Genomic DNA, 144,179 nt, shown 5'->3' on the forward strand with positions numbered 1-144,179 from the left:
GGCAGCAGTACAGGAGACTTGTCCACTCAGGAAGCTTAGGCAAGCCCTTGACTCCACTCCGGAGCTTGTCCCGATCCCTTCCAACAATCTCTCGGCAGTGACTGTCCGTACTGCTCACCATCCTCTGCTTAATCACCTTGATCACCTTGTGCACCCATAACCCAAGTCCCCACATGCAGCCAGCCCTGCCCTCCTCCCTGCTGTGGCAGGGCGGCACCGCGGAGTCAGTCGTTTCTGGCTCTCTGGTCACCTTCATGTCCTCAGTAGAGCATCCTCTGTACATTAATCCTCTAGTTAAATACTGATAACAGTCTTCTCCCTCCGTGTTTGCTTTGTTGTTTCACTGCTGGAACATATGTGGTGATTATTTGCTTTTGCTTTTCCAGCCTCTTTGATGGGATGAGCTGATGGTCCCTGTTTAAGCTTCCGTTCTACCAAGGCAGTACTGGGTGTGCTGATGTGTGTTCTGAAGAACGCTATGGTGCTTACGCAACACTGCCAGTAGGGGTCACAAGGGCATTTCCCCTGGGGTCAGAAGGCTGATGTTGACAGGAGAAAGCCCTGAAGGTGTCTTTAGGCAGGTCTCTTCCTCAACAGGACTTCCTAAATATCGTCTATAAACTATAGACGTGAGAGAAATGCCAGATCCAGAAATTTTTGTGTCTGTCTAGGGAGTTGCCTTAGTGTTCTGACAAGAGTAGCCATCCCCACAGAGAATAAAGTATCCAGAATCAGTAGACAATTTGTTTTTTTCTCTCTGTGAGTAAAATACAGAGTAGCCTATGTCTTCAAGTGAGGGAAGACTAGCATCTGTGTCTGCAGGTGAGGGAGGGCTACCACCTGTGTCTGCAGATGAGGGAGGGCTACCATCTGTGTCTGCAGGTGAGGGAAGGCTACCACCTGTGTCTGCAGGTGAGGGAGGGCTACCACCTGTGTCTGCAGGTGAGGGAGGGCTACCACCTGTGTCTACAGGTGAGGGAGGGCTACCACCTGTGTCTGCAGGTGAGGGAGGGCTACCACCTGTGTCTGCAGGTGAGGGAGGGCTGCCACCTGTGTCTGCAGGTGAGGGAGGGCTACCACCTGTGTCTGCAGGTGAGGGAGGGCTACCACCTGTGTCTGCAGGTGAGGGAGGGCTACCACCTGTGTCTGCAGGTGAGGGAGGGCTACCACCTGTGTCTGCAGGTGAGGGAGGGCTACCACCTGTGTCTGCAGGTGAGGGAGGGCTACCACCTGTGTCTGCAGGTGAGGGAGGGCTACCACCTGTGTCTGCAGATAAGGGAGGGCTACCACCTGTGTCTGCAGGTGAGGGAGGGCTGCCACCTGTGTCTGCAGAAGACTTTGTACAGACCGCTCAGAGAAGCACCATTTAACTTTAGAACTCTCTGTTTTCTAAATTAATCAACCTCTAGCCAACCACAGAAGGCCGTGTCTGGTTGTTGGGAAAGACTTAGTAGCTAGTACTAGCTGTGGTGATAAACACTAGGCACTCTCAAAGGACTGGGGGTTCATGAGTCAAAGAGCAGCAATGAGTTGGTTCAAATTTGAGATACCAGGAAGCTGCTCTAGGCACAAGGCTGGAAGAAACATCAGGCTCAACCTGTTAGAGGAGTCCCAAATGCCACAGCTGGTCCACCGAAACCAGGACCCCCGGGCCACCAACCAAAGGAAGCAGTGAGAGATAGAGAATATTCTGGCCCCTTCCCAATGCCCACACTCTAATCTCCAGCCATATTCTCCATGTGTTTAGCATAGATTGAGGCAAGATGTTTAGGGAACCTAGAAAACACAGCTTAGCATCTCCAATGAACTACATACATTTGTTGAGCAATATACTGGTGGTGTGAGATCCATTTTCTCCATATCATTGGCCAAAAGAGCTTATGCTTTCAAAGAAAAACAAGACCAACCTTCCCCAGCTACGATAAGGCGTTTTCTTTCGTCCTCCATCAATTGAAATCCCTCCCACCTCAACTACATGTTTGTATCTTTGTTTCTTTGGTTTCTGCATTCCCAGAGTTCCTGGGGGATGACAAGAAGCCAATGTAATCTCCTTTGAAATTTGCATTAACTTCGGATGTCTGTCTCCAGCCCTCTCTTCCCCCTCCCTCCGCCCTACTCTGGAGGCTAAGCAGGCTAAGAAAGGGGTTTCTCTGCTATCAAACACATTTCAAGTCTTTCATTATCAATTCGCCAGTCCAGCACATAATGAGGTCTTGTAGTCACAGATAGGGAATTCATTTCTCAGTCAAAAGGCTGAACTTGAAGCTGCCAGACCGTGGACCATTATCTATAATTACTTCATAGGTATTCTACAATGGCAATTTGCTTTAGAAACTAGCAAAGTCAGGTTGCTGAGAGCTTTGTAAGATTAAGTCCAGGCCAAGGCAAGATGAGCTAGGGCTGATATCCAAGAGGAGGCATTTCTCTTCTCTGCTAAAACCAGGCAGCCTATGCCCCAGGCAAAGCCAGGAAGCTGGTGACAGGCACTCTCCTCATTGGTTGGTCTCTGAAGCTCTAAGCTTTTTGCTGTTTTCCAGTTACTGTTTGAAGCCTGAAGGTTTCTGTTGTGGTCGCCACATCCCACACAGTTGGCTTCTACAACAACGAGCCACCCAATTTCTGCACAGATTCAGGGAGGGGAAATTGTACACCATGAGAAAAAGAAAATTCGGGAAAACCCAAGGAGCAAAAAGATGTTTGTCAGGGTGGATGAGTTGGGGAAAGAATGCACTAGGGTCAACTTGTCCTGACTCTGGAAGCTGATGGTGGGTCTCTTCCAAGAGTTTGACTACGTGAAGTCATTCTCAGGACTTGAGCCAACCAAGATGGAGTTTCTACTCCACAGACATTGAGACTCCCAGAAATCAGAGACTTTCACTGTAAATACTTTACAGAGCCGACTTGTAACTGGTAAAACGTGCCAGGGTAACCACCAAATAGGAAGAACTCGTCTTTGCCAAATCTTTAATCCAAAACAGTAGATGTATCGACTTGTTTACATCAACAATTTTGGAAGTCACGGGCACTGCAAGGCATCTCAAGAGTCAGAAGAGTAGTGACCAATTTGGGAGTGAGAAAAGAGCTGTTTAAGAGAAACCAGGGAACTCGGGAGAGCGTTTAGTCTGTAAAGTACTTGCCCTGCAAACAAGAGGGCTTGAGTTAGATCCCTGAACCTGTGTGAAAAACTGAGTGTGGTAACACTTACCTGGAATACTAGAGCTGGGGAGGGAGAGACGGGAGCATCCCTGAGGATCTCCAGCCAGTCAACTTAACCTAATAAATGAATTCCACATTGAGTTTCACACACACACACACACATACACACACACACACTCACACATACACACACTCACACACATACATACACACACTCACATACACACACATACTCACACATACACACACTGTCACACATACACACACATACTCACACATACACACACACTCACACATGCATACACACACTCGCATACACACACATACTCACACATACACACTCACGCATACACACACATACACACACTCACACACATACACTCACTCACACACATACACATACACACAGTCTCACACATACACATGCACACACTCTCACACATACAAACACATACTCACACATATATACACACTCACACACATACCTGCACACACAAACATACTCACACACTCTCTCACACACATACACACACTCACACACACTCACACGTACAAATACACACAGAACCAAAGAAGGAGAACTGTCTATGTTGGTCATTGACACAGAGCAGAAGCGGCTTGGAAACTGGTTCAGGGCAACCAATCCACAAGCGGAAGAAGAGTAAAGCAGACCACAGGAAACCATTGGGAAAGAAGTTGCCATGAGGACAGAAGGCAGTAGCCACTGAAGGACAGAGGTAGCCATCATTTTGGGGTGACACCGGGAGGCAGAATGTTTACAGATTCTGGCCATGTTCCATCAGAAGCTTTTCTCTTTTCCAGGAACGTCACAGCCTGATTGCCAGCAGGTAGGTCTGAGGAGGGACTCGGAGTCCTGTTTCCTTGGAAACCGCAAAGTGAAGTCAGCTGTGAAAAGTCTTGCACAGATCCCTCACGGCCAGTTTTGGAAGCTGAAGCCACTTCCCCATGTCAAAGCGACCAAGGAGGCTTGGGTCCTCAGGCAAGCACGGGACATTCATTCCACCCAAGCAAATCCAACAGTCTCAGCATTTTGTGGTGTTGGGTCTGAGGAAGCATCTTCTCTGAGGGTTTCACTGATGTCAACACACAAAGGCCATTTGTTCTAGAACCACACGTGCCAGTTTTCACGGCTTACCACAACCCTTACTCCATGGAACAGGGCACATGCCTGTTCAGGTGATCCCTACCAGGGGCGGTGTGTGTGTGAGGGGTACATGTGCAGGCCAGAGGTTAACCTCAGGCATCATTCTTCAGGTGTCATTCACCTGTTCTGATATGCAGCTCCTAGACTAGGGTGGCTATCCAGGCATCCCCGGAGATCCATGGATATCCACATGCCTTCTCCTCACTCACTCACTCACTCACACACTGAGAGCATATGTGTGCATTACATGTAACCACCATGTCAGGGTTTTTTAAATGGGGCTTTGCATCGAAGGCAGGTACAATTCATGGTTGTTTAGAAAGCACTTTGCTGAAACCGAGTCCAGAGCCCAGTGAGAGGTCTCTTCCACGTCTCTGAAGCCAGGGGAGAGCCTGGCGTGGCCAAAAAATAGAGCTAGAGGAAGCTAGGCGGAGACTAATACTGCAGGGCTGGAAAGATGGCTCAGCAGGGAAGAGGCTTTGCTGCTCTTCTGGAAAACTCGGGATCAGCACCGGGCACCCAAGTCATGTACTTCATCCCAACGGTAGCTCTGACTCCAGAGGACCTAAGCCCTCTTCTGGCCTCCATGCACTCACTCGCATGTACACACACACACACACACACACACACACACACACATTAAAAATTAAAACTCAAAACAAGATTTCTGTTTTGAGAACAAGGCAGTTTTCAGGGAAAGGATGGAAACCATCCCACCTGGACATAATGTATCAAATGTACAATGTTTGAGAAAAGCCTGTGTTCCGATACAGAAGAGGCAGGTGCTGTATAGTTATCCTACAGAGGTTATAAGCTTCTTAGCCCAGAGCATTGGAGCCCACACCTTTCTCAACTCACTAACCCCCTCACATTGTATTTTTCATAGTAACTTTTTCTTTGAGACAGTCTCCCTATGCACTCCTGGATAACCTCATTACATAGACCAGGCTGGTCTCAAACTCAGAAAGATTTGTGTGCCTCTGCTTCTTGAGTACCGAGATTAAAGGCATGTGTCACCACACCCGGTTTAAGATATATTTATTTTTATTTTATGTGTCTTAGTTAGGGTCTCTATTATGGCACTAAAGCACCATGACCAAAGAGCCAGTTGGGGTGGGGGGAGGGGTTTATTTGGTTTATACTCCACATTGCTATTCAGCACTGAACAAGACAGAAATTCAAATAGGCCAGAATCCTGGAGGCAGGAGCCGATGTAGAGGCCATGCAGGGATGCTGTTTCCTGGCTTGCTCATCGTGGGCTTGCTCAACTTTCTTTCTTACAGGACCACCATCCACAGTGGGCTGGGCCTCTCCCATTGATCACTAATTAAGAAAATGCCTTATAGCTGGATCTCATAGAGCATTTCCTCAACTGAGGCTCCTGATGACTCCAGCTTAGGTCGTTGGCACACAAAACCAGTGCTTTTTCCTGTATGTCTGTCTGTGCACCGTATGCATACAGGGTCCTTGGTGTCCAGAAGAGGGTGCTGTATCCTCTAGTACTGGAGTTGCAAACAGCTGTCAGACACCATGAGTGGTGGGAACTAAACCTGGGTCCTCTTCAAGAGCAGCAAGTGCTCTTAACTCTCGAACTGTCTCTCCAGCCCCCATCTTATTATTTTTTTTTAATAAGCTGTTTCTAATTCTAATTCTAACTATGTGGCCCTAGTGCAGGTTTTTTTGTTTGTTGTTTGTTTGTTTGTTTTTGTCCTGAGATGTAAGGGTCTAGAACTTAGATTAGCCCCCTGAACTTGGATTAGCACCTCTAACACTAGCCTTGGTAAATGCTTGATAAGTGCTTTTAGATTAAATTATTAGAGAATGGGGTTATTTGTTGGTGAGATAGAATTTTGATGATTCTCAGCAGACACTGGGTCATTCACTGTGTGCATTTATAGGGTGTTTGGTGTTCGATGGAGTTTCCTCTCCTCTTCTTCCTCCTCCTCCTCCTCCTCCTCCTCTTCCTCTTCCTCCTCCTCCTCCTCCTCCTGTAGGAAGTTTCACCTCTTGGGGCTAGAGGATGACTCAGGGGTTAAGAAGTTGCACTGCTCTTCCAGAGTACCTGAATTCAGTTCCCAACCCCCATGTAGGGTGGCTCACAACTGCCTGTGACTTCAGTTCGCTCCAGAGAATCTGAAGCTTCTAGCCTCTATGAGCATCAGAAGTCATTTGCACCTCTCTCTCTCTCTCTCTCTCTCTCACACACACACACACACACACACACACACACACTTAAAAATAGCAAAATTAAATCTTTTTATGTTTTTTGTTTTGTTTTGTTTTTCAATACAGGGTTTCTCTGTAGCTTTCGAGCCTGTCTTGGAACTAGCTCTTGTAGACCAGGCTGGCCTTGAACTCACAGAGATTCACCTGCCTCTGCCTCCCAAGTGCTAGAATTAAAGACAGACATGCACCACCACCACCACCCAGCTACAAACTAAATCTTAAAGGAAGATGAAAGGCTCTTTTCTAGCATAGTAGGGCTAGGAAGGAAAAAGAAAGATCTCCACAGTTGCAAGCCCTAGGTGTGACCTTTGCAGCAAGTAAACAGAAAAATGTAGAGCCAGCTCCTAAGGAGGTATAGCTGCTCTACAATCACACGAGATGCTCACTTGAAAAAAATCAAAATTCTGGGACTGAAGGGATGGCTCAACTCTCTAAATCACACGCTGCTCTCACACAGAACTGGAGTTCCTGTTCCCAACATCTACAGGGCATCTTACAATGGAGCCCCTAACTGCAGTTCTGGGGCTCTAGTGCCCTCTTCTGTTCACTGAAGGCACTGCATGCACACAGCACACAGATGTAGACAACACACACACACACACACACACACACACACACACACACACACACGCAATGTGAGACTCCTTGTCCACCCTGACAGGCTTATCTGGAAACTGGTCCCGGAAATGGAACAAACAGTTTCTATAAGTTCCTTGTGAGGTGCTGTGCCTATGCAAAGGTTTGAACACAGTTCCTGCTGCTACTGTTTTCTGCTCCACAAGACTGCATGGATACTCAATCTTCCTTCACTTGCCCATGCCACAAACATTTACTGGGTGCCGGGTCTGAGAAGTAACCCAAGGAAAGGACTCAGGGTGCCACAGCTTCCAGCAACTTGTCTGCTCAGGCTGTTACTCCTGGTCTCCTAACTGGGCTGCTTTGTTTTGTTCCTGAGACTCTGCGGGTAGCCCATGTCACTCAGAGATTAACTGAGTCGAAACCAGTCTCTACCTCACCGCCATCCTTCTGCCTCTCCCTCACACGTGCTAGGATGATGGGTGTGAGCCACCACACCCAGTGGAGAGATTTTAACTATATTTAAACCAGAAAAACAAAAACAAGAGAAAAAACCCGTGGCATCTGCTTCCTGAACAACAGTTGGAATGGCTGATCTTTACACACTGAGTTGTTTACAGAGGTTCGTTCCCTGGGTGCAGTCCTTTGAGAGCAGGGAGAAAACAGACCTAATTGTAGAGCCTGATCTTCTTTGTCCCTTCTCCCAGCCACCCTCCATCACCCAGACCTGCTGACAGAGAGCCGGGTCTGGTGCCAGCCCTCCTACCATTGCTTCATCTCCTTTTCCAATCAGTCAATGAGACTTTTCCCAACCAGGGGAATATATCCACTAGCCTCTGGCCCATCTCACCTAATGCCTTAGGACAATGGTTCTCAATTTTCCTAATGCTGAGACCCTTGAATACAGTTCCTCGTATGGTGGTGAACCTGCCCCCCACCAATCATAAATTATTTTTGTTGCTACTTCATAACTGCATTTCTGCTACTGTTAAGAAACATAATGTATGTATCTGTGTTTTCTGATGGTCTTAGGAACCCTCTGTGAAGGGGTCCCTCAAAGGGGTCTTGACCCACAGGTTGAGAACCTTGTCTCACAGCTTGTAGACTTCCACCACGCTCCCTTACTAAGAGGAAACTCACCTGAACAGGACAATGGGATCAGGCCACAGAAATCCCTCATGGAACAAATAACTGTAGCTGTTGGCCCTGGGCCTCTCTCTGTGTGTGTCTCTCTGTCTCTGTGTCTCTCTGTCTCTGTCTCTCTCTCTCTTTCTCTCCCTCCCTCTCCCTCTCTCTCTCCCTCTCTGAATAGTTACCTCCAAGATTAAGAGCAAAATGAAGCCATTTGCAAACATTCAGATGCTCAAATTTTTCCTCACAGCTCTCGGAGAATATGATCTTGTCAAATGAGACGAAATTAACAAACAGGAAGTAATCCAATCTATAATGTGGGGGGCTCCTGGTAGGGACATAGAAAAAAAAGCTAAGCCCCCCCCCCCAGATTCCATTTGTTCTCTGCCAATAGGAACCTCACCCAGTTCTGCACTATAAGAACAGATGATCAGAATCACTTTTAGAAAGGAGTTTGGTTGCAAAGACTCTTCCTCATTCTGACTGACCTACAGAGCGGGGCCTTAGGGAGCCAGGAAGCCCAAGTGAATTCATCGTTCTTAGTGACTGTCTGGCCAAAGGTAAGAGTTTTCGGTGGGGACACATCTTCCCTTGGCATAGCGAAGGCCCTGCCTTTTGTCTTCTGGCTTATAGCCTCGCAGCTGAGAAATGCTGTGTTATTCTCTCTTCATCCTTTGTGTGACCTGACTTAGGTAACCTGTCAGGGCTGTTTCATATCACAGGGCCCACAATACTATTTTAGTGTTGGCCATTTTTCAGTCTTCAGTGTGTTGTTCTGAGCTATGGGCCCTTTCAATTTAGGACTGCGCCCTGTGGCTCGTAATCTTTTTTTTTTTTTCTTGTATTGATCCTCTGGGAATTCTGAACACTCTGTCTTCTATTTCTTTCGCTTTCTCATTCCGGGCCTCCCACTGAGGTGAAGGATACCCCCACATAACAGTGGGGGCTCCCTTCTAGACCCTGGATCAGGCACAAACAACATCCAAACACCTGTTTTCATAGAGAAAGTTACTTCTTTCTGACTGTTAGGAATATTTCCTAACACGAGCTCCCTGCTGACGCAAAATTCCCAATCAAGCCAAATCAAAACAAGCCAAATTAAAAAATATCCAGGATTATTGGGAGTTCTGCGCTCTAGGGTGGCCCCCGAGGGGTAACTGGGAAGCCTCGCGAACTTGACCTTCAGGAGGAAGAAAAAAGGATCTTGTGTTCCTCTTTTGAGAGCTCATTTAAATACCTGACCCCTCCCTGGGGGTGGGGTCAGGACCTGGCCTGCTGGAATTTGGAGTCCAGACCAGGCCTGGGGGCTGGGATAGATGCCGGGGACTGGGGCCTATGCTTTCAACTTAACACTGACTCAGGATGAAAACAGCAGCAAATGACCCCATAGGTGTAGTTTTTAAAAGGAGGGGGAGGTCTGTGTTAGAATGAGCTATGACGCTAAGGGACAAGGGAAAGGCAGAAGGGGTATCTGTCCAGAAGGATAAAGGACTGCCTCTGCAGAGAAGGGAAACAGACATGGCACAGAGAGAGACAAATGGCCGCTTACAGAGGCAAAGGGAGAAGAAAGCTGTGTTCGCACGAAGTGTTTCATTTTAATTGGGCAATTTGATTAGGTGAACCAAAGGGGACTTCTGCTTGCTGGACTTTGGTAGTCAGCCTTAGGAGGAGAAAGCAGCCAGATATGGGAATAGACCTCAGTGGCTAGCTTTAGGAATGTATCTAAGGGTGCTTGGCAAGGCAGAGGGACTAGGGGAGAAGGGCAAGGCCTGCCACGTAGTGGAGTGGGCTCATGTCCCTTCATTATGGCTCTCTTTCTCATTCTTTATTTCTCATTCCCCGTTTCTCCCTGTACGCCTTGTGCATTACTTTGCTTGCTTGGCTTTCTTGAGATAAAGCCTCACCGTGTAGCCCAGGCTGGCCTTGAACTCATGATTGTTCTGCTTCAGCCTTCAGCCACCCAAGACTCCACCATGCCCAGACTTTTAAATACTTCTAATGACCTATTCTTTCAACTTCTCCCCTGACTTTGCTAATGAAACACGGAAAGAGAGATGGCAAGACAGCCCAATAGGTAAGACAGTGTTTGTCTCAGAAGTCTGATAGAATGAATCCAAGCCCCAGAAACTCCCACGGTGGAAGGAGAGTACCAGCTTTCCTCTGACCTGCACATATGTAGTGCCACAGAACATAGACACCCCACACATACGCCCTACACATACTAATAATAATAAAGATAAGTTAAGTTTAAAAGGTTGTTAGAGAAACATTCTTAGTTTAGCCTGTGTCATTGCTTTCTGGTTTTCTGGTTAGTTGCTTTTCTTTTTTAAGATATCTCTATTTTTCTTTTATGTGCATGGACATTCTGCCTAGGTGTTTGTCTGAGTACCGTGAACACGTATTGATGGCTGTTGGAGGCCAGAAGAGGGTGTTAGATCTTCTAGAACTGGAGTTACAGTTACAACTGCTGTGTGGGAGCTAGGAATTGAGCTCAGGTCTGCTGGAAGAACTCCAGTGCTCTTAACCACCACGCTTTCTCTACAGCCCCCCTTCTTTTTTTTTAAAATTATGGTAAAACACTCTTGGACCATTTGCCTCCTGGGCCACTTTTAAGTGTGCTGTGAAATAGCATCAAATACATTCACCGTGCTGCCCAGCCTCCATTTCCAGCTGTTCCCAACTCCTTTCTTCATTGTGAATAGAATCTGCACCATTGAACACATGCCCGTTTCTCCCTCACCCCTCTAAGCCAGCACTCTGCGATCTCTCCATACACCTCTCTCGTCTGAGGATTTCACGTCAGTTTACCTACGCAGCTCTCCTTTAAATCTGACTTACCTGAAGTTGCTTGTTTGCAAGGTTTATCTAGTTTATAGCATGCATAGTCACCTGCATCATTTCTAAGGGCACACAGGTGTGTCTTCCACACTATATTACCCACCCTGTCCATGGAAATTTGGTTTGTTTCTACCTTGGCTTGTGAAGGTCACTGCTGTGTACATTGATGTGCGTCCATACAATTAATTCGAAGCTATGTCTTGTGCCCAACTTCTGAGGGGCAACCATCCTCTCTACAGAAATTCCTTTTCAAGAATCTTAGTTCAGCTCCCTCCGCTTTCCTAAGTCATTTCCTGGCCCGGGGCTTTCATTTCCCAGGAGCTCCTTGTAATCATTTGCCTGCTGTTGTCCTCTGCGGACACAGAGGGGTTGGTTCCTTTCCACTCCTTTGCTTGCACACTGAGTGGGAAAGAGAGACATGAAGTTAGTGTACTCAACCCTAGCAGAAGTGCTCCCTGTCCTCCCCAGTGCTCCTAGCAGAAATCCTCCCTGTCCTCAGTGCTCCCAGCAGAAGTCCTCTCCGTCCTCCTCAGCGTTTCCAGAAGTCCTCCCTGTCCTCCTCAGCGTTTCCAGAAGTCCTCCCCGTCCTCCTCAGTGTTTCCAGAAGTCCTCCCCATCCTCCTCAGCATTTCCAGAAGTCCTCCCCGTCCTCCTCAGTGTTTCCAGAAGTCCTCCCTGTCCTCCTCAGCGTTTCCAGAAGTCCTCCCTGTCCTCCTCAGCGTTTCCAGAAGTCCTCCCTGTCCTCCTCAGCGTTTCCAGAAGTCCTCCCTGTCCTCCTCAGTGCTCCCAGCAGGAATGCTCCCTGTCTTCCTTGGCATTTCCTATGTTGCTACAGTTTAGCATTTTTCAGAGATCTCATTTTAATGAGTATGATTTACAGTGCCGTTAATAAAGGCCTGCAAGGGAAGAGTCTCATGACCAAATAAGCAAAAGACGCATTAGCTCACAGACATCTTCTTACAGTTTGGTGTTGCTTAAACAAATTGGCAATGCTCTTCAAGAAATTTCTTCAAAGCCAACCTAAAAGTCACGCAAAGACATTCTTCCTATTCACATGCGTGCGTGCACGCACACACACACACACACACACATACACACCTGTGTTAGGTTCTTCTTGCATATTTACTTTATTCTATAGATTGACTATAAGTTAGTTCATAACTAAAGTATACACACACACACACCTACACACAAACCTTCACACCCAGTCACCTACACACACACACACACACACACACACACACACACTACACATACTTCCACACCCACCTACCTAGACTCACACACTACATACATCACACACATACACATACACCCCGCAGTCTATTTAGAGGAACCCTAAGCACTTTCTGAGTAATGATTTGGCAGCTTGTGCCTCAAGCTATCCACAGTGAGGACTCCCAAAGGAAGCACACAGTTTTGTATGAGAACCCTGACTCTTGAACACTTTCCAAGTCTCTTGCGTGCGGGGAGTGGGGATAGGAATTTGTATATGTATACACATGTGTGTATATATATATATGTGTGTATATACATGTGTGTATATATGTGTGTGGAAGCCAGATGTTAAAGTGGACCATATTTCTTTCTTTCTACACCTAGTTTTGAGACAGGATTTGCTCTGAGCCTAGAGCTCACCATAGAGAGGGTCATATTCCCCCGTTTTGGATTACAAGGGAACCCACCAGACCTGGCTTTTCACATGGGTTCTGGGAACCCAAATTCATGTTCTCATGCTTACATACCAAGCATTTCACAAACAACCATCTCCCAAGACGCTGAAGTCTTTTGATTCTGTGGCTGTATCTTGTGTACCACAAATGAGACACACCACATAAAGTGACTTTCAGCTTCTTAAAAACACTAAAACAGCAAAGATTATTCTCCGCAGATGACCAGTGAAGGCCTCTCCCCTGCCAGTCATCCTGCCAGCCGGAGTCCGGACGTCTGTGTTCTTTGTTCTGTCTGTGAAGCACTTCCTATGAAGTTGTCCCGTATTTGATGTGCTCTTTGTTCAAATACCGCTCCCTCCCTGCCAATTTAGAAAAACATGCCTCCGTGCCACCGCCACAGCTGAAAGGAGGATAAAACGTCTAGAATTTTGTTTTTCAAGGGTGGGTGGGGAGAGGCTTTTCCGCAAGCACCCAGTGATTTTCTCCGTTCCTGATCCTGACATCTCTTTCATGGTCTGTCTCTCTTCTGAAGAAAGATGCTTCCTGGATGCCAAAATGCCACTTGTTACAAATGCAGCACGTGTCCCTCTGAAACCCTCCTGGGGTAACTTCAGGAGCTGCTGGAGTGTCTGGCTGACACACACGCGGGGCTCAGCTGCCAGGACCCTAAATGGATGCCGATTACAATTAAATGCAAATTAGCGGACAGAGGACACACACACAATCCTTTCACTGGCCTTCCTACTCCAAGACACACATGCGGCTCCAGGCTGCTAGAACGACATCCATCCACCCCATCTCACCCTTGTGAGCATATTGCAAGAGCATATTGCTAGAGCCCATCACTACACCCTCATCTTTGATTGACACATCGCAGGAAGCATGTGGTTAACCAGTTAGGCGGTTTAGTTAGGTTAATGGACACAGTCACAGAGTACTCTGGGAGTCACTTGTGACAAGGAGTGACTCCCTGTCACCCACCAAACTTGCTCTCTGCTCAGTGGCAGCATGCTCACAGACTGCAGAGCTAGCTGCACAGCTGCCCTCCTCCCCTTGGCTGCCTGCTTCCTGCCTTTGCCAGCCCTCAGTCCAACACCTGTGTATGGGAAATGGTTGCTCAGCTCGGTCAGTAAATGAACCAGGGGTGCTCAGGCGCTTATTTTCATCTCCTCAATGTCTTCCTGCGAAATCAGAAGTCTGTGTCTGAGGGGCCCGAAGGAAGCATGGATGAATTAGGGCGGGGAGCACTCAGGCTGAGCTTGCACTTTACTGCGCTCCTACAGCTGAAGTGAGACAAAGCCGGAGTATGAAGTCGCCATGGCACCTGGTCCCCTCACTTACTGTTAGCATGGTGTTTGCTTCCTCTGCCAATACCTTACCAAATGCCTGTGCAGGTATCTCTGCTTGGCCTGTGAGAGTTACTGTGTGCCCGTTTATTAGATCGAAATGCTCCCTAGCCCATGTGGCAGAGGTCATGGGGTTTCTTACTATCGCTGTCACCGTGTGATGACTGCCTTGCTTGGGCTGTATTTTCTGGGTTATTCTGCATCAAGGTGGCATTCCGGTGACTAATTCTTACCAATGATACAGATTAGGACCACCTAATGGGGCTTGGGTGCTCTTCCTGTGATTCTATGGTCCATGGGTTTACCAAACCACATCATGAAAGATGACATAGCCCCTACTCGGTGTTCTGGGGACACTTCTCTGGGAACACAGGCCCAGGCTGGGATTCGTCGTGTGACACAGTCAATCCAGGGGTGGGTGTTGTTGCTATAGCTACCAGGTATGTACTAGCAGACACTAGTGTCTGATATGTGGAACACATCCTCTGAAACTTAACCCCCAGCCTAAAGACCGACATGAGAGACACCACATTGGAGCAGGAACAGGCTTCACCCTGAGCTTTCCTGGAATAGAAAATTTCTTGATGAAATAATGTTAATATTATTATAAACCCATATTGGAGGCTATGTATTTTTCTTTTTAAGACTAAATCTCATATATCTCATAATGACCTCTAACTCAATATACAGTCCAGGAAAACCTTAATCTTAACTTCTGATTCTCTTGCCTCCGCCTCCTAAGCTATGGGATTGCAGACAAGCACCACTACATTCAACTTTATAAGGTTCTGGGAATGGAGCCCGGGACTTTGTGTATGCTAGACAAGCACCCTACCGACTGGGCTGCATCCCAGCCCATTGGCTTGATTTTCTAATCACCAACACTGACCAGAACATTCATGTGACTGAAAATAACTTGTGTCCACTCCAGCTAAGGTATTCGAAGTCTGGAAATCCCTTCTCCACATACTCTCCTGCCCCAGGCCCCGCAGAGACTACAAAATAGAAGCAGACAAGAATCAAGATGGCTATGCTGTGGCACATCACTCACATACAAGGTACCCACATCAAACAGTTTCAGGGCTGGAGGCACAGTTCTGCCATGTGAAGACCGTGTCCATGACATCTCCATTTTCCATAGCACCTAACACGACCCTGCCTAATAAAGTGATTTTTCTGACTTGACCCAAGTCTTCCCAGTGTTCTGTTCTGTCATTTCCCAGGTGTCCTGCACCAGCTGTAGTTTCCTACTCTACTGCCCCCACCTACAGAGGACAGGCACACTACCTGCTCCAGAAGAGAAACCCTTCACACATTGCTTCTCCTGGAGAAGGGGAAGATCAGAGTTCACCCTCGCTGGCCACTTCTCCCTAGCACCCCAATGACAAGACAGCATTAGCCAAAGACAAAGGGGAAATGAAGGACAATAGTTCAGTGAAGACCCTAGTATCAGCTAGCAGACATGGTGTCCCCGTGTAAAGTCCTGGCAGGAATGAAACTATTCTAGAGACACTGTGCCAGTTCCCCTCAGCTTCCAGACTGTTCAAACAATGGGCTCTCAGAAACTGGAATTTCCTCAGGAACCTCGGGCTGGAGAAAGGATAAAGACTGAAGCCTTGTGCTAAACAGAGAGGAGCTAGTCTTCAGGAAGATATTTCAGGCAATTAGGACAACTTGTTAGGCTACCTTGCAAAAGAGATTGGAGCTAAGACAAGAATGTGTCAGTGATTGACAGGACCACGCTGACCAGGACTGCTTAGCTCTACATACCTCTGACCCTGTGTTTAAACCCAAACCTCACATCAGGACCTGGAAGGTGGGCTCAGGAGACCATTGGATTTCCATTTCTCTTCTTCATGAGGCCATACTTAATGAACCTCCACTTCTTCCTTTTCATAGGCGATTTTGTCCTTAATTGATTTACTGAAGACTAGTGGGTGAACCTGGCTTAAAAGGGCTGCCAGGGCTCTGGCTCTGACCCTACCGATTCCTTTTACACCAGCAGCCTAGAGCAATGAAGCTAGAGCCTGCATATTCCAACCCTTTGTGGCAGACCACACCCAAGATATGACCATTTTAGACACAGTTCGGAGGGACCCAATTAGCTCGCACTTCCGAGACAGGCAGAGTGGAGGAAAGCCGAGTGCTCCTTTCCTGAGGTTGGTACAGACAATGGTGCCCTAATCTTACCAATGCCAAAGAGCGTGTGTCACCCCAAACTGCTGACAAGCACGTATCAGGCTGCAAGGCCTGGTTATTCTTGTTGCTATGGCAAACACGCTTGACAAACAAACTTAGGGAAGAAAGGGTTAATTTTGACCCAAACGTCAAGGTTAGCCTTGGAAGCATGACTTCATGCTTCATGCCCTCAGTCATGAAGGTTAGCTGGTACCCTCATTGCTAACACTCTGGGCTGCCAAGAAACCGCTGCTTAATTGCCCATACAGAACATATAAACTCTATTATATTTTTTTTTAAAACTGAATGGCAGCTTCCCGTAGAACAATTGGAATCCAATCTAAGATGCAAGCTCTTTACCACCAAGAAGAAACCCGCAATGCAATCACCTGCATCGGTGTTTGCTTTGTTTTTGAATTTCATTAAGAACGTGTCTGCCCAGCAGTCTCCTCTTCCAGGGCTCCCACCCCTCACAATTTCCTGCGCTGCAGCCACTAAGGAGGTCTGAAGGATTCTGCAGGCTTTGTTCTGAGTGGCCAGCCCTGGAACTGGATCACAAACAGTTTTCCTCAACTGGCCTTGGGGAATTTTTTTGTTTTCTTGGTTGTTTTTTTTTTTTTTAATGCCTCCTTGGAGACCCTGGTGTAGAGCTCAGATTTCCCCAGCTTGCTCTTAGGAGACTGCACACGGCCCCTTTCCGTGTGGAACTCAGGAATGCTAGAGACTCCCTCTCTTCCCAGGCTTTCCGGCAAGTCTAATCCCTTATCTCTTTAGGAGCCTTTTGGCTAGTGCTGTTTTGATTTCCCCTGCATGGGGCTGAGCCTCTGGCATCCTGGCCCTGGCCTCCTCTCTTCAGTGGGAACCTCTGGGCTTAATGCCTTCTACAGAGATGATGTCAGATAGTGTTTCCCAATTTGTTTTCCAGGAGAAGCCTGGCCTGGATTTGGCCAGAAACTGCCTCCTCTGCTAATCTTCCTCTTCGTCCTCCTCTGCCTCCTCCTTGTCACCGTCCACCACCGCCCTTCCTCCCTTTCCATTGCCCTCTCATTCTCTTCTTCTGCTGCAGCTTCCTCCCTGTTGACTCTGCCTCTCAGGCTGACCTTAGAGACTTAGAGGGTTTTTTTGGTGATGGTGACCGAGTCCTGCTGAGGACACTCAGAGGTGCCAAAAGCCGCTTTCTCCTTTTCACCCTCCTCATCTTTCTCCAGTCGCCAACAGCTTTGGGGTTTCAGATGTAGGAAAGCTCTTTGCACCTGCCTTGTCCTTGAAGCTCCCTGCTAAAAGACTCTGACCATCCTGGCAGGAGCAAGATGTCCTAAAGAGAGATAAATATGCCCCTTCCTTCATTTAACAGTCTATGGAGACCATGGACCCCAGGAAATGAGAGTTTCCCCTGGAGTCTTTATCTATCTATCTATCTATCTATCTATCTATCTATCTATCTATCTATCTATCTATCTATCTCTGTGTCTGTCTGTCTGTCTCTCTCTCTCTCTGTGTATATATATATATGTCAATATCAAAATTTCAGTCTTCATCTGGGAACACTGCCTATTGTCCAACCTCCAGAAACAGATGGGTTTCCTCTTTTGCACCCCCAGAATCCATGTCAGAAGGCCAGATGCAGCAACATGCTCCTGTAACCCCAGCTCCAGGGAGGCAGAGACAGGGAGATCCTGGGGCATGCTGGTGAGGTACCCTCGCCTAATAAGGGGAGGTTCCAGGTTTGGTGAAAGAAACTTTTTCAGCTTCCGTAGAGAGGCTCTCCTGCCTCAAAAAAACAAGTGCAGGTGTTGCGCAATACAGAAAAACCCTGGGCATCAACCTCAGCCTCCACACATATTATACATGCACACCTAACCCCCCCACACACACCACCACCACCACCACCACACACACTAAATGAACACATAGGTGTGTCTCTCGATAGTTGAAAGCTGAGCCAGCATTTCCCTGCCTTCCTTGCAACTCTGCTGAAACCTTGTGTTGTCCAACTAAAAAGATTAAGATCATTCATATTCCTGAATTCTGACTTATGGCTAGTAGAAGGCTGGAGAGGCTGCATCTGTCTGGGTTGGCTCTCTGAGTAAGCTGCACATTGTGTTGTCAGACTGTTGTGTCCTCCAGTCTCCATGGAGACAGCAAGCCCCGCCCACACACCTGTCAGCTGTCATGTTGCATCAGTGCTTTGCTTCATGTTGGTGGGCTTTCTCCAAAACCTCCATCTTGCTACACATGACCCCTCTTGAACAGCGCATCTGAAGCCTCCATCTTGCTATACATGACCCCTTCTTGTATAGTGCGTCTGAAACCTCCATCTTGCTACACATAATCCCTTCTTGTACAGTGCGTCTAAAACCTCCATCTTGCTACACATGACCCCTCTTGTACAGCGTGTCTTCCCAGACCTTCTGCCAACTCCGTCCATGCACACAATGGCACTCTCTCCGCAGCTGGGCACTTCCACTGAAATAGCGTTGGTTCGCTTCAGTCTGTCCTAATGGGAACGGTTGTGTCTGCCAAGGAAGGCTAGACTTGAGTTTAGACTGAATCAATGAGCAGCAAGACCCCTGTGCCCTGCCTTGCTGCCACACCCCAGCAACAGCAACTGAATCTCTAGCATGAGCTTTTCCACAACGGCTGTGCCAAGTTCTGAGCCAGGACTCCCAAAGGCTGCCTGGCTGCCAGAGCCTCCCTGATTCAACTGTTCTAGAGGACTGGCTGATAAATGAACCTCCTCCCTCCCTCCTTCGCCTCCTGCTGTTCCTCCTCCCCTCTCTGAGTATGTATGTGTGCATACATAAACGTTCATACAGGTGAATACATGTGTGTTCATACATACATGTGGGTATGTACCTGTACATACATATGAGCTCATGTGTGTTTCCTTCTTCGGGGGCTATCTTCCTTGACTTTTGAGACAGCATCTCGCATTGCGGGGATTAGTCTCTGCTCGCTGGCCTTCGGGGTCCCCCTGTCTTCAACTCCCCAGCACTGGGATTTAAAGCGAACAATACCACACTGGGCATTTCTACTGGAGATATAAATTCGAGTCTTCACATTTGTGCAGCAAACACATCACAGACTGAGTTGTCTCCCTAGCTCGGGAAACATTCTTATTTCAAAGTTCCAACGATAACGCTTGCATCCCTGTGAACGGGAGGCAGAGGAGGTTGCCTGATTGCCATGAAACAGCTTGCGGGTCTGGGCTGAGCCTAGTCGGCTCTGCTATAAGCTACCTCTAATCTCAAGCACTCCTGAGAGTTCCCTAACTGATAACTCACCTGGTTCCTCTGATTTTAGCCCCACCAAGTAGAGTCAGGTTCTGCAACTCTCAAGCAGGCTGCTTTAGTCTGGTGTCAGTTTGTAAACTCTGAAGTGTTCACTTTAGAAAAGTCCCCACAGGCAGTTCAATGGATAGGGACCATTGAGCCTGGGGTGCTGTGAGCTGGCAGGAGTGTTAGAAGTAGAGGGGACAGGCGTCTCTGGTCTCTCCAAGCAGGGGGCTCCAGGCAGCATCTAGAGATGACTGTCACCTCCTGTTTGTTAGTGCTCAGTGACTGGAAACTCTTACTGGGTGCCGAGCTGGCACCTCGGGGTCTTGAAATGACTAAGTTCTCAAGACTAGGTTTGACTCATAACTCCTGCCAGCCTCCAGGCCCCAGGTTTAGGTTTTTGATATCTTACCCGAGGGTCAAACCTCACTCAAACGGGACTCAAAGCTTCAAAGCCCCTCTGCCTCCCTCAGGAAGAAGCCAACCAAACTGAGCCTAGAGTGCGATGCTCACCCAAAGATGTGAGCCTTTGATTTTGTTCACATCCGGGGTGCAAGTCCACCTCACAGAGTTTATCCCTTGCCTAGCTGGTCCCTGGAGTTCTCCTTTGAGACTTGCCGTGACTGGTCTCCGTCGCCAGCACAGCATCCTCTCTTCTTTGTGTATTTTCGCGGAGGGGAGCAGACAGTGATACCAGAGCGATCAGTGCCTGCCTCTGTCTGTCACCATAAGTCCATGCCCATGGATGGAAATATTCAAAGCACACAACTGGAATGTCAAGAACTTGAACTTGGGGCTGGAGAGATCATCTAGTCTGTCAAGCATTTACCACACAAGCACAAGGCCCTGAGTTGGATTCCTCAAAACACACATGAAAAAGGCACGCGTGATGGCACACAGCTGTCATTCCAGTGTCGTGGGAGCTGAGGCAGGAGGATTCCCTACCTGGCACTGCCCAGCCTGGACTGGTGAACTACAGGACAATAAGAGACCCTGTCTCAAAAACTTAAATGAGGCTTGGGACGATGGCACAGTGGTTAAAGGGCTTGCATGAAGACCAGAGTTCAGGTCCCCAGAACCCATGTAAACGCCAGGTGAGTGTGGTGGCCTACCTGTAAAGCAAGCTACCCCGCGGCCATGCTCTAGGTTTGATTTAAAGGTCCAGTGAATAATGAGTGATTGAAATAATTTCCTGGACATCACATTTGGGCCTCCATATACACACATGTGCATACTCACAACCACAAGATCCGTGCCCTTACATGCATATCAAAATAAACATGCATAGAGCACGTGCACACACACACACAGAAAAAGAAAAAAATTGGGAGGGGGTCCTTTTTATTATTGTTTTTATTGAGCTATGCATTTTTCTCTGTTCCCCTCCCTTCCTCCCCTCTTCCGTGAATTTTTTTGGTTTTTCAAGACAGGGTTTTTCACTGTTTAAATCTGGCTGTCCTGGAACTCGCTTGTAGACCAGGCTGGCTTCAAACCCTCAGACTTAGATATCTGCCTGCCTCTGCCTTCTGAGTGTTGGGATTAAAGGCATGCACCACCACAACCTGATGAGAAAAAATTTAAAAAAAATAAGATAGATATCATCTGAGGAACACCTAAGGTTGACCTGTGACCCCCACATGCACACAAGTGCAAGTTCATACACACACACACAGAGAGAGAGAGAGAGAGAGAGAGAGAGAGAGAGAGAGAACTTGAGCTTAATCTTCATTGATTTCTAGTCCAAAGAAGCCAATGATTGACTAGACACAGACCACCAATCTGCAAATCACATTTAACATCATATAAGCAGGGAAAAGGAGGCTGCTCCGCAAACACACACTTGGTCCCAAACAGAGAAACAACTTCTAGGGAGATATCTCCCTATCCTCTGCTAAACTGTGTGCCGTGAGAACCAGGCAGGGCCGTGCGACCCAACCCAGCTGAGTGAAGAACAAAGCTAATCCATCATTACCACTCGGAAAGAACAAAAGGCCAAACAGAGCAAGAGGAGCCCAAAGGACAGGCTGCAGGGGAGAAGAAACGGTGAGCCAGGGTTCTAAAACGTGAGCATGCCTTATGAGAGGGTTTTCGGCTGGGCAACTATGCAGGGCAACCATGCAATCAGGAGTGCAGTCCCTGCAGCTTTGGTGGAACAAAGAAGACAAGGATGGGAGCTGTTGTCACTCGAGATGCAAGATGGAAGGCTTGAAATCCACATGGAGGTGGAAATGAAACGGGCAATTGAGGGATGGATAGGCTTGGTCTCCACTCAGCTGGAGGAGCCTCAGAGCTGCCAACTGTAGGTAGGCACACAGTAAAGAGAATGGTCAGCCCAAGGCCGAGGACGGTGAGGCTGTGCTCCTCTCACATGTGCACTTGAAGCTTCCTGGTTCCTCCGTTTCCTACCAAGCTCAGCAGGCACTGGTACCGCTGAGCGGCATGTGTTTAGGTCACAGACACTCTCTGGGTCCCATGTGTTGTTCCTCATTGCCACCCTAACCCTGGTCACAGAAGGATAAACTTTAGATAATGTCAGTGCGAGAAGAGGAGAACCAGTCAGCTGCTCTGAAGAACCCTTTGGGGCTGAGAACCTCAGTCAGCGGTACCGTGCTTACCTTGCTGGCAATAACCTAGATTCAATATCCAGGACTCACGTCACAGAGGCCAGGTATGCTGGTACATGCTCGTTGTTCCAGCACTGGGGGACAGAGACAGGCAGATCTCTGGGGGCTTGCTGACCAGCCAGCCTAGCTGGTGAGTCCAGAACAGTCTGAGACCTGCCTGTCTCAAAAGCTAAGGTGGACAGCTAAGAACTGCAATGAATGTTGTCCTTTGACCTCAACACACACACACACACACACACACACACACAAGCATGCACGCACATGAGACATTTGAATTCACACCAACACAAAAAGCAGGTTATCATGTAAATGCTAAGTAGTTCAGAAGATTGGAAAGACGGCAAGTATTTTCCATACTAAATACAAGATCAACTTCAGAGCTATTTTGTAAAGTCTCGTTAAGCAAAAAAATAAAAGTTCCGTCATAAACGGGTGTGGTGGCTGTTGCTATCGCTTCATCGGTAAACACGTCAAGAATAGACAGCCGAACAACAAGCTAGGAGCATCCTAGCCCTGGGAGGGCAGCTGGCAGGTGCACAAGTGGAGGCCGAGGCCATCTCCAAAGAACTCAGCTCTTTCATGCCCTTTGTGAACAGACACAGTAATAATTAAACATCATTAAGAAGCTGTCGTCTAAACTCCAGGAGACAACAGACAGACTCTGACTGGAGACACCACGAGGGCTTAAAACTGGCTGATGATTGAATCAGACACGTCCTCCTGACACGTCCTCCCGACATGTCCTTCCAGGCCTCTCCTCCCGACACGCCCTCCCAGGTTCGCCTTTGGAACACTCACTCTCCACTGTGGGATGCTATTTTGAAAGCTGTAGAGAGAGAATAGGATTATGTCACCAAGGGGTGGCCTTGGAAGGTTTGCCCTGGTCTCTGGTTACAGGCTTCTCTCTCTGCTTCCTGGTTTGTTCTATTGGGGACATCCTTTGCCAAATGCTCCTGCTGTCAGGACAGAGCCAGGCTAACCCACCACGATGGACTGAAATCTCTCTATGACTTCTGCCAGACAAACCCTCCCTCCCTTAAGCTGCTTCTGTCTGAGATGTGGTTGACGGTGACACAAATGAATGTTACTAATCAGTTATACCTGGGATGGTGAGAAGGACTTGATTCTACGCCCCACGTGGGGTCCCCTGTCCCTGTGATCAAGGGCTGGGGCAGGCGTTCCGTTCGGAAAGTGCTTGCCTCACAAGCACAGACCCCCGTCTTTGATTCCCAGCACCACAGAATCCAGGTGTGCTGTGCACGGCTATTCTATCACCCAGGAGGTAGAGGTAGAGGATTAGGAGTTCAAGACTCTCACAAAGAAAGAGATATCTCCATTCTCCAGGGGAATGGAGAGAAAAGAATGAAAAGGCTCATTAGACAAACCACACAGCGCAGACACTTTCGTAAGTGACATAGTCGGCTATTGGCAGGTTCACAGGATCCAGTGCACCTGCTTTATCTGAGGCCCCCTAGTTCTAGGAGCTCTTAGTGTATGCTGTAGACTTCCAGCCTACCGAAGAGGCTTGGGACTGTGAGTCTCCCATTGCTCCCTAGTGGAACAGCATTCTAACCCTTCCAATAGACATACATGCCGTGGTCTGAAGCCCTCTGGATGTTTTGGATGTCGATGTCTGAAATCCGCCTTATTGCCAGGGATTCCAGACTTAAAGACATTAGAAGGAGGCCAATAGGATGAGGTCACACCTCTGAGAGCAAGTGCTCCTGACAGGATTTGCATCTCAGATTCTCTTTAGAACTAAACATCTCTGGCTGCAGCGACTTGTGGAGACTCCGGGTCCGTCACTTGCACCACGTGTGGAGGTTAATCACAAGAGCCATGCCTTCATCCCAGCCCTGCTTTGAAAAACTCACCCAGCCTCAGGATGCTCCTCCTGGAGCCAGGCTGCAGCCTCCAGTTCTGTCCACTGGGGCTGCGATGAGTCAGTCTCTCCGAAGCTCGTGAGCGCTCAGAGCTGATGGATTACTGGTGTCCTCAAGCGATGAGACTGTAATGGTTCCCGGAAGCAGGGGTCATGAACCTAGAAGATATTTTTAAAATGTATTGGAGAAGGACTGGGAGATGGCTCTGTCAGTAAACTGTCTGCTATGTGAGCTCAAAGACCAGCACCCACATAGAAAAACAAGCTCTCCCCCTATAATCCCAGCCCCAAGGAGCTGGAGACAGGCTCACTGACCAATCACTTTAGTCAAATCAGTGATTCCAGGCCAGTGAGAGACCATGTCCTAAAAATAAGGTAGAGAATGACTAAGGCAGGCGTCTGATGTCAACCTCTGGTCTCCATGCATGGATCACACACATACATACACATACATACAACATACACACATACATACACACAGCAGAGATACACACACATACATACAAACACATACATACATACATACATACATACAAACACGCACGCACACACACAGTAAATTAGAGGACCATTTCAAGATCTATGTAGAGACTGAGGAGAGAAATGCTGATAAATAATTAAAACCATTATATTTTATCCCTTCCAAGGATGTCAAACTCCATCCCAATATCCTCAAATAACTTTTACTTAGAAAGGGAAATTCTTGTTCTAGCTTTAGAAAAGAATAAAATGCCCTAGAAATCCAAAGGTCTCTCAAACCTCAGCAGACAGGCCTTTGTGGATCACCACAGCCTCTTCACAGCTTCCATGTGGCTCAGGAGCTGGCAGAGGTCACACCCTGCATTGGCTGAGATGTTCCCTGGGATGGCACGCTATGTGACAGGAGATATGGGCAGGAGAAACAGAAATACGGTGCCATCCTGCATGCACAGCGATCCAATCAAAAGCAGTATAAAAACATCAACAGGAATGTTCTAGACAGTATGTTTGCTTTACATTTATTTATTATGTCAGGGTACAGGGAGCGTGCCATGGCATCTGTGTGGAGCTGGTTCTCTCCTTCTTCCACAAGGCTCCCAGGGATCAAACTCGGGCCATCGGGCTTAGCACCAAGCACCTTTACCCACTGAGCCATTGATGGTTAGCCCACAATCGTGTGTTTTAAGATGCATATCATTCTTGGGGGCATGACGAAAACCTACACGGCCCTATTATTTCCTGCCTGTGATGAGAATCATCTCTCTTCCCAGCTTCTCCATACTGTGTAGCTATTCTTGGTCATGACGTCAATTGTCAGGCGACTGCAATTCTTGTGTCCTGTAACCCTGGTTTTATTTAACAGTGACCCTTAGTGCAAGGGAGAAGATGCTGCTAATTCCACCTGTTAAAAACAAGCCATAGAATGCTTTCTTGGGTGAAAAAGAAAGTTCATGAAAATATAATATGACATAGACTCAAACCTTCACCATAGCGGCATGCCTATCAGTAGAAAATCAGATAACATGGGGTCTGATATGTCTCATATGACCACTGGGGTCTATAACACATCCCTTGATAATAGATGGGGAGTTATCTTATTGTAGATGAATGACTTACATTACCAGAGGTTGATGGTGTGGGTCCCCGGAGTCCCTAGGAGCCACTTTTGTGGACCGACAGAGTCTCTAGAGAGGGGCCCAGGTCCAGGTCATCATTTCAGCTAGATCATCCCTGACTGCCTCTTCTTAAACTGTAGTCCAACTTACTGCTTCAAGTCATTAAGAAATGAGTTCCAAGGCAACAAAGGACCTTCTCAAAGGTCAGAATGAAGAGAGGTAGAAAGTCAGATATTCCACTTACCCGGGAGGGTGGGGGGAGGGAAGACTTGAGGAGCAAGGGGCTGGGGAGTTGGCTCATTTGGTAATGTGCCTGGCCAGTCCCTCTCTCGCCCTGACCATAAATTTTGAGTTGACTCCCTCATAATGCTCAGATCTCAAAGAGAAATACGGCCATAGTCTCACATCCCTGGAATAGGCAGGCAGGAGAGAGAGAGGGACATCATTCTTGGAAGTAGGTCAAGCAAGGGAAATGGCTTGGAAAATCACCTCGTGTTTGCCTTCAGAGGCTGAAAAACATGGAAAGAAATTCCCAAAGCAAGAAGGTGCACATCTGTCTCTGTCAGGCCTTACCAACAGCCTACCTACTCAGTCATGTGGAATGATCCAGAGAGTCATGGTCCCTGATGGAGGAAGAACAAGGCCACCCCACCTGACTCCTCCTCTCTGCAGGTGCTCATAAAGACATGTATGACTGTACATCATTCCTCAAATGATCCTGGAAGTCTCATAGGTGCTACTTCAACTCTTCTGGGGCTTTCAGAATAATGCCTCAGGCTAGTTACCTTCCGGAAAGGCATAAAGGGAGACCACTTGCAGCCTGGCAGGTGCCTTGGCCTGTGGCGTTCGCACTGAGCACCCCCTCCAGCCTGGAAGCTTCCTTTCTGGGCTCCACAGTCTTGGCTGCTCCCTTCCTTTGTCTCCAGGCTCTGATCGCTGGGCAGTGTGCCTATTAATCTCAGATGGGATGAAGTCTCTGCCACTTCCATTTGAAAAAGCAACAGCCTTTGCCTTTTCCATTTGATTCAACTGCATGAAATATTTATGAGTGCCCGGGCACTTCTGTGCCCCTCTCTCCCATCGATTCTCAGTCGCGCTAAGTGTAGACTTGGAGGAAAACACTTCCCGTCCATCAGGGACAGGCCAGAGATGACAACACCAAGGGGCTCAGCTGCTTCCTGTCCTCTGGGTAAGCGGCAATGCTCTGGTGTACAGGTGAAGAAGCTGATGTGGATTTCTGAGCCTCGGCAGTCACTCTACAGAGGGCAAGATCTTGCGGTTGGGGATTCTAGAGCTTTTATTCCCCCTCCCCCATACACACACCTTATTTTCTCCCATTGGGAGGGCTTTGGAATTTTTGCTATTGGTTCTGGTGGTTTGCTTTGTTTGTTTGTTTTGTTTTTGAGACGTAATCTCAACAGGCTGCCTTTAAACTCATTGTGTAGCTGAAGATGTCCTTGAACTCCTAACCTTCCTGCCTTCACCTTCTGAGGGCTTAGATGACAAGTCTGAACCACCATACCAGGTTTATATGGCCGTGGGGACTGAATCCAGAGCTTTGTACTTTTGGGGCAAGCACTCTATCAACTGAACTGTGTATCTTTAGGGTCTCCTTGGGGGCTTCAGGAACCACACTAAGGTGATTGAGAATGAACTGGTCTAAGAAGCCTGACAGAGGTGCCCAGAACCGTGTGGTTTCTACAGGGCTAACTGCCCCACACAGCAGTCTCAGAAGGACTGGGTTTTTCAGGTTATTGTTCCCAGGGCTTACCAAAGGATTTTATTCTGTCTCTCCAAAGGAACTCCTACCATCCCCTGGCCAGTTTCTCTTCAGTGCTTCCAAGCTCAGCATTGCAATCCTTCTAAATTCAGATGTAGGCACAGAAACTAGCAGAAATGATGTAAGGTGTGCGGACAGGAACTGATCATGGGAAAGATTCAGCTCTCACAGGGTTGGACCCTTTTGAGATTGTCAATTGTCAATTGTCACATTGAGATGTGACAATGGCATCTGCAAAGTTCATGCTCAAGAAATGCGCAATTGGATTATTTAAAAAATATATTATGTTTGGAGTAAATTCTCAATTTCATGTCAATCTGCATTCATGCATTCATGGTCACCCTGGGCCACATGTGGACTTTGGACCCTGCCTTGAACACATTTAATGCCTCCCAGGCTGTGCTAGAGGACAAGGCTAATAGTCACCTCCCAGGGTACTAGGAAGGTTGCACACCTAATGTATGTAGAACACATAACCAGGACCCAGAAATTGGTAAGAGTCTTAGAATTATCACTGCCATGATAAAACACCACGACCCAAAGTAACCTGGGGAGGAAAGGGTTTATTAGGCGTACACCCACAGCACTGTTTGTCATTGAAGGAAATTGGGGCAGGAGCTCAGACAGACAGGAGTTGGTGCAGAGTCCATGAAGGAGTGCTGCTTATTGGCTTGCTCATCATGGCTTGCTCAGCCTGCTTTCTTACAGAATCTAGGACCACAGCCCAGGGATGGCACCACCTACAATGGGTTGGGCCCTTCTCCAACAAACACAAAGTAAGAAAACACCTTACAGGCTTGCCTACAGCTGGAGCTTTTGGAGGCATTTTGTTTTTCAGCTGAAACTCCCCACTCCCCACTTCTGATGACTCTAGATTGTGTTAAGTTGACATAAAACTAGCCGGCACATTAAGTGCCTAGTAAATATTAATTATTATTGTTAGTGACATATTGTTGGTAACTAAGTGTTATCAACTTAGTTACCTGAAAGACTCCAGGGTCAGCAGGGAAGTGTCACTTCCAAGGAATTAGAACAATTGTTAACCCACCTAGTAGAAATATTATCAGATATGATATTGTAAGAAGACCTAGGTAGATAGCTCAGTTGATCTAAGTTTGATCCCCAGAACCCAAATTAAAAAAAAAAAGGAAAAAAAGAGAGAGAGAGAGAAATGGTAGTGTTTACTTGTAATCCCAGATCTGGGGAGGAAAATACTGGAGAATCCCCCAAGGTTTGCTTGGCAGTCAGCCTAGTCTAATCAGAAAGTCCCAGGCCAGTGAAAGACCCTGTCTCAGTGGAAGCACCTAAGGAACAACACCCAAGACTGTACACACACACACACACACACACACACACACACACACACACGCACACGCACGCATGCGCACACACACACACATGCATGCACACATGCACACATGCAGATCACGAGATATTACAAGATCAGTGCAGTAGATGACACATAGTACTTACCCATAATACAAAGTCAGAATTATGAGTCAATACCCTAAACCAGAAAGTTTTTGGAATGGACTGAACTTCTAGAAACAGCACCACGAGACTGTCAGGACGCCACCTGATGGTTTTGCTGAGGTTAAAGGAAAAGTGTGTTTGGACAAGTGGCCCCCTGGAAAGACTCCAGGGCCAGCGGTAGAACGTTACCTCCTCTGACCACAACCAAGCAAAGCCAACAAGAGAAAACGCTGCTGCTGGACTGGAAAATGGCTAAGTTCCCACAGCCCCTTGCTGTACCAAGGGAGGCAGGCTGGGGTGCAGCAGAGAACACACAAGACTACCTCTGAGCCAGATGTGGTCAGCTTGGCAAGGGGGCCTGGTTCAGCTCTGAAGTTATTTTAGGTGGCAATAACAGAAGAGGTTGGTTTGAGGTTGTTCGGTTATGTGGCCCTCCCTGCACACGTACCCTCAAAATGCAGAATCTGGATGAGATAAAATAAATGCTCAAGCCCCCACGGCTCACCTGGCATGGTCCCCCAAAAGTGCATAAGCAAGCAGGCCACCCTAGTGTCTTCTGAGCTAACGTGCGGCCCTTCGCACTCCGGGTGTTCTCAGGGAGACCTGAGCTGTACATTTTCTTTGCCCATGTGGAAACGACTGAGCAAGCACTCCTGTTGAATACAGCTATGCTTACCCAGCCAGCACCAGAGCACAGCTACAGTGGAATGCCTTACATGCAGCTGGCACTTTGTCCATCTGTTTACGTTTAAAAAGGCATTCGCTGACTTTAGGAATCCCAGTACCCATGGCCCAGAACGCATAAGCCATTCTATGAGGGTAGAAACGAAAACCAATTGAAAAACCGCTTGTCCTGGGTGGCTCAGTGAACTTAGGAGAGCTAGAAATGTCTTGGTGGAACATCCAGTCCGACAGAGGAGGGTCTTCAGGGACTCTCACCACAGTACCACCCCGGCTATGGGCTACCTTCCCCACTCCACCCTAAGGTCCCTGGAGTGAGAAGAGACAGGCTGGATTCTTTCGACGTTCCCCGCATAGAGTCTGATGTCAGAATCTCAAGTTGTAGGTGAGCTCTACACCGTGGCGTGGTGGATGTATGAGTCTCCACCGTGCTTAGACCAAAGCTTGCTTATATACATTCACCAGAACTTGTCCTGTTTGTTTTTTTATAGAATTCATCCTAATCTCTGTGAGGAGATATCTCATGGCAGGTTTGGGTGTTTGCATGGGTTTTGTGTTTGTTGTTTTGGTATCTATGGGGAGGAGGTGTACACACTTACGGAGGTCAGAGGCCAACCTTGGGTGTCTTTTCTCAGACACTATCCACCGTTTTGTTCTGGGTTTTTTGTTTTGTTTTGTTTTGTTTTTTGTGACAGGATCTCTGACTGGTCTGGACCTCACTGAATAGGTTAAGCTAGCTGGCCAGTGAACAACAGAGATCTGCCTGTCTCTACCATCTTCGTTCTGGGATTATGGGGGTGTATGTGGACCATGTCTAACTTTTTAAGTGAGTTTTGAGGATTGAGTCCATGCTTGCAAGGTAAGTACCAACTGAGCAATTACCCCAATGCTCATAGTGGTCTTGGCTTGCATTTTCTGTACTAATGAACGGTGCCTAGGACATCTTTTCCTTACCTCTTGGCCATTTGTATGTCAGCAGAGAAATGAGAACCTTGTGACCAGATGGAGATGTGAACACTGAATGCTAAAACTCTACTTACAGGGAGAAATGGTGTGCTGCACCTTCAAACTCTGTCGAGAAGGCAGTTCTCAGGATGAGTCATGTCACCACCGAGGCAGGGGGCACAAAGGAACAAAGCGACCTCTGGGAGACGCTGGATGTGTGTCACCTCGATGGTGATGATGGCCTTGCTGATGCTTTCAGCCATTCACTGTCACTGATTTGCCCATATAAGATACATGCAGCTTTGTAAATCCGTGATAGTTCCACAAAGATGTTGGAAATAAGACAAGCCAAAAGTAATCTTGTGCTGTTTTAAAAAATGTAAAAGCAAGGAGAGGGCTGGGAGGACACTGAAGTTGATCATTTTTTTTCTTTCCAACCAAAAGGATCCAGCCTCAATACTCAGCAGCCATGTGAAAGCCAGGGCTGAAGCGGCATGCTTATAAGACCAATGTTGGAGGCTTAGACACAAGGATGCCTGGGGTTTGATGGCCAACTAACCTAGATGACTTGATGAGTTCCAGGCCAGTGACACACCCTGCCTCAAAAAAAAAAAAAGAGGAGGAATGAAAGGCATCTAAGGATGACCTCTGTCCTTTATTACACACACGCACACAAATACACAGGTGTACATGCGTACACGGATGTATATACTGAGAGAGAAGTGCATACCAAGCACAAAGTCAGGTGTCTAGCCACCCTGAAGCTCCCTGTGGAAGAAGACATGTGCACGGATGTGTGAGCACTGCAGAGATGCCCGACATGCCCCCGGGCATGTGACTCATGGGTGAAGAAATCAGTTCACGATCACAGCCCTGCAGCGTAGCTTGAGGGTGTTAAGCTCGCTTGTTGAGTCATCCCAATTAAGAGCAATCGAAAAGGCATTTCTGCCATACTGTTTGAACTCCAGAGCTCAGAATCCGTGGGCAGAGACCGTGGAGATACACTACAAGGTTTGGGAACAATCCAACAACAAACAGTAGACACAAAGTGTGCATCCTTTAAGATCCAAGGCGGAACAGCCTGCACTATCCCGGGCTGCATCCAGCACAGCTTGGTACTTGGAAAACTGACTAGGAGTAGCAAGGGAATGAAGAAAGGGCAGACACACAGACATGTACCCAATGAAGCTAGGGTCAGGCGCAGTTCTCTCACTGCTACCGCTGCCTCTGGTACTGCAACCCAGAGCCTTGGTATGTTTGTTAGGTTCAGCACAGAGGGAGGGGTGAGCTCGCCTCAGAAGGAGGTCTGTGCACTTGAGCAGTCTCGGACTGTAAACATCCCTGAGGAGGAAGTTACCATGGCTAGTCTTTGCAGATGTTGATCAATTGTTCATAAACACTCACCCGTATACCGACTCCCAAGTAAAGCTTGCCGTTCCTCTTGGGCCTGGCCCGTATGCGTAATGACTTGGCCAGTTTACTGCACATCAGTTGGCCTTGGGAGTCCTTGACAGGTTGTGCCCATATCAAAATAAATATTTACTCAGGGCTTCCTCTGTTCCCTACAACCCGACCCTTCTCCTGGATGACAGTTTCCTCATGGAGGAAGCTGATTTCAAAATAACCTACATCCAGAGGTTGAAGATGGCTCAGCAGGCAAACATGTCCTGCATAAGCACATGAATCTGAGTTCAGAGCTAGTCATGGAAGCAACTACCTAGACCCCCCAGAGCTGGGAAGGCAGAGGCAGAAGGAATTCTAGGGCTCACTAGCCAGTCAACATGGCCTAACCAACAAGCTCCTGGTTCAGTGAGATACCCTGTCTCAAAAGATAAGTGGAGAAAATAAATAATATATAGGGTAGAAAACAACAAAAGAAGGCTCCCGACATCAACCCTGACCACACATACACACACACACACACACACACACACACACACACACATACACATACACCACGCTCCTCTTCAATTGCAAACATAACTTTTTAAAATTTACATAAGGGAGAAAGCTAGCACCTGCCTCCCACGCTTTATTTACCACAGGCCTTCAGATTCTGAAAGATACTGAGTGAGGACCTTCTAGGCTTCTTCTTTGGGCCGAATACTCTGAATGTTCACATATTTGTCTTTTCTTCCTAGCATGTTCTGCTTGTTTCTCCCTACAAACAGAGGCCCATGGCTTCGGGTGTGGCATAAAGCCTAAGGATGAGATGAGAAGCTTCCACCAACGTGACAGTCCCTTTGGTCTCTGAGATCTCTCTGGACTGTGTCGCTCTGGGTTCCACGGCACACAGTGAGGCAGTAGGGGCGTCTGTCCAAGCAGTGGGGGCGTCTGTCCAAGCTGAGCTCCTCTCCCAGGATCACCTTTACTAAGGCAGAGCGAAGACTACAGATGAAACCCTCCCGTTAGCCTGAATACACGCACAGGGCAGAAAGAAAACTGGGAAGAGTAAGCTCAGCTGACAGCCTTGAAGAGTGAGTTATTTTCCCTTCAATGTTCCTTGATTATAATTTCACCATTTCAATAAACAAAATCAGAACAATTTTAGAAAAGAAATAGTGGGTCTTTATAAAGTGTTCGGATAGTGTAGAAATATTTTTGAAGTATATAATTTTAAGCATAAATAACGCAGATTGTAGGCACAACAGAAAACTACACAGAGAATTTTCTACTCACTGCTGTCATTGACTTTAATTCCTTTAGTTTCAGGGGAAAAAAATGGTAGGAAATTTGCTGTGGTCAGAATCAGATGTGAGAATGTGCTGAGCAGCTCCGTCACAGTGTAAAGCAGTGTGCTTACGTGGAACTCAGGTGTGTCCTGCTGCACGAATAATGTGAGAATTGGACCCAAAATACACCTCAGGGTTTTTGTGAACACTGTGGAGGTGTCTTCGTAAAAGTCCCTTGAGAGACTCGGTTCTAGCCTTGCCTCACCTGATAGCAAGAATCACAACCTGTGTGAAACAGGGACAAGACAGCAGTGATGGACCCTTTAACTCCAGTACCCCAGAGGCAGAGGCAGGCCTGTGAGCTGCAGTACAGTCTGCTCTACAGATCAAGTTCCAGGACAGCCAACCTAAGCTCCACAGAGCAACCCCGTCTCGAAAAACAAACAACAAAGCAGGAACAGGGCTGACTGAGATGGTTCTGACTGTAAAGTGCAAGCCTTAAAGTCTGAGTTCAGATCAGCACAATAAATCAAAAGCTGGCACAGCAGAAGGTGGAGTCTGGAGGGTCCCTGGAGCCCACTGGTCAGATAGTGTAGCTGAATTCAGGGAGCCAAATGCTCAGTCTAAGACAAGCATTTGTTCTCACACGTGCATGCGTAAGGAGCTCAGAGAGTTATCCCGTCCAGGGCTTTGTCCCACGGTGATGCAGGATCCTAAGCTCTCCCGATTGCACATTGCATCACGCAGCAGCACAATCTATGGAAAGCCGTGCCTTTCGTCACGGGCCTCAGTATGCAAGCTGAGAGAAGAGACAGCACTGTCTCCTGACTGCTCTGTGTTTGGCATTTGATGGTGGCTTCATATAAAACAACTAAAGAGATGGAATCCAAGGCACCATCTGTATGTTGGGTCATGTGTGCAGTGTGTGTGTATATGCACGTGTCCACATGCATGCGCACAACATGTATGGGTGCACACATACATCACATACATGGAGGTCAGAGGACATCATGCATTTTTCTCAATCACTCTTCACTTTTCTTTTGAAGATAGAGTAGTCTCTGCACCCAGAGCTCAACAATGTGATTAGTCAGCCCTTGGGATCATCTTCCTGTCTTTTCGCTGGCACTGGTAGTATAGGTTTAAACCATTGTGTCTGGCTTTTTACATGCATGCTGAAGCTGGAATTCAAATCTTCATGCTTATACTAAGTGCAAACACTTTACCCGCTGAGCCGACTCCCCAGCCCCCAAGGTACCATTTTGGATTATAGAAACTCGTACAATGGCAGAGACATTTGGGCCCAATGATTGTTCAGTGGTCTTTGGATCACTGAGAGTGACTTAAAAATGTATCAGAGACAAGATCCACACGGCCCATCAGTATCAACATCCATCTATGTTCAAATTGGCAAAAGCAGCCAAACAACTGGTGCCATCAGAGATGGTGCCCGCCAGCCACCAGCAGCCACGCCACAGTGAAGAGGATGTGGGCACAAACCTTTCAGAGTTCAATGTGTTACCTGAGACCAAGCTAGCACCATCAAAATACCGTATGCCCTCCACCCCTTCCGATGGCCCCAAGCCTGGCACAGGGCTTACTCAGAACGAAAGTAGCACTTGTGTCTCTGGGCCAACAGTCTTTCCTAGGTGGGTAAGTGAGGTGCCAGACAGAGCAACTAAACCAGATACTTGTGCCGCCCAACAAGAGACGGGCCTAAACAGAATCCGTGTGCCTTGCCAGATCATATCGACACCGTGATAAACATCAGAAACCTGACCACAAATCCTAGCTCTTTTAATTTGTCATTCCGAGATACATGCAGGCACACACTCGGACCTCCTTTGGCCTAACGGCGTTTCAGAAATAAATTGGCAGCATGTCGGTATGAAACGCTGCCAGTTAGTTTCATTTATCAATTTGTTGATGTCATTGCAAAAGAAATAGCCTCCACTTGAGAAACGACACTTCATCCATAACAGAAATGGCTCGCGTGCTCCTCAACGGCCAGCGTGTCAAGTAATAGAACATGTCACCAGGCTAGGCTCCTGCAGATAAGCAACACCATAGCCAATACATACTCAGCCAAAACAGTGCTTCAGAATGTGGGAAGGAAACGGATTTTACAGAGTCAGAGATCAGCGAGCGTGGAATGCCAGAGAGATTGACAGCTTGGCTCTCAGTCACTGCTTCTCACGAGCTGGTCATGGGAGGGAACAGCCGTGGATGAATGTCTGTCCAGGTACTTAAATGATCCATATGTCTGTCTCTCATCTCTCCCTAACACTTTCCTTGGGCTGAAGAGTAGACCTGATGAGCTAGTTTAGTTTCTGACCACCAGCTCTTGCTGGAATGGGCAGCAGGCATGATTAGTAGATCCAAGATGGCCTGTCTCTGTGCTCCCCACCAGCTCCAGGCCAGACAGACATCTCTAATCGATCAAGAGAAAACATAGGACTGGGGAGCTAGCTCAGTGGATCAACTGCTTTCCCCACAAATGGGGACCTGGGCAGAGTGGAACACCCTTATAATCCCACTGATGGTGAGGTCTCCAGACGACAGGCAGATCCCGGAAGTTCAGGGACCAGCCATCTTAGTCTGCATAGAAGAGTCCCAGGCCGGTCTCAAACAAAAGATGGAAGATGCTAAAGATCGTCTGAGACCGAGAACTCTGACCTCGTGTATGCACCCACACATACACACGCACCCCCAACACACACACACAGAAGGAGCAATCACATGCTGGTGATTCATACTCCAGGCTGAAAAGGCACCATCCATAAGGTTCCCTAGCATGCATACAGAGCGTGAGTCTTCTAACTCTGCTTCTGGACTCAAAATCCTGAAGCTATCCCGCCAACCTCCCCAGATCTGAGCTTCCTGGAAAGATAAAACAACAACAACCAAAAAAAAAAAAAAGGAAAAAAATTTAAAAAATAAAAAACAAGGCTAATGGAGTTGGCATTCTGTAGAAAAGTGCTAGGGAGGAATGATCTCTCCAAATGATTACAAAGCCCTTTGCAAATACCAAAGTGGTGATGGAACCATAATGAGCTCAGCCCAGGAGCAGGATGTGTTGACGGCTAGCAGCTTTAATTGCTCCTGCTCCTTATTAAACTGCTCGTGGTTTGAGTAGAAAAAGGTGAGTATTTCTCCAGTCTGGTCCAACCGGGCTGAGGATTTCTGCGATGTGCAACACTGCCCTCTATCGGCAGCAGGCGTCCTAGTCAGCCGCGGACGCCTAGCGATTCTCTTTCCTCACCTTGTATCTTTTTGAACATCACAGCTGAGGCCCGGGAACTGGTGAGCAGGGGCCCGAGACCTGACGGCTCAGCAGAGGGTTTTTGCTTCACAGAGTGCGGTATGTGTCCATTAGAAAGCTGCTGAGTGGAAATCTTATTCCCTGGGATTTTAAACAGCCACATTTCCTGGCATTTGACATAAATGGGGCATTTAGCAAATGGAGTGCCAGATGGAGCTCCTGGCTCTGGAAGACACTGGAGAGTCGGAACCGCTGTATGTACGCATTTGATAGGCTTGTTCACCGCTGGGCCAACCATGGCTCAGAGGAGGTGGGGTATGCTTCAGGCCTCCGAGGCCGCAGGTGGCCCCTCGCCCTCAGCGCCTCAAGGATACTTCTCAAGAGCCACAGTTAGGGTAATTCATTTTAACCCTCAACAGCCCACCCCTCTCAGCTTGACTGCCTTACAAACCTCGTATAGGAATGTAGAGCCGGTGAATCACACTTGTGCAGTGGGACCTCTGGAGTGGTCTGGGGCTGACCTCGAGATCACCGTTCTTGAGACCGAGAAACTGATGCTTAGGGCATCCAGGCAGTTGCCCAAGTTATACAACAGCATCATGTAGCATCAGAGAGTCATGAAACCTCGGGTTCTCTGGAGTTGTCTGAGCCCACTTTCCCTCGGTTACACAATATCATCACATAAACATAGGAAAGCCACAAAATCTCAGATCTTCTCAAATGCGTGAGCGTGCTTTCCGCACACACGGACACACCCCGTCATACTGGTGCCGCGCTGTTGGTGCGTGGTTCACCACTTCTTGACATTGCTGAGGTGGAAGACAGAGACTGGATAGTGATGTGATGACTCCATCAGGTCTCCAGGGTCTTTTGAGGTAGAAGCGTCCTTTCTTTGCTAAGCTGGTGCCACTATATAAACTGAACCAGACGAAGGTCTGGGGTGCCTCACGTTCAGATAATCCCCACATATATTCATGAAGTAGCTTTTTCTTAAGCCCACAACACAGCTAATCACGGCATGTACCATTGCAGCCCAGCATGGATGCTGTTCTTTTTCCATAAAGGAGAAGAGAGATATCTAGAAGCACTGAGGCACTTTTAGCTCACATGGTAGGCAACCGGAAGAACTTAAGACTCCAGTCATGGTGGTCCACTCTTGTGCCCCTGAAGTCCGTGTGTTGTTATTTTACAGGCTCTTGGGTCCCTGCTTTAACTCAGGAGAGATCGTGGGAAATGAAACTCTGTTTCCTCTCCTTCCCTCCCGCCCGCATGTGTGACTTAATCAAAAGTACACAGACACACTCCACCAGCCAACGCCTAAGCTGTTTACCACCTCAACTGGGAGACGCTGAGAGTAGCTGTATTGGACTGTAGAGAAGGCTACCTCACAAGGGGCTATGAGGTGACCTGGGTGCCTGGCACATCCAACCTGTCTTGCTCAGTTTGTGCAGTGGTACCTGCTTCCTTCTGAAACAGTGGGCCACTCTCAGCCTCTGCACAAAAGCCTGGCACAAGGTCCCTCTGCTCCAGAGAAGCCACACACCCCCTGCTTCAAAACAACACTCTTATTGCATAGAACTCTTTCAACAAACACCTCTAGAGAGCATTGCTTTTCTTTGAAAGTAAAACACGCAATGGTGGCTGCAGAGCAAACTCCTTTCCCAGTTACACCCTTGAAGCTCTCCTGGCTCCCTACACTGAACTAAATGTCTGGGAACAATTTCAACAGAGATCAGCTTTGCAAGTTTTGAAAAATGTTTGTTCCAAGCCTCCAGTGAGCATAAAAAGCCATTTTTTCTATAATGTTTCCACTAAGACCCTTTCAGAGGTTGTCTGCTCCATTTCTGAAGAGATCTGAGTGAGAAAGGAAGGGCCTTACTTCTCCAGGCATTGTGACTAGGAAGCACCCACTTCAGACGTGTTCATAAAAGGTTAGAGAGCAATAAGACCCTGGGATGCGCCACTGATGGTGGCGGAGAAGGAGTGGCTGAATGAAGGTGGAAGGGGAGAGGAAGAGAGAAGGAAGAGGAAGACAAGAGAAAGAGAAAAGAGGAAGAGGAGGGGGCAGGGAGGGAGAAAGAAGAGAAGGGAGAGAGAGAGGCAAGGAGGGAGAGAGGGAGGGAAGGAGGGAAAGAGAAAAGAAAGGAGGGAGAGAGGGAAGAAAAGAGGGAGAGAGGGAGGGAAGGACGGAGAGAGGAAGGGAAGGAGGGAGAGAAGGAGGAAGGAAAGGAGGGAGAGGGGGAGGGAAAGAGGGAGAGACGAAGGGAAGGAGGAAGAAAGGAAGGGAAGGAAGGAGAGAGGGAAGGAAGAAGGGAAAAAAGATTATTAAGGAACAACAGCATCTCAGATCAAGGTTAAGAGATTTGACCGACTTTGTCATTTCTGAAGAGAGTCCTGCCAAAGGGGATGCTGACCCTCATGCAACCATCCATGCTCTTATAGGTGGGGTGGGGGTGGGGTGTGGTGTTTTGTTAGAACACAGGGAAAGGGCATGATAGATCACAGTGCACAGTTAAGTGATTCCCTAGCAAACAGGTCCCTAAGGTCTATGAAAGCCAGCCACGGTGACAGACAAGTTATTACACAGCCCCAGGGTTCCAAACCGGTATTTTCACCAGCTAGTCTCAAACGTGGGAAGAATTCCTCTGGTCCTCCTATTGGTTAAGAGAGAGAGAGAGAGAGAAAGAGAGAGAGAGAGAGAGAGAGAGAGAGAGAGAGAGAGAGAGAGAGGAAAGAGAGGATGATGATGGCTGGGCAAGACGATAGCACAGAACCTCTGTGGAGCATACTGCCACACAGTACCCGACTCATATTTTCCCTCCATAACCATTAGAAAAGAATGAATTTCAGAAAGGGGGGAACGCAGTGGTCTTCCTAAGCCAGGGCTCTGCTGCCTGCCGACTGTGACCACCCAGGCCCACTGATAGAATATGCTCCGTTCCTAAGTCAAGCTGTAACTGCTTTGCACAGAAAGATGCTTCGGTCTGCAGCCCATGGCATGAGAACGAAATATCTTTGCTGGCATGTGAGGGGAGAGGGTTGAATTAGAAGTTTATTATAATTTTTATATGAGTCAATGAAAACTTCCTCCAAAGAGCCCATTAAAAAAAATGACTTTTGGTTTTCCAGAAAAGCACATGGTTCTTCAACATATGGTCTATGGGGGTTCGTACAAGGGTGTGGACACAGGTGTGTGTGCACCTGTGAAGCCAGGGGTCAGCCTCAGCAGTCTATAGGGGTGTTATCAAGGGTACAGGCACAGGTGTGTGTGTGTGTGTGTGTGTGTGTGTGTGTGTGTGTGTGTGTGTGTGCAGGTCAGCCTACGCTGCCATTTCCTAAAAGTCTTCTACCGTGTTTTTTTTTTCATTGTTTGTTTGTTTGTTTTAGAAGGATTCTCCCACTGAGACCTGGAACTCTCCAAGAAAGCTAAGCTGGCTGCCCAGGGATCACCAGGGACTTCTCCCATCTCCACCTCCCAAGCCCCGCCACACTCTGGTTTTTTGTTGCTGTTGCTACTGCTACTGTTGTCTTTGTTTTGTTTTTATATCCATTCTGGGGTCAAACTCAGATCCTTTATCAACCAACTCCTCTTCCTGCCCCTCTAGCCACTTTTAAAAGCAAGCGTTAGGATACAGCTGAGTGGGGGAGTATTCACCCAACATGTGCACATAAGACCCTGGTTCCCACTCCTAGTGGGAGAGTGTTCACCCAACATGTGCACATAAGACCCTGGTTTCCACTCCTAGTAGGAGAGTGTTCACCCAACATGTGCACATAAGACCCTGGTTTCCACCCCTAGTGGGAGAGTATTCACCCAACATGTGCACATAAGACCCTGGTTTCCACCCCTAGTGGGAGAGTGTTCACCCAACATGTGCACATAAGACCCTGGTTTCCATTCCTAGTGGGAGAGTGTTCACCCAACATGTGCACATAAGACCCTGGTTTCCACTCCTAGTGGGAGAGTGTTCACCCAGCACGTACACATAAGACCCTGGTTTTCACCCCTAGTGGGAGAGTATGCACTCAACATGTGCACATAAGACCCTGGTTTCCACCCCTAGTGGGAGAGTATTCACTCAACATGTGCACATAAGACCCTGGTTCCCACTCCTAGCACTGCAAACAAAATGAAACCTTGGGCTCCCAGACAGGGAGCAGGCAGAAGCCTGGGTGGCACAGCTGAGTTACACTGGTCATAGGGCTGCATGGGTGCCAGGGGCGCACCCTACCAGGTGAGCAACAGCGACAACATGGGCTCTTAACACTCCCATGTGTTTGCTTGTGGCAACGAGGAGTCTCACACCACCTGCAACCACAGACCTCACTTATAAAATCAAATTAGATAACAACTGAGGTGTCCATTCCAGGGAACCCCTGTTCTGAAAGCTAATGTTTACTTTTTAAAGCACAGCCTGCTGTGCTGTGGGGTCAAGAGTCTAAGAAGTGAAGGATTGCTATTCAAGATCGGTCTTTTTGTCTGGATTCTCTTCCATTTCTTTTGCTTCGGAATTTTCAAGCTCTCTCTCAGAGTAAATCACCATTATGAGCCCCTTGCTTCTCTCTGCAAAGGGATTTCACACAGCACGCTGGAATTTCCTTTGTTTAAGATGCTTGCAAAATCTGGAATGTTCTTGCTGGTTTCCTCCTAAAGTGAGGGTGTCCGGCCCGGGGCCCTCACTGACAGCATGCTCTAGGGTCTATTCGACACTATTTGGCGATTTATATTTCTCAGTCCACACAGAACCAGATCAGAGCCCAGAACACCCAGTATGTTCAGGGAACTGAGCTAAAGGGCCCAGGCATGGCCAGATTAGTCAGGCATATGGCAGACAATCACTGCAGTTAGCCGATGATTTGTGAATCAGAAAAGACAGCAGCTGATAGCGTTAGGGAAATGGCTAAGTTCTGCAGTCAAGGCATGAAGACCTTCATTTGATCCCCATAACCCATGAAAAACCTGTCACAGTGGTACAGATCGCTAACCCCAGCCCTGGTAGCCAGAGGGCTCGGAAAGATAAGAGGACTCCTGGAACTCACTGACAAGCCATTCTAAACAACTGCTGAGTTCCGGGTTCCGTGAGAGACCCTGTCGCCAAACTTAGGCTGGAGGATGGCTGAGGAAGAAACCCAGTGCCAGCGGAACTCCACGTGAAAGCATGCCCCTATACACATGGGCACCCACCACACACACACATGCACACACCCACACGGATACATGCATATGTCACACTCCCTCCCACACCCATACGTACACACAATTAGAGAAGTTGAACATGGGATGGTCTGCTGAAATGTGTAATCCTCCTCATCAGCTATCCAGATCACTATCTGCCTGTCAGATCACCCGTCACTTTAGGGTTAGGGTATGGAACCTGCTGTTTCAAAATATCAGTATTGCAGGGTAATTTATTATAGCCTCTGTGTTAACGCTACCACAAGCTTGATGCTGCTAATGATATTTAGCTTTATACAAATTGTGACACAACTATTTTGTGTGTGCAAAAGCAGTATATGTGGGGGGGGGCGTGCCTGAGGGGTCCAGATGGCAACCTCAGGTGCCAGTGCCATTCCTCGGGAGCCGTCTGCCTTAGTTTCTGAGATAGGGACTCTCAGGGGGATCCAAGGCTTACCCGTTAGGCTTAGCCGACTGGACAACAAGTCTCACCGATCCTCCTGTCACCATCTCCCCAGGGCTGGAGTTACAAGTATGCCTCACCCCACCCAGCTTTTCCCGTGGGTGCTGGGAATGAATCTCCATTCCTCGTGATAAATCTTTGGGCCTCTACCGCCGGGCTGCCTCCTAGCCCACATGACTGCCTTTCATCTTTAGAAATCAAACCGTAACATGGACTAGAAAATAGGCATTCCAGTCTCTGCTTTTACTGAATTTCCCAGAGATGTATGAAAGCAAGAAATATTTCCCAGGGCTATTTTGGGAAGCAAGTCCAAAAATGTCCCGTGACCCTGAGCTAACTGAGCTACTTCTGGGCCTGCGCTGGGAGTCTAGAAGTTGCAGCACAGGTGAACCAGGCCATCCGAGCCCTTCCCTCACAGAGGCGAGGAGACAGGGCGCCAGGGACGGCTGGGATCCAAGACCACTGCAGGCTCAGACTCAGCACTCAAGAAAGAAAACGCATGCGTTCACTTGGGAAAGGGGGAGTCTGTGAGGGCCAAGCGTTGAGGAAACGGAGTTAACCCTCCCGAGGACTTGTCAGGAGGAGGCAGGCCCAGCTGCAGTCCCTCCGGGGCCCTGCACTGGGCTCCGCAAACCATTTCCTGACAGAGACTGTCAAACACTGGGATGAGGTGCTCTGGAGGGTGGGGCGACCTCCGTTCTTGGCAGGTTTGGAGAAATGCTAAGCAGATTCCCATCTGCTGGAATGAGCGTCCTAAGGGGCGCACTGGGCGGCCTTCACAGACCTGGTTCAATGGTCTTCACACCCCTGTGGTTAGAGGAAAGGGAGCGGCCAGTGGCTCTCCACCCACTCCGCTAGACATTTCCTTCCCTGTCAGAACAATGTTTTTCTTCTCATGTCTGAGCGTATCTGCACCCTGAAGAAATTGCTGCTTTCTGTTTGTTTTTCATGAAGTGTCCGCTATGTCTGATTTTCTTTTTTTCTTTTTTTTCCTTTTTTAAAAGAAGTCCCTGCAGGTTAATGGATGGTTTGAGCAAAGCCATTTCTGCAACATTTCGGTGTGAATCCTCTGAGTTTTCATTAAGGGAGGCACAAGAAGGCAGACCAGAGTTTACAGTCATGGAGATTCTGGTCTATGCATTTTCTATGGCAGCAGCTTCGAGTTCTTGGTCAGCACTGACCCTCATATTCTGAGCTCAGGACTGCTCCTGGCATTCAGTCGAGGTGCTTCTAAGAAAACCCACAGATCTCTCACAAGCCTCTGGACTAGAAGGGTGAGGAGAGGCATCACATCAAAAACTCGTGGTTTCACACATGCTAGAGAGGAGAGCACAGGACTCCTGCACTTGAAAAGGTCATCTAGGCAGGAGGACCAAGATGGAAGCAAACTGGAATTCCTCTGTAGGCTTCTCGCCCATAAAGAAAAGCTGCCCGCTTTCCCTGGGTCTCAGATTCCTCACCGATGGAATGCGTCCAAGCCTCTCCCTTACAAGGTCACTGTGAAGGATAACTGAGATGATATTTGTGCGGCAAGAGACACAGGCTACAAATCTGGTGTTCCTGGTGTCCTTTGCCCTTTGGGTAAGCATACATCTGAACCTCAAACTTAAACGGAAACCCCTGGGAACAAAGTGGTGAAAAGATTCCCAAAAGAACAAGGACAGATCTTGCCCATTAAAGCCAGCAGTCATTCCTTTCCATGTCTTCCCATAACTCCCTCCCTCTTGGACCTTTGTACATTCCCAGATGCAGAAGTCCCTGTAAGACTATTAAAGTCAGTCAACTGTTCTTCCCTTCCAGAAGAACTAAGGATGCCGAGGCCCAGATGCTGCCCCTGGCAGTTTCCCACATCACAGAGCTCCCCATCCTCTAGGAAGAAATGACCTTCTGACCCTGTCCTCCCGGAAGGGCATTGCAGACTTCCTGGGTGAAGGTTGCCTAAATGAGTTATATTCATAGCCGTTCTTTCCTCTGAGCTGTTTCGGGAACTGGGAATTGCAAGTTCCCTGTCCTGATCCAGACAGGAGCATGCGGGCCTGCATCTCATGCCCACCCCTCACTAGCGCTGTGTTACTGCACCATTTCCAACTCCAATTTGTCTCATACTGGTGGTGAAACCTAGACCTTAAGTCTTCTGTTTATACTACTTCTTGTTGGTCTGGGGAGATGGCTCAGTTGGTAGAGAGTTTGCTGCACAAACACAGGGACCTGAGTTCTACCCACAGCATCCACACTAAAAAGAAACAACAGCAACCGAAAGATGAGATGGTGTCCCTGCAACCCCAGTGGAGCTGAGGCTAGATGGGAGAGCCGGTGGCGCTCACTGGCCAGCAGTCTAGTCTAAATGATGAGGGCCGACACCCAAGGTCGACTTCCACACACACACACATTCATACACATGAATACACACTCTGCACACACCATCATGAACACACACATGTAAAACATCCTCCCATTGACTGATCTGCTCACGCTTCATCAACCATTTTTCAGGAAGAACCCTGATGTGATGTATCCAACATGACAAGAACCTATGACTCAGTTCTCCTAACACGCTTTGACACAAGAGCCTCCAGCTGAGGAAAACAGAGAACTCGAAGGTCATACGGTTACTGGTGGACCAAACCAGGAACAAACTCAGGATGATCCCCAGCCCTGAAATGTTACCCTACCCTGCAGGCATCAGGAAACTGCCTGTGAGTGTTTGGGAGGAAGTAAATAAAATGTACATGTTTCTACTTTTTGCATGGATGGAGAAGTTTCATGTATCTCATGGTTCAAGAGGACTCGGTCTATCACGGAGGGGAGGCAGGGCAGCAGGATCCTGAGGCAGCTGGTCACATTGCGTCTGCCGTCAGGAAGCAGAGAGAGAAGAACGCTGATGCTCAGCTCACCGGACCCCAATCCACATGGTGAATCTTCCCACTAAATTGTAAAAGGAGCGGCGGGCTGTGTCCTGCTACCTGGCTCCTGGCTAGCTTTATCCTAAATAATTACATGGAAACTGTATTCTTTTAAACACTGCCTGGCCCATTATCTATAGCATCTTATTGGCTAACTCTCATATCTTGCTTTAACCCATATTTAATAATCTGTGTAACACCACAAGGTGGTGGCTTACTGGGAAATATTCAGCATGTTTGACCTGGGGGCTAGCTGCATGGCGTCTGCCTCACTGCCTTCTTTCTCCCAGCATCCTGTTCTGTCTACTCCACCTATCTAAGCTGCTGTCCTATCAAAAACCAAGGCAGTTTCTTTATTAACCAATGAAAGCAACACATAGACAATTAGCCCTCCTCCATCACTAAATTAACCCAAAATCTTCCTCATGAGCAAGCTCTAAAGTTTATCTCACGCCAGTTCTGGATCCTGCCAAGCTGACAGTCAGTCTTAAGCATCACAGTGGAGTGGACAGTGACATCACAGTGGAGTGGACAGTGACATCACAGTGGAGTGGACAGTGACATCACAGTGGAGTGGACAGTGCTGGCTGTGGCGCTTCTTATGCGTGGAGTGAATGTAAGGTTTTGTCACCTCTGAGATGTACTGCCAGCTCATTTGCACAAATGCCAAGTTCAGACAAATTCTAAATTTCTTAGGAAGGACTTTTTCTACTCAACACATCTGTTTCTGGAAGTCCAATATGGGTCTCCTTAGGGAGGAATGAAAACTACTTTGGGGAGCCAGTCATCGGAACGAGGATGCAACTGTCACATGATTTCATCGCACTCGGCTGGTTTCACTCTGAGCGCCCCAGCATTGACAGTGACTGAGGATTGTGCCAAGCATCCGTTTAAAACCCTGCCTGAACTCCCAAACGCTGTAGATACCCAGACAGCCTCTGCCTTCTGCTGGTCAACCTGCTGGCTGTAGCTACCCAGACAGCCTCTGCCTTCTGCTGGTCAACCTGCTGGAGTCTGAAAGCACCCTGTGAGCCCCTAAGCTCTCCTGCCTGAAGCTGAAGACTGTTGGGTGCAGGCAGAAATCTGCCGGCGTTCTGATGAGTTCATTGCTACGTGAATGGCACTGCCCCAGCACCCTAGGAACTACTGGACCTCTGGTTACTCATTGCGCTGTGGGATGCTGAGTTTGCAGATGTTACTAGTCTTGCCCCAGTTGCCTCAGAAACCTACTCTCTGATGTCCTGGTACCTCCAAGTATAACAACCACAGGGTCACACTTAGGTCTGCCCTGTGTGTGAAGGGGGAGGGTAGTGTTCTAGCTCCTGTGTAACATGATGGGGGCTGGCTTGTTCGGATTTCTGTCCTGCCCAGCCCCCCAGCTGTTTAGTCCCAGAGAAAAATCACACACAGATCATTGTAAGTTGTAATATGAGGGGGCCGGCTTGTTGGGGTTTCCGTCCCGCCCGGTACCCCACAACCGGCAAGCCCCAATAAAAATCACAGACGGGACTCCATAAGATTATAAACTGATTGGCCCATTAGGTCAGGCTACTTATTAGCTCTTATAACTTATGTTACCCCATTATCCTTATCTATGTTAGCCACACAGCTCAGTACCTTTCTCAGTTTGACAGCTTACATGTTGCCTCTTCGGTGGTCTGCAGCAGGAGTGGCTGAGGGAGCTTCTGCTTCCAGAATACTCCCAGTCCCTTTGCTCCACCCCTACTTCCTGTCTGGCTTTCCCGCCTATACTGCCTGCCAGGCCAATCAGCGTTTTATTAAAATATGATTGACAGAATACAGACAATTCTCCCACACCAGTAAGTTATAATGCTGATTGGCCCATTAGGTCAGGCTTCTTATTGGCTAACTCTCATATCTTGATTAACCCATTTTTCTGATCTATTTTAGCCATGTGACTCAGTACCTTTTTCAGTGGGGCAGCTCACATCCTGCTGCTTCGGTGCTCTGGGCAGGAGTGTGAAGAATCAACTTCCTCCTCCCCAGAATTCTCCTGCTCTCCTTGCATCATTTCCATTTTCTGTCTGGTTTTCCCACCTATACCTCCTGCCTTGCCAATCAGCGTTTATTTAAAACATGATTGACAGAATACAGACAATTCTCCCGCAACACTCCTGCCTGCTTTGCTCTTGGTTTTGGTTATTACACTGACACTTGAACCCAGAGCTTTTCACATGCTGTAGAGGTATTTTTCTGGCTATATCCTTAGTATAAATCCATAGATTACAGCTTTTTCAAAGGTAATTTATACAGACAATTTATAAAGTAATAAATATCCCAGCTTAGCCAGGCAGTGGTGGTGCACGCCTTTAATCCCAGCACTTGGGAGGCAGAGGCAGGTGGATCTCTGTGAGTTCGAGGCCAGCCTGGTCTACAAGAGCTAGTTCCAGGACAGGCACCAAAGCTACAGAGAAACCCTGTCTCGAAAATCCAATAAATAAATAAATAAATAAATAAAAATAGATATCCCAGCCTATACATACCACATTCTATATTTAGTGCATGTTGGTGAACAAGTATCTTGGACTGAGCTGGGTATGGTAGTGTACACCTATAATTCAAGCACTTGGGAGACTAATGGAGGAGGACCCCAATGTCCAGGCAAGCCTGGGCTTCATATTGAGTCCCTATCCATAAAGTCAAATAAAAGAATATTGACATGTCCCATGAGCCATACTCTATAGGTGGCTTATGGTAACCTATAATTATATAATATATGATATTAATATATGATTAATATATGATTAATGTTTAAGTTTTCCACAATGAACAATAAGTTTTTCCTGCAATAACATTTAAAGTTTCCAGGAAGAAGATGGGGCCCCATAACAACAATTCCACTTGGTTGATATGACATCATGATACTGATAGCGCTACTACAAGACCTGTTTTGGGTACCAGCTCAGGAAGGGAGCCTAGTCGCTGGAGCAGGAGCCGGGAGCAGGAGCCGGAACCAAGAGAGCCTGATCCGGATCTGCTTCTCTTTTTAAAAGAGAAATATACCACGCCCCAGTGGGCTGGTATTTCAGCAGCTATTGGCTGACGGAGCGGAAGTCGATCCCCGCTGCACTGTGGGCTCGTATTTCAGCGACTATTGGTTGAGGCAGCGGAAGTTACTCCCACAACAGTAACCAGCTGTTATCAAATATTCATATATTGTGAATGTCTTCCTGTCTTCTACATATGCTTCTATTTCACTATTGCATTGAATGGCCTGTGTACTACCGGGTTAACACACCATAACTCTACTCCACAGCCCACCACTAGCAGGGAAGATCATAATGGTATACCACAGATTACCCCAACTTAGCAGCTGAAGGCACCTAGCATGTGTTATCTTGTAGTTTGTGTGAGTCATGATGAAGACAGACCTCTGATGGCTCCATGATCCAGGGTGTCTTGTGAGGCCACAGGTGTTGGCTGAGACATCAGTCAGCAAAAGCCTTGAGTAGATGCATTGCTTCCAAGCCCACTCATGTGGCTATTGCCAGGCACTGGTTAGGAATGTCAGTTTCTTGTCGTGGGAAGGGTGTGTATGTCCACAGTAAGGAAGCTTCCTCCAGAATGTGGGTCCCAGGAGATCAGGTGAGGCTTTCTCCAGAATAAAGACACAATCCTTTAATGCCCTGGTCTTGTAAATAGCATCCCACGAATTTGCTATATTCTGTCTGATAGAAGTTAGTTATGAAGGACTGGGAAGTTGTTGAAGTGGTTACAGTGAGTTCACAAGGACCTAAACTGAATCCTCAGTCCTCCATCAAAAGACCCAGCATGGTGACCTAAGCGTATGGTCTCAGCACTGGAGAGGTGGAGGCAGCCACCTTGCTGGGGTTTACTGACCAGTTGCTTAGTCTAATCAGCAAGCGAGCCCTGGGTCCTAGGAAAAGAGCCTTCACTTTTAAAAACAAAGCAGACAGCTCCTGAAGAATGATGCATGCACACAGGTGTATATGAACACACGTGTACACAAAAATACAGTAGCTGACCCATACTCAAGCAAGAAAGACGCCACAAGACAGTCCAAGAGACACAGGTGAAGGAGGACCATCAGATACTCACAACGGAGAAATCGTGCTTTGGCAATATACAGGAAAACTGAAGTTTTTGAGAACCATGTTTCAGATGCTGAAAACAGACAGGACGAACTTGCTATGGCAAGCAATTCGAGTTGTGTCAGAATTTGAACAAGAAAAGACATCACGCGCAGGCAGACCGTGTGAATGTGCTATCTGTAGGATTGAAAGAGGCTGATTCCACAGCAGTGCGAACCCACACCACACCTACAGAACACTCCTTATTACAATCTGACCTCAAAGAGTACTTCATCTTCCCTGCCTTCCTTCTCACCTATAGGCTCCCATCCCCAATCCCTCAAAGTTTAGCCCATTGATACCTCTGGGTCAACCCTCCGCTACTGCTGCAGCAGTCTCTCGTGTCCCCGGTGTGGTCTGAGGACCCTAGGGTAAAGACCTAAAAGAGAAGACTCAAAAAGGGGACCGGTGCGACAGGATGTTGGCATCCAGGTAAACAGGTGTGTCTCACGTGGAGATGGCCAAGGAGCTCAGTGAGAAACATTCAGGAAAAGGTGTTAAGAAATGAATTCAAAGTTGTGTGGTGGTACAGGGCTGATATGCCAGTGCTCAGGACGAGAGGAAGGAGGGCAGGGGTTCTAGGGTCATCCTCTGCCTCGGAGAGACTCCGAGACCAGCCTGGAACACAGGAAGCCTTATCTCAGTAGTTAATTGAGCAAACCCCCAAAATAGAGTTAGATTGAATGAGGTTCAATGAGGAAAGGGTACTTAAGACCTGAAGGACCTAGCAACACGATTCCAGCTGAGTTGCTATCAGCAGTAGATGACTGAGAGGGAAGGGGGGTGGGGGAATCACTTTTCTTCAGTGGTATAGCCACTGCTAAGTTGCCCGTAACCTAGCAAATAACTCCATACCCATACACGTGCAAGCAACCCTAATTAAACTCAGTAGTTTAAAAATGAGAGATGGGGTTGGGGTGGGAAGGAGAAAGAAGGAAAAATGGGGTGGGGGTAAATATGTTAAAAATAAACCTGTATAAAAAATAAGCCAAGCTTGAGAGCACACCTTTAATCCCAATGCTGGAGAGGCAGAGACAGGCAGATATGGAAATCAATGATCAGTCAGCCTAGCCAAATCAGTGAGCTACACAAGCAGGGAGAGACCCTGACTCAAAAAGTAAGAGTGGAGGGACCTGAGAGATGGCTCAGCGGGTTAAGTCACCAGCTGCCAACTAAGTCCAAGGACCTGAGGTTGATCCCCATGCCCTCCATGATAGGAGAGGGACAGCTCCCTCAAGATGCCTTCTGACCTTCACATGCGTGGACACACACACAATAAATAAAATGTAAAAACAATAAGGATGAAGAGAGATAGAATAAAGACAACAGAGGCTTCCCTCTAGCCTTCCCCATGAATCTGAATGTACAACACACACACACACACACACACACACACACACACACACACACAAGTCAGAAAGGACAATTCAAGAATGGAATATCCAGGGTCAAGGGTCAAGAGTCAAGACTAAAACCCAAACCTTCCCAGCATGGGAGAACAAACCCAGTCACAACAGAATGTGTTGGTGCTCATGACCAACATGACCACCAGCCAAGCATTTCATCTCCTTTTCCTTTTATGAGGTAAATGCTTGGGTCACTTAGTTTTAAAAATGGAAAAAAAAATCTCTGTTCAGTCCAAAACACTGACTTTGATTAAAACCTATGCTCTATGGCTGGGACACAGTACAGAGATGGATCATTTTCCTTAAAAGGACAAAAAGGCCCTGGATTCCATGCCCAGAACTGTCATAAACAAAATGGTGAGACCTCTGCAGCCGGAGTCCAGGCATACACGGGTGAGTAGGGTGTCCCCAGGTTCATCACTTCCTGTGCAGTGTGAACCCCTCGATGTGGAGACACACCTGTCATTACCAGTGTGGAAAGGCAGAGTCTCTGTGGCTTAGTGACAACTCAAATGGTTACTGGTTTCACTGAGCAGGGAGTTCAGAAGGTTTCTGGCTGCTCCTAGCAAAACCCTGGCAGGACCACCACCCCTAAGGATAGCGCCTGGGGACTCCTTCAGGGAGTGTTGTGGCTGCATGGTCTTTCGGAGCACTTAAAATATAAGGGATAGTGCACTCAGCCTTCGAACATTGTGTGTGCATGTGTGCACATACGTGTGTGCATGTGCAGGCCAGAGGTCCACCCTCAGCTGTCATTCCTCAGGTACCAGCCACGTTATTTCTGGTTTTGAGCTTGGAGCTAACCAAGTCGCTAAGCTGGTTCTCGGGGACCCTCCTGTCCCCATCTTCCCAGTCTTGGGATTGGAGACACCACCAGAGTCAGCTTTGCATGCAGGTTCTGGGGCTTGAACTCAGGTCCCACAGCACGCCACTCAAGAATTTCTGAGTTGCTTTCCATTTGACAACAGCCCACTGAGTGCTAGGAGAAGCAGGGGTATTGACACAAGCCGTGGTCTTCCCAGCGCTTCTCAATCATACTAGTAACACAGCACACTCATTGGGAATCGAGGGGTGAGTGTTGCTGTGTGTGATTAAGTGCCATGTGCGTGGGTATCACAGCAAGAGTGGGGTGCTGCTGATCTGCACCAAAGTGGCTGGCACAGTGACATCAGTCACGATGCAAGTAGGTGGGTTAAAAAAAAAAAAAAACATGTCAGGCCTTGAAATGCGCATGAGACACTAGGACACCTCTCTCCGTTCTGCTTCCCACCTCCAGCGTACTTTTGCCTCAGTTTCCCCTCACTGCAGCTGTTTACTGAGGCAAACCCTCTTGTCGTTTTCCTCCCCGCACCCCCACCCCATGAAGAGACAGATGTGTTTCAGTTTTGCCTGGCTTGCTCCACCTCTAGCTCATTAAACGTGATTTAGAATATTTTACCGCACACCCTTATTCATTTCAGGCTTAAAACTCCTCCCAAATCACCGGCTTCGACTTCCCAGCTGTGAACATCCCACACCTTGTTCCAGCTCTGGGCTTCCCTTTAATCCTCTAATTGGAATTTACCTTCAAAACCCTCCAAGTCTCCTCCCCGGTGGCTTGAGTTTTATCACCGGCCTTTGCCATAACTCAGCCCCTCTCGCATTTTATCTTTCTCCCTTTAGGAAGTCAAACGAAGGTCCCGTTAATGAGGCCCCCCTCTCTATTCATTTCTTCATTTCTTAGAAGGATCTGTTTTAGAAGCTGACATTCACCCCAACACACAGCCTAATCTGTGACAAGAAACCAACTAATGTGTGTGGAATGAAGTGACCGGCATAAAAAACAACCATCGTTCTCATCTTAAATAATCTTAAAAAGTGAATAAGAGAGAGAGTTTATTCTGGAGCCATTTTGAGTGACCATGGCCTAGGAGCACAGGTTTAGGTGACCCCAAATTCCACATTCCAACATGGAAGCAGTTGCATGAAGCTTTATAGAACAGAGAAGGCCATAAATCGAGGCAAGTTTAAATATGTTGGTAAATCCATCGGCGAGACTGCTACAGTAAGGAGGGGTCAGGGGTGGGGAGGTTTTCTATAGGCCCCACATGCTATCTTGTAGTTGGTTGTTTTTGATCTTTTACTCTTTTGGCTTTTGGAGGGGCCCACCACTCAGCTACCAAAGAAATCACACAGAAATCACACATGGAGGCTTATTCTTGGTTATAAATGCCGGCCTTAGCTTGGTTTGTTTCTGGTCATCTTTTCTTAAATTAACCCATCCATCTTTGGCCTCTGAGCATTTTTCTTTCTCTATTCGTGTATACCTTGTCTTTCCTTCTTATTCCATGTCTGGTTGTGTCTGGTGGCTGGCCCCTGGAGTCCTCCTCCTCCTTCTTCTCTTGTTCCCAGATCCTCAGATCCCTTTTGCCCAGATTTCTCCTCCTATTTCTCCTCTCTGCCTGCCAGTCCCTCCTATTCCTCTCTCCTGCCTTGCTATTGGCCAATCAGCTCTTTATTGGCAGGTGCTGTAGACAGGCACAGTAGCACAGCTTCGCAGAGTTAAACAAATGCAAATTAACCAAAGTCACACACCTAAAAATAGCATTCCCCAATACTATCTGATGGCATTCTTCTTAGCTTTTGGGTTGGTGGATACGAGCGGTCTGCTAAGTTGATAGATTTTTAAGTTTTTCATCTATGAGCAACAGGGTATTGGTTCTGACATAGAGGTGAGCAAGACATGGCTACTGGGGAAGGGTTAAAACTAGCCAAGGTAATGAGTCTCTGTGCCGACAACACTCCCGCCTCTCCAAGCGGCTGCAGTTTTCGTGAGTCTCCACAGACATGACTTCTTTCCAAGAATTTTCGACCACAGGGTAAAACAGAGTCCACCTTCATTCGACCTCAGAGTCGATCCCCGTTAAAGGAAACCAACGTCTGCCACATGAACTGGGTTTCCACTTTAACAGGGAGCCTTGTGCTTGATTTCAACGGTGCCTTATGCTTTTCCTCCAGGTAGGAAATTAAAAATAGACACGTCAGTGGTTGTACAACCCTTAAAGGAACAGTGTCCAGACACACGCAATAACAGATTGTTGAACTCCCTATTAAAGAAAACCAGCCATGAGCACAGCACTTTGTGGCCAAAAGAAAATACCCGTGACTGTGCCAGGAAAGCCACCTCAGAGACCACCAGGAACTGTCCCTGACAGTCCCTAGGTAGTGCCGCGCTAGAGCGTCAGTGACCAGGACACAGTGCAGGCAGAACAAGGAAGGACTTGATTGTCCATCTATTCTCCTAAGCTTCCCGGCCGCCCCGGTCTCAGTCACTGTCCAGGAAGGAGCTCTAGCACTCAAGGAAACAAACGCAGGCAGGGGAAGAGGCTGAGCCTGTCTATCAGTTCTAAGAACCTCCTGCACATGGGAATGAGTGCCCAGAACAACCACTGGCCTGAACCCGAGGCATCCTTACTTCTGAGATCTCGTTGACAATCTGATAGTCATGGGGCAGTCCACAGTCTCGTGGTCTTCACCCGTCAGAAACAGTTCCCTTCAATAATTGTGAGTTCTGAGGGAAAGCAGAGCGCTGAAAGATGTGGAAATCACAAAAAGACATTCATGCATAGTCTAAGTAGAGGACAGAGAGGCCCAGAGTAGTGAGAAAAGGTGTAGACTCTCAGGCGGTCATCAGCCCTAGCGTCACCCCAGAGAGGGAGACCACACCGTCTCAACACACCATTTGGTCGGCTACAACCTCGCCAACCCAGCGCCTCTTCATGACACAGAGTTCATACACATCACTACTCTTCTGAAACATGTTGCCAGCTGATTTGATTTTCTTTCGTTTTTCCTTTCTTTTCTGGGGGTGGGGTGGGTGAGGAGACAAGGTTCAAAGCTGACCTCAAACTTCCTGTGTAGCCCAGGATGAACTTGGGCATCTGATCCTCCTCCCTTTAATCCCTCAGTGCTGGGATTACAAGTAGGCACCACCATGCCTGGTTTATGCAGTGTCAGGGACTGAACGCAAGTGGTAGGCAAGCACCCTACCAGTGGAAACATATTCCCTGACCTGTATGAAACTATTTATATCAAATAGATCATCATGGCACACCGGTAAATATTCAGTTATAATAAAACCGAAGATATTAACAACACAGGTGTAATGAGGATCAAATGAGAAAATACACTTGAAAGTTTCTGTAGAATCATAACACACTCAGGGTTAACCATCCCAATTTAATTCTAGGCAGCGCTGTTGCCAGGTAGCACTTAAGAGCTTCTCACTCTTCATTGTCTTGCTAGCTGACCTTTGAGGAAGGAATCCTGGCTTCTTCCCACGCTGGATGGGTGCACAGGACTGTACAGAAGGCAGCTAATCCATCACGGGCATGACTCAGAGGCTCCACACCCCACAGTTGTGAGCACACATCACAGCCCCTTCTCCATGATTTGCATGAGAAAAGTCCAGATGTGTTGCAGTCAGGGAGGTCGGGCTCCCAACCCTATTGGCAAGCTCTGTGAATTTGACTTGACCAGGACTGTCTGTGAGATGCTCCACAGCTAAGGAAGTGGGTGTGCAAGTCCATCCTTTCACACACATCCATGCACTAACAGAGATGAAGACGTAGCATCCTGTAGATGGATTGCTAAACCAACCATAGCATTTGTGTGTGAGTGTGCTTGTGTGCACATGTTGGTGTGTGCAGGTGCTCATCTACATTTATGCATGCACACATGGAAGCCAGACAGCAAACTCAGTTGCCATTCCTCAGGACGAGTCACTTTTTCTTTTTTTCAAACAAGATCTCTTCCTGGCCTAGAGCTCAACTATAGGCTATTCTGGACAATCAATGAGCCACAGACATCCTCTTGCTGCTGTATCCTGCACTGCTCCAGGGATGAACCTGACTGGGGCGTGGATGGAATGAAGAGTGGGTAAACACACAGACATAACGGAAAAGCTGGGATCAGGTCGACCGGGTCCTGGAAGCTCAGTGTGTTTATTATGTCCAATTGATCAGGGAGGCTGAATCATTGCAGGGAGGCCGAGTTTATGGTTTACAGCTGAATCAAGGAAACAGAGTTAGCTAATCTTGTTAGGAGCAGTCTCCACAGGAGAGCAGTCTTCAGGTTGTAAGCATTGGGGGAGAAGCTATGGTGGACCTTTCCTGGACACGCTATCAACATCCACACGCGGACCAGAGAAGGCGTTGCAATCATCCGAGCCTCACAGCAAAGGGAAGGCTTTGCCATTTTCCCATGGCTCTGAGGCTCTGTGGTCCTATCCTCTCTGCGCTCACGTCAACTCCACATGCTCACTCAGGACTTCACACACTCAGGGCTTTCTCCACTCCTCATCATAGCTTGCCTCTGTCCTCATCCCCCAGCACTGGAATTATAGACATATGCCGCCACACTTGGCTTTAAAACTATCTATTGTGTGGCACTGGAGGGTGGCTCAGGGATTTAGAGTACTCTTGGGTTGCTCTTGAAGAGAGGGTCAGGGCTCAGTTACTAGCATTCACATAGTCATTCACAACCATTTGAAATTCCAGTTCTAGAGGATCCGATGCCCTCTACTGGTCTCTTTGGGTACTACTAGGCACACGTGTGGTACATACACATAGATGTAGGCAAAACACTCATATGTATAAAATTAAATAATCTTTAAAATATTTTAAGTCAATGTGTGTAGGGTGTTGGATGTGGGCACGCACCCATGCACACACACACAGAATCCAGTGGAAGATGTCAAGTATATTCCCCTATTGTTCTCCATCTTATTCTTCTGAGACAGAATCTCTCAGTGTACATGAAGATCTTTGGTTTGGCTAGGCTGACTGGCCAGTGAGTTCTCAGGATCCACCTATATTAGCCCCCTAAGTTAGCCCCTAAAGCTGAGGTTCTAATCATGCACAAGTTTGCATGGGTGCTGGGGATTTGAATTCTGGTCCTCACGCTTAGGCAACAAACACTCTAACTCCCTGCTGTATTTGCTTTTTAATTGCTTCAATAAACACCATAACCAAAGCCAACTTGGGCAGCAACGGGTTTCTTTCATATAGCTTACGGTCCGTGCTGGAACTCAAGGCAGGGACCTGGGGGCAGGAACTGAAACAGAAACCATGGGGTGCGGGGGAATTATGCTTACTGACTTGCTCTCCATGCTTGCACAGCCTGCTTACTTACTCATCCAAGGACCACCAGTCCAGAGATGGCACCAGCCACGGTGCGCTGGGCCCTTCCACAGCAATTATTCATCAAGAAAATTTCACAGGCTTGCCCACAGGCCAATCTGATGGATCTGAGGGAGGCCTTTCCCCAGTTAGGTTTCCCTCATCCCAGATGACCCTATCTCATGTCAAGTTGACGAAGAAACTAAACAGACAGTGCACCCACCCAGCCACCTCCCCAGCCCCTCGCTGGCTTTTCTTTAGTTGGGTTCTCGAGATCAGCTCATTACCCACTGAGTCGTCTCCCCAGCCCCCACAGCTGCATTGTAACTGTAAAGGACCGTGCCCAGATGGAAGAGTAGCTAGGGCCTGTCCTTTGCCTTTGTTTGGGGTCCGCCTACCCAGACTGGTCTACTCCATGATCGCCCCCATTCTACTCTACGGCTGCTTTCCCGTGCAAACTTTTCAGCTCCCCTATTTCTTCCACTACCCCTTATTGATGGTTTAATTATATATGCCTAATGTCTTGAGCTAACTAATGACATCGTCTTGTAAAAATAAAATCAGGAACTGAGAATGAGTCATAGCTAAGGGCAATCTCTTGCCAACCTGAATATTCCCCGTTAAGCAGCCACACAAAGACGCCTCAATCAGATCGCTTAATATACTGCTTTAACACTGCTCCTAATCACCTACTTAATAAGGAATAATGCTTATTAGATTACCCCTTAATGGGTTTCAAAATGGGTGAGCAAATAATAAGAGGTAAATGGGAAATTTGAGCAAAGTGAGCAATGGAGCAGGCTATGCATTCTGCTCTGCTTTTCCCGTTATGCTGTGTGTTGTACATAATCATACACTGTGTGTAGCCTAGAGTGCCGAAGATCACTGTGTTCACATGGCACATGTGGCATCCATGTGACACAGGATTATGCTACAGAATTATGTATTGTGTTATAGAATAAGAATATTATATGTGAACTGTGTATGGTATTCATGCATTTATTTTCTTTTTCCATTTTCACATGAGTTGTTATGAGTATGTGTATACATATTTACATGTGTGTGGGTGCACATATGTGCATGTGGAGCCATACAAGATTGGTGTTGGGAAACATCCTCAATTTCTCTTCATTTTGTTCACTGAGTCGGGTTCTCTGAATTAAAGGAGCTTGCCCATGTGGCTAGTCCTGTTAGCCAGATTGCTTCAGGGACCTCCTGCCTCTACCTTCCAAAGCTAGAATTACAGGTGGACCGTCACATTCACTTGGCATTTACGTGGATTCTAGGGGTTCAAACTTTGGTCCTCATGCCTTCGTGACAACAGCTTTGGCCACTGAACCATCTCCCCTATACCCACACTCAAGTCTAAAGAGTAAAACCCCAGCACGAGGATCCCATTGATTTCTACTGCTGGGTTAAATCACGTACCCAGGTGCATGTATTTCACAGGGCGTCTCTGTTGGTGTGACCTAAACTTTCCAGCATCATTAGGGAAATGAATTGTGGGAAACATTTCAGTTCAAGTCTTTACTTTGCCCTGGATGTCATTATTTGATGAGCTATTCAATTCTGCAGAGAAAATCATCTAAATAGAGTAATCACATCTTATCCTTCAGACCAGCCTGCTTGGTGTGGTTTTAGTGGAGGATGTGTATGAGTGTATGTGTGTGCACATGTGGTGGGGAGTGTTGCACACCCACAGAGGCCACAGGAAGGTGTTGGGTGTCTTGCTCTATCACCCTCTGCCTCATTTCCTCGAGACAGGGTCTTACCAAGCCCAAAGCTCACCATTTCTGCTAGACTTGCTGGCAGTAAGCTTACAAGATCCGCCTGTCTTCCCTGCCCCCTATGCTACAGGCATGTCTGGTTATGCCTGACTTTTATGTGGGTGTCAAGAATTTAAACTCAGGTCTTCTTGACCATAGATTTCATTTTACATGTACCTTGTATATTACAGAACCAAGACCCCAGGATACCCAAAGGAGACACAATGGAAAATACTAAAACATGGGGCCATAGAACAAACCCAATTCTGACTATACTTTAAAGATGTTGAATCTGGGGCTTCATTTAGGTTTAGATTTCTTTAATTAGGATGTGGAAGCTTTGTAGGTGTCACATGGTTCCATGTGTCCCCAGAGGTTCATGTGTCAGCCCGTGACATTGTTGGGAAGGGATGATATGCTAAGGACATAGAACCCAATAGAAGGAGACATGCTTCATTAGGGACATGCTTTCCAATGGGCTCTCTGGACACAGACACCATAAAAGAACCAGCCTGGCCCTGCAAGTGGTCCTGTCATGGTGCTTCACCTCATAGCGACAGACCAAACAACTGTGGACAGACTCTGAAGCCATGAGCCTAAGCAAACCCTTCCCTATTTCAGTCAGTTTTTCAGGCATTCTATCACAGTGACAGGCCAGTACTTAGGATCCTTTGTCTTGGATCCTGGGAGTTAGGGGGATGCCTAGCTACCATCAGTGATGATGGAAGGGTAGGTTTCCCCTTCCCTACCTCCACTACAGATGACCCGGACTTGATAAACTGGGTTCTAGGCCAAAGCCAATGAGCAGAGAGGCACAGAGAAATTCCGACTTGGGCAGTACATGGTCTCCTGTTCCAGGAGTCAGCAGGGTTGAGCCAGTAGCAACCTATTTTGTACCATTGGGCAAAGTCAAGTATCATGCTGATGAATATCTGCCAGCATGGTTTTAAACATATACTGGAATTTTGGTGTCTTAGAGAATTTATAAATACCCACAGCCTATTTTTTTCCCGTTTTTTGGTGTGTTTGTTTGCTTGCTTGCTTGCTTGGTTGACTTTTGTTGCTGTTGTTTTGATTTTAGTTTTTTTGAAACAGGGTTTCTCTGAGTAACCCTGGCTGTTCTGCAACTCACTCTATAGCCAGTCTTGAACTCAGAAATCCACTTGCCTCTGGGATTAAAGGTGTGCACCATCACCAGCCAGGCTAGGCCTGTTTTCTTTCTAGCTACCTAGCTTCTCCTGTTCCTACCCATCTCCTTCCTGTCCTCATGGGGACTTCAAGAGTGCCTAGTGTCTGCCTGTCAGATCCTCTCTGCCTGAATTCAAGCAAGGTCCCTTTCTCTTATTTAAAATGAACAACCTGGGGCATTGTCAACTGGGACGTTGCTTATCTAGCATGCAAAAGATGCTGGGTTTGAGCCAGGTATAGTGACACACACCTTTCATCTCAGTACTCCAGAGGAATAGGCAGGCCAATCTCTGAGCTCGAGGGCAACCTGGTCTTCAGAGTAAGTACCAGAGCAGCCAAGGCTACACAGTGAAACCCTGTCTCAAACAAACAAACAAAAAATGCTGAATTTGATCCCTAGCATTCCATAAACCAGTGTGATGGTACATCTTCTAATCCCGGCATTTTGGAGGCAGAAGCAGGAAGATCAAGGGTTTAAGACTATCCATAAACATGCACATACACACACATGAATGCATACCCACATAAACATACACATACACACACATGAATGCACACCCATATAAACATGCACAAACACACACATGAATGCACACCCACATAAACATGCACATACACACACATAAATGAAGTCAACGAATCAACCAACGGCCTGAGAGTGTACATGGAGATGTCCTTCTTGCATCGGCGTTTGCCCCAATATAGCATTTGCTTCCATAGCTCTCTGCAGAGGGAGTGATAACTCAAACAGATTGGGATGTAGGGGAAATATCTGAACTAATAAAAAGACTGAATTATGCATCCTTTTCTAAATGCCGCTTTAATATTTTTAAATGCCTGTTTAAATCAGCTTATTCCAGTTGCTAGCGAAATTGTGTGAAAAACACATTAAAATGAGCTCTATTTAGCAAATAAATTACTTGCTAACAAAGATCTGCCAATATGGTTTTAAGTATATTCTGGAAGTTTGGTATCTTAGAGAGTTTATAGATACAGCCTGTTTTCTTTGTGATACTAATTGAGTTGTCAGAATCTCAGAGGCTAGAATTTGCCTTCAAGGAAATCAATTGGAGGTGAGTTGGTGCAGTGTCCTCTTGGGGGGGGGGGCCGTTTGGAGACAGGATTTCTCTGTGTAACAGCCCTAGCTGTCCTGGAACTCACTCTGTAGATCAGACTGGCCTCACTCTCACAGAGATCTATCTGCCTCTGCCTCCCAAATGCTGAGATTAATGGGGATGCCACCATTGCCCAGCTGATATGGTGTCCTTTTTAAAGTCCTATTTAAGGTTCAGACTTGTATTTCTTGGCTGCCTGCAGGCACTGCAGAATAGAGGAACTGGCTTACAGAAGACATAATCCTTGGTGCTCTGCTTGATGCTGTGGAACAATCTTTGTGCTTGGTAAATGTGCATTGCTCTCGCTGTTAGTGAAAAGCTGTGCAGCTGATAGCTGTGCAGGAAGAGATTGGGAGAGAGAGTCTGACACAGAGAGAATTCTGGGAGGAAGGAAGGCAGAATCAGAGAGTCACCAGCAAAGCAGAGAAGTAAGATGAGAATGCCGGACTGAGAAAAGACACCAAGTCACATGGCTAAACATAGATAAGAATTATGGGTTAATTTAAGGGTAAGAGTTAGCTATTAACAAGCGTGAGCTATCAGCCAAGCATTTATAAGTAAGATTAATCCTCCAACTGAATTACTTTGGAAGAGACCATCAGGTATCTGGGAACAGTCAGGTGGGAAAGAAACATCCAATTACAACTTGGACCTTGAAATGCCCCTCAGTGACTACATGTTAAGGCAGTGGTTCTTTGGAGGTCCAATAACCGTTTCATAGGGGTCACCTTAGACCTTTGGGAAACACAGAAATTTGTATTACGATTCATAACAGTAGCAAAACTATAATTATGAAGTAGCAATAAAAATAATTTTGTGGTTGGGGGCCACCACAACATGAGGAACCGTATAAAAGGTCACAGCATTAGGAAGGTTGAGACCCACTGTGTTTATGGCTTACACAGAGGTCTATGTTGCTAAATAGGAGGCTTGCAGAACCTTTAAGAGGCAAGGCTCAAGGGAGGAAGTTCAGTCACAGAGGGCACACCTTGCAGGGAGTGTGGGGGACTCTGCACCTTGTCTTCCTTTCTCGGTTGTCATGACTACCAAGATGGACTGAGCCACCAGAGAGGCCCAGGGAAACGGGCCACATGGGTATAGACAAAAGCCTCTGAAACTGTTAGCTTAAATAGCTGGTTTTTTCCCTTAAAAGTAATTTATTTCAGGCATTACGTCACAGTACAGAAAGCTGACTGAAACACTGGGTAAGTGATATATTACTAAAATAGTAAGGAATAAGATTGACATTCATTTTTTAAAACATTAAAGTAAACAAGACACAAGAGAATCATATTTTAGTATGTGTATGCACATGCATATGTGTGTGTGCACCTACACAGGTGTGTGTGTTTATGTGTGTATATGTGTGCGCACGCACCCATACAAGTATGCCCTTGCAACGAGGATAGGATCTAGGACCTCACAAGGTTAGACAAGTGATCCTCCACCTAGCTCCTTGTGAGTCTGAAAATCATGATTTGAAAGAAAATCACTGGGTAATAACTCAGACTAGGGGCCATGAGGAGACAGAATGAAGACCCCAGACACACAAGGAGGGACAGGGCAACAAGGAGGGAAAGAGACTGCACTAAGAGATGAAGCATGAACTCCAAGAGCTTCACTGTTTTGTAGCCAGCTGAGTAGAAGTCAGAATTCTGCCCGTCTGGAAGGCATGGAACTCCGGATATAATTATCTGTGCTAAGGGAGGTTTGAAGGGTCGTATGAACAGGCATTGACTCTTGCATCCTAAGAGACACTCAAAGATGGTTCCATCCCTTAAGGTTTTCAAGTAAACTTTTAGCACACAGCTTAAACATAATTCTTCCTAGCTTATCTCATAGCTTAGGCACGTACATGACAACTCAATCATGCCAGTGTGTAGGCCCACACTTAATGCAGACGTTGGCTGGGAGTGGCTGGTGGAGCTACAATTCATCAGCTGGGGAGTAGCTGAGGGTGCTGACTCTAGTTCATGTGTCTCTGCAGACGCTGGCCTGGGTGCTGCAGCTGCCTGTCCCTGTGTGTTGCTGACGTTGTTTCTGCTCACATTTCCCTCCGTGCCCCTGTCTTTCCCTGTCACTCATCCTGAAAACTTTCACAGTCTGTCCACATTTCTCTGGCTTTAAACAAGCCTATCTTGTTTTATTTTTTTTTCTCTCCACTTTTCTGTCTTTTGTAAGGAATGAAGGAAGATTTAGCATTGGTGCCTGTCAAACACAGAATTACAGCAGGAACCCAGAGGCTATAAGAATAAGCCAGGGGTCAGACAGCTCCTTGAGACCAACCTCATGGGGTTTCTTGGAGAGTTTCACACCCATTTTGGTTAGTCTGGTGAATACCCGGGGAATGATGGTGGCTCTCAGTGGAATCAACATGAGGGTGAGGAGGCCTTGGATAGAGCAGTGGTGAGAACCAGAGAGTTAGCATTGGACCTTGACCACTTTTTGAGATGAGACACCCAACCTTAGAGAGTTCCTTGCAAAATATAAAAGATTATATTAATGTCTTGGTAAATGTGATGGTCTGTCAGAAGTTTAACTGGAGAGGGAAGATCCACCCTAAATGGGGTTGACCCTCTCACATAAGCTAGGTCCCTGTTCCGCACAAAAAGGAGAAAGATAACTAAGCAAGGAATTCTTCTCTCTGTTTCCTGACTGGATGTGGTATGGCAAGCTGCCTCGTGTTCCTGCTGTCATGCTTTCTTCACGATGATGGACTGTGAGCCACAAGGAACCCTCTCTTCCTTTGGTTGCTTTAATCAGGTATTTTGTCAGAGCAACAAGAAAAGTAATTAGCAGAGAATCTTCTACTTTTGCATTGCTGAGATAACACACCATGAAATAGTTGGTTTTGGGACTGTCTTGGTTTGAGTTTCTATTGCTGTGAAGAGATATCATGACACAGCAACTCTTGTAAAGGAAAACATTTCATTGGTGTTGGCTTACAGTTCAGAAGTTTAGTCCATTATCATCATGGTGGGAAGCATGGCAGCGTGCAAGGAGACATGGTGCTGGAGAGGTAGCTGAGAGGTCTACATCTTGATCTGTAGGCAATCGGAAGTGAACTGTGAACCACACTGGAAGTAACTTGAGTATATGAGACCTCCAAATCTGCCTCCAACAAGGCCACACCTACTCCAACAAGGCCAGGTCTCCTATTAGTGCCAATCCCTATGGCCAAGCATTCAAACACATGAGTCTGGGGGGAGGGACATACCTATTCAAACCAGCACAGGGGATTACAGTTTCAGAGGACTGGAGTTCATGTTGGCAGGCAGACAGGAATGGTGCTGCAATAGTAGCTGATAGCTTACATCTTGACCCATAAGCAAGCAGCAGAGGGAGAACTAACCAGGAATACTGTGAATTTTTGATCCCTCAAAGCCTGGTCTAATAGCATTCTTCCCCCAACAAATATCACACCTCCTAAACCTACAGTGTTATCAGCTAGGGAACCAAGTATTCAGATGCTTGAGAATATAGAGACAGCTCACCCAAATCACCACAAGACCGAGGCTAGTTGGGCCTGGAACACACAGGGAGTCTCCTGTCTGCTTCTTCTCCTGCTTAAGCACTAGGGATACAGGGATGTCTACCACGCCCCACTGTAGAAGGTTCTAGGAGTCTAAGCTCATGTCATCATACCTGCCCTGACAGTGCTCTGACCCACTGAGCCATCTTCTCAAGCTAAGGATTAATTTTAAAAACTAACAGCGAGGCATGGTGACCTGTGCCTTTCATCCCAGCACTCAGGAGGCAGGTGTAGGTGGATCTCTGAGTTCAAGGTCAGCCCAGTCTAGAGAATGAGTTCTAGGAGAGCTGCAGCTACACAGAGATATCTTATCTCAAAAAAGAAAAGAAAGTAAAGAATTAATGTTTTAATTGTCAAACGTTGGATTAATTGACATATTAAAGCTGTGTATGCAGGAGTTGGAGATGGCTCAGTGTCTAGGAGCACAGGCTGCTCTTGCAGAGTTCTTGGGTTTGGTTCCCAGCACCCACATGGTGGCTCAAAACCACCTGTAACTCCAGTTCCAGGACTTCTGACATCCTCTTCTGATCTCTGAGGGCACCAGGCATGAACTTGGTGCACGTACAGACATGAAGGCAAAAGAATCATATTTACAAGATTAAATAAATCTAAAAAATAATAATTTAAAAAACAGTGTATATGGAAACATAGAGCCAAGCATGCTGACATATATCTGAATACCTAGCATTCAGGTAGTTATGGCAGGAGGCTGTGAGTTCAAGGCCAGCCTAGTCTACATAGCAAGACCTATCTAAAAAAATGTATGTATATCTGAGTGTATCGCTGTATGTCTGTGTATGCCTAGATGTCTATGTATGACAATGCATACATAGACTGTGATCTATGGGTCTTTGTGTGTCAGTCTATGTATGCCTATGTGTGCCTGTGCACATGTTTGTATATGCTGTATGTGTTTGTTCATCTATGTATTTGTGTCTGTCTGTATGCCTATGTATTTATGTGAATGTATATATAATTGCATGTTGTATGTGTCCGTCTGTGTCTATAGGAGTTCCTGTGTGCATCCATGCGTTTGTATATGTGTTTATGTGCCCATGTACGGTATCAGTGTGTCTCTGGGTCTCTCTGTGTGTACATTCTGTGTAGTATAAAATCACAAAGCATTTTGAAAGTTAAGTCTTTGTGTAGAAAAGGGAAATTTCATGCCTATTGTTAAATAAAAACCATTTAATTGATTTTGCTCAGGTTTTATTATCTCAATAAACACCATGCTTCCAGATAAATAAACTGTCTCACGTTGGTCAGAGAAGTCATGGGATAGATGTTCAAAGAAAGCAGATAATCTAAAAGTCGATTCTAAGGAGGCAGCTTCGCTTGGAAACCTGCTCTGCCAAGTCAGCTGCAGACAAGAACCTTTAAGGCGTTCACTTTATTTACTCCTTTTGTACCACAAATCCAGGATTACCGCGCATGTTCTACAAGGGACTTTTAAATCGAATTGACTAACTAAGAAGTCCAAACATGTGGTGATAAGAGGAAATAAGAGCCGCTGGGGGATTCATCTTATGGATTTAGAGATAAGACTCAGAACAAGGCGCCTCTGGCTCTAAGAAGGCTTAACTGATGGGGAAAGGGCTCTGGCAAGCAGGCAGCTGGCGTCTTTCAGTCTGAATCTGTCCTCTCTGAGTCACAAATGGAGCCCCCTTCTTTGCTTTTGCCCCAGGAAGCCTCGCTCTGAGCCCTCCTCCTCTGCATGCTCTTTGATCCATTGACGACTGAAACAGAATCTGATTCTAGACTCACAGGTACCAATTCATCTACATGAACACCCCCTCGGCCCTTCCTTCCCACAGAGCCAACTCCTCCTGTGCAGTCCGACCCCAGCCCACTACCTATGCTGTTGAGAATCACCTTTAACTTTTCACAGAAGCCAGGGCCTCACGAATAGTCGGAAAGCATGTCACCCACTGAGCCACAACCTCAGCTCACTGCCCTTCCCAACACCCACCTCCCCTCTCAGCCCAAGGGTCCAGGTTGGCAACTCTTCTCTCTCTGCAAAGCTCACGTCTCTTCCACCTTCGCTGAAAAACACCAGGCATCCCTAAGGCAGGCTGACAGCTCTTTGAGCACTGCGTTCTTTCCCGTCAGTGCCCCCACAGAGACCCTGAGGAGTCTTAGCACGTCTGCTTCTTCGCCTGTCAGTGAGAACTGTGCCCCACTCCTCCTCCACGGCCTGTCTCACCAGTGTACCCCACAGTGGCCTCCTCACCGCCAAGTGCAAGGTTTATTTCTCTCAAGCCCGATGGAGTGGTCATACTGATGACCACGCTTTCTTTTTAAGACATAATATTCTCTTTATATATGGACCATATTCTCCAAACACTATCACCCCTGTGACCTCTGTGTGAGTATGCATCTATGTGTGTTTGAGTATGTGTCAGGGGTGTGGGGGGATGTCTGCACATATGTGGCTGTAAGTGCAGAAGCCAAAGGTTGCTGCCGCATCTTCCTTGATCACTCCTTGCTTTCATTTACTGAGGCAAGGTCTCTCGTTGAACCCAGAGCTGACTGACCTGGCTAGTCTAACCAGCCAGGTATCACCATCATCTCCCCCAAGCACTGGCATTACAGGCAGGGTGCAAATCCATCCAGCTTTTTGGGATGCTTGGGATACAAACTCCGGCCTCCAAGCTTTCTCCAGTCCCCTCCCTGACCTCTGAAGCTTCCTTCTCTGCTCCATTTCAGTCTACTGTGAAGGGCCGCCTGTTTCAGCATTCATCTTCCAGGTGATGCTCTAAAGACACTCACCTTTGAGCCTGTTTCCCTTCTCTCTCTACTTCCGTTCTTCTCCATATTCCCATCTATTCTCTAGTTGTGCACTGATCTGTCTCGGGCACTTTTTTTTTTTAATCCTCCAAACATGAGCCTTCTGTTCTATGAAAACCCTCTGGGAGACGAGAGGTAAAAATGATGATGATTCCAGGCATGCAAAGGGTAGATCTGTTGTGTGACTTTTCCTGGGACGACAAGAGCAAAAATCTGTTCATCCCAGATAGGGCACCAATGACAGATCAAAGACATTGATGTATCTGAGCCTAGCTTGATAAGCCAGTGAGCTCACTGGGTTGTTTCCAGGCAGCCGCATCCTAGCAAGACTCATGAAAGCTGCATCCCCCGGAGCTCTCTGTGTGACCGGCAAACAGCTCCTCCGAGAGTCACCTCTTCTCATCTCTTGTTTACAAGGTCTGTAACCTTGGGGCTGAGCTTTGTTGTTCTCTGAGCCTCCTTTGCCTTCCAAGTTTCACAAGCCTTCCTGCTCCCTCCAGGACAGAAATAGCTACACAGATGCTCAGCCCAGTCCTGATTCTTGCTCTTGAAGCAGCTGGCTTCCTGGGAGATGCTACTAAACGAACCAACCAGGAAGAACGACAACCTGGAGAGCCCCCGAAGATCAGACTTACTCTAGCATTGAGAGGAATGGGTGGGATGATGGTTCGAGAAGGTCCAAGACAACCCATAGAAGGATTTGGGGACACTGGAATATCACCCTGTAAAACAAGTTGTCCTCACCCGTCAGTCTGCAGAGCACAAGTTCTCCACAGCAATTCTCTGTAGCCATGAAATTTAGCCTCTTCAAAATCTCCAGAGATTTCTTATCATGCAGTCTCAGAGGGGTAAACCTCAAGAGGAAGTCAGTCAGCTTCCCATGTTTCCTGTTAATTATAACACCAGGTGGAGAACACAAACACAGGGAAGTCCTATTTATACCTTAGGCATGGCGCGCAGCCCATAGAAGCTACCCTGGCTGAGACATCTGTTCTTCCATCCCATTCTTCGTGGGATTTGCTGTCTACCCAGTAGCTTTATCGGGAGAGGGGCCACCCAAAATGTGTGTTCCATGTGACAGTTCCTAAAATGAACAGCAAACGTGTCTCCGACTTATGTTTATCACTGAGGAGCTCTGGCAAACATTTGCCTCCCCTGAGAGTCGTGTACGACAGTGGTGCACTCAGTAAATAACCAGCAAGGGTGCTGCAGAAGGCCTTGTGGTTCAAGGGCCCCAGAGCTTGCTGCAGGGCTAGAGGCACTCAGCCCTGCAGCCCTGCAGCCCTGCAGCCCTGCAGCCCTGCAGCCCTGCAGCTTCTTGCAGCTCCTCGCAGCCATTTCCCTCCCCAGTCCAGCCCAGGCTGCAGAGAAAGTAGAAGCAGACATTGCTCCTTCTAGAAATCCACAGAATCCAAGTGTTTCCAGGAGTGGGCGCTTGTAGAGTACCTCTTCCTTCTTCTCTTTGTTTGGGGTTGGGGGGCTTCTTCTGTCTTTCTTCTCACCTGGACCCAGCCAGTGCTAAGGTCAGCCACATCCTCAAAGAAACCGGCATCTGCCTCATCAAATACGTCCTCCTTTTCTCAAACTGTCCCTTCTTAACTGAGTGACTCAGACCTCTGGTGGGACACCTCTGCAGACTGCCCCATCTGTGTCTCACCCTGAGGCTCCTCTCTCTCATGCCGGCTACAGCGAGGGCCACCACTTAGGTCCTCTCCTCGGGGGGATTAGCAACTTTCTGGGTAGACTCACGGAAGTCTGTGTTTTTGAAAACCTTTCCTAGGCACACTAATTCTACGGCTTGGCCCTCTGAATGAGGAGAGGCTGAACTGGAAGGCTTATAGTGAGAGAACTAGAGTCCACTGAAAGCTGGGACCACCGGGGGACGCCTGTGCGGCACAGCTTCCTTCTTCCTTCCGGTAAAAGCCTAGGCCACGACATCTCACAGATCCAAGTCAGAACGTCTCATTAGAATCCGTTGACTTTTAAATTCAGAGCATCTATTTAATGTCTCCAAGGTCACTCCAGGCAGCTCCGACTCAACATTGCACTATCCAAATTCATTTTCTATGTTACATCCACAGCTCACACTGAAACAAAAGTGAAAATTGCCTTCACCCCTCCTAACCTCCTCAGCGCTCCCAGACACCATCTGAAGAAAGACAAGAGATAAAGGCAATTTCAAGTAAGAGAGATATTCCCCAAAAAGAATCTGTATTTTGTAATGTCACCTCTTCTGCTATAGAAATATTATTTTTCACTAAAGAAGCTTGACTCACCTTTAAAAGAATTGCTTGTTTTTAACACACCCCCAAAAATGAAGGTTCCTGGCTGAAATGATTGCTCAATGGGTTAAGTGAGAAAATAATTTGGATTCCCAAGAATCCATATAAAATGCCAGGTAGGGAGGCATGCCTGTAACTCACACACTGGGGAAGCAGGGACAGGATTCCTGAGGCTTGCTGGCCAGCCAGCCTAGCTGAATCAGCAAGCTACTGGGATATTGTAAACAGCTGGACAAGGAGACAGGGTTGTTACATACAAATAAACAAAAAGGCAGGGTTTATGGTTTACAGCTGTATCAAAGAGACAGGCTTAGCTAATCGTGGTAGGAGAAGTCTCTGTAGGGGAAGGGTCTTCGGGCTGTAAGCATCTGGAAACAAAGCTGTAGTAGACATATTCTGCACACAGACAAACCTTACAAGGAAGGCTTTACCATCCATCACCTGAGCTCCCCCTAGATGAGTGGGGGGGAGGGGAAGCTTTGCTGTTCCTTCACAAGTCCGAGGCTCTGGAGTCTTTGATATGTACAACTTACATCCACACACACTTATTCACTCAAGACTTGACTTATTTGGGATTTGTTCTGCTCCCTACAGACTTGATCATGCCAAGGATCTAATGCCACAGACTCATGGAAAGTCTTCCCTACGTGAGGCTCTAAAGCCTTTCTCTGGTACACATGATGACAGTGTGTGTAAGTACAAGTATTTATGAACAATTAGTCATTGTGTGCAAACCCTAGCAAGTGCAGTTTCCTCCTCCCGGATGTCCTCTGCTCACACACATCAGCTAGCGAGCCCCTCCTCCTGTGCTTTACTAAATAAACTCACTGAGGTCCCGGGCTACTTCTTAGGTGTGACTTCATCAGAATGCACAGCCCACCTGACCCCAGCTTTTCTGTGCATGTGTCTGACCTTTCTTCATTTCGTCAACTGATGATCCCAGTCAATACAAGTTTCTGGACTTGGCAGTTCTTCCAGCAGATTCATAACTTTGCCATCCATCACCTGAGCTCCCGCTAGGTGAGTGGGGGAGGGGGGGAAGCTTTGCCGTTCCTTCACAAGTCCAAGGTTCTGGAGTCTTTGATATGTACAGCTTACATTCACACACACTTATTCACTCAAGACTTGACTTATTTGGGATTTGTTCTGCTCCCTACAGACTTGGCCATGCCAAGGATCCAATGCCACAGACTCATGGAAAGCCTTCCCTAGGTGAGGCTCTAACGCCTTTCTCTGGTACAAATGTTGACAGTGTTACATGGAATCAGGACTCTGCTTCTAGAACTCTCCATCACCCCAAGATTCCATTCAAGAAAAGTATTTTTCCCAGAAATCCAGTGTATATAACACTGATCTTCTGACTAGCATGTTGAGATCATAGGATTTCTGAGAGAAGCGATGACCAGGGTATACTTTAGTCAAGTGAGATACCCCTTAGCAATAATCATCCCAAATAAAGAACAAACAATTCAGGGTCTCTGGTAAAAAACAAGAGCTATTCACACACCTCCCATCACCAAAAAACAGGAGATGCATTTGTTTCTTTTTGTGTTGTACAAGAACAAGTGGCCATTGCCCCAAATGTCAAGCCATAAGAACAGAATCAGATTTTTAAGTAGATAAAAGCCAATAGCCACTTAAGAAAAATTAGTCACACCAAGAGATTGTTCCATTTAGAGAAGACTGGGAGCTTACGACATCCAAGAGAAACTAAAACATTCCTTAAAGAACATGTAGATACTATTTAAGGAGAAGTTGTTTACATACCAGATTTTGGAAAAACACCAAATATAATAGTTCTGACCTGTATGTGCTTGTGTACATGAGTGTTTACTACACATGTGTGGTGGTCACACATCAACTTCAGCTGTTGTTCTTTAGGCACCATTTGCCTTGTTTTTTGAGACAGGATCTATTGCTGGCATGGAATTCAACATGTAGGTTAGGCTAGTTGGTCAGCAACTAGGGATCCTCCTGTCTCTGCCGCCCCAGACTGGGCTCGAAGGCATGTGTCACCATCTGTACTTCTCTTTATGTGGGTTCTAAGTGCTCCACTGAAAACAGATGTTAGGGTTAGAGGAAATTTCAGGGCTAAAACATCGAAGAACAATGAGAACAGTAAAGACAAGGGCCTGAGGTTGGGTATAAGGCAGCCAAGATGACCAGATAAAAGGAAGAACTGGACTCTTAAAAAAAACAACAAAGCCAGTCTATTGGAGGAGAGAGCCGCTTGTTGGTTCCCAGCCGCTTAGCCCCAAAATAATAACACAGAAACTGTATTAATTAAATCACTGCTTGGCCCATTAGCTCTAGCTTCTTATTGGCTAACTCTTACATCTTAATTTAACCCATTTCTATTAATTTGTGCATCCGGCGGCAGCTCCATGGATTCTCCCGACTCTGCCTCCTTTCTTCCCACCATTCAGTTTAGTTTTCCCCACCTACCTCCGTTCCCTGCACAGGCCCAAGACAGTTCCTTTATTAACCAATGGTATTCACAGCATACAGAGGGGACTCCCACATCCCCAGTCTTGGCAGGCTCGGGTTGGCTCCCACACTGCCCTGAGGCGCATATGCAAGGTACTGCTGTCATTTCATACAGTCTTACATCTGATGCTTATAAGTGCAACAGACTGAACTGTGGGTAAGGATGGCTTCTAAAAAGCCTCCATATATTCCAGAAAGGAGGCTACCCTCAGCCTCCCCATAGACAAGGAGCTAAATAGGATGTAACTAAGAAAGATTGCAGCTACATCACAGTAGCTGTGGTAGAAACTACCTCCCCGTAGGTATTAAAAATAAGCATCCGTGGTGAGCTATGAGCTGGTCACAAAAATATGAGACAATGGTTTCATGAATGAGTAGTAGATTCTACCAAAGCTGAGTGCTAACAGACCTAGCCAAGATCAGAGGCTGGCAAACCAACGTCTGGGGGACATGCACAGATCATGCGGCCCTCCATTGGCTTGGTTGATGATTTGCCCAGAGAATTAGCCAGTCCCAGTAGAAATGACCTCAGTCTTTGCCCTGTTTCTAATATAGGTCCTACAAAGAGATACTGGAAGCAAGATGGCGGTCATACACGTCAGCACTCGGGAGGCAGAGGTAAGTGCATCTCTGAGTTTGAGGCCAGCCTGGTCTATAGATCCAGTTCCAGGACAACCAGGGCTACACACACACACACACACAAAAAAAAAAAAAAAAAAAAAAAAAAAAAAAAAAAAAAAAAGCCTGCCTTTAAAAAACAAACAAAGAAACTAGGCTAGCAGCTTAACAGAACCCTCTGGGGAATCCCTCTCACTATGGAAATCATAGTTTTCCCTGCTCTTGTGGGAGCCCACAGATATGAGTCCTGTTCCACCTTGACTAAAGAGAATTTAAGATTATTTTTACTCTTTCAAAGTTGTTGACAACAGGTGTGGCTACAAACAATATATCCTGACCGAGGCTGTGGTTACTTCGTGTTTTAGACATTAGGATGGCCCATAGAGGTGGATCCTCTCCACCCGGACCAAAGGTCAGAGAATTCAAGCCTATTCCTGCCCCTTTATTTTAAAACAGGAGGCTTGACAGAGGGAGTGGCTGCCTACAGGATACTTGATGTAAGCTGTATTTGCTGCATAGCCTGCCCAAAATATCAGAATGCGTAACTCAGGAAATAGTGGCTTGATGTCTCAAGTATTAAAGCGAGTAACTGTTCTGATTGTCCTTTGTGCCATGGTAAAGCAGTCTTTGGCTTTCTCCCTCCCCCTCCCACACTTTGTATTGGGATACATAAGCATATGGAAATTAAATGTGGGCAGATTCAGGATTCAGTATGCACTGAATTGCCCTCCTGGTACTATCCTCTGTCTCTGTATTTCTTTTGTGTCTCTATCTATTCTGCCTAACATTTATAATCCCCACACCCTTACCCTGGAACGTACAAACTCATTGAGGCTGGACTCCAACAGATGTCACCCCAACATGTGGCTTACCCCATGCTCTTTTCTTAATAAACTGGCCTTCTTGTACTCACACCACCTGTGTTTGCACCCTCATTCCTGATTGACATGAGACAAGGAAGGAACAAGATTCATACTTCAGACTGACTCTTGATGGTCACTGCTGATCTTGACTTTGATCTTCAGATCATGCCCATCTGGGCCAAGGGGAGCCCCGTGGCTCTCAAATACCTGCATCATGGGATCAGACTCAGATCCTGGTGCTGGCAAGGTGTATGCTTTCCTGACTGAGCCATTTCTCCAGCCCCAAAAGCTCTAAGTCTTTTTCGCTTTACTAACGATTTCAACTGATAGTTGAGTGACTGTGTCGTTACAGCTGCTTCATCTGCTTCTGAGCAAATAAGAGAATCGTACCTCCCTGTACCCTGGGAACTTAGGAAGAGCAATGTGACCCTTTTTAGCCAACTAATTGTGAAGGTTAGTAAACCATTCCCAGATGGAAGAGTCCAGAGGCAGCGCATAGCTCCCTGCACTCTGTTGTCTCCCCTCAACAGTCCACAACACACAGCCGGGCTTCCTTCCCACGAGCTCCCCGAAGGAAAATGCACACAGCCATTCTCACTAGCAGACCGTGCGTTCAGACCGACCACCATCTCCTTGTAATTGTGTTGCTGATTATATTTAATTTTGGCAAATTAATATGATTAACATCTGAAATTATAAAACACATTAACATACCTACAAATCACTAATTTCAGTGCAAAATCAGTCATCAACCACTTTGGGTGTTCTCACATTACTTATATCAAAATGCATTAATTAGTAATTGGGAAATTGTTTACAGTGTGCACAATAATTTTCTATGTTTATTAGCGTGCATTAATTGTGACATTTTTATTCATGACTATGATGTACTTTGATCATATTCACCTGTCGCTTTCTCTTAGCCCCCGCCCTTCCCCCCAGATCCCCTTCTTTTCCCTGCTGGTCCTTCCATTTGTGTGTCCTTTCCTCCCATGTGTGAGAGAAAACATGATAATTGTCTTTCTAATTCTAGTTCAGTTGGCTCATCATATTTCTGTCTACAACCATTTTTCTACAAATGATGTGATTTCATTCCTCTTTTGTATATGCACGTAAATTTTGTGTACATATACATGTATGTGTGCTGCTGTACGTGTGTGTGTGTGTGTGTGTGTGTGTGTAAGCATGTGGAGGCTTCGGTATGATCTCTGCTGTCATTCCTCAGGCATAGTCCACCTTGATTATTAGGATCTACTTGTTTGTTCATTTTTAAGTTTTAGTTTTTGGTTTGGGGGGTTGCTGCTGCTGTTTTTGAAACAGAGTCGCTCACTGGCTTAGAGCCCACCAAGTAGATAAGGCTGACTGACCAACTAGCCCCAGGGATCCACCTCCCAGGTGCTGGAATGACATGCTCTGTCGCCATCAGTTACCACACTCAGGTCCTCATGACCGCAAGGGAAGGGCTGTATTAACCAAGTCTCTCACCGGCCTTACTGTCTCCTTCTTGTGGATGTCTAGTGTCCCACTGGCAGCAGGCTAGTTCTTACTTGCATTTGCTGAACTCTTAGCTTGCAGTGCCTTTTTCTCTCCCATATTCACATAGCAACGCTTCTGATAAGACACAGGCCCCTGCTACCTTCTCCAGATGCAGTCGCGAATCGGCACTTTATCTCAGAATGGCACCAGACACCACTACATCCCACGTGCTCACTTAATGCTGGGTGTCTGGTTGAAATCATCTCACCCCTGGACAGAGGAGCCTATTCAGAACCACGTGTTCTCACCGTCTGACCCTGCACCTCGCACTTAGACTGTGCTCAAGAAATGCTTCTTGGTAGAATCCATGGATAACTTCAAGAATGAGTGGATTAAACCATTGAAGTAGAGAAGTCTTGTCCCAAAGGGCTGTATAAGAACTAAGATCTTATTTCTACTGTTTACCAGATGGCACAAAATGACCACTCAATAGGTTGAATATTATGAGTGAATGTCTTTGCTTTTCTCTCTTAGGGCGAGGTGGACACGCCCCATGTAAGTCAAGCGGACCTCAAACTCCGCATGTGCTCAGAGAAGGAAACTCTTCTCCTCCTTGTCTACCTCCTGAGCTGAGATTACAGGCTTGAACCACTACTTCCAATGTATGTGGCTCTGAGGAATTGAACCCGGGACTTCCTGCACATGAGGCAAGGACTTCGCCAACCAAACCACCTCCCCAGCCCTTTAATTCTCTTCTTACACCCACGTTTACTGCTCTTTCCAGAGGAAAACGTGAGCTCTGGGGAAGTAGTTACTAAGGTTTGGATTTGGCATATTAACTATGAATTCCAGGACAGCCTTGGAACTCGGTCAGTGCGATGACAATGGGTCAACCCTCTCTTTTTCTCATTTATTTACTAAGAAACCAAACCCACGAATTGAGCTCTCTGTCTTTAAACAATTGTTGGACACAAAAGCAGCCAGGGGATATTTTAAATTGCAGGCATAAAATAGTCAAGCCGTCTTTTGAAATTGGACCAAAGATCAAAATCCTGGAGTAAATATGTGAAGTAGAGATTCCACGCACACCCCATGGCTGAGTCACTTAACAAAAGTGGCACCTGTCATTCTAGTCACTGGCCGTTCTCAAGGAGCGGCTGGCTTGCTAGCTTTCCCCTCCCTGCCTGCTAAGGTCTAGGTTCAGGCCCCGGATGGTGCTGGTCTCATCATGGAACATCCTGGGCCACTAGGCTAGCATTTCAGCCTGGCTTCTGAACACACAGAAAAAGGGCAAGATCTCAGTTCTCGTCCGCATCATGAGACTGTTTCTTCAGTCAGCTGCCCTGGGCATGCTTCCCCATTCACACTGGTTAGGGACACAGCACAATCCGCTGTCTTTCCAATAAAATATATTAAAAAGAAGAAAAAAGCAACATTGGGTCAAACTTCCTCAATGTCTCAGGAAATGAGAAACCTCAGGCAAAGCAACTGATGTTCTCATGAGGACGAGAGGAGCTTGTCAGCTCCTGGGGGGTCTTTCGGAGGGAGGGTGGATGTGGTTTTTGTTGCACATTTTATAAAGTTCTTCGGCTAAATGCAACAGCTGTGCCAACACACTCTAGTTCCGTCTCTCTTCAGTGAAGCGGTCAGCCAGCCCTTCTGGCCCGCCCTCTTGGGAGGGTGAATGGAGAAGGGAGGATGCTGCGTATTGTCTCGAGATGACCTTGGGTCATCTAATTCAGCCAAAGTGGAGAAAGCCAGCCCCATGATGGCAGGGTCACAGGTGCTCAGGACCATGAATCACAGCCAGGAAACAAAGGCTAAGACCCTCCACCCCGGAGATGGTGCTTGTTCACACCGGGATGCTCTGAACCCTCCCAGGCACCATGCTCACCCCAGACATGAAGGGACAGAGGGCAGCAAAGCGTGGAGAGGGAATGAGATGTTTTCTTCTCACAGGGACTCAACTGGCGGCTGAGAATACTTTACAGATGTGCAGAGACCCTGAATAGTCCCAGAGGCTAACAGAGCAAGACTGGAGTCAGATGTTCAGGCTGGCCTTCTCACTGCACATCCCTGCCACAGGATATCAGTCCCTGCAACCTGAAAGAGCCAAGAGTGGCAGCCTGGGTCCTTGCTCTCCCCTTAGGGTAGTGGCTTGGATAACAAACTCAGTGGCTTGGATGCCTTTCAGGAAAAGAAGCTTGCAGTTTCCAGGACATGGTTTCAAAACCCAGAGGCCCTCCCCTCACATTGGAGTTACGGCCCTCTTAAAGCCACTGTACGTTGAAAATATCCAAATCAGAAGAGCATTTAAAAGTAGGGAAATGGCTCAGTCAGTAAAATGTCTGAATTAAATGAGTAGAGGGGAAAAAAGGAGCATGAAAACTCAGATCCACCTTGATGGCCAGAGGCAGTTTTCATTGGTTCGAGAGGTGGCGCCTCTAGACCCAGCCCCACGGCGCCTGAGGGTCCAGGAGAATGCATAGTCCAGAGTCTCAGCACAGTGACTGAGGGTGAGGGGTGGGGTGGGGCAATGGTTTCTGCAGACCCATCAACTGTCTTTCTGGATAAACTGCTTTTCAGAACTGCAGAGTGGGAGATAACTCCAACGGCCCATTCTTGCAGCTCTGGGGTGTGCGGTGGAGCTTAGCTCCTTTCTGGAAATTTCATAAGAGGCAGGTTTCCCAGAACCTTGAGTTTATTTTACGGGCTGGTTTTGTACTTGCCCTAGAAGCAGGAAGACCTTCATTCATTTTTCAGCACCCATGTTAAGAAGCTGGGCCTGGTGGTCCATGTTTGTCATCTCAGGGGTGGGAAGCAGAGACAATCACTGGAGTGTGCTGATCAGCCAATCTAGACTTCTTGATGAGCTACAAGGCAGTGAGAGACCTTGTCTCAAAAAAAAAAAAAAAAAAAAAAAAAAAAAAAAAAAAAACAGTTAAATAGTTTCTGAGGAACGCCAGTGAGGCTGCCTTCTGATCTCCACGTGCATGAACACACGTGTATAAAAACACACACACATACACACACGCTTGCATATGCCCGAACTCAAGCACAGTTCCTAGACTACACACCACTTTCTCACACTGTGAAGTAAAAAACTGACAAGGCAAGCCGTCATCAGTACAGAACCGTCTGTATCTGACTCAGTATCTTGGTTTGCAGCACACGCGCGATGAAACTGTTGACACAAAACCACAGCTCTCAAATCAAAGGAAACATACAACAGTTTATTCTGGAGCCAACTGTGAGTGACCATGGCCTGGGAATTCAGATTTAGGTTCCCTGTTCCAATGTGGAAGCAGTTTCGTGGAGTTGCTATGGTAACGGGACAAAGCAAGTTATACATCAAGGATATCGTTAAAGACATTGATGGAAACATTAATTGGGCTGTTCTAGCAGGGGTACCCCTCAGATGCTGAGAGCATCCTTGGCACCCCCTCACTGGTGGCAAAGAGGGTTTTGTTAAGTTAACACATTCCAGAGGGTTTATCTGTTTATCAGGAGGTTAATGTGACTTGGAGGTAGGCAGGAAGAAATTGTAATGAGTCTCCAAACCCGGTCACGTTCACTGAAGTCTTTTGTGTAGACACAACTTCATTTCAGGAGTTAAGTTTCCCTTAATCTCAGAAATTAAGGCTCAAAATTTGGCCAATAGGACTGAGGAGGTCCCTGCTTAGCATGCACGAAGTTCTGGGTTCCACCCTTTGCCGAGCCAGTAGCGCACACGCCTGTGACCCTTACAGTCGTCAGGGCCAGTAGCGCACACGCCTGTGACCCTTACAGTCAGGGCCAGTAGCGCACACGCCTGTGACCCTTACAGTCGTCAGGGCCAGTAGCGCACACGCCTGTGACCCTTACAGTCAGGGCCAGTAGCGCACACGCCTGTGACCCTTACAGTCAGGGCCAGTAGCGCACACGCCTGTGACCCTTACAGTCAGGGCCAGTAGCGCACACGCCTGTGACCCTTACAGTCAGGGCCAGTAGCGCACACGCCTGTGACCCTTACAGTCAGGGCCAGTAGCACACACGCCTGTGACCCTTACAGTCAGGGCCAGTAGCACAGTTTTCTAGCAACAACAACAAAGACTGTGGAGTGTGAGTCAACAAGAAATACAGGCAAATTGTTTTAAGGACCTCTTGGCTTGCACCGCGGCTCCAAAAAGTGTGGTGTTCTTCAGCTTTAAATCTTCACCGCTCTCAGCATCCTTAGCCTCACTGTAACATTGACTTGCAAACCAGTCAACGCCACAGGTAGGCAGGAATTGTGGCTCAATAATGGCCCACTTGCCTAGTATGCAGGGTCCAGGCTGTGATTCCCCACCAGAGAGAGGAAGAAGAAGGTGAGGGAGGGGGTGGGAGAGGGACAGAGGGAAAGAGAAAATCTGCCCCACGATTGTGTCTTGTTTTATTGGTTGCCCCAGCTCACAAGTGTATCCAATGGGCATAGCAAGCAGCATTTCCGACAGACAGGAAAGTGAATGCGTCTTATGAGCCAGCATACAGCAACTGCTGTGCCATTGAGGAGAATTCCCATTTAGGTTTCTGGTAAGGAAATCTCAGGCAGAGAGCAGGTGAGCTGAAGTAATTTGCAAGAGAATATCTCTGTTCAGAATTTCCCTGCTTTTGTAAATAAAAGCTCTCTGAAACTCTCCAAACCATTTCATTGTTACGGAAATTCTCTGTCATCTTTCTGATTCTTAAGTGGCCCCAATCCCCACGTTTTGCCCCCATGCTTTTACAAAATAGGCAGCTAACCTAACTGAGGTGCATTGAAAGTACATTTGCAATGTATGAAGGGAGCGTTCAGAAGTATAAATTCTCGAACTAAAAGTGTCAAGCTCCTAGTAAAATAAGATGGATTTCTTTTTCTTGCATAAATCCCCAGCAGAATTCAATTCCACCATTACGAGTGTGGTGCAGAATACTGAGATCCACAGTGTTTTTCCCTAATAGAAAACACTGGTCTAATTCCTCTACTTAAAATGATTTAGCTAACTACAGATGTCCCTGGCAGGCCAGGGGCGTGGCCAGGGACTCACAGCAAATTAGCTGAACGGTGCCCTGCAATGAACCCGCTCCCTACATGACGAGAGTGGATTATTGAAGAGAGAGAAGGGACCGAGTGAGCATTAGAATAATAACCTTTAGAGCTGGAAAAGTCTCAACTCAAACAATGGTTCAGTGTTTCACAGATAACAAATGCAGATGTGCAAATGTGCTGGAGGTCATAGGACATCTGCAGGGTAACTGCAAGGATGGGGGGGGGGATGCTGAGTGGGGTATACCTGGGCTGGGAGGGGTATGCTAATGCCACCTCTCTCAGGACATCAAGGATGGGGGGATGCTGAGTGGGGTATACCTGGACTGGGAGGGGTACGCTAATGCCACCTCTCTCAGGACATCAAGGATGGGGGGATGCTGAGTGGTGTATACCTGGGCTAGGAGGGGTACACTAATGCCGCCTCTCTCAGGACATCAAGGATGGGGGGGGGATGCTGAGTGAGGCATACCTGGGCTGGGAGGGGTACACTAATGCCGCCTCTCTCTGGACATCCCCATTCATTCAGTCTGGAGCCCTGGGCCGCCATTCACAGGCAAGGCGTGCGCATGTGATGATGAACACGGTATAATCAACCAACTATTGAAAGAAGCAGGTGTCTCCATACACCAAATTCAGTGCTGTAATCAAATAAAACGGAGAATAGCACTTTTGGGGTACAGACTTCGTTACTGCATATTATAGTAATTAAGAGCAGAAGTGAGGTGTTTATGCAAAGGAATTGAATTAGGATCTCATTGGTACTGACGTAGCAGGAAGAAGTGACTCCGACTGCTGGTGACAGAATCCAAAACCCCTGATAGAAGAATGGGAGACATTTGAGGATGGAGACTTGGTTCCGTTGGTAAAGTACTTGCCTAGCGCACGTGAAGACCTGGACTCGACCCCCCAACACTTCATAAACTAGGCGTGATTAGTACACACTAGTAACCAAAGCCTTTTGGAAGCATAGTCAGGAGGATCCGGAGTTCAAAGTCATCCCTAGCTATATAGAAAGTTTGATGCCAGTCTGGGTTGCAGAAACCCCCTCTCTGGCGCGGCCATATCTGATAGGAATGACAAAAGTCATAAAGCCAGCACAGCGGCTTGCCAGAGATCCAGAAAAGCTGAGTCACATGGTGCCCGCTATGCCACCTTTTGGTTTTCATCTCCACATGTTGCATACTTGGGGGACTTTTAATATTTGCACATTTTGGGGATATTGGATGGGTGGAAACTTTTTAATGAATCGTTTATGCCTTCTCCCAGAAGTACCGCTTCGAGGCCTTGCTAGGAAAGCACTAAGTACACTACCCCTCCCACTTTCAGGGAGCCATCCTTATCTGCTTGAAGGTCTTCCTTACGTCCTGGAGACTGTGACACACACAAAGAGGTTTCTTTATGAGGCTTTGAGATATTCTTAAAACATCTGCCCCCGCGCTTACTCAGAAACAAGATAATTGAAACAAAGTGAACTTAAAAATGTCAGCAAGATTCGGTGGGCTAGAGGAGTTGGCCACAGATCAGATAACAAGCCTCTTCCTACCTTACATTCAGGCGATTACGTGGCACATACAGCAACAACGTTAGATGAGCTGAAGGTACCTGCGCCCTACACAGGGACTTGATGAGCAAAGAGTGGTGTGGAAAGGTGATCAAAGAACAAGGGGTCATGACCCCTCTTGGTTAGAAAAGTTAGCTTATGCAGAGCCACTATGGTGTTGTGTGACCAATTCTCTAAAGATATAAAACATAAACATTGTATTAGGCAAAAAAAAATCAAATAATAACTATAGCAGCTTCGGCCTGAGGATTTTCTTGGGCACTCTGACCATTAAGAGTTAATAATACCCTGCTCAGGACATGGCAATCTCCCTAGGCTGGCTTGGAGATTTTCTTTCTCTCTAATGTTCTTGAAGCTGCAAAACCTGGCAGCCTGAGATCAGGCTTCAGATACTTTTAAAAATTGAGTTACGGGGTTGATGAGCAAAATTGATTCTGAAGGATAACTCAATCAATGATGACTAAACCTGAGGGAAAATGATTGTGAAAGATAACTCCGTTCTGTCACAGCTTATCAACGATGAGTGAACTTATGACCCCAGGTGCACAAGGAAAAAAGTTAAACACATGTGCGGAATAAAAATGATATGATCTGGGTTGTGGAACAGCGTGAGTCTATCCCTGCTACTGAATTCTGTACAAATAAAGAAGTACTCTGAATGCTAATCTGTCAGGCTGTAAGACTCTCACCATCACCATGGCCTTGCTCACTCCTTCCTTTGCCTACCCCTTCACTCCTCTCTGGAACCTGTCATCCACTGGGGCAGGTCCCTGGCATCTCTCAATAATAATAATAATAGTAATATAAAGCTTCCTGAGTCCTTGGAGAATGGCGCTAAACTGTGTCTGTACTGTGCTCTTGTCACCCCAGCTAGACTCTGCATCTAATTCTGCCTCCTGTCCTACCGTCTTTCATCTTGCTAAACACTCAGTGTCAGCCAACTGGCATCCAGGATACCATGGTCTGCACCTTGTCTCTCAGTTGGGTACCAACACAGACAGGAGATGCTATCCTTTAAAAATAATCTCCTTTCCTCCGTGGAGTTAAAGTCATCACCAAGTAAGAAGGAGAAGATGAACATAAAGATTCTAAACAACATGAGAAGTCAAGTTCAGTCCCCAGAACCCGTTAATCAAGCGATAGTGGCTTGCTGATGGGGATCCCTGGAGTACCCAGGCCAAGCAACTAAACTTACTCCCCAAACTGCAAGCTGGTGAGAGACTTTCTAGAAAAAACAAAGTGGGCAGTTCCTGAGGAACGACACTCCATTCAGGTTGACGCCTGGTATGCATACTCACACACACTCACACAAATACATACATACTTGTGTACACAAGACTCTACAAAGCCAAAAGACTCAACTTTGTGGTTATGAAAAACTAGATTGTTACAGAGCCAAACTATCTTGGGTCATTTTTCATCCCTAAGGCCATCTGCTGCCTACTCTTGTGTCTGGTTTAACATCCTTATGACTATCAAAGCCTTTAAAATGTGTTCCCAGTCTGCTACTACTACCGTCTCTAAACCCAAGAGCTAATGGTGTCACCAGACAGCACCTATAAGCTTACTTTCCCTACTTAGCACACTCAGTACCCACCGATGCATGTGGTAAATGCTGTGAGCTAAAATTTGTTTGTTCTGCAACTAACATAATCTGCTGCAACTACTGCCCCAGTAGATAACATCTTTTGGGGCAAACCTGAGCCCATGCCCCTGAGTCATGGTCATTCATACTGGCTCCAGACTAAACTCCCTCTTATTCCCTTTGAGGTAAGAGCCGTGTTTGGAGTGGACAGTTCCTGGATCCATTTCTTCCACAGATGTAGAGAGGGAGAACGTTCAATCTTCTCTTTGGATGTCAGCTTCAAGCCCAGACCTTTATGCCTATTAAACACATTCACTTTGCAAACAACACAGGTGTCAGTCTGATGTCTACAGAAGGGAGGCATGGAGATATCTGTTTAAGATAAGAATGTCTATTCTACCCACCGGTCTCCATCCCACCCTCCCAGCCTGGGCTCAGAAGCAGGTAAGAAAAATCAGGAAGCCAGAGGGACATGGACACAGAGCAGGGGGAGGGTGGATTTACTTTGAAACATGGATGTAAGGTTCAAATCTTCAGGGTCACATTCCCACCTTACGTGGCTGAGCTATGAGGGGCTCAGAGGAGAGAGAGTTCCGGGAACCTGGATTGAAGAGTTGATGCTTGTCTTAGGGCTTCTGTTGCTGCAATGAAACACAATGCCTAAAAGCAAGCTGGGAAGGAAAGGGTTTATTTTGCTTACATTTCCATCATGGGAGGGATCTAGGACAGGAAGTCAAACAGGACAGGAAGCTGGAGGCAGGAACTGATGCAAGGGCCACAGAAGGCTGCTACCCTACTGGCTTGCTCAGCCTGCTTTCTTATAGAACCTAGTACCAGCAGCTCAAGAGAAGCCTCACCCCCAATGGACTGGGTCCTTCACTAATGAAGAAAATGCTTCACAGCAGGATCTTACGCAGGCATTTTCTCAGTGAAGGCTTCCTCCTCTGACTCCAGCTTGCGTCAAGTTGCCATTAAACTAGCCAGGACATTATCTGTGGAAAACAGCAACCCGGAGCATAGGGACTGGGAAGTAAAAGAGGCAAGGAAGGGAGAGCTTTCTATTGAAGGCCAAAGACTGAGAAACACCCGTGGAGGGGGGAGAGAAGGAAGGAAACAAGCAAACAGCAAGTGAATGTAGATATGCTGATGAAGAAAAGAGGGGAAGAAGTGGTCCAGCAATCCTAAGCTGACATATCTTTGTGAAGTGGACATGGTGGGATTCAAGGTCTCAAGCTGGCTCAAGGTCATTCAAAAGCTCTCAGAGGGGCTGGAGAGATGACTCAGTCATTAAAGGCTAGGCTCACAACCAAAAATACAAAAGCTCTCAGAGGCACATTCTCTGCTGAGGATGCTGCATCCACAGAAAGGGAAGCTGGGTATATCCCTTTCCCTCTTTTTCCTCTGGCGTCACAAGAGCTAAGACCCAGTGCAGGAAGGGGTTAGTGAGTCAAAGTCCAATCGGAGGAAAATTAACTCTCCCAGTGCCTATAGAAGAGGCCGAGGGGGAACTCAACTGATAGAGCACTGGCCTCACGCACAAAACTCTGGATCTCCTCCACAACGCCACATAAACCAGGTGTGGTGATACACTGACATAATCCCAGCCCTAGACAGGTGGAGGCAGGAAAATCAAGTTCAAGGTCATTCTTGATACACCACGATGAATTTAATGCAACTTGTAATACATGAGATCCTATTTAAAATAGCAACAACAACATTGTAGCAGTTGGCAACAAAAAAAAAATGTAGTTATAACCTTGAACAAAGCTAAATGCTTTGGCTGGCGCTCTGAATTAAATACACTAATTGGTAGTTAGATGATCTTTCACTACCTGAAGGTGACTGTGGTCATCTAGAAGCAAGAGACTAATTAGCGGAGTGAAGCAGCAAGTCATACCAAAATAAAAATGCTTAATTATTACACCCCAGGGTTGTACTCCTGCAACCCAACAGCTACAAAGGGACAAAGATATTGAAATTAATGTCCTTATCATAGGTGAGCATGAATGTTACTGTTGTCAGGGAATTGCAGCTGAAATCTAACAGAAATATAAAATACCCTCACACTGAAAGACTCTAGTGAAAGGTGGACCCTCCTTTGTTCCTGTCACCCGGTCACCTTCCTTCCATCCACAAGGACAAAGATCTCCATTGGAACTGGGAGTTGAGTACAGGTGCGGGAGTCTGTTCGCGCTCCCTCCATCTAGTAAGCATAGGAACAACGTTCCTAGTGCCTGAATGCGGTAGAAATTCACTAGTCCCGCTGAGCTCAGAGTTCAGAAACAGGGGAGTGTTTCTCTGCTCAGTGTGGTAGGAGGCTGTGTGTGTGTACCCGAAGCTCTAGGTCCTCTCTCAAGTTCACCAGGTAGACCTCTAACCCCTATGGCCGTGTTAGGTAGCAAACCAGGTATTGGCAGGGTTAAAGGGAATTGACAATGGGCTCCTCCCTCATTAGCAGCCTGTAGAAGCAGAAACTCAGAACTGCAGGGTCATGGGTTAAAAAAAAATGGGATGTAGGTCTAACCTCCTACCGTGGATAGAGACACAGTTACTAAACCATCCCAAAGACCACAAGATTTCTATCTAAGCAGTGGGGTTACTGTTCAAAGGGGAAAAAAGGCAGCCTTTATTATGTGTCTTAGGGTTTTTATTGCTGTGAAGAGACACTATGGCAACTCTTATAAATGATGACATTTAATTGGGGTGACTACAGTTTCAGAGGTTCAGTCCATTATGATTATGGCGGGGAGCATGGCGGTATGCAGGCAGACATGGTACTGGAGAAGCAGCTTCAGAAGTACATCTTGCAGGCAACAGGAAGATGACAGAGACATTGGATGTCCCCCTCAGGAAGCTATCTCTGAGAAACCTTAGAAATTGCTGTGTAATTGTGTTGGTGGCGCACACCTTTAATCCCAGCACTCAGGAGGCAGAAGCAGGTGGATCTCTGTGAGTTCAAGGCCAGCCTGGCCTACAAAGCTATTTCCAGGACAAACAGGACACACAAAGAAACTCTGTCCTAGAAAAATATCTTAGAAATACAGCCCAGAGTTGGTGATCCAATTCTGTAATCTTTGCACTTGGAAGTTATAGATGAAAAAAATCAAGCGTTGGAAGCTGGTCTGGAGAGATGGTTCAGTGATTAAGAGCTTTGGCTGCTGTTCTAGAAGTCCTGAGTTCAATTCCCAGCAACCACATAGTGGCTCAAAACCATCTATAATGGGATATGATGCCTTCTTCAAGCATCATACATATAGACAGAGCATTCATACATAAAAATGCATAAATAAATTAAAAAAATTTAAAAAGGAGTTGAAAGCCAGCCTAAGCTACACAGTGAGCATGAAGTCAGCCTGAGGCTATGTGAGACTCTGTCTCATAAAAGAAAACAAACAACAACAAATGAATAAATAAAAATTTGTGGTGTGGGCTAGAACGCTGGTCACGCTGGGCACCAGCCAACCTCACCTGAGAGTGTTTTCCTCGACAACAGCCCTTGGCACAATGCCCCCCCTCAGTCTTGAGAGTGCCCAGCTTTACTTTTCTCTACCTTTCTACTATGTAGTCTGTGTGTCTGTTACTAATTCTTTCAACAGAGAGCAGGAAGCCCAGGAGCCAAAGATAGAGCAGAGCAGGACCCCAGTCTCAGCAGGACTGGGGGTCCTACCTTTCTCCTGCCAAGGACATCCCTCATCTACCTCCTCACCAGCACAGAGAGTCTGCCCAAATCCCTCTTGCATTTTAAATATCTTTCTAGGAAGAACCCACTAAGTGCTCTCCTGGTTGGATCAGACCCATCCCAGATAACTTTTCTCTTAAGTTCAGATCTACCATCTGACAGTGTAACCTTACAAAAATGAAGATGTCCTCAAGACACTGTATCCTTCCTTTGGCTAACAGGCAGTGGAAACAAGGGACCCAAGGAAATTGGAATTTCTCTAGGAATCTCATATTGGGAGAAGGAAAAGTGTGAAGTTAGGTACCATTCACAGAAAGAAGATGTCTTCCAGGAAAAGATTTTGCAGAGTTCTGACAGCTTATTACATCTCTTGTCAGGACAGACTGAAGCTGAGACAAAGATGGATTGAATGATGGGCAAAGCCACACCTTGACCAGTTCTGCCCAGTGACGCGTGCTTCCTGCCCTCTATTTAGATCTGAAATCAGGACCTGAAAGGTAGGATTAATTTATCACTGGGCCTCTGTTCCTCTTCCTGGGTGGTTATAAATAGTGGCAAGTTGAGACCTCATCATTATACAGAGTATTTCAGATGTCCTAGTGTGGATTTTAGTGTTCGTGTAAATGAATTACCTAGAGCCCCAGTCCCCAGAAGCTAACTGAATTGAAGTGTTACAAAATTGAAGTGGCTACAAACAAAAGTAACTACTAAACCTTCAGAGAGGGCAGAAATCCCCATCATCACACCATCCACTGTTGTAACTAGACACTTTTTCCATGACCACACCCTGGGGTATTTGGCAGTATCTGGAGGAATTTGGGATTGTATTTTTTTTTCTTTTCAAGACAAGGTTTCTCTGTAGCTTTGGTGCCTGTTCTGGAGCTAGTGCTTGTAGACCAGGCTGGCCTCGAACTCACAGAGATCTGCCTGCCTCTGCCTCCCTAGTGCTAGGATTAAAGGCGTGCATCACCATCGCTCGGTTTGGGATTGTCGTTTCTATAGATTCTACCAGAATCCACTGGGAAGAAGACGTGTGCTATTTAGCCTTCTATCAGGGCCAGACACACACACCCAAACAAGAAATCATCTGCTCTGAAGGGCCAAGGATGAGGAAGCCTGCCACCATAGCTTGGAATTTCTTTCCTACAAAGGTCAATCAGGTGAGAACTGTGTCAGAGTGAAATAAGAAATTACAAATCAAGCCCATCAGGGGTGGTGCACACCTTTAGTCCCAGTACTCGGGAGGCAGAAGCAAGCAGACCTCCGTAAACTGGAGACTAGCCTGCTCTACAAAGTGAGTTCCAGGACAGTCAAGGCTACACAGCGAAAGTCTGCCTTGAAAAGTAAATTAATTAATAATAATAATAATAATGATAGATAGATAGATAGATAGATAGATAGATAGATCACAACAACAGGAAATGTCCATATAAAAGCAACCAGAATGGAGAGTTAAGGTTGGCACACAGCTAGGGGATGGCACTTGCCTAGCATGTGTGAGGCCCTGCGTTCCATCCCCAGGAGGAAGGGAGTGAAGAGGAGGGGGAGGAGGGTAAGAAAGAAGAGAAGAATGAGTAAGAAGGAGAAGAAAACTGGAGGAAGAGGAGAAGGAAGAAGGTGACAAAGAGATAAGACTTGTGTGGGTGGGTGACTTTACCCCTGGAAAGGATGTGAAGTATTGTGACCCGTCCTTAAGGCTACACAGCAGCATCTTGTCGTGGTGTGGTTTAAGCTGGGCATGTGACCATCAACAAAGTATGCCCCAGCTCCTTGTAGCCAGACGTACCCTGGGACCAAGCCATCAGCAGCCCCACATGAGCCAAAGTGATGTGTACAACTTCCATCTTTAGAGGAAATAGGTTCTCACGTTCCTTTCCCTTCCTCGTCTCGAGCAGAAGTGTGGACATTCCTGACCCAGCCTATTTTACTGTGAAGACAACTCTGAGAGCAGAGGTCAGCACATCCTTGCCCAAAGACCTAGAAACACCAGGTTTGGGCTTCCTGGTCAAGTCTACCCACTGCCACACTGTGACTGTTTGTAGTAGGAGTGTGCTTATTTGTTCCCGGCTGCCCAGAACCAAAATAATCACACAGAAATCTGTATTAATTGCAATACTGTTTGACCAATAACTCTAGTGTATTTCTAGCAAGCTCTTACGTCTTAAATTAACCCATTCCTATTATTTTATATTTTACCACAAGACTCATGACCTACCGGCAAGGTTCTGACTGGCAGCTTGCATCTTTCTCCTCTGGCAGCTACATGGTATCTCCATGGTGTCTTCCTGACTCTGCCTACTCTCTCCCAGCGTTTAGTTTAGTTTTCCTCCTGCCTAGCTCTAGTCTGCCCTATCACAAGCCAAAGCAGGTTTTTTTTCATTAACCAATAAAAGCGACACATATACAGAAGGACTTCCCACACCAACTGTTTTCCAATTAAATTTGAGATAGCTCAGTCAGTGAAGCATTTGCTTTACATGCCTGAGGACCTGTATTTTCTGGGAGTCGGGTTTCTTTAAAAGTATAGGCCTCGGCCATTCTGCCAAGCTCCACAGGAAGGCTATATATCCAAGAATATGTGGGCAACACAAATTGGCTTGATGGGTTTACAAAATAAAAAAAAAAACCCAAAGCAGTGTGGCCCGCACTTTTCTGTGAATACCCAGACCTCGGAACAGGCGTGCGCTTTCCCGAACCAAGCCCACGAGAATGGATGAATATCCTAAGGGTTGAAGCACACAGACAGCAAGAGACCTGCTCATTCACCAAAGAGTAAATGGCAACTTTATTAAACTCAAGTCGGGTATATATACTAGGGGGCAAGGGGGCAAAAGGGCAAACCCCCTCCCATCAGGAGCAATGGGAGAGGATGACAGGTGCCCGCTCCCCTGTATATAGGGCCAGTGGCTGGAACCTTGTTTACAGGTGGAATTACCATAACAAAAGAGGGCCAAGTTCTTTCTAAGCTAAACCCTCAGGCCAGTGAAAGAGCAGAAGAGCCACGGAGCCAGAGGTAAAATGGCCCTGCAAATCGCCACGAATTAAAGGGGAAGAAACCTGGGTACCTACAAAGCAGAATGGTAGGGGCTCAGGGTAGGGGTGAAGATCCTGGGGGGATGGAGAGAGGGCCAATAGGATCAAAATACACAAAGAACTAATAAATTTTTAATTAAAAACTAAGAAATTATGAACACTAAAAAATAAAATGAGCCAAAGGCCCAGAGATGTAGCTCAGTCAGTAGAATGTTTGCTAGTATCAATGAAGTCCTGGGTTATGTCCCTGGCACTTCATAAACCACCATAGCGGCACACTCTTAGAATCCCGGTGTTCAGGAGGATAAGATGCTCAAAATCATCCTTACATTACAGCAAGTTCAGGGCCAGCCTGTGCTACAGTAGATCCTGTTTCGATAAATAAATAAATATATAAATAAATAAATAAACCGACAAATAGAAATCTCATACTGTCTCCATAGTACCACTCCGCATGGTTTTATTGGTGAAGGGATGCAGGCTTTCCCACAGCAGTATGCTGCCTCACAAGCAGTTAATGCATGCAAATCACATGCAAAGTATATGCATCCTTCCAGTTATCAGCTCAGCACTTCTGATTTTCCTGCTTTCATCAGCCGGTCCAAGGCCCATTTTCTGCTGAAAAGCTCCCTGAGATCCCTGTCCTCAAGTCAGCTCTCATAAGACTTTGACAGGCGTGTAGGATGCAAACTGTAAACCATCCTGACTGTGACCAGGGTTCCCTTAGTGAGCAGCCCATGTTCCAAGGGCAGAGCCTGTGTCTCTGTGACCCACTCCCTGTCAGGCCTTAGCCCCAACTGTGCCATACACACAGGCTGCCATTCTGAAATGCAGCTTTGGCCTGACCAGTGAGTGCTCTTGACTCTAAGAAGCCCTGTCAAGGGCACGTAATGAGTCTTTTCATGTCCCTTTTCTTCCCCACCATTTCTGGGCATCTAATTCCAGGGAAGAACACCGTGACAAGCAGAGAACATTTTTGTGAGACAGAATGATGGAGGTTAAATAGTTGGCCTCTCGGGAGCTTGAGAGAAGACTACCCAAGAAACGGCCCCCTCATCTGTTGGTTGAGGATGTCGGTTTTGTTTTCCATAGTGGTATGTTTATAGTTCATTTCCAAGACGTGCTCTTCATTCATAACCACATTGCCTATGATCTCAGTAAATCCCTTCTCAGAGTCTCAGTCTCACGCCGCTCTTTTTCCCTGAGTCGAACGGTCCCCAGTCACAGACGAATACCACACAGAAGCCAGATGCCTCTAAGAACCATTCTCCCAGCCCAAGAGACTGCAATCTCACTCTTCTCCAACTCTTTCACCCAGTGCCTCCCATGGCCGGGGAAAATCATGCTGTCTGCTTCCCTTTCCACCCTCAGGATCTGTTAGGGACTGTCTGGGAAGTGAGGAAGGCCTAGGAACCGGGCTGGGAGATGGCTCAGCCAGTGACATGTGTGCCCAGCAAGTATGAGAACATGAGTCTGGATCACCAGCAACACAGAAGCCAGATGAGATGGTGCGGATCTCTAAGCCCAGCACTGGGGAGAGAGCAATGGGAGGATCCCAGAGCCTCCTGGCCGGTAGATCTAGGCAAAGTCAGTGAGCAACCCTGTCATAGTTTGGATGTAATTGACCCCCACAGGGAGTGGCAGTATTAGGAGGTGTGGCTTTGTTGGAGGAAGTGTGTCACTGTGTGGGTGGGCTCTGAGCTCTCGCCCAGTATGATATACTCCATTGACTTCTTACTCCCTGCCGGAGCACTCTCAGCTACTACTCCAGCATCAGGTCCGCCTGAACGCCACCCTGCCACGATGATAATGCATTGAACCTCTGAAACTGTAAACGAGTCACCCCAATTAAATGGGTTTTTATAAGAGTTGCCATGGTCATGGTGTCTCTTTACAGCAATAGAAACCCTAACTAACACAGACCCTATCTCACACACACACACACACACACACACACACACACACACATACACACACACACATACACACACATACACACACACATACACACACATACACACACACATACACACACACATACACACACACATATACACACACACATACACACACACATACACACACACACATACACACACACATACACACATACACACATACACACACACACACACACACACATACACAGAGTGTCTACGTAGATGTATCCTGCCAAGCTTTTTTAAAAAGAAAAATTGTGTTTGTTTATTTTTGAGGAAAAGGTCTCATTGTGTAACCCTGGCTGGTCTGGAGTTCACAGAAATCTGCTGCCACTGCTTCATGAATGCTGAGACCAAAGGTTACACCTCCATTCCTGGCCAGGTACAAGCTTTTGATATTTGACATGGCATTGTCATAAACGATAAATCTACAACTTTACACTCAAGATCTAAGCAATACAGTTTAAAAAAAAACTTTTTTCAAAAATAAATCTTATGCCAGGCATAGTGGCGCACGCCTTCAATTCCAGCACTCTGGAGGCAGAGGGAAGAGGATCTCTATGAGTTCAAGGCCAGCCTGGTCTACAGAGTGGGTTCCAGAACAGCTAGGGCTATTATACAGAGAAGTCCTGTCTTGAAAAAAAAAAGTAGATAGATAGATAGATAGATAGAGAGGGGGAGAGAGAGATAGAGAGATAAATAAATAGATAAATACATTTTATAATGTTTTGAGCAAGTTTACAAGTTTGTGTTGGTGGACACTCACTGATGACCTCATCTAACCTCTGTGTGCGTGTGTGTGTGTGTCTGTCTGTCTGTCTGTCTGTCTGGGTTTCTCTTTCTGTGTGTATATGTGTTGGGCCTCTCTCTCTCTCTTTCTCTGTATATGTATGTATTGGAGCAACAGGAGTAGGGGTGAGGCAGGGGAGTCCCATATAGGCTGCCCTTAAACTTGTGATCCTTTTGTCTCTATCACTTTGGTGCTGAGATCACAGGCATGGGACACTACATCCAGTTCATGGGGTGTTGAGGATCCAGCCCTATACCTTGTGAATACAGGACACTAACTTCCCAACTGAGCTCTGCCTACAACAAAATGCTGCCTTCTCCCCCTCCACCCACCGCCTCCAACTCCCAGTACCGGGGATTGAACCCAGAGCCACACACATGCTCAGCATGCACTCTACTGGGTCATATCCCTAGCCTTCATTTTTCTTTTTTATCCAAAACACCAAACTAACAGATACTTTGATTTAAATGTTTCTCCCCAAAGTTCCTGTGTTTCAAACAACAACCCTTGTGTTCTTGTGTTAATGGTTCTTATACTAACGGCCTGGGAAGACAGGGCCACAAGGAAGTGATAAGAGGAAAAGGGGATCACAAAGATAGGGCACCAGGATGGCAACGGTGTCTTCATACAGAGGAACGATTCAAGCTGGCACACTGGCGTTGTCTGCTATGTGACAACTCTACTTTCTGACAATACAGCACCAGGCTTTCGTCCAATGACAAACAGATGTCAGCCCAACCTTGCTGCCTTCGTGAATTTGGGAATAGTGCAAGGGTGTGGGGTGGGGTTTGTGGGGGAGGTGTCAGAAGTTCCCCATCTTGGACACACAGTTAGAGGAACGGAAGATGAAGTAAGACAACTTTGTCCTTGGGAAAGTAATTCAAACACTTGGCAAAGCAAACATTCCATGAGTTTCGCTTCGGGCTTCGTTCCCTGCAGGGTAGAAACCGAGGCCTTCTAATCTACGTACCCCTAGTGGCAGCCTGACCTTTAATAGTTGATAAAGGCAAGAGCATCTGAAATGGCTTTGCATGATCCCTCCCTTCAAAGAAAGACACTAGTGAGGAATGAACTAACCGAGTGGGAGTAAATTCCCAGCCCTGAGGCACGCAGGGGCCTACCTTCCAAAATCAACACTGTGGCCCACATCTCCACACCCTCATAGTCCAGACAAGTAATTCTGGGGTCACGAATCAGGACGCTGAGAGACGGGCACAGCCCTTCTCATTAATTAAGCTGGATCGTGTCAATGAAGGTAGAGACGTGTTCTTTCAGCTTTGTACAGAAATACCCCATGACTACCCGCTCTCCGCACTCTGTGAATCATACTGGGAATAAGTGATTTAAAGTCCTCCTGGAATTGTGCCCAAGAGGGTCTGTCGATATGGCTGGCTATCAATTGCTGCTTTATATTAATGCTAATGGAAGGAAACGAGATAGGAAACCCTGGTCAGGGGGAGAATAAAAGAACGGTGCCTATTGATTAAATTTACCCAAAAGCCTGACATATTTGTGACCAGAGGTCGTATTTCTGAATGAGAGTCACGTGCCTTCAAGAGGCTGTCAGGAAAATGAGGGCGCATTTTAGACAGCACTGAAAATGTTTGTTCCCTTCAGCTAATGTCTGTGCTGACCAGGTACTGGGCACCTCAAAACCTCCACACATTCCCAGTCAGTACTGTGGGACTCTATGGATTCTACCTGCTCAAGACCCAACCCAATGTACTTAGATTCCAGAGCACAGAGATAGGCCAATACCCATATTCTTCAGAGAAGAGGTCCTTTCCAACAGCCCTGTTGCTGTTGCCCGTAGCAACAAGCTATGCAACTCTGAACAGTCAGATTTATCATCACCTGTCTCTGGAGGCCCAGAACTAGAAAACAGGGTCCCAAGGTGAGCTTCAATCTGAGGGGCCAGGAGAAAAGTCTCTTTCTTCCGTTGTGGCCTTGAAAGTCTACCAGTATCTCTGATTCCTGTCATGTGAGGCTTGACCATCTCAGACAGCAGTCTTGAATCTGTTCTGAATGTAGAACTCAGACATCTGGGCCATCCGTTCCTACCAGAGATTTTTTTAGGTGTGAGGGGAAGTGCTATGGAACAATGGTCATTTATCCTGTCACTTGTAATATTTTTAATAAAATGCTGATTGACCAATAGCCAGCTGAAAAGTAAAGGTGGGGCAACCAGGCAGGAAGTAGAGGCAGGACAACGAGAATTCTAAAAAGAGAAAAGTTTAAGTCCACAGTCATAACCCAGCCTCAGATAAAGCAAGATGTGACTGCCTCACCAAAAAAGGTACCAGGCCACGTGGCTAACTCAGACAAAAATTATGGGATACTGTAAGTTATATGAGTAAAGAAAAAGCCTGAGCTAATGGGCCAATCAGTTTATAACTAATGTAGACCTCTGTGTGATTCTTTGGGACTTAGTGGTTACAGGACCAGGCGGGACAGAAACCTCGGTCAACACTTAGCTACAGAGCCTCCTGCTGCCTATCAAGGTGTGCACACGGTGCCTGAATTTTTCTCCAATTATGCTAAACATCATTCAGGCCAAGTGAAATGTTTATCTCATATTCACCCCAGACCCCATTTTTACTGTTGTTCCTCTCTAACTTTCCATGTTCCCAGAGCAATGAAAAGACTGTGACCCTTCAGTTGCATCTTCACAGAAATAAAACACAGAAGGGAAGTGTGGTGCAGGGCACCCTACCTTCCACACATATACAAGAATATTCACGTTAGTCTTTTCCTTAAGGTTTTTTTAATTGAAAAGAATGACAAATTAGAGGGAATAGGTCTACAGTCAGACCCAGACACTTGAAAATGTGGACCCCTATTTGTGAGGCCCAAGGTATTGTTGATTGAGTAGGACCCCAGGATGGAAGTTTCTAGCGCTCCACTTGGGTCTTCCACATTTAAAATAAGGAACACAGACAGTCTGTCACTGTGCAGTGTACGAGGTCACCACATTCATGACTGATGTGCAGCACTTAGTGGCTGTTTGTGGGAATGTTTACCCAAGCATATACTCCTCAGTTCCCGGAATTCTGATGACAGTATTGCCAGCCCTCCCTCCCCTCCCTCGGGCTCTCAGCTGTGCAGGCTCAGCGCTCAGCGTGTGGTGGCTGCCCTTCCAGGCATACACGTAAGAATATGAAAACTTGGAAGAGATGAACTCCAGAGATCTCAAACCTCAGTTCAGACCAACTTCCAGGTGAAAGTTCCATCTTTTCTGTCAAATCCTAGGTCACCAAAGATGAGTCCACAACCATTCCTGGGTGGCTTCCAAACCAGTATATAAAATGAGAGTTTTTATTCTTGGGCTGGGTATAAAATAGTTCCAGGTCTCCTGATGTGGTATCTCTACTTTTGTGGGTGACATTTCCTGGGGCCATGGTATCAGGCATCTATTCCCAAAGCAGTGAAGATAGACCAAAGAAGCAAGTCACCCCAAGTCTAGCTTCGTAGTCTTCTGAACTCATCAGCCTACTTACAGAGTCATGAATGATGACTGAAGGCAACTATGTCAACAAAATGGCATTCTTAGCATGAGTGATCATTCACGAAGGCTGTCTCTGGAGTTTGTGCAAGTGAGTCTTCTTTCCCAACCACTGTTTCTGGTTTGTATAGCCTAGGGGAGGGCCCTATTCACCTTGTAACTTCTGGACTTTCTAAGTCTTTTTTACATTTCAGGAGCTTCCCAGGTTTTAGAAGATCCCTCCTCCTTCTGGGAGGGAATGCTTCAATTCTGAAGAAGTAGCTACTGGAATCTATTGTAATGGGTCTGGGGACCTGCTTCTTCAGGTGTGACTTACTGACTTTGGTAGTACCCAGCAGTAAGAAGGGTGCAAAGACCCGGAGCAAAGTAACCACAGAGTCCACTTCCTCAGGATTCCCACTTGATCAGGCCCGCGGAAATAAGCTTTTAGAGGAAAGCTCATGACAGGCATGGCCAAGCCCTTGGACTCTGAGCTACAGAGCTATCTGTACAGTTAAGAAGAAAGTTTCTCTGGCTGCCCCTGGAAGAATGCTGCAGAGCTCTTTTGAGTCACAAACAAACTCAGAAATGTCCTACTCTTTCATTCCTCCAATAAATGATTCATGGGATGCATTTGAAGGAACTGAGTGCTTTTTTGATAGTTTTCCTGGGACTTCCGATTTCTGAACAGTCTTTAAGGATCAGAGATAGGTGCACAGAGCCAGAAGGAGTTCGGAAGGCCCTGTGCCTGCTATGCTTGCTTCATAAAAAAAACTCACTGATAAAGAAACCTATTCTTTAAAGGTGCTAGATAAAACGCAAGTGTTGAAGCTTGAGGGTCATGGGCTATTATAAAAAGCAGTGGTCATGGGGCTGGAGAGATGGCTCAGAGGTTAAGAGCATTGGCTGCTCTTCCAGAGGCCCTGAGTTCAATTCCCAGCAACCACATGGTGGCTCACAACCATTTGTAATTTGATCAGGCTCCCTTTTCTGACGTGCAGACAGAATATACATAATAAATAAATAAATTTTTAAAATAGCAATGCTCATAAGTTATTAATTTTAAAAAGCAATGAAGGACGACTATTCAAAAGTTTTCCTGTACATTTGTGGAAAGACCCATGAATTCTCTTCTTTGCCCACTTAATTTTTTTTCTATAGTTTTGAGATAGGGTCTCATGTAGTCCAAGCTGGCATCAAATTTACTTTGTAGCCCAGACTGGTTTCCTATGTAGCCTAGGCTGGTCTCGAACTCAGATATTACTGTTTCTCCCTCTGTAGTGCTGGCTTATGGTTGAACCACCACACCCAGGAAGGCTGTTTGCCTACTTTTACTCAGGGTTGTTTTTGTGACTAAAAATTTACTTTCCTAAACTGGAGGCTGTAGCTCCATTGGCAGAGTACGTGCCTGGTGTGCCTGAAGCCTTATTTTCTATCCCCAGAAGCACATGAATGGGCATGGTAGTGCATGCCTATAATCCCAGCACCCAAGAGATGGAGGCCGGAGGATCAGAATTTCAGGGTCATCCTTTCCCACATAGCAACTTTGAGGCCATCCTGGGATATATTCCCCAATTTAAAAAAACAATACTCCCCTACAGTTAAAAAACTTAGTCAATGGCAGTTAAGAAAACCTGAGATAATGTAGAAGACAATGAAGAATCACCAGTGAGGTGTTTGAGTTACCTGTTGCTCCAATGGTTGGAGGCTGCTTCCTTTTTGATAGGGATGGGAGAGGGATGCTGGTGTGAAGGTGGAACCACTGTCCAGCAACCAAGTGTGATGTGTTTGAGGGGTACTGCACTGATGGGTGCTAGCTTAATTGCTATTCTGAGGTGTGCTAGCTGAACGGTACTGTACGGAGGGGTGCTGTACGGAGGGGTGCTGTACCCAAGGGGTCTTGTACTAAGTGGTGCTCAGAGGGCTCCAGAAAATGAATGCACTAAGTCCAGATTAGCCAAGGAATAGAGCCAAGGCTGTTTTGTATAAAGAAGGCATACAAATGCCCAACATGAATAAAAGCATTCCACAGGTTCCCACAGATGGCATCTAAGGAAGGAGAAGGCATTTGAAATGCAAGCTCTGTCAGTCAGTTGTGGCACACACCTTTCATCTCAGCACTCTGGAGGCAGAAGCAGGTGCAGATCTCAACTAAGCACAAGGCCAGCCTGGCCTACAGAGTGAGTTCCAGGACATCTGGGGCTACAAACAAACAACAACAACAAAAGAAAACCCTTCTGCCTCAAAAAAAGGAAAAGAAATACAAGTTCCATTTTGCAAAGCAGCTGCCCAAGCTTGCGCAGCAGACTCACCATCCTCGAGTCCCCAGGGGCTTGTGTTCTTCTATCAAGTGCCACAATAATGACCAGCCCACGGTATGGTTGAAGAGTAGAATAAAATAGCATACAAGGGGCCTGGCCTGGAGCTGAACTGCACTTCCCGAGGGATTCCTCCTTAACCACTCCTACCTACCAGCCTTCATCCTTTTCCTTTCATTCATCTCTCCCAAGTAAGCCAAGTAGAAAAAAAAAACTGCTTATGAACTAGAAAAATTTCTTCTCATTTTAAAGTATGTTCCACAGTGATTTAGCAACATTTGCTGAGGATCGTATTAGAACCAGATGGTTAGAATCTGCGAAAGGAACCTATTCTGAACTGCGAAGAGTTCCAATCTACTGACCCGGCCAGCAGGATGGCTCAGGAAGGCACTAGCCATGCAAGCCTGCAGATCTGGGCTCCATCCCTGGAATCCAGGTAAGAGCAAACAGAGAGAACCCAGTCCATAAAGTTGCCTTCTGACTTCTGTATGTGCACAGTGGCACGTACATGCCACACTCACATACATCACACACTCACACATACATCACACACTCCCACATACACACACACATATCACTCACACTCACAAACATCACACACACATACACACATGCACTCATGTACATCACACACACTCTAATAACCAAAGTTGGGTTTTGCTTGTTTTGTTTTTGAAGTGTCTATGTCCTATGAAGAGTTTGGAAATTTGCATTCACCTTTTCTCAGACAGACCACTGTTCGCAGAAAATGTTTTGGTTGCATGGATACGACGAAGCATTCCACTGTCAGGCCCAGAGCTGCATGGGGCCTGTTGCTCTGATGATGCAGCGTCTTATATTGAGATGAGTATTTGAGAGCTGGGCATGTTAGTGCCCCTGCATATCCCATCTCAACACGTGGGAGGTGGAAGCAGGAGGATCTGGAGTTGAAGGCCGGCTTTGATCTCAAATCAGTTGTGAAGCCACCCTGGGCTCCCTGATGTCTGTCTCAATAACAACAATGATGACCTGACAATGGAGTTGGAGAGAGGGCTCATACAGAGGAACTGAGCATAGGTGAAGTTTTCTGTGTCTCAGCAGTCACTCTCAAATAACCACTCAGAGACTTATCATTATTATATTATATTATTAATTATGAATGTGCAGCCAATAGCTCAGGTTTATTGCTAGATAATTCTTACATTTTAAATTAACCCATATTTCTTATCTACCCTCTGCCACGAGACAGCACCTTCTTTCAACATGGCATGTTCATCTTGTTTCTTTCTGCGTCTCTAGAGATTCCTAAGACTCCATCCTTCTTCCTATCATCATCCCGTCTGGCTGTTCCTTCTATACCTCCTGCGGAGCTACCAGCCAGTCAGTTCTTTTATTAAACTAGTTAGAAGGCATTTTGGCCAGGACAAATCTTCACAGTGTACAAAAAGTGTATGCTATAACACCTGAGTCCAGTTTTTAGCATCATTGCCTGTAACTCTAGTTCCAGGGGATCTAACACCTCTGACCTTCAACTGTACACACACATAGATATATACATATATAAATAATTTAAAACAATAAAAATAAATCTCAGAAAAATACATACATAGATGAAACTTAAAAGACAACTTAAAGAACTTGAAAAATAACTTTACTGGTTGGGGCTGGAGTGACAGATCAGTGGTTAAGAGCACCAATTGCTTTACCAGAGGACCCAGGTTCAATTCTCAGTGCCCACATGGCAGCTAACAACTGTCTGTAACTCCAAGATCTAATGATCTCACACAGACATATGCACGTAAAAGTAAAAATTAAAAAAAAAACTTTACCTGGCACATAATTATGCACGTCTGTGGGTGATAGTGTCATATTTTAATATATTATTCTAGGTCTACCTGATTCACTCTGATTAAATAAATGAGTACTATCAATAATAGCAACTCATTATTATTTATAGAAGAAATATCCCAGCACCATAAAAGAAAAATAAGAAGAAAGGGGGAAAAGGAGGAAGGGAAGAAAGAAAGAAAAGATTGAGAGAAAAATCAGCACTGACCCTAGGCAAAGCCTGAAATCACAGTACATGGGAGATGGAGGCAAAAGGATTCAGAAATCAAAGCCAGAAGCCTCCACTCCATAGACAGCCTGGGATACACAAAAGTCTGTCTCAAAACACCAAAACCGGAAAAGAAGAGAAAGAAAGATCAAAATTGAGAGAAGTCTTTGCCAACTAACAAATAATTGATGACAATAATAACAACAATAATAAAAACAACAACAGTAGCATGTTGTCATTAGTTGCTAGGAACATTTTCTGGGAGAGGCTCCCCCACACAAACGCTTCCTAGCTCTGTCTCCTCAGAAAGCATGGTGCACACACACACCGCTTCTCCTGCTCAGGAATTGTGGGACAGTCTAGATTGCAAATTAACAGTCGGCAGGATCTGCTTGTCTTTCCTGAGCCTTTCTTATACAAGAACAGCGGTCACTTTGGAGGAAGATTGTGGTGAACTTGGCTCACAGCTGCCTGCTGTAGAGTTTCCGCTCCTGTGATGTGATAAATAAAGACGTGATAAGAATTGAGGTCACTGCATCAGTAGTCAAGCCAGGTGTCCTGCAGGGCCTCAGAGCCAGATCCTACAGGCTGTGGAGGGGTGGGGTCCACCCAGAGAGCGGGCTCTTGCTACTACTTACTGCAGAACACATGGGTGAGGTTTCAAACGGGGTTGTAGGCCTCTAGTCTCTTTCTGTGGGCAGCATGGCACCTTCTCACCCAGTGAGAAACCACAAGTGTAAGGGTTTCCTTTTCTTTTTAAGACAGGATCTTTGTATCCTAGGCTGGCCTCAAACTTCCTATGTAGGTAAGAATGATCTTCAATACTTGATCCTCTTGCTGACACCTCCTGAGTACTGGGGTTATGGGTATGCATCACCACACTTGGCTTGAAAAAAATAATGCTTTATATTCTAAGCAGTTTGATATGTGAGCTCAGCTTCTATGTGACTCCAGATCTGAGACCTCTCGGCCTGAGAGCTAGGACGGAGGGGTGCTGATACCCCGAGTCAGAGAGCTACACCATGTCCTGGTTGTATGATGGTGGGGATGGAACCTAAGGCTTCATGCATGCTAGGCAAGCACTCTACCACCTAAAGCTTAAAGGAAAAGGAAGGGAAACTCCCATTCAGTCAGTATTTATTCACCAAGTCAAACTGCTGCTTCACTCTGAGTTTAGTCTTGAATTATGCTCGGTCCACATAACCGACTTTGTGTGTGAGTCAGAGCTTCGCAAGCAAGAAGTGTGCTTCTGCTGGTACCTGCCTGCTCGTGTTCCTCGGCACCAGCTAGCAAGGAGCACAGGATAGGAGCACCAGGAGGCATGGAGGGTGCCGCCAAACACCAGCTACTGGGAAGCGATGGAGGATAAGACTGAAGGGAAGGAAGGAAGCCCAGCCGGTGGGCAGAGGCAATCACTGCTCTTCCCATGGCAGCTGTGCCCAGGCCTGTGCAGTAAATCATTGCTAGGCAAGGAGCTTGAGGAAGAAGCCGATGCCACAGAGAGCCGCTGTTTGTAATTCCTTGACAGTGTTTAATGGTCTGCAGTCAGAAAGATAGATTGCAGGAATCGTTTGCTGATTAAAAAAAGAACGCAACATATTTATTTCTCCCTTCTGAAAGAAATGGCACAACCACCACTTACAGATTTTTCCAGTGCCATAAAAATGTCTTCGTTGTTATGCGTAGGACTGTGTAGGGTGCGGTGTAAATTAACCCAGCACTCAGAAAGGGAAGTGGAGGCAGGGGAGTAAGAAACTCAAGGTCATCTTCGGCTACGTGGGGAGTTCCAGGACAATCTGATCTACCACAGACCCTATCCAAAAATAATAAATAAACAAAATAAAAGGCAAAACAAAATAGACATGGGAGCTGGCTCGGTATATAAAGTGCTTGCCTTGCAGGCATGAAGACCTGATGCTGTCCCCAAAATCCATGGAAAGAAGCACAACATAATGACTTCTTTACATATATGAATCAAAACATAGAATCCCAATACTGGGTAGGCTTAACTGATGGGCTCCAGGCCAGTGGGAAACTCTGCCTCACAAAACAAGCTGGATAGTACCTGAGGACCAATGTTTGAAGTTATCCTCTGACATACACCCATGGGTACCCACATATACTCAAACACGGCCACACACATGCACAAAAGAAACAACAACAAATTTAGTCAGAACATGAAGGAAACAGTCTGAAGGATAGAAATCAGACCGTCTTCTGTGGTCTCAGGAAGACTTTAGGCAAGAAGATCAGGCACCGTGTGTAAGAGCCTTCAGGCCCCTGTTCAGCAGGGGTTCTAGGAACTGGAGCAGACAGAGCTATAGCAAAGGCTGTGCCACTGGTGACCTGAGGGTTTTCTGTGCCCAAGGGTTGGAAACGAAGAAGAAGGAGTACAGAGAAACATCACATTCTCTCTCTAGTGTGGAATGTAAGTTTAACACCCTCTGACCTTTGTGTAGTGTGTGCTTGTGTATCTGTGCATGTGTGCTCAAGCATGTGTGTGTGTGTGTGTGTGTGTGTATGTGTGTGTGTGTGCACTGGATAGTTTTAGGTCAACTTGACACAACCCACAGTCATCTGAGAGGAGGGAACCTCAGTTAAGAAAATGCCTCCCTAAAATCTGGCTGTAGGCAAGCCTGTAAGGCATTTTCTTAGTTAGTGATTGATCAGGGAGGGGCCCAGCCCACGGTGGGTGGTGCCGTCTCTGCACTGGTGGTCCTGGGCTCCATAAGAAAGCAGACTGAGCAAGCCATGGGGGAGCAAGCCAGTCAGCTATGGGGATCAAGTCAATAAACAACACCCATCCATCAGCTCCTGCCTCCAGGTCCCTGCCATGACTTCCTTTGGCACGAACAGGGATGTGGACTTGTAAGCCAAGGAAACCCTTTTCTCCCCAATTTTCTTTTGGGCCATGATGTTTTATCACAGCAGTAGGAACACTAAGACGTGATGTGTGTGTGTGTAAAACTGGAAAGAGGCGATCCTAGGAAAGAGGGAAAGAGACAGTAACGGACTCCATGTGACATGAAGCAAGAGGGTGGTGACGATTCTCAGGGTGCAAAGAGGACAGTAATAGATGAGAGGTGGACACCAAATCAGACTGAGTAAGTATGAGGATGCTGTAATGAGACCTACTGTTCTCTATCCTAACTTTTAAGATTAATATAAAAAGTCCCGTGTGCCCTTGAATTCCTCCCCCAACTCAGAAACCCACCCCATCTTAGTTCCACTTTAGAGCATGGCAAGAGCCCCTGTGCCTTGAGGGGTCTCCTTGGAACAGAAACTGTGTAGGAAACCACCTTCATTCTCTCCCTACGACTGCACTTCAAGGAACAGCTAAATTCGTCAGCTCTGATCGTGAACAACATACTGGAGGTCATCACTTAGAAGGAGAAAAAGCTTACTTTTGCAGTGTGAACTGGAAGTAGAGTGAGGCTATTAGACTCTCAAGCTCCACCCCCACACACTTCCTCCATGGAGGAGTCCTCCTAACCCTTCTCAAACAGCACCACCAACTAGGAGCCACACATTCAAATGTCTGAGCCTACGGGGACATTTCTCATTCCAATCCTGCACCGTTGCTTTCTATTCCAGGCCTTACTCCAAAGCTCTTTCTTTACTCACTCTCCCCTTCCGAAGGCTACCAAGATGTCCACCTAACCTGTTCAACATTTTTCTTAAATTCTTACAAATTCTTAAATTCTAAAAAATTCTAATAAAATTGTCTTCCAGCTTTCTGCTTTCTTCTGAGTCTTTTTCTAAAGTTTTCTAATAAGACTAAGAACACCTAAAGGAAGAGTCAGTTCTCCGTTTCCACCTTGTGACTACTTGCTTGTCTTCTACCTCAAATCTACCAAGGAAGGGGCTGTTGCTATCTTCCTTACTGGGATGTCTTTTCCCTCCCTCGTGTTCTAAAGGATTTAAACAACACTAAGGTGGGAAGGTAAGCACTGTCTGCTTACTGTATTGAATTGGTCTCCTCACTAGGTAAGAGCTATCTTTAAGACAGAGCTTTTTAAAAAGCTTGTACATGGGAAGTAGAAAGAGACAAGATCTCCTTAGTAAATTGGGAGCATGGGGACCATGGGAGAAGGTAGAAGGGGAGGGGAAAGGAAGGGAGAGGAGCAGAGAAAAATATATAGCTCAATAAAAACAATTTTAAAATTAAAAATAAATTTAAAAACATAAAAAGTATGTACAGGGAAATCCATAACTACTTATTGCTTGGTGATCGATTGAAGTCTTTGACTAATTTCACAAGTCTCCTTGCTCACTGACTCCTAAGCCAGAAGGAGTTGGTTGGTTCACTGATCTCTTCATTCCACACTGAACCAGACATTGAAATATTTGGAGCAGTAAGTAACTCTGCCCTGAGCATCAATGAAAACAACTTCATTTTCACACCAAATGCACTACTACATTGGCTGTTCCTCTCTGGTCTCTTGGTGGTAAGGAAAACAAGTAGTGAGTTCTTTATTCTGCTCTATGGAAAGGAGGTTCTTCTGAGAGGCACGTGTGTTTCTACATGGCTAGACTGACTTTAGTGACCAGAAAACAAACAGGGCTCTTCCCAGAGGGGACTGAGCTCAAAATTGTTGCTAGCCTGAGATAAGTCTAAAACAAACCTAATTACCCGCTGTCCCCCTCAGTGGGCCACCCTTCACTACTTGGGAATGTCTTAAATTCACAAGACAATTGGAAAGGTGGAGTCCTCGGCTCCACAGTTGCTCACAGAACATCATACAGAAGGAACCCTCCTCCTTTTAAAACTCTTGTTTCAGTTTGGCTCCCTATGGGTTAAAGGAGAAAATGAACATCTCTAGGGAAACAGACCTCAAGTGCTAATATCAGAGCTACAGATACAACCTCAGAATCTGACGTACGAAAGTTTAAAAGATCCATGCTCGAAAACCACACAGTAATGAGAAAACCAAGGGTGTGGCTCAGTACCTTAGTACTCTCAGCACGGGTGATGTCCGAGTTTGATGCTCAGCACTACCAAAAGGGAGTCAGAAAAAATGATGCAAAAGTGGGGGAAAGAACTTCTAACAAGGGCTGGAGAGGTGGCCCAGTGGTTTAGAGTATATACTACTCTTGCCAGGGACCAGGTTCACAACCTCCTATGACTTTAGTTCCATGGGATCTGATGCCTCTGGTCTCCTAGAGAGCCCTCACTTGTGTATGTGTGTGTGTGTGTGTGCATACACACACAATTAAAAATAAAAATAAATCAAAAAAACTATTTAAAAAAAACTACAAGGCAGTGGTGGTACATACCTTTAATCCCAGCACTGGCGAGGCAGCAGCAGGTGGATCACTGAATCTGAGGCCACTCTGGTCTGCTGAGTGAGTTCCAGGACAAGGTTCCAGCCAAGGTTGTTACACAGTGAAACAGTGAAACTCTGTAACAACAACAAGGTGGTTACACAGTGAAACTCTGTAACAACAAGGCTGTTACACAGTGAAACTCTGTGTAACAACAACAACAGAAAAAGGTAACGAGGCTGATTTGGTCAGAGAATGTGATGTGCATATGTTGATACATCACCCTCAAGGACATGTACAGTTTATATATTAACTAAAAACTTTAAACACCTGTAATCCTAGCACCCAGGAGGCAGAAGCAGGAGAAATCATGAATTCAAGGCCTGCCTCGGCTACATGGCAAAATAATGTTCCCCAAACAACAGCAAAAGAATGAATTTAACTTTAAAAAGTAAAATTGCAAGCAGTGCCACACAATTTCATCTTCGGTATCTACCTTTGATCTGTGGTTTTTTTCCGCTGTTTTCTCTAAGTTGGCAGAGAGCTTGAGCGACAGGCGCGGCTCTGGTTTCTATCCAAACCAACACTTCAACCAGGAGGAGTGGTAGGTACATTATCATCCCTGCGCTGGGCAGTGGAGGCAGAAGGATGAGAAACTGAGAAATGTCAGCAGTGTTCTGGAATGCAAAAGGATAAATCTTTAAAACCAACTGGCCGAGTTTAACACTCTTGTCTTGCAATCATCTAGCTGCCCCCCTGAGACTCACAAGGTTCATCTTTTGTGGGTTCACGCTTCTCATTTGCAAAGTGAGAACAAACATATCTTCATCACAGGATAACCACTATGAATCAGAAGAGAGGGGTGCAAATGTACCCGGAGCACTTTAAGAACTGGAAATTACTTTTTTTTATTTTATTGAACATAGATTTTTTCCCCCTAAAATATATTCTGATTGCAGCTTCCCCTCCCCCTACTCCTCCCAATTCCTCCCCACATCCCCTTCCATCCAGATCCATAGCCTTTTTTGTCTCTCATTATAAAGCAAGCAGGAATCTAAGGAATGATAATAAAAATAAATCAAAAACAAATAAATTGAAATAGGACAAAACAAACAAACAAAGCCAAAGAAAAAACACAAGAAAGGCATGTAGGTGCAGACACACACGTTCACACACACACAAGAATCCGATAAAACCACAAAACCAGAAGCCATTAGATTTGTGCAAAGGATCCATAGGAACAACGCCGCCAAAGCCCTGACTTAACGACAGAAGAACCGACAGCACTGCCCAGTAGGAGACTGATTTCTAAAAAATGCCATCTGTCATGTGACTGCACTTTGGCAAACTTGATTCTAAAACTCTATCAAAGTTTAAGTTCTACTGCATTTTTTTTTTTCTGAAATAGACTCTGAATACTTGAAATAGATGACCTTGAACTTCTGATCCTCTTCCCTCCACCTCCCAGGGACTAAGATCACAGGTATCTGCCACCAGGCCTGGCTTATATATTGTTTGATTAAATCATTCAGAGAGCCTATTTAAATTCGGGACAGGAAATGTTTTTTGTTGTTTGTTTGTTGTTTCTTCTTGTTTTTTGGTTTTTCAAGACAAGGTTTCTCAGTAGCTATGAAGCCAATTCTGGAACTCACTCTGTAGACCAGGCTGGCCTCAAACTCACAGAGACCCGCCCGCCTCTGCCTTCGATGTTCTGGGATTAAAGGCCTGCGCCAGCACCGCCCGGCCAGGATAGAAAACATTTTTTCCACATCTACCTCTAATAAGCAGCTCTTTCCAGCCCAGCTCTGAACAACTAACTTGTGTAGAGAACTGGTTGTCCAAGATAAGGCATTAAAGAGAATCTCTCCAGTCTTAAACACCCAATAATATCACGGTGAAATAGCCCAATCTTGAGTTCTCCCTCATGATGAGGTTATACCCTGGGCATAACATTTACACAGTGATATTGGTTTATTTGGGGTTACAGAAAGACACTCTTGGATTTGTGACTGTGGCTCAGAAGGCAGTGTGCCTGCTGAGCAAGCACAAAGCCCTGGATTCCCTTCCCACCACTACATAAACTGGCTGTGGTGGCGGGAGCCTGTCATCCCCGCTCTCTGGAGGTGGAGACGTGAGGATCAGAAGCTAAGCTGGGGCTGGAGAGATGGTTCTGCGGTTAAGAGCATTAGCAGCCTTTCCAAAGAACCCGGATTCCATTCTGAGCACCTGTATGACACCTCGTAGCGCTCCATATCCAGTAGCAGGGGACCTGATGCCCTCTCCTGGTCTCCTCCAGCTGAAGGCACAGACAGGTCTTTAGAGATGCATGCAATAAAACACTCACACACACGTACGATAAAATAAAATTTAAAAATTAACTAAAAGAAACTCGAGGATATCCTTGGCTACATAGCAAATCTGATGCCAGCCTGGGCTACATGAGAGTCTGTCTCAGAGAATAAAAAGACAGAAAAGAAGACGTCTGAACAGCGGCATATTACGCTTTGCGGTCAAATATTTACTTTAAAAACTACATTGATTTGTAGATTGGACCTGACCACTACGAGTTCTTCTTCCCAGTGACATTCCTATTTAAGATATTGATTAAAGACTGTGCATGCAGGAAGCATTTTTCTTGTCAGTTCGGTTATGCTGGCTTTTGTAATAAGCTAATTTGATTTCCTTTTTTAACCTTTGTTTGATTAGGGGAACAGACATTTGCATTAAAATTCAAGAGAGATGAAGTCTATCATCGATCTTGACTTCCTTGTGGACCTCTTGTACTCAGGGAAAGATGATTTAGAGAATGTCAAGAGTCTTGTGACAACCATAATGAGATAGGGGGAAAAAATCACTCCAGACGTATAAAGCATTGAGGGCGTATTTGACAGAAAGGGCAATCACATTTGCTAGATATGTTTTAGAGAAATCAAATTCAGGAAGTTTAATTTTGTTCTGAGGCCAAGTCATTAAAAGATCTATGAGATAAGCTACCATTAATAAAGTACTTGGAAGTTAAACCAAAACATCCCACAACAGTTGAAGAGGTTAAACAAAATACACCCATTATTGCTTGTAACAAAGCTTGTTTACTTATTATAAAGGCCAGCAGTAAATTCTAGTAGTGTGTGTGTGTGTGTGTGTGTTTGCGCGCGCGTGTGTGTGCATGTGAGCATATGCGTGTGTGCATGCATATGTGTGTGTATGAGTTCATGTGTTCAAGAGTTCATGTGTGTGCATACGTGTTTCCGTGGAATATGTGCACATGTGTATATGGAGGCCAGAGGTGATGTTATCTGTCTCCCTTACTCACTCTCCGCCTTGTGTTGGAAACAGAGTCTCTCTCTCTGAGCCTGGAGTTCACCTACTCATTAAGCTAACTGGCCATCAAGCCGCAGGGACCCGCCTGTCTCCACCATCCTCTCCAATGCTGGGACACAAGATGTGTGCAGCCATACCTTCCTTTCCCATGGCTTTTGAGCACTGAATTCAGGTCTTCAGGCTTGTACTGCAAACATCTACGAGTAAGCAATGCCTCCAGCCCAGAATCTAGAGCTTTTTATTGTCCATTTGGCTAGTAAACAATTCTGGTAAACATTATCTCCGACAAGTTTATGATTCCATCCTTTCTGGCTTCCTCTTAGAGTAGTGGGGTAAAACCTGCTAGCCCAAGCCTTACTTGACCAAAGTGAGTGTTCTTTTACAATAAGACTGTGGTGGTTTGGGTGAGAAATATCCTCCATAGACTCATGTATTTGGATACTTAGTCCTCTATTAGTTATGCTGGAGAAGCTATGGAATCCTTAGGAGATGCAGCCTTGTTGGAGGAAGGATGAAGACAGGGTTTAAGGGTGTGGATAAACTGAGATCAGCCAGCTTCCTTCTCTTTCCTGCCATATTGACTCTGTCTCTGGAACTGTAACCAATATCAACTGTTTGGGTCGAGCTATCTTGCCACAACAACAACAAAAATGCCTAATACAACTACTTAAAGTTATTTGCCACTCTTTGGAGTAGTTATGGACTCTGTACCATTTTCTGAGACCTCAGTATCTCAAGTCCGTTGTACTTATAATTACTGAAGAGATCTTTATTTGCAGCCACATTGTTGTGGTACATGACTGTACTCAGGAGTCTAAGGCAGGAAATCTTAAATTTGAGCCCAACCTGAGCTACATAGTGAGACTCAGCTCAAAGAAACAAGAAAAAGGAAAAAAGATTACTTACTATATGACTTGCATGGTTTCTGGAAGGAGGTCCTCCTCTTTCTGAGAAGCCCACTAGAAATGGAAATGTTTTATTAGTATATGTTAGTTACGCATAATGATGGTTTCATTATGACATGGTCATCCATGTGTAAATGTAGTTTGATCATATCTGCCTCTCTGTTACTTTCCCTCGTCCCCTTCCAACTCTTGATAGTTCTCTTTCCAACTAGCCCCCTTTTATTTGTGTGTGTGTGCGCGTGTGTGCGTGTGTGTGTGCGTGTGTGTGTGCGTGTGTGTGTGTGTGTGTATGAATGAGTTAAATTAGCATTTCTTATAGGAGCATGAATGAAGGGTTGCTTGCAGCATGTGAGCATCTTGCCAGTGTCTACAGCACTGAAGAAAATGTCTCTCCCTTTGCTAGCCATAATTACCTGCCTGCAGATCCTTGGAGATGACAGGATATTGATGGGCCCAATATTTTACAGATCCTATGTAATATCAGATGCTGTGGGTTCAAGTGTGTAACAGCCATGTTATGCCTGCAAGACAGTGTTACAGAGTACATCACCCCTTCCTTCTGGAAAAATGAGATTTTTTTTTAAAGTTTCCAGATCAACTGAGGCCAGGTGGTGGTGGCACACGCCTTAATTCCAGCACTCAGGGGGCAGAGGCGGGCTGATCTATGAGTTCAATCAGGCTGGTCTACAGAGTGAGACCCAGGACAGCCAGGACTACACAAAGAAACCCTGTCTAGGTATAAAAATAAACAAACCTGGCAACCCAAATTCCATGCCTGGAATCCACATAAAAGCCAGATATGGTGGGGCTTATTTATAATTGGAAGCATTCCTAAGGTGAGGTGGCAGGCAGAGACGGGAGTATCACTCAGAAGCCCCCAGGCCAGCTAGACCTGGAGTGCACAACACAGAAGAAGAAGGCGAGCACCAGGTCCCAAAAGCTTTGCTCTGACCTCCACACACGCTCTATAGCACGCGAGTCCACACTCACAACACACATACACGCAATTAACAAATACATAAATAATTTGCTTTTATCAGAGATTTTATCACAGCAGCAAGATAAGTACCTGAGACACCAATATAACTGGCCTCTCCCAATGCAAATGAGTAAATTCTCATGATTCTGGGTTATTTCTTTTTTTACTCCAGATCTGTCATGGACTATGTTTACCGAGAGAGTTGGTTCATCTTTAAGCTCAAGTTTCTAGATTATATAAATTATAGTTATGGTCTGACCAGCCTGCATACATTGTCATATATATTACATATACTTAGGTATAATTATATTACTATTGATGTGACTCAGTGTTAGAGGGCTTGCCTAACATGTGTGGCATTCTGGATTCCACCCCTCCCCCATGTGCATAAACATACATACACACATAGGTATATGTATATATGCATATAAGCGTGTGTATGTGTGTGCATGTACCAGGGACAGGGCCATGGTCCATCAGTGTTAAGCGAGTGCTCCTGCTACTTTACTGCCACCCTTATTCCTAATCTTTAAATTAATACACTTTTCCTTCAAGTTAATCCAAACTAGAACTCTAGCAAACCAACTTAAAAAAAAAAGAAAAGAAAAGAAAACTCAGTTCAATCTGTAAGTAGGAAATATTTATGATCCGTCCTCAGAAGTAGATCTAGTGTTTCCTTCCTTTGGGGGTAATGATATACAATTATTTGATAAGGCTGCCATCGAATGAAGTCGGTCACTCATACGAGAAACATTTTTAAGACACAAAAACGGCATAACTGAACACACGTGACATTCCGTGTAGTTGTGCAAGTTATCTGTGGAGACGGCACAGTGACAAGAAGAGGGTCTCTGTTCAGGGCAGTGAGTCTCCACGCTGAGCGGAAGCAGAAGGAGGCAAGGCTGTGACTGAACAATCCTGGAGAGGCTTTGATACGTCTCACCTGGGGCAACCGTTATGCTCATCCACGCCACAAATCCAAAAGTACCTACACTGGGTTTCACACTGTGTGACAATGGATCCAGTGCAAAGTAAGCTGCATGCAGAGGATAATTACACATATATTCCTACATACACACATATATTCCTACATATACGCATATAGTCCTACATATACGCATAGAGTCCTACATATACGCATAGAGTCCTACATATACGCATATAGTCCTACATATACGCATAGAGTCCTACATATACGCATAGAGTCCTATATATAGGCATAGAGTCCTACATATATGCATATAGTCCTATATATACACATATAGTCCTACAGCAATTTTAGTTGAGACTTCCATTTTAAACATAAATAAACCCCACCCTCAGTAGCTCCCAGTGTGGTGGGAGAGCTCTATATTCCAGCACCTGGGAAACCCATCAGACCGGTCCAGCTGGGGGTTAGAGGGCAAGCTCATCACTTTTTGCACTCTTCCGTTGCCCTTCAAATCCATTAAGCAGAATTCCTTATCTCATAACACAAAGATTTTACAGGAGGATTTTATGTGCAATCTATCAGCACGACTGCCAAGATGTTCAAATTTGTATTAATAAGGCAGGAGCTTTGGGGCAGACAGGCTCAAGGTTTCAAACCCTGATTTTGCATACTCTTCGTCTCTCCACAGGCTCTGACATCCTGTTGATTGGTGGGGACCGTGTGCTGCTCGCCTCGGCCGGTTGCCCATTACTCCAAGCCAATGATAATTGCTAAATATGACTAATGCCACATGGAAGGTCACAAGGCTCACCTTGAACCTTCATTCCGGTTCCAAGCATTTTCAAGGTTAATAGATTGGTTTTGAGCTGAGATGGGAGGCATTTACAAAATGGGAGAGAATGAAAAATTTGGCAACACCAATCTCGAGTAGACTTAAATGATCCATTTGTTACATTTGGACTGTAGCCATGAAATTCATTTGACATATATCACCTAGTTATATTCCATCCAAGACACTGGAAAATAAATTAACGATACATTTTAACACTAGATGACTTTGCCTGCGCAAACACCAGGGTGAGGCAAACCTGGGTAAGCTGACTTTCTCGGTCTCTCAGCACAGAAACAGCGCATGTGTAAAACGACATCCAGTCACTTGCAAGGGCTGAGACTCCATAACGCAGAACTAAGCTAGACAAACATTCTAAACAGCTTGGGTACTGTTATCTTCCTGGGTCTCCTTGCCTGGTACAAGGATAAATGGCATGCCCACCCTCCATGCTGCGCAGCCTGGACCTCGGGTTTTATTTCCAGCGTACAGAGTCTCTGGGATCATAGAGAACACGTCCACCCCCTTGTCTGCACTCCTGCCTGTCTGCGTGTCATTTTCAGTTCCCAGTGTTGAACTTGGAAGTCTCTAGCAACTGATCAGTTGTACTACGCTGCGTTGAAGTGTAGCCCGGTGTTGCCAGAACAGGACCTGCTGGAGAGAAGGCCAGCATTTGCTGGGAGAGTCCTCCAGGGTCCAGAAGCCAGAGCCTATGCTTCCTTCTTTCAATTGTGCAGTCCTACACCAGGGATGCGACTACATTGGTAGAATCCTTGCCTGGCTTGCATGAAGCCCTAAATTCAACCCTTAGTACTATATAAAACTGAATGTGGTTTGCATAACTGTGACCCAGTACTTGGACAGCAGAGACAGGAAGCTCAGAAGTTCAAGATCATTTTCACCTACAAGCTCTAGTTTGAGGCCGGTTTAGACTACCTAAGGCTCTGATTCAAAAACAATTGCTGGGTGTGGTGGTGGAGGACTGAAGAGGCAGAGGCATAGCCAGGGCTATGAAAAAGACGCTGTCTCAAAGAAACAAAAACAAACCAACAATTCCAAAGGGCCTTGCAGAAAGGCTCAGCTGGTAAAGGGCTTGTTGTGCAACCCTGATAACCTGAGTTTAATTCCCAGAACCTATCACTGATGGAGAGACTTTGTTTGTTTGTTTGTTTTTTGTTTCCAGCCTCTTGTGCCTGTGCACTCACCAGCAGCACATCAGCACATTGTTGATTGAGATTAAAATCAATTGAAGTGCTGTCTTTGCAGGCATGTGGGCCTGAGATGGATCTCCAGTCTCAGGTAAAAGCCAGGGGTGGTACACAGTACTAACCCAAGTGCTAGAGAGATCCCTGTGGATCTTCAGGTCTCTCTGATCAGTTAGTTTAGCTGAACCGGTGGGTTCTAGGCCATTTCTGGCCTCTGCCACACATCCACACACATTGTCATGTGTTAAAACAGCAAGTCAAGGTAATTCCAGACGTTAGGTTGAAACTATATCATGAACTCTGTTTTGGTTCCTATTTTGAAATTGTTTTTCTGTCGTCTCTATGTTGCAAATAGAAAGTAAAGGAAAATGCCCATTGTTAGAAACCCACTTAACTCAGCACCTCTAACTTGAAATAAATAGGGAGGATTAAGCATTGTAAAAAAGTGTCTGCTTGAACAAAAACCAAAAGACATAAACTGCTGTAGTGTGTGTATGTGTGTGTTGTTTTGTTTATGAACGGGGAAATTTATTAATCCAGCATACTTTGTTCTAATGCTTCTTGTTGGCAGCTGACACCTGCCCTGCAATCCTGTCCTGATCTCTCTGACCCTGAGGTGATAGAGGCCCCCATCTTGGTTCCTTTCCATCATTTTCAGCCCCTCCCGTGCTTAGAGGACCTGGCAGGCCACACTCTTGGAGCCTCTGCTGAAGCGGCTGGGCCTGACATCGTTTTTTTACCGTTCTCCTGAGATCTTGGTCATGCAGCCAACCCCAGCACCACTGCAGCGGACAACTACTGTGCAGTCAAAGCCACTACTGTGCAGATCCAGTTCTCACTGTACGGGGCAAGTGCTTTACACTTGGTCAGTTTGACTGTGTCTACCCATTCGGGGACTTACAGCTTCCCAAACTTTCTGAGCAAGTCTGCCAGAGTTCTGACTGCTTAAGATCTTTTACAACAAGTCCAGGCCTCCACGCTGCTGCCAGGCAGGGGGAAAAGCAACTGCTGTAGTTAAAACTACAGCTGTCAAGATGCTTCCAGAACCTAGAAAGAGCAGGTGGCACAACAGGAACTTGCTCAGGAAATCTGAAGGCTGTGCAAACCCTGACGGTCTGAGAGCCTTCTGCGCTCACTCCTCGGGGACGGCTGTGTCCATGTGAGCTGTCCCACCCGAGAAGCTCTGGTACCTTGGCCTGTAACTCCAAAGACAAAGGGAATGAGAAGATTCTGAAGATGAAATGTGACAAGAGGGGAGGCTAGTTTAAGGACAGTAAAAAACAGATGAGAAAAGGAAAAGTTCTCTTTCTCGCAGACTAATCCTGTGGGTTTGGGTTTTCCCCAACAGAGTGGCTTGAATTGGTTATTTCTATGTTTTTTAACCATAATGTAAAACCCTGTACAACACATAACCCACACAAAGGCCACATGTATATATCGTGAACGCTTTCAAATTAGAGAGAGAAAAGGAGGGAAAGGAGGAGGAAGGATAGAAAGAGGCAGAGAGGAGCAAGAACGAGGCTGGTCTCCAGCTCACTATTTAGCTACAGATGACGTCTGACTTTCCTGCCTCTACTCCCAAATTTCAGGATAACAGGTGTCAGCCTCCACCCCCATTTATACAGGATTGGGAATGGAACCAAGGACTTCGTGAATGCTGGGCAAGCATTCCACCAGCTGGATTTTGGAGCTGTCAATACAAACCAACAAGGGACCCATTTCTCACTTGCTGCCATTTTGCAGCAACATTCGTTGTGCAGATTTTATTTCTAGATGATGCGCTGTAGGAACTAGAGAAACTCGTGTTGGGAAGACAGAGCTGGGAGTAACCTGAGAGATGCTGCAACTTAATGCGCCCTGTTGACAGACGGAGAAACAGGGTTTGTGCAGGGAAGAATAGAGGACAGGGTGTAGCTCAGCTGGTAGAACCCTTGCCTAGCATGCATGTCTTAGTCAGTGTTCTGTTGCTGTGAAGAGACACCACGACCCCATCAACTCTTTTTTTTCTAACTCATTCAAACTACCACACAGTCTGAGCTATGTAAGACCCTGCCTCAGAAAACAGAAAAAGTGGGACATGGCAGCTCATGCCTGTGACCCTAGCACTAAGAGGCCAAGTTGGGAGGAGTGCCACAAACCGGAAGCCATCCTGTGCTATGTAGTGAGACTCAGTCACAAAGCCTCCCCTGACTCCCAAAAAGTGAAGAATAAGGAATTCAAAGCCAGAAAGATGGTCCAGGTAAGACCTGGAATTAGAATATAAGTCTTCTTAAAGGAACTGTCTTTTCAGGCTGGAGCAGGATCTCAGGAGTTAAGAACATTTACTGCACTGGGTAGGGTGGGACACACCTATAATCTCAGGCTGTGGGAGGCAGAGGCAGGCAGATCTCTGTGAGCTCGAGGCCAGCCTGGTCTACAGAGTGAGCGCCAGGACAGCCAGGGCTCAGTAGAGAAACTGCGTCTCAAAACAAACAAATGAAAAGTACCCAGAGCAACAACAAAACCCACTTACTACATAATCACAAGGAATGGAGTTAGGGTCCAACACCCAGGCATAAACCAGGCGCCTTACAAATTCTGCTTGTAATTTCAGCCCTGAAGGATCCAACACCCTTCACAAATACAGAAGTTCACGAACCTACCAGTATGCGCACACATGCGCGCACACACACATATATGCACACAAACATAGGTAAACCTTTAGAAATAGTATTAAAATAACCACCCTCCACTCTGGACAGCTGTCAGCATCGCCTTGTGGGGCCAGGGAGTGCTGGAAGCGGGGGCTGCCTTCTCACCACGCAGTGGGCTTTTTGCCAACCGCAAATTTGTGGTCTCCACACCTTCTGAGGTGTTTATGTTTCACAATGGCTGTAAGATGGAGAGGAGATTAGTGAAATGCTTTCCTTATTTCTGGAGCCCTCTCTCGGTGCCTTCTCAGACCCCACCCCATCTAGCTCACTCTCAGTTCGATCACTTCTGAAACACGAGGCAACTCATCCTGGGCTGTTGGCAAAAGGCACTTGAGAAGCCATGGGAAAGCCCCCATGACCAAAATTAAAGTAAAACTACATATTTCTGCCACTGTGGGCTACTCCTGTTAAATTACCTTCCCGTTGTCTTTTCTGTTTAACTTCATAAGATCATCCTTCCAGCACTCACCTCAGGCAGAGACTTATGGAGACAGCAGAGAACCTTGGCAGAAACTGAAGAGAAGCTGTCGCCAAGGGGAGGAGAAAATGGATTTAGCTGACAAAAGGCAGGGTTGCCTCTTCAGTCACAGAAATCAAAATGAGTTTTCCAACCTTATGTGAAAAGGGAATTTGATGGGGGTGGGAAGCGTGAATTGAACATCTGTCTCTGTTGCTGTCCAGCACCTAGGTTGCCTATCATGCACAGTGCCTGGGTGCCAATCACATACGGTGCCTGGGTGCCAATCACGCACAGTGCCTGGGTGCCAATCACGCACAGTGCCTGGGTGCCAATCACGCACAATGCCTGGGTACCAATCACGCACGGTGCCTGGGTGCCTATCTTTCACTCTCAGGGTCTCCTCTCATTCTTACAGGTTGGACCAGCCTAGGTACCTCCTTTAGCCATCCTGGGGGTTACTCACATGACGTTGACAGCTAGTAAAAAACCTTAGAGGCCTGGGTAAACCAGCCAGGAGAGGGCTTGGAGTGGTTTAGGGCTCCCTTACAGACAAATGAGAGTGTGGGAAATCTTTCTTTCTTTTTTTTTTTTTTTTTTTTTTTTTTTTTTATTAAAAGTCTAAAGGTGAACTTCTTTCACGGGCAGAGTCAGTCTCTGAACCACACTGTCACCATGTCACTAAGAAGAGGCCGGTCTTTGCTTTTTCCTGAGATCCATTACAGGGAATGAGTTCCTCGACCGGCAGCTGTCCATTTGCCTTGGGGAAGGTGGAAGCCTGAGTTCCTTTACCGGGATGGAATCCAGAGCATGCGCAGTTCGGAGCATGAGCATGCCCAGTGGGGCGGTGGGCCTTGTCATGCCCGGAAGGTAAAATGATAATGTAAATTCTCGTCTTTTCTGCCTTTTCTCCCAGACCCTAAACTTTCTTCCTGCAGATGTGTGAGGGTCCAGGCCAGGCAGAATCGTCTCTGAATCCATTCCGGAAACCTCTTCTCCAGAGCCCAGGCCCGGCACTCAGCACTGCATGGGAGCAACCGGTCAAACGTCTTTCAACTTGTCTGTTTCTCTAGGTACTCGGTGCAGCGCGAACATATTTTCAAATAACTCTCAATCCCACCCCGCCCCGCCCCTTTGAGACAGGTACTCCTATAGCCCAAACTAGACTCAAACTCCTCATGTAATTAAGGATGACCTTAAGCTTTTTTTATTTATTGTTTGATTGTCTTACATTGGTTTATGTAATGAATTGGGCAAGGCTCACGTCACCAAGCACTTGTGAAGGTCAGAGGACAACAGGGAGGAGTCATTTCTCCCTTTCTACACGTAGGTTCCAGGGATCCAACTCAGACTTGTCAGTAGATTGATTCCCTTATCCACGGAGCCATCTTACTGACCAAGCCTGAGCTTCTGGTCCTCCTGCCTCCACCTCCTGAGGGCTGGGGTTTCAGCGAGTGCCACCACATCTCATTTAGTTTTTGCTGAAGATAAAGCCCAGGATTTCATATATGACAGGACTCTCTATCAGTTCCTCCCTCCCTTTCCTTCTTCAACCCCTCCCGTGTACTCCCTTGCTCTCTCTCTCAAATTCTTGGTCTCTCTTTCTTTCTACCTTCCTTCCTTTTTTGGTTTTTTGAGACAGGATTTCTCTGTAGCTTTGGAGCCTGTCCTGAAACTCACTCTATAGACCAGGATGGCCTTAAACTCACAGAGATCCACCTGCCTCTGACTCCTGAGTACTGGGGATTAAAGGCTTGTGCATCATACCCATCTTAAATAAATCTTTTTCTTTTAATTGGAAATTTGCTTTTGTTTGGGAACAGGGCCTTACTCTGTAGCTTAAGTTAGCCTCAAATTTGAGGCAATCCTCCTGTCTCAGAGGATTATATGCTGGGATTGTATGCATTTACTATGTTGTAAATTTCTAGCTGATAACCTGGCTTGGCTCTTCAGTTAGGCGTTGGTATATTTAAGGACTTTTAAATATCTGTCTCATTTAGTTATGGTTCTTCAGTTAGGCATTGGTATATTTAAGGACTTTTAAATAACTATCTCATTTAGTTATTTACCCTGACATGTTTTAGCACAGCAGACACATCTAGCAACATACAAGCAAACAAAAAGGAAGCAAGCAGGAAAAAAAAAGACAACACACAATTGACACCCATTGGCAGCGGCGGGGAACTCTGACTAGGGAGGAATTTCAAGTCGAGCCCGCAGAAGAGAAGTACCTGGGATGACTGCTGGAGGGGGTAGGGTGAAGGGGAGAGATGGTTCATACAGGAAATGCCATTTGCAAAGCCCTAGAGGTGTGAATGTGTGCGATACTTTGAAAGAGCAGCCAGTAGCTCCACTGCAGGGTGTGCAGTGTCTGTGGCCGAGGAGACAACCTGGGTCACCAGCAGCAAGAAGGAGCTGAGTGAGGGCTGGACGGAGAAGGCGTCTTGTGCAGGGGCTGGCGGCTCCTCCAGTTAAGACTGGAAACACCGGTGCTTGTCTGAAAAGCTGCCTTCTGCACAGCGTGGGGGCATTCCTGGCTTTCTCACTTAGATGGTGTTGACCCCCCGTGGGCTTTTTTAAACTTTTTATTCAAACCCATTTGCTTTCTTCTTGGGCACCCAGAAAGACTACAGTGCCTAGGGGAAGGGAAAAGGGAGGTGGGGAGGAGGTGGAAATTTTTAATAAACAAACAAACAAAGAAATAAAAAAGACTACAGTACTTGCCTGGCGGTGGTGGCACGTGCCTTTAATCCCTGCACTTGGGAGGCAGAGGCAGATGGATCTCTGTGAGTTTGAGGCCGGTTTGGCCTACAGAGCTAGTTCCGGGATAGCCCAGGCTGTTACACAAAGAAACCCTGGAGAGAGAGAGAGAGAGAGAGAGAGAGAGAGAGAGAGAGAGAGAGAGAATAAAGCCTGTACTGTGACTACGAGGAGCTTGGTCCCTGAGTTCCATCCAGTGAGATATGTCCAGTGAAATGAATGTCCCTTCTAGAATCATCTACCAGAGAGCCCCAAAGCCCCCTAAGCTGGCACACCCCAAGCCCAAGGACCTGTGAAAGAATCACAGGTCCCAGAGTCACTTCAGAAAAGGCTGTCCACCCATACCAACTGGACAAAGACCTGGGGCTGGGGTTGGGGGGGGGCTTTCTACACTGTGAAGTCGGGAATGGGAGATTTTTCTGCTGTAGTATTTAAGCTAGCAGGTAGTCCCTGGGGTGAGGAAGCTCTCGGGGAACAGGTATGTGCTTACCAGATATTGAGTCCCAGTGTATGGATAAACATCAACACCTGGTGTGTGAGTTCCTTCTGTCTGTGTGTTGCTCCTATTGGTTAATGAATAAAGAAACTGCCTAGGCCTGTTGATAGGGCAGAAACAGGTAGGCAGGGAAAACTGGACTGAATGCTGGGAGAAGGAAGGCAGAGAAGGAGACGCCATGGATCCGCCGCCAGAGTCAGCCATGCCAAATCTATATGCTGGTAAGCCACTGTCACGTGGCAATATACAGGTTTATAGAAATGGGCTAAATTAAGATATAAAAGTTAGCCAATAAGAAGCTAGAGCTAATGGGCCAAACAATGATTTAATTAATATAGTTTCTGTGTGGTTATTTTGGTTCTGGGCGACCGGGACCAACAAGCGGCCTCTCCCCTGCAACAAACACCACTTGCTCACTTTCCTCTAAGCTTCAAGCCATCACATTAAACTCTGCGGAGCTTGTGGGTGGCAGGGGTTCTGCAGCCCCTGGCATCCTTCCAGCCCTGGCTAACCACCTCCTTCAGGGGACAGGCGAGCCACCTAAAACCAGGTCTCCAGGCCATGTCTAAGGGTCCAGGCCTGCTCCCAGAAGAAGACATTTATTCCAGTACATATCGTCAGCATTCCCTTCCATTGTTTGGAACCCTAGGGAAAGAACAGACATAAAGGGAGGAAGGAAGAATGCATGCTTACATGTAACTTTGACTACGGCAGATGCTGCATTTCAAACTCTGGCCCAGTTATGGTGGTAGCTCTGGTGGAGTCTAGGGGCCTGTGGGTTCGGCTTATCATGACTCACTTCGGTCTTCCTCTTTCAGGCCTGTGATGTGGTGTCAGTGGCGTTTGCCTGACTTTAACCTGACTTTTTCGGTATATACAGATGCTTATTTAGGGGGTACCTGGGAGTCACCTTATGTAGTGGATGTGAGCTCGTGAAAACAAGCCTGGATGCAACCGATCGACAGCCTTCTACACCTGGAAACAAGGAAAATTAAGGACGGGAAGGAGTGTGCCTTGGGAAGAGGACGCTGGCCTGTCATGGATGGTCCCATGTGATTTCAGTAGCTGTTGCACTGACTGTGGTGTTTAGCCAGAGCTCAGTTAGGCTAATCATGAGCACTCTTCTAGAACAAATACTCCAAGTTTCCCTCCTCAAGATGCCTTGGGTTTTCTTGCACCCAGTGAATGTGGCAGAGTAGTTCAGAGGAAGCTAAGAACACTTCTGAGGTTCCCGTTATGGAACCCTGCGTGCCTGCAGTCACTCTATACCAGGTTTTTGGACTTCAGGGGTGACAGCACCAGCATCAATACAAATGGCTTTTTTTGTTTTGTTTGTTTGTTTGTTTGTTGTTTGTGTTTGAGGTAGTCGTATACATCTCGGGCTAGCCTCAAACGCGCTGTGTAGTCAAGGGTGGCCTTACACTTCTGCCACTGCCGCCTCTGCTGCCTCCCCAGCGCTGAGATCTTGGCAGGAGTCACCACATGCAGTTTACGCAAGGCTGGAGCGAGAACCCAGAGTTCATGCCGCCTAGATAAGCACCGTAGCAGCTGAGCCCCAGGTAATTCGTTCTTGGAAAAGCCCATAAGTTCATTTCACAAGGTCTTACGGTGGTCACCCTTGCGTCTCCTACTTTTGCTTTACTGGCAGCTGTTGGAACGTGAGACAAGTGAAGGCTGGGAGCCCTTCCATTCAGATGAGAGCTCTGGTGTCAACGTCTGGGGAATGAATCAGGATTCCGCAGTCAGACTCCTAGGACAAAATGCTGACTCTGCCACCAGGAAGGCCCTGGGATAAGGTACTGAGCCTCTCTGTGCCTCAGTTTCCTCCTCTGCCTAGAGAGTCATAGCTGAGGCGTGAAGTTTGCGCCGTTTGTAATCATCCATTCTCTTCTCATCTGCAGCTGCCCCTGTAAACATCCTCATTTCACCCATTGGCACGTGGCCATGTGACTTACCCAAATGGCTCAGGAACACAGAAAACATTTGCTTCCTCCAAGTAGGGGTTTTCACAGGTGTGGAACATTCTCACCAGTTCTCCTATGATCTAACCCCCAATCTGAGATCATTAGCAACTCTCTAAACTCGGTGTGGACTGAGGAGACCACTGGAGCAGATCCAAGATGAGCCTGCAGTTCTCAGAGGACCCAGAAGCCCCATAACTCCCTGAGCTGGAAATAACAGCTCCCCAAATTATCTGACTGTAAGTTCAGTGTGTAGAGCTTGCCTGGTGCACACAAAGCCCTGGGTTCAATGCCTACCACCACCGAAACCAGGTGTGGTGGCCCACGGTCTATAAGTCTAGCACTCGGGAGATGGAGGCAGAAGGGTCAGTTTTCTTTCTTTAGAGATGGACTCGTGTGTCCCAAGTGGTCTGTAATTTCACTATGTAGCCAAGGATGGCCTTGAACTTCCAGTCTTCTGGTCTCTACATTTGAGTGCCTAGGTGATTATTGTACAATTGCCCACCCTATTTAAGCAGTAGTGGAGGTAGAACCCAGGGCTTCTGCATGCTAGGCAAGCAGTCTCCCAACCAAGCCACACCCGTAGCCTCTACCCAGGGGCTTTACATTCTTCTTTCCCTATGATTCATCCTTTCCAACAATGCCAATCTTCCTGGTGACACCCTGAACTCAGATATATGACTTGCTTTGACCAGTGTGACAAAAGTGGATAAGATGTTTGTCACGAAACTGGAAGGTTTCAGTGGCGCCACAGCACTTTCGATGTCCCAGAGAAGTGTCTCAACCTCATTTCCGTAATGAGAAGATCTGCAAAGCCCGCTCCAGCCAAGTGGAAGCTCACCCTCAGCCCTAACATGGTAAGAACCTGAGATTAGATTTACTTCCTGGCATCCAGCTTTTGACTATTTCTTACAAAGTCACTCTGAATGGTGTGCTGGCAAGAGCTGAAATGTCGCACCGAATATAACCAAACCAAATATAAGCATCACACAATATTAGTAACAGAACTTGCTGAACATGCAATGACCAAAACTGAACTCAGAACTGGCTGTGTGATGAATCCCGCTAGGTACTGGGACCAGCAGGGAAAGGATGAACAAGAGACAGAGGACAAGAGTCCAGTTGTCCTTCAGGTAAAGGATTTCTTAGCAGCAGCAAGCAGGATGGTGGAGCTCTCATGTAAGAAGAAGTTTCAGTCTTGGCCAGGCGGTGGTGGCGCATGCCTTTAATCCCAGCACTCAGGAGGCAGAGTCAGGTAAATCCCTGTGAGTTTGAGGCCAGCCTGGTCCACAAGAGCTAGTTCCAGAACAGCTAGGACTGTTACACAGAGAAATCCTGTCTCAAAATACAAAATACAAAAAACAAAAAATAAGCAAAAAGTTTCAGTCTTGCCAGACAAAGCAAGGTATCCATCTACTCTTTAACGTTGCTATGGGAATGAGAGGTTTCGCTCTTTAAAGAAGCAGGATTAGTTAATATGTGACCTGTGATATGTGACTGAGTCAGGAGAACAGAGCACACATAACAAGCTATGTGACCAGGCTTGTTCGTTTTTTCTGGGTAGAGGAGTGTGACTTGGCTAAGGCACGACAGGGAAGGTGTGTCAGGTTGCTTTGGCTCCTACACAGCACGGGGCTGGATGCGCTTCTGCTCTGTTTACAGCTCTCTCTGCGCAGGGCAGCATTGAATGTCTTCACTGCACGCTTGGCTCTGAAGACACAAGCATGCATTCTTTACACCACATACAACATCATGCCGCGCAGAACCAGTAATCGTTGCCTGAAACACCATAGCTCAGAGGCAAGGCTGTCAGTCAAAATCAATCCTCCTGACTTTTGCCATTTGCGTCAGGCTCTTTCTCGGGCTAGGGGTATGAAACTCATCCACAAGACCACAGTCAGGCTGCCTCTGACTCCGGGGTGGCGAGTGGGTGTGGACTCGAGAACCAGAGTGGCACTTGTCTTGTTTACAACCGTGTCTCATTAAGGCTTGGTTACCCTAAGATCTGGCATCACAAATATTTACAGTTTCTTTAACTAGTTCAAGGCTCATTTGCACATATGTAATCATCCTCCTTCGAAGGTCTTGTTAGTGTCTATGTAACTGTTACTTGGTCATCCATGTGGTCCCCCAAACCCTAAGCACATATAGATACGACTTCATTGCCCAGTCCTCCTGCCCCGGGACCCAACCCTTCAGGGCCCCAGCCAGGCACCAGAAAACACATGCCCCCATAAAGAATTTTCTTTTGGTTTGCTTTGGTGCTAGGACTCCTCCCTTGGGCCTGCTAAGCAAGAGCCCTACCGCCAAGCTACCCCATGTCCCCTCAGTGCAGGATTTGGTGCGTTTATTCTGTATAAAGTGAGTGCAGCACAAGACATCAGACAGAAAATGAATCCATCGTGGTCAGGAGACCATGACTTTTTAAACAACTGCAAATCCTGGGTTTATCCTCGGCATAACACAAGCTTGGAATGGAGGTGCTTGCCTGGGATTTCCAGCATCCAGGGCTCAGGCTGTGGAAGCAGAAGAATCAGATTGTAAGGTCTTTTCAGCTACTTTTGAGGAGTTTAAAGCCATTCTGGGATACACAAGACAATGTCACAATAAATGATAGATAGGAAGGTAGATAGATAGATAGATAGATAGATAGATAGATAGATAGATAGATAGAGACGGACAGACAGACAGACAGACAGACAGATAGATAGAGATAATAGATAGATAGATAGATAGATAGATAGATAGATAGATAGATGATAGACAGGTAGATAGATAGACAGACAGACAGATAGATAGAAAGATATTAGATAGATAGATAGATAGATAGATAGATAGATAGATAGATATCTTAAGCAACTGTTCTTTGCTGTTCTTCACGTACAGAGTACAATTCCCCAGGACACCTGTGCACCTGGGGCAGGCCAAAAAAGTACAGGAGCAGTCAGACCCCTTGCGGTCTAAAGGAGTAAACAAGACCGCTCACTCTTTAATTAGAGGCCTGTGTTAATGAACGTCATATCTTCCAGAATATCAGTTAGTGGTTCTCGAAAGGGACAAATGGGTGTGGGGCTGGCTCTGTGGCATCACCACCCAGAAAGAACTGAAATTGCCAGGCAGGCCAGTACAGAACCACACACCCTGATTAAAATCTGCTGCCTGGCCACTCCTTCGAGCACGAGCCTGTGTCTACATGTCCAGCTAAAAATAAAGGACTTTGTGCGGCAGTCTCTCCATGCCAGTCTGATGACAGTGAGGCTGGGAGCCTCTCTGCGTAGAGAGAGGTGGGCTAGAGCTCCTGGCCTGTCACTGTCGGGGGTGTTATGGGCCTTGATTCCTCATTTAGAGAGCAGGAATACCAGGGGCTGGCGATGTAGCTTGGTAAAGGCCTTACCTAGTGGGCAGGGAGCCCCGGGTTCCAATCCTGGCACCATATAAATGTGGTGTGGGGGTGCACAGCTGTAATCCCAACACTTGGGAGGTAGAGGCAGGAGGGTCAGGAGCTCAAAATCACCCTCAGATACACAGAGAATTTGAGACCTGCTTTGGCTACAGGAGATCCTGTCGGGGAGAGGGAGGGAAGGAGGAAGAGACAGGGAGAAAGGAAGGGAGGGAGGGAGAGAAAGAGAGAGTATATAACAGCAGCTTTCTCTTCCATGAGCTGAGGGTAACTAAGACTAATGGACACACCTCTAAAGGAAAGCGCTATATTCCCCAAAGTGTAGGAGCTGTGAGCAGAGATTATTGTCTCATAACACATTTTGTGTTAAGTTAGAACAAAGCCTGTATAACAACCATCAACCAGACTCAGTTGTAGAACTTATTCCACAGTAATCTAAACACAGACAACACAGATAAGGAGAGGCTGGATCCTGATCAGTAGGAGGTTTTGACTGGAGGTGACAGAGCCAGGGTCCAACACGAAGGTCACAAAACATCAATGAGACAAGGTGACTGACATAGAGTGAATGGGGAAGGGGCCACACGGAGCGGGAAAGCCAAGTTGCACAGACAGTATGAGCCTGGATCCGTGGGAGTCAGTACCTCAAAACAAAGGTGGAGTGTGATGAAGAACCCTCTGGCTGTTTGCTCAAATACATGAGAGACTGTGGAAAGGGCCTGGGGTTCCACAGAGTTCAAACAGCACGGACCAGCAAGACTAGCCCTGGGATGGTGCAGTCGGTCATAGCTAAGAGGAAGCAAATCACTGAGCGTGTGTGAACCAGGAGGAACAGAGACAGTATGTAAAACATGATGAGGGTGGGAAAAACTGGGGCTGGACTCTTCCCCGAGTCACAGCACGCGGGTACTCGGGTGGCATCGAAAAATAAGAAACAGAAAAGGCCAAATGGCTCACTGGGCCCCGAGTGCTCAGAGGCATCCACTCAACCTGAGCCTGCGTGACAGGAAAAGAGGACAGGCTCTCCACGGTTCCCTAATCGGCTCTCTGACTCGTCTCTCACCCATCGCACAGCAGGTCTCCCGGGTTTGCAGGAAACGCTCAGCGGTGTGTCTCCTTGACCTGTTGTTTGGCTTGTGTAAGGAGTCCTGCGTAAACTCTGCCTCCTTCTACCCCAAGCTCTGGTCTCTCAATCCTAGTGCCTGCACAGTGACAAGATGCAAATCCAGGCGGGTACACTAGATGGCAGGCAGCTACTTCCTCTAGATCCTATTCCCCCAAACCGCATAAGCCACCCAGTGGGACAATGAGGGTCAGGGAGCTACGTTTCTGTCAGTCTTGGGTCTTCTGATTTCACGTCTGCCTGCCACCAAGGAAAGAGGGAGTGTCAGACTTTTGGGTCAGGAAATATATGCACTTACGGGGAGGGTTTGTTCTTTGAGTTGTTTTGTTTAGCTGAGTTTAAGTTCTATGTTTTAGCCAGTAAGGAACTCCCGAGGGACAATAAAGGCCATAGCTGAGGTGATGGGACCGGGTTGGTTATAATACAGCAACTAATCAATCACCTTTGCTTCTGCATGTGTGTAGATGCTCATGTGCATAGGTGTGTATGCGGGCGGGGGGGAGGGGGGCCTTCCTCAGTTGCCCCCCCCCCCACCTTATTACAGTTTGAGACGGGATCTCTCATTGAACCTGGAGCTGACTGGGTTGGCACGGCTGGCTAGCCCCAAGACCCCTCCCGTTTGCATTTCCTGTGATTGCAGGAGAACACCATCCCACCCAGCCTTTATCTGGGCTCTGAGGATTGAACAAAACCCTCACGGTTGCAAAGCAAGCTGACTAAGCTGTCTCGTCCTGATTGGCTACTACTGCCGGTCAGAGTAAGGGCAAATCTGTGTGGGAGGGGCAGCAGGAATACTCAGGTGGAGAGGGAAATCAGGAGGACGGGCCCTGGGTGAGGCCTCAGCCAACTTCAGAGCTCCCCTCCTTTCCCAGTCAGAGAAATACAGCACTGCAGCCAGCAGGCCAGGATTGACTTCATTCTTCCTCTGAGCAGGCTGGTGCTTCTATCAGGTTAGTGGGAAGAACCGACTGGACTTCAGATCTGATGTAATGCCGTGATATGAGTTGCTGTGAAGGTTGGCCGAGTGTCCTGTCTGAAACACACTGCAGGGCACCTGCAGAACAGGGTGAGGCATCCAGTTTCTCCTTCCATTTTCTAAGTATTTGCCAAAGCAAAATAAGGGCTATTTTAGTTAAATAGAAAATCTGGATGAGAATTCTGCAATCACCTTAGGAAAGTCTCTTCCCCATTAGGTGACAAGTCTATGATTTTTTCCCCCAGTACTGCCTGCTGCAGGCAAAACAAACACTATCATAAAGTTATATTCTCAGGCCTCTTTTTACAACTTTGAGATAGCCTCACTAAGTTTCCAATTGGCCTGAAACTCAACTCTGTACCCCAGGCTGGTTGGCCTTGAACTTGGGATTCGCTTGGCTCAGTCTCGGCTGGGATTCCACACAGGCTTACTTCATTGGGTTAGTTTAAGGATTTCTTTTTTCTTTTTTAACCAGAAAGAGTTTTTTTCAGGGGTGATGAGATCATTTTCACGTACTTCCTGAAGCCTCTGGTGATTCTGTCTGGCCTGGGCTTTTCTGGGGTCAGTCTTACTAGAGAACAGAGGAAGCTCTTTTTCCGAGACTAATGACCCAACAAGGCTCCTGCGCTGCTCTCCGCTCTCCTGGAACTTCCTTCCTTTCTCCTGCTTAGAGTGAAACGCTTTTTTTGGGGGGGGGGGGTCCTTCCAGAGGGTTCTAGATCTGTCCTGCAGTATGGAAAGACATCCCCACTGTCTCGCAAGTTCCATGGTTACAGCTAAACCACCTGACTTTGGACAAATCCTCCATCTGTGCCCCACTATCCCAGCCAGAGAGCGCCCCGCCCATCCCCACCCAACCTCAACCCCCTCCAAATAGCCCGACTTGCTGAGCGGCTAGAAACTGGGTTGCGATGGCAGCTCCACGGTGCGCCAGGCGCCTGCCAGGCTCGCCCAGCAGCGCTGGCTCTGCACTCTTCAGCACCGCTCCGAGCTTGCAGTAGCAACATTTCCACCCGCTCCCGTAGCCTTAACAATAAACCTCCCGGTCGCGAACAGAGAAGACTGCGGCCAGTGTCAGAAAGTTTATGTTAGGGTGATGTCACTTTCCAGTCTTCCCGGGAAGCTAGCGGCTTTTCTGGTGAGCGGTATTACCATATATAGAAAGAAAACAGCCTGGTGGAAGAAGAGGGGGAAAGACGAAGAAGCAGCGGATAGAGAAGCCTGAGCCAGCTGCCATTCGTGAGAGAGACTGGGCCCCAGGCTCAGGAGGAAGTCAGCCTCGGGCCACCGAAAGGCATTCTACAGACGGGTAGGAGCGATGATGAAGTCCCAGGCTAGAAAAGGGAACCTCGTAAATGTCAGCATACTCGGAAAACCTAACCACCAGAGGGGTGGGTAAGCAGTAACTATACTTTGGGAGAAGTGATGGAAGAGGCTTTCAGTGACCTTAAAAATGAAAGGTTGAAGCCAGGCGGTGGTGGCGCATGCCTTTAATCCCAGCAGAGGCAGGCAGATCTCTGTGAGTTCGAGACCAGCCTGGTCTACAGAGCCAGTTCCAGGACAGGCTCCAAAACTACACAGAGAAACCCGGTCTTGGAAAAAAAAGAAAAAGTTGATGTCACTAACTTCATTTTATATGTTCTTTCCTTTTTTCTTTTCTAGTTCCAGGAAAACACCTATGTCCTGGTGCACACTGAGTTATACGCCCAAGCCTGCTTCCTCTGGCCCCACACGAATAAAAAATAATAATTCGAAATAGCACACTCATCTGGAGAGTTGCTAAAGCCTAATGTAGCCAGGAGGCTGAGGTAGGAGAGTCGAAGCCAGCGTAGGCTAAGACTGCAAGTTCTAGAGCAGCGTGGGCTGAAGAGTGAGACTCTACCTAAAATAAAAATAATTAATAGGAACAATCTAGCTTATGATCCCATTGCAAAAAGCAAAAACAACAACAACAACTCAGTTACAGGTCACATATGAAACAGCCTAGCTGACAGGGAAAATTCTGGTTTTGTTTGGCTTGGTTTTAGAGTCAGAGTCTCCTATACCTCAGACGGGTCTCAAACTCACTATCACGTGGTAGTCAAGGATGATCTTGAACTTCTGAACCTTGGGATTCCATCTCCTGAGTGCTGTGACCACAGGCAGGTCCGAAGAGGTAGAGACTTGACTGTGGAAAAGACTCTAAAGTGTTTCCATTAATTCCTAGAGATAGTTTTTGTTAACAGAAGCACAGTATACACCTTTTGCTTTCCGGTCATAAAGCACACACCACCCTTGTCTATTGGGTTTCTTGCAGTCTAGGTAGGTCTTCTGTGATTACAACATGAAACTTTTTTGAACCTCCTAGAAGAAATGTATTCTTAGCTTTTACATATTTCCATCCCACAGTACTATCCCTGATGGCCAATATTTAAGTACACAGTCTATGACTACCAGATGATAATAAGTTATGTGTTTAATGAGAAGGATTTGAAGTACTCACAAGTGAGTCCATGACTTATTCTTAAGTACCCTAAAATGGGAGGAAAGGGGCTGGGGATGTGGTTCAGGTGGAAGAGTGCTTGCCTAGCATGTATGAAGCCCAGCGTTTGATCCCCAGAACCACGTAACGCAGGCAAGACAACATATGTCTGTAATCCCAGCCCTCAGCATTGGAGAAATGAAGGCAGAAGTTCAAAGTCATGAGCAGCACGGGAAGTTGCAGGCAGCCTACAGGTGACCCTGTCTCAGCAAATAATAAACGTAATGTTTTATTTGATTCAGGATTTCTCGGCATAGGTTTGCCTGCCAGACACAACAGAAAGACAAATCCGTCCAAAGTCCATCCCTTGGTACTAGGTGTTTCCTCACAACTCCCATCCCTTTCTTGGTAGAGCCTTCATTAGTCCAGCTCTCATGGGTTTGTTTTGATTTTTAATGGTGTGGGAGGTCCTTCTATGTGTTGCTTTTATTGATTAATGAATAAATGAACTGCTTTGGGCCTATAGCAGAGCTGCAGGGGAACAGAGCTAGGTGGGGAAAACTAAGCTAAATGCTGGGAGAGAGAAGGGGGAGTCAGAGAGAAGTCGGGGAGCCGCTGCTGGAGACAGACGTTCTGAAACTTTGCTGGTAGGCCACGACCTCGTGGTGATGCACAGATTAATGGAGAAGGGTTAAATTAATATGTAAGAGTTAACCAATAAGAAGCTAGAGCTAGTGGACCAAGCAGTGATTTAATTAATACAGTTTCTGTGTGATTATTTTGGGGCTAAACAGCGGGGAACTAACAAGCAGCCCCCTCCAACATTTAAATGTTAATTTAACTAAAAAAAGTTGAGGCTGGGCAGTGATGGCACATGCCTTTAATTCCAGCACTTGGGAAGCAGTGGCTGGAGGATCTCTGTGAGTTCAAGGTCATCTTGGTCTAGAGTGAGTTCCAGGGCACCCAAGGCTACACAGAGAAACTCTGTCTCAAAAAGCAAACAAACAAGAAATTGAGACAGGGTCTTATCATGTAACCCTGGCTGACCTGGAACTCATTATGGCCTCCAACTCTGAGATCTGCCTGCCTCTGCCTACTGGGGAGTGCTGGGATTAAAGGCATTATCTTAGTTAGGGTTTCTATTGCTGTGAAGAGATACCATGACCACAGCAACTCTTAAAAAGCAAAGTATTTAATTTGGGCTGATTTCTAGGTCAGAGGTTTAGTTCATTACCATCATGGCGAGAAGCACAATAGCATGTAGGCAGACATGTTGCTGGAGAGGTAAGTTGTGAGTTCCACATCAGCAGGCAGCAGGAAGAGACAGTAAGTCACTGGGCCTAGTTGGAACTTCTGAAACATCAAAGCCCATACCTCAGTTATGGGCTTCTTCCAACAAGGCCACACCTACTCCAACGAAGCCACACCTCCTAATAGTACCACTCCCTATGAGCCCATGAAGGGCATTTTTGTTTATAACACTACAGGTAAGTACCATCGTGCCAAGCTAATTAAAAAAGGGGGGCGGTTAGTTGGGCATGGTGGTGTGTACCTTTAATCCCAGCACTCAGAAGGCAGATGCAGGCAGATCTCAGTGAGTTTGAGGCTAGCCTGGTCTACAAAATGAGCTCCAGGACAGCCAGGGTTACACAGTGAGATCCTATCTCAAAACAAAGAAATAAACAAACAACAACAACAAAAATCCCACAAAACAAAACTAAAAAAGAAAAAAAAGCCCAGGTCTTTTATAGCCCAAGCTGTGCAGTGAAAAATGGCCTTGAACTCCCGATCCTCCTGAGGTTACAGGTGTTTATCGTCATGTCCAGTTGTCTGCAGTGCTGGGAATGGGATCTAGGGTTTCCTACATGCTAGGCCAGCGCTCTACCCACTAAGCTATGCCTCATTGCCGCCCCTCTCACCCCAGCCGTCTTGGTCTCTAAATTGTCGTTCTTAGGCTGAAAACAGGACGCCAACAGGGAACCCCTAAGCACGTCCAGGGACTCCCAAGGAACGCTGGGGCCCTGAAAAGTCCACAAGGCTTGAAAACCAGCCCTCATCCCTACCTCTCTTAACCATTCTACTTAGTTAAGCCTCAGGCCCAAACACGTGTGGTAAGGTCAATTTACCATAAATTAGAAACACGTGAGTAGGAAACTACACTTGAAGAGTTGTCCTGATTTCCTTAATTGATGGTGGAAAGACCCATCCAAAGCGTAGGCCTGTAGCAACCCAGAATAAAGGGCTCTTGATAGAAAGATATTATTCAGCCAGATAGTGGTGATGTATGCCTTTAATCCCAGCACTTGGAAGGCAGAGAAAGGCGGATTTCTGTGAATCTGAGGCCAGCCTGGTCTACAGAGCGAGTTCCAGGACAGGCTCCAAAGCTACAGAGAAACCCTGTCTTGAAAGACAGAAATATTATTCACCCATGCTATGCTCCCCTGTTGCTGCTCCTGGGCTGCTCTGATGCCTTTGCTGATTCGAGAGCCAGCATTTCTAGGCTTCTATTGTTGACTAAGGACCAGTTGCTCCCCAGGAATATTCCAGGTCTTCTCCAGACTGGGACTGCTGAAGGCGCCTAACCACATGAACAAGTTGGCTCAGAAAACCCACAGACAAATTTCTAGGATTTGCACCCCTCTGTTGTTTATGGTGGTATCAGTTATTTTTCTGTTACTGTGGTTGTGACGGACAGTTTTAGGTCAACTTGACACTAGCTAAAGTCACCTGAGAGGAGGAAGCCTCAATGAAGAAAATACCTCCGTAAGATCCGGCTGCAGGCAAGCCTGTAGGGCATTTTCTTAATTTGTGATTGATGTGTGAGGACACAACTGTTATGGGTGGTGCCATCCCTGGCTGGTGGCCCTGGGTTCTATAGGAAAGCAGGCTGAGCAAGCTGTGGGAAGTAAGCCAATATGCTGCATTCTTCCATGGCTCCTGCCTCAGCTCCTGCCTCCAGGATATAGCCCTGTTTGAGTTCCTGTCCTGACTTCCTGTGATTATGAACAGTGATGTGGAAGTTTAGGCTGAATAAACCCTTTTCCTGCCCCAGTTTCTTAGGTCATGATATCTCATAACAGCAATAATCACCCTTACTAAGACAAATAAAACACCGCAACCAAAGGTAAATTAAGGAAGAGAGAATTGTATTGGACTTATGTTTCCTTCCTTCTTCCTTCCTTCCTTTCGAATTTACAGAGATCTGCTAGTCTCTGCTCCCCTAGTGCTAGAATTATAGTGACCCCCCTCCCCCGCCGCCCAGCGGGACTTCAGTTTTCAAAGGGAGAAGTCCATCATGGTGGGCAGGTACGCCAGCAACTGGCAGACATGGAGGCAAAAGCAGGAAGCTGAGGGATCACATTTCAGCCATTACCACAGAGCTGAGAGAGTGAACTGAACTCAAAGCCTGTCCCCAGTGGCGGACTTCCTTCAGCAAGGCCACACCACTTCTCCAAACACCACCAACAACTAGGGACCACATATTGAAATTCTTGAGCCTATGGGGGACAGTCTTATTCAGATCACCACAATCGTTTGTGTGCCGTGGTTATTTGCATCCTTGTCTGTTGAATCGAACCCTTGACTCCCAGTGGTCTGGGAGCTTTAGCTCAGATCCTCATGGATGCAAAGCAAACATCCTACGGACAGAGGTAATGCCCCAGCCCTTTTCTTCCGAAGGCTGTGAGGAAAGGAAATCCCATTTTCGAAAACTATGAGACATGGGTCCATCTTGTGAAAAATATCCTCCAGGTGTCCTCACCCAAAAGTGGATCCAGAGGCTCTGGCCTTTTCCTTCTCATCTTTGCAAGCTTTCTTCTACAGTTCAACCCATTGTTTCTCCTTTAGAAATCCTTCCTGTCTTCCCAGCCCCTCGCTAGGCTGAACCAGGTGCTAATTCTCAAGGAAATTATGACTCTCAGAGGAGAGCTTGTGTGACGTTTCCACACTTGTGTGACATTTCCACACTTGTGTGACGTTTCCACACGTGTGTGTTTGGTGGAACTGGAAATGAACTTTACTGAATTTTTAAGCATGCCTTCCCCATTTCAGAACAGTATGTTTACTATAGAAAGCTTTGAAAATAAAAGAAGAATATAAAGTCATGATAAAGGCGCAAACCAATCTTGGTTTTATTTCCACAGTCCAGGCTAAGCAGTGCCCCCTCTTCATGTTTATCCTATCTCGACTCAATTATTAGGCTTCAACAATGAGAAATAAGGTTGAAGATTGAGCTCAGTTCGTAGAATGCTTACCCAACCCTTGTGAAACTCTGTGTTCCCTCCCAGCCTTGCAGAGGTGAGGTGAGAGGGTCAGAACTTCAAGGTTCTTCTTTATCTATTTAGCAAATACAAGACCAGACCTTGCCTCAAAAAAGGAAATAAGCATTTTGCATAATAAATTCAGAAATAATTTATCTGCATTTGTGTGTGTGTGTGTGTGTGTGCGAGCGCGCGCGCACATGGAACCCAGGGACCTTGTGCATGTGGGCAAGTGTCCTACCACTGAGCTGTAACTCCAACACTAAGGTGACTTCTTGAGCAGGACAGCTGTTTATCAAAGGTCAGTCTTCAGGTACGGTGACAAGGCACCTGGGTCAAACTTAAGTACTATTAGGAAGGAAAACTGAGTGCTGGTGATGTAGCTGAGTTGGCAGAGTGCTTACTAGCGAAATGGAAGCCCTGGGTTCCATCCCCAGCACGGAATAAACTGGACAAATTGTTATCTCCCTGTAACCCCAGAATGGGGGAAGTGGTGGAAAGATCAGAAGCTCAAGGCCATACTGAACTGTGCAACAAATTCAAGGCCAGCCCTGAATTGTACATTAGACAAGGTGAGGTATAACCCATTATTGTTAATTTGGGAACATAGCTCCCAGCTCCTGGCATCCATCCCAGTCCCCAAGCCTTGGAGTTGCTTTAGTCTGGACTCCAAATCCCAGCATACCACTCCCACAGGGTATTTAAGTGGGCTCCCAGAGGAGAACTGTGGTTTTCAGGTCTGCATGGGCTCCTTGCTTTCCTGTCTCCCTGCCATGCACTCAACCACCCGAGAGCGTCTTATTTAATAAAATGATGGGCATTTTGATTTGGTTTGATTCGACCTAATTGGATTTCTTGCGCCAGCGGAGCTGCCCTTTACTTATTATTTTCCTTAATATATGGAGTGTCCCACCGAGGGGCCTTAGTTTCTCCTAAGCAGTTCAAATCCCTGTGCCAATTCAGAGAAGGAGTTATGCAGGCAGATGACTGCAGGTGAGTGCTGTCCAGTCCAGGGAGAAAGTCAGAGCAGGGATGAACCGACTTTCCTCTTCCCGCCTGTAGCCAGTGACTGCAGCTAACTAGCTGGGTGGTGGGCAGGCCAGCCTCTGGGGCCTTCCCAATCCTTCTGCATTCTCCCAGCGTGCCAAAGGCCTGGCTGCCCACCACCGCCTACTGCTAAACCGTGATGTGCACAACACCACTTCAGAGGCCACAGGACCTGTGCTGCCTGACACTCTGAGAGATGGGGGATCCAGGATCTCACTTCCAGAAGCCTCCCTGCTCTCCGGCTGAGGGCCCCACTCTCAGGTTGTGTTCTCTTTTATTTATTTATTATTTTTGAGACAGGGTTTCTTTGCGTGTAACTCTGGCTGCCCTGGAACTCACTCTAGACCAGGCTGGCTTCAAACTCCCAGAGATCCGCCTTCCTCTGCCTCCCTGAGTGCTGGGATTTAAGGTGTGTGCCACCACTGCCTGGCAGTCCTCTTATTCCTAAACAGTACCCCCACTCCCACCCCATTCCCAGGCGACAGTCTTCTACAGACTCTCAGGTTGCTTCCTGGTTTGAATGAACCATAGTCTCCTGCCTGGAACTGTCACCTACAGGGAATCCCCTCCAGCATTGTGACTCATTCCCTGGAAGGGGCGGGGCTAGATTAGAGAGCAGAAGGAAATGACTATTTTAAACACCTGATTGGAAATGGCTGCTGCTAGGAGCCGGGCTCCTGTGTTTTCTCTCTCTTACCAGACATTAAACTCCCTGTCAATAAATTTTTGGAGAAACAAGATTTCAACTGAAAGTATAGTCTTGTGAAAGTATCACAATGTTCTTGGTAGCACACGCCTTTAATCCCAGCACTGGGGAGTGGAGGTGGGGTAAAGAAGGCAGGCTGAGGCTAGCCTGGTCTACAAAGCGAGTTCCAGGACAGCCACCCCCAAGATGGATTATAACATGTTTCCTGCCTGGAGGTGGCGGCTCGTGCGTTTAATCCTAGCAATCAGGAAGCAGAGACAAGTGGATCTCTGTGAATTTGAGGCCAGCCTGGTCTACAAGAGCTAGTTCCAGGACAACCAGGGATACACAGAGAAACCCTGTCTCGAAACAACAACAACAAAAATAAAAACAAACAAAAAAAGAAACCCATGTTTCCTATTGTTAGATTTAGGGCAATTCCATTTGTCTGGATCATCAATCACCCTACTCCGTCCTAAGACTGGCAACTTCAGGTCTGCACATCTATGACTATAAGCAGTATTGTTCCTTTTACTGAATTTTTATCCATTACTGTTAAAAAAAAAGTAACTTTATATGGGGCTGGAGAGATAGCTCAGCAGTTAAAAGCACTAGCTGCTCTTACAGAGGACCCAGGTTCAATTCCCAAGACCCACATGGCAGCTCACAAATGTCTGTAACTCCAGTTTCAGGGGACCCAACACCCTCACACAGACATATATGCAGGCAAAACACTTAAGCACAAAAAATAAATGAATAGATAAATGAATATTTACCTTAAAAAAGTAACTTTATGTTTGCTCTCACACCAGCCGTCAATGAATCAACAAATGAGTTTTTATTTATTTGTTTATTTTGGGGGGGGTCTTTCTTTCTGTCTTTCTTCATTTTTTTTCATTTTTCGAGACAGGGTTTCTCTGTAGCTTTTGGAGCCTGTTCTGGAACTAGCTCTTTTAGCCCAGGCTGGCCTCGAACTCAGAGAACTGCCTGCCTCTGCCTTCCAAGTGCTGGGATTAAAGGCGTGCGCCACCACTGCCCATACCCATTTTGTTGTTTGATTGGTTTGGTTTTGAGAACTTTATTATTTATTTATTAATTATAATATATTTTTATTTTATGTGCATTGGTGTTTGGCCTACATGTATGTCTTTTTGAGGGTGTCGGATCTTCTGAAATGGAAGTTATACAGATGTGAGCTGCCATGTGGGTGCTGGGAATTGAGTCAGGTCCTCTGGAAAGACAGTCAGCGCTCTTAACTGCTGAGTCCCCTCCAGCCTTATTTACTTTTTAATTTATGCTCTTTTTGGTTCTGGGAATGGTGAAGGCCAGGCAACCACTCTACTGACTTAAGCCATCCCTAACACAATGTCATACATCTTTTTCTTCCTGCAACCTCTCTTTTTCTCCCTCTCCCTCTTTTTTTCTTTTGTTTTTTGTTTATTTGGACTGAGCCCTGTTAAGTAAGCCAGATGGTGTTCTGCTTCAGTCTCCCAGATGCTAGGATTCCAGGCCTGAACACTCATCCCTGGCTGCATATATTCATCCCTGGCTACACACATATGTTAGGATTCCAGGCCTGAATACTCATCCCTGGCTACACATGTATGTTTTAAAACCAGTAGTCACCCCCCTAACTCGGAGAAATCTTGGCCAATTCATTGTCATATTTACTGGCAGTTTTGTCAGACCCTCTGAAGAGCCAGTGTCTGTCTTTATGAGCTTATCATTCAATGTTTTTTATTTTTTCTGAATTACTTTAAGCAGGGAGTCTTGGATTTCTGCAACTGCTCTGCTAACACATTTACTTGTTATTTCCAGGTGTCTCTCGTGTGTCAGGCACTGTTGAGGGGAGCCGGGGAGCTGCGCCTCTGCCAAACTGGAGGACCATGGTAGATACTGTGAAAGGGGTACAGGGAACCTTTACATGGTCCTTTTTACCCCTTGTTTCCAAGTCCTTTGTCAGTTAGAAAGGAAACATCTGCTCTCTTTGTCCTGTGCCTGAGAGAACCACGAACGCAGCTTCTCACCTCTGGCCTTATCACTGACGTTGTAACCACCATGGGTGTTTTAACAAAAGGCTAGACTGGCCAGAGACTATAATTGCACACACTTTATTTCCCGATGTAGTTGCAGCCTGCGGACTAAGCAGGAAGCCCTGCTCACAGCGAGCGCAGCCCCCGTGGCTGTGATTAAGTCAGGACAGAGGTACTTCTGACTAGCCTCGGCCTGTTCTCGGGTTCCTGGACCACAGCACACAGCACACCTATCTTTGTGGGTGACTGTTGTTCAGGTGAGAATTTTCCAGAGTAAGATTTTCTACTTATGAATAGGTGTATAGAAGCAAGCAATTGTATATTTTTCCTAATGAGTTTGGTTAAAATATGAAGAGAGCATTTTAATTTTACAAAAATAAAATTATAAATTTTTTTCTGTTCTTTGTGTGTGTGTGTGTGTGTGTGTCTAAGGTAATACAGTTTAATAAGATTTTTTTTTTCTTGGCTCAAAGGAACTAGATTGGAAACAAATATTGCCATTAATAGAATTGCAAAATTGGAGGGGTCCTGGGAAAGCACCCAGGCTGGTATTAGTAGGCTTGGCTGCCCATTCAAGTTTCCTACTGCTGATTGCTCAGGCAGAAAGAAGGAGGAGAGTGCACTGTGTGCCGCCCCGAGGAAAACGGATGAAGCTTGTCTTTCTCCAGGTGTTGCTGCACCGGAGTGACAGTGGAGTGCTGAGTGGGGCACCTCCCACCGGGGTCTTCCTGTCCTGAGTGGGGCACCTCCCACCGGGGTCTTCCTGTCCTGAGTGGGGCACCTCCCACCGGGGTCTTCCTGTCCTGAGTGGGGCATCTCCCACTGGGGTCTTCCTATCCTGAGCTCTCTTTCCTTGTTTCTCATAGTCAGTCTGGACCTGGCTTCTGCCTCTGCCAGCTAGTGGGTGCAGCTTCTCTCCATATACACAGACTTTCTTCCAAGTGGGTTTTGGCTGAGGAAATTGGTGTGCCAGAGAGCAGTCTTTAGAATTTAGGATCTCCGGAGGGAAAGCGTGGGGAAGAGGAGGGCTGGAAGCTTGTCCTGTAATCTCTCCAGAAGCCAGGGTAGGAAGCAGCATTTCAGACCAGCCTGACTACATAGTGAAACTCTATGGAGGGTGAGGGAGAGGAGGAAAGGAAGGAGGAAGAAGAAAAAGGTGGAAGTAGAAAGAGGGAGGGGGTAGAAAAGAGAAAGGAGGAAAAAGGGGTAAAGGAGGGGGGAAGGAAAAGGAAGATGTGAGAGAGGAAGGGAAGAAAGGAGGATGTTGAGGCAAGGGAAGAGGGAAGCCAATAGCGTAATAGTCTCCTTTTTGCAGGCAAGAACAGGGCTAGGCTGCAGTTTCGTTGGTAGATAGAGCACTGCATTTGCCAGCAAAGCTCTAGACTCCTTCCCCGCACCAAAAGCAAAAGTAAAATCATCAGGTTCTGCTGCACCATCCAAGTGTGCTCTGGGTGGCATCTCAGGAACTGCCAGTCCCAACTTCTTTTCCAGGAGAGGAAATTGGAATTCACAGAGATCCCTGGAGCACTGTACTCGGCGGCTATTATACCGCCAAAGAGAACCCGAACTTCTAATGCTATTGCCTCCGCTTTCCTGAGTGCTGGGATTGCTGGCTGCAACCACCACGCTCGGTTTATTCCACGCCACCAGTGCAACCCTGGGCTCAGCAAGCACTCTGTCAGCCCCAGGTATCCTCCTGCAGCCAGCAAAACGTGAAAGCAAAAATGTTACTTTACATGAAAGCAAAAAAAAAAAAAAAAAGACTTGCTTTTAAATGATGCTCCCTGCTCTGCTTAGTGAGTTAGGTCCCAACCCTGCGATAACTTTCAATGACCCCCACTGTCCCCCCCTCCTACCTAACCCTTACTACTGTCCTTACCCTCCTTCACCCTACCACCTACCCCGCTCTTCTTCCTCCCCTTCTCATTTCCCTTCCTCTCTCTTCCCCTTCCTCCTCCAGTCCCTCTTCCATTTCCCCTTTTTCCTTCCCTCCCTTCTCTCTTTCTTTAACTTTTTCCTTTGTGTTTGAGTGAGACTGGGTTTCCCTATGTAGCCCTGGAAGGTTTGAACAGGGGTTACAGGCAGCATTGCCACTAGTCAGCCAGCTGACCTGCTTTTGTGACTTCCTTCCTGCCTCCCCGCTTCCTTCCTTTTAACCTACATTAATTATACAAAATAATGGGGCTCTATTACAACTTTTCCTCCGTGGTGAGTCATGCGCTTTAATCTTACTCAATCTCCTTTAATCCTCTACTCCTCTAGTCTCCTCTGTCTCTGTGAAATGATCCATATAACAAACACAGCTTTGGATACAAATGGATACAAGTGACAACAGAGCAAGTGACACAGTCACACTCAGGTGTGGCTACCAGAAGGGATTTATTAAGAGCCTACTGTAGGGCCAGCAAGTAAAGGTGGGCGCAGAAAACCAACCCCACTGATGGTCCTCTGACCTTCACTCTGGCCCACGCAGCCACACGCATGATATGCTCAGATACACGTGCACACTAATAGCAACTAATTTTAAAGATACTCTACTCTGTGGATTGCTCTGAGCATTTGGGACTGGGGGGGGGGGGAAGACAGTCTTGCCTTCTGTGATTTACATTCTTATGAATGGAAAGAATGGAAAAAAAAAACAAGCAAATGAACAAAAAAGAAAAACATCTTTGGCGCTGTGGATGTAACTCAGTCGATAGGGTGCCCACACCAAGCCCTGGTCTGCATTCCCAGGACCACAGAGCCTGCCTTAGTAGTGCAGAGATGGTGGGGTGAGAACAAGTAGACACATCATCTGGGCTCACTTCCTATCTGAGTCGTGTCTCGGCATCTCCAGTGTTCACTGGGGTACAGATCCCAGAATTCCAGTTCTCTAATGGCTGTTGTGACAGGTGAGTGAGTAGTTCAGCAGAGCCGTGACTCACACCAAGACTTTTGCTTTTGGTGCGGGGAAGGAGTCTAGAGCCTGCTACTCTCACTCCCTCCGCATGAGCCCCAGCCCAGCACATCACTAAAAATAATCAAGATAGTCACGAGTATGACTGACTAAAAAAAGTGGGTGTGCTGTGCTCAGATTCCACCATGGCTTAGTTATTAACTTAGCACCCAGCCGGATTAAACAGAGAAAGCATGGTTTACGCCGCCTATGTAATAACCATCACCTATGTAATAAGCACCACTCCTTGGCCTTCGGGGATGGGATGGGAACCGGGAAGGGAATGCCCTGGAATGGTAACACCAGGCTACTCACGACTAGTGACGGGACCGTCTGGGCGTGCTGCTGAATCACGGCTTCACTCATCAAAGCCTTCCCACAACACCCAGCTCTCTGTGCATCTGGGTGTTTAAATCACGGTGCCCCCAGGGGCATTCTCTTAAATCTTATTCACCCTGGCGTAAACCACAAGGAAGGTGAACGTTAAACATAAAAACGGAGACAAAGTGTGGCAGGGGCTGTCTGAGGACTGGAGCTCTGAGATTTGGTACCAGCACCACCCACCGGAGCTGTCAAGGTGAAAGGTCAAAGTTGGCCAGATTCGTATAAATCCAAGCTTGTATCAGACTGGAGTCAATTTAACTATTAAAACCGTTTTTGAGCCAGGTACAGTGAACACCTGTAACCCCAACACTCTGGAGGCAGAGGCAGGAGGATCAGGAGTTTTTGTTGCCTAGAGATTCAAGGCCAGGGCAGGCAGCGACAGGAGGGGGAAGTGGGGGGGGGGGGGGAGGAAGAGGAAGTATAAGACAAAATAGCTTTGTCAAATCTGAAGCAGTAAAAAAAAACTTCCAATTGAAATTCTTGATGGGAAACAAGGTAGGGAAAAAAAAATCAAACAAAAAGCCAGGCTGATTGGTTCAGTTGAGTGAAAAAAGAAGAAGAAGAAGGAGGAGGAGGAGGAGGAGGAAGAGGAGGAGAAGGAAGAGGAGGAGGAGGAGGAGGAGGAGGAGGAGGAGGAGGAGGAGGAGGAGGAGGAAAGGACACGGTTGCTCCTAGGTCTGGTGGAGGAGAAAGTTTACTGTAGATAAAAGGGAGGGCTGAGGTGGAGGCAGAGACAGAGATGTCTGGGAGAGGTCAGAGTGACTGTGACCAGACTGAGTCGGGCTTTGTGAGGAGAGGGGAAGAGAGAGGGGAACCAGGCACAGCAGCCAGGAGGCCAAAGGTAAAAAAGGGCTGGTAACTAAAATCTCTGGTATATACAGGGAAAAGCCTCTGGGGGAAGGGTAGCCCAGCCCCTGGGCTGGAGAGTTCACATCAGGGGAGCCATATCCTGTGACAGGTGGGGACTGAACACTGTTGGGAGTACGTGACAACCAGGTCCACTTTGATATTAAATAGGCTTACGCCATTTGTCCCCCTGGGGTGTGAAACTGGACATTGGTGGGACTGGGGGGGTCAACACATTGGCTGTGGTGTGGTCCAAAACAGTTACGAGCACCCTGGTATGGTTCATGCCCACCGGTGAGATTGGTACTGTTGAAGGGTCTCAGGCAGCTACATCAGTGAGGGTAGAAAGATTCTAGTTCCTACAGCAACCTGGACAGAGGAAGGGAACATTAAAGGAACAAAATGTAAGTTAGTGCAAGATGCTAGTGTAGGCGAGTGCCTAGCAGAGGAAAGGCAGGGAGATAAATTGAAGGTCAGGCTGGGTCAAATGTCCTTAATCTCAGCACTGGGGAGGCAGAGGCAGGCAGATCTCTGAGTTTAAGGCCAGATTCGTCTACAGAGCTAATTCCAAGACAAGTAAACTGAATGAATGAATGAATGAATGAATGAAAAAGCAAGGACAAGTGGCTCCAAGGTTGAGGAGAAGGTTTATTGTAGATATGAGGGAGAGCATGGCCAGAGGAATCTGGAAGGGTCCAGACAGTTCACAGCTGGAAGACTGAAGTTGGCCTTGGGAGTCAGGGGTGTGGGGAACAAGAGAGGGGAGAGGGGAATAGGGGAAGAGAGAGGAGGGCTGAGACCAGGAAGAAGCCTGGAGATGAAGAGAGTGTCAAGGAGCATCAAGAGACCAAAAGGGTAAAATGGCTGGGTTATATAGGAACCAGAGATGCTTGGGGAATGGAAGTGAAGCTCAGGAAGCTGGAGAGGTGTGGAGTAGGGGGCAGAGAATGCTAGTCGGGATGACTAACCAGTTCCTGTGATGCTGAGAGCCTGGCAGCCAGCATCTGCCTTGTTACGTTAAATAGGCATTCTGAGCCAGGCTATAGCCAGCTTAAATGGCCAATTCGCTAAAATCTGAGCATTGCATGAGCTCCAGTAATAGTACGTCAGTGAAAGAAACATGTCTGCATGAGTCTCTCAATGGGCAAATCTCATTATACGGGGAAAGTAAGATACATTCAGCAAATTCACAAGGGGCCTATTTGATTTGATTTCATTTGTAAATTGGAATGAAATAAGCACCCTAAGGACTAATTTCATGGGAGGTAATAAAATCCTTTAGGGCTTCAATTATTTACTTGGCAATGTTTCAAGTGTTTCCGTCCATGAGACTTTGTTTCTATTTAGCCTTCAAGTTGTGTATTTGAAACAAATGTGTTTATAGGATAAGGGACTTGGCCTCTCAACAACCTGGTAGCTCAAGAGAAAAAAGAAATGGAAAGGGATTAGTGAAACAGGTAACAAGACTCACCGTCTATAAAACCACAGGCAATGCAGGATTAGTTTGGGGTTTTTATTTGTTTAGGCTCTGATTTGAACAGGCCAACCATTAAAAAAACATATCTTTTTAGACCTTCAGAGAAATTTGAGTGTAGATTTGGCATTATATATTCAGAGAAAACAGGAACTGGGGCTTGCTTCTCAGCTGGTGAATGACTTGCCTAGTGTGTACAAAACTCCGTGTTCCGTTCCCAACGATGAACTCATGACTAGAATTCCAGCACTTGGTAAGAAACCAGAAATTCAAGGTCATTCTCAGTTACACGAGGAGTTTGAGACCAGCCTGGGTTCCATGAGATCCTATGTTTAAAAAACAAAAAAGAAAGGGGATGGGGGAGGAAGGAAGAAAGGATATTAAGAGAAAACAGAAAACATTTCTTCTGCCCGTTGTGCTGAAGACATCACGGCAGAGTAAAAAGAAGACCTGTTTTGAGAAAGTATGCATTCTA

General features: G+C 46.7%; 1 long non-coding RNA gene across 2 annotated transcripts; it reads right to left on the bottom strand.

The window, feature by feature from the left end:
• Positions 1-20,908: 20,908 nt before the first annotated feature.
• LOC125410536 (uncharacterized) lies at positions 20,909-110,292 on the bottom strand. Of its 2 annotated transcripts, XR_014999135.2 has the most exons (6): positions 110,184-110,292; positions 109,772-109,824; positions 106,041-106,221; positions 105,557-105,681; positions 24,063-24,229; positions 20,909-23,014 (listed from the first exon to the last, which is right to left on the bottom strand). It is a non-coding gene; the product is annotated as an uncharacterized LOC125410536 (long non-coding RNA). The 2 variants fall into 2 exon arrangements; XR_014999137.2 differs by lacking the exons at positions 109,772-109,824; positions 110,184-110,292 and adding an exon at positions 106,312-106,414.
• Positions 110,293-144,179: the final 33,887 nt, after the last annotated feature.

Source organism: Myodes glareolus, chromosome 22, assembly GCF_982192425.1.
Source record: "Myodes glareolus chromosome 22, mMyoGla1.1, whole genome shotgun sequence".
NCBI lineage: Eukaryota > Metazoa > Chordata > Mammalia > Rodentia > Cricetidae > Myodes > Myodes glareolus.